Source organism: Eschrichtius robustus, chromosome 16 (assembly GCF_028021215.1).
Source record: "Eschrichtius robustus isolate mEscRob2 chromosome 16, mEscRob2.pri, whole genome shotgun sequence".
Classification (NCBI taxonomy): Eukaryota; Metazoa; Chordata; class Mammalia; order Artiodactyla; family Eschrichtiidae; genus Eschrichtius; species Eschrichtius robustus.
The window spans coordinates 83,012,317-83,154,140 of NC_090839.1; the positions used below are offsets into that span (position 1 = coordinate 83,012,317).

The 141,824-nt window shown below is 55.6% G+C and overlaps 1 protein-coding gene and 2 non-coding genes across 3 annotated transcripts; 2 read left to right on the plus strand and 1 right to left on the minus strand.

Annotated features, from left to right (window-relative positions):
• Positions 1 to 6,564: 6,564 nt before the first annotated feature.
• Positions 6,565 to 6,668, plus strand: LOC137750820 (U6 spliceosomal RNA). Its single transcript, XR_011070603.1, has one exon. It is a non-coding gene; the product is annotated as a U6 spliceosomal RNA (small nuclear RNA).
• Positions 6,669 to 7,777: 1,109 nt separating this feature from the next.
• Positions 7,778 to 121,101, minus strand: GTF2IRD1 (GTF2I repeat domain containing 1). The gene is given in 28 exon segments (XM_068524256.1): positions 7,778 to 7,977; positions 9,060 to 9,178; positions 11,695 to 11,732; positions 13,782 to 13,974; positions 16,243 to 16,320; positions 38,873 to 38,901; positions 39,488 to 39,671; positions 43,993 to 44,076; positions 45,571 to 45,627; positions 45,847 to 45,896; positions 51,273 to 51,456; positions 52,563 to 52,628; positions 53,537 to 53,584; positions 60,302 to 60,352; positions 60,355 to 60,390; positions 60,991 to 61,071; positions 61,513 to 61,550; positions 62,425 to 62,533; positions 63,476 to 63,501; positions 69,076 to 69,259; positions 73,969 to 74,052; positions 75,482 to 75,571; positions 76,644 to 76,954; positions 77,772 to 77,955; positions 79,770 to 79,925; positions 82,793 to 82,934; positions 85,632 to 85,760; positions 120,868 to 121,101. Coding segments are annotated over 27 exon segments (2,814 nt in total). The 5' UTR covers positions 85,755 to 85,760; positions 120,868 to 121,101; the 3' UTR covers positions 7,778 to 7,908.
• Positions 12,605 to 12,678, plus strand: TRNAR-CCU (transfer RNA arginine (anticodon CCU)). Its single transcript has one exon. It is a non-coding gene; the product is annotated as a tRNA-Arg (tRNA).
• Positions 121,102 to 141,824: the final 20,723 nt, after the last annotated feature.

Genomic DNA, 141,824 nt, shown 5'->3' on the forward strand with positions numbered 1-141,824 from the left:
TACAGCATTATTTGCAATAGCCAAGACACGGAAGCAACCTAAGTGTCCCTGGATGGATAAATGGATAAAGATGATGTGGTATATATATATACCCACACAATAGAATATCACTCAGCCACAAAAAAGAACGAAATCTTGCCATTTGTGACAACATGGATGGACTTGGAGGGTATTACACTAAGTGAAATAAATCAGAGAAAGACAAATACCATATGATTTCACTTATATGTGGAATCTAAAAAACAAAATAACAAATAAAACAACAAAAAACTGGGACTTCCCTGGAGGCGCAGTGGTTATGAATCCGCCTGCCAATGCAAAGGACATGGGTTCGAGCCCTGGTCCGACAAGATGCCACATGCCACGGAGCAACTAAGCCTGTGCGGCGCAACTACTGAGCCTGTGCTCTAGAGCCCACTAGCCACAACTACTGAGCCCGCGTGCCTAAAGCCCATGCTCCACAACAAGAGAAGCCACTGCAATGAGCCCGTGCACCAAAACGAAGAGTAGCCCCCGCTCGCCACAACTACAGAAAGCCCAGGTGTAGCAACTAAGACCAACGCAGCCAAAAATAAATTTAAAAAAATAAAAAATCCTTACAGATACAGATAGATTGGTAGTTGGCAGAGGCAGGGAGTGGAGGATGGGTGAAATGGGTGAAGGTGGTCCAAAGGTACAAACTCCCAGTTATAAAATAAATAAGTCATGGGGATGTAATGTACACCATGGTAGGGGGGAAAAAATGAAAAAACGAGAAATGAGACTTTAAGAGGAACAGCAGATTTCCTGAGCAAGGAAGGCTTGTATCTCAGACTTCAGAGCAGGATGTCTGGAAGGCGACAGAGAAGAAAAGGACATTCTTTTTGCTGGGGGATGTTTAGGAGATATTAGGAGCTAGTGTTTCAGGCTGTGTGTTCAATAAGCTCTTTTTTTTTTTTTCAGGGGACAATAGCACATTGTGTGGAGTTTTCTGAGAGCACCTGCTGGGCCGGGACCGCCTGGGGAGGTGGCACAAGAGAGGACCTTCCTGCTGGACCACAGAGCAGGGCAGACCCTTGTGAAGCACAGGAAAGGGGAAGGGCCAGCCAGGCTGAAAGCCGGGGCAGAGGCGTGGAGGTATGTTAGGCTCTAGAATGTTCTGAGAACAGTAAGGACATGGTTTGGCTGGAGCCCAAGGCACACTGGGAGATACAGAAGGAGCTGTTGGGGGCTGGGCCCCAGATGCCGGAGTGAGGCCGGAGAATTTCCTCCTGGGGCAGTGGGGGCCACCAGAGCTGTGTGCTGGCAGGGCCGGGTGTGTTCAGAGCTGTGGCTGAGGATGGCTCCTCTCTGTGGCACTTTCTCAGATGCCAGTCCAAAATCTGTGAGCCAAGCACTCTGCTATAATTGGGGATTGTGACAACACCTCTAATTAACCGTTTTAAAAATATGTGCACGTATGTGTATGAGTCTGTGTGAGTTTGTATATGTGAGATTGTATGTGTTTGTATTTCTCTAGTCCTTCCAGCTGTGGCCTCTTGTTAATGTCCCTTTCCTGTGGACTAAGAGGAGTGTCTTAGCAACTTTTCTGGGCGAGCCTTGAACTGGTACCCATTTTCCTCCCTTCTTTTCTTTTTAAAATAAATTTATTTATTTTATTTATTTATTTTTGGCTGCATTGGGTCCTCGTTGCTGCACGCAGGCTTTCTCTAGTTGCAGAGAGTGGGGGCTACTCTTCATTGTGGTGTGCAGGCTTCTCATTGCGGTGGCTTCTCTTGTTGCAGAGCCCAGGCTCTAGGTGCGTGGGCTTCAGTAGTTGTGGCACTCAGACTCAGTAGTTGTGGCTCGTGGGCTGTAGAGCGCAGGCTCAGTAGTTGTGGAGCACAGGCTTAGTTGCTCCGCGGCATGTGGGATCTTCCCGGACCAGGGCTTGAACCCGTGTCACCTGCATTGGCAGGTGGATTCTTAACCACTGTGCCACGAGGGAAGCCCTCCCCCTTTTTAAAATTTTTTTAATAAATTTATTTATTATTTATTTATTTATTATTATTTTTGGCTGCGTTGGGTCTTTGTTGCTGCCCGTGGGCTTTCTGTAGTTGCGGCGAGCAGGGGTTACTCTTCGTTGCAGTGCGTGGGCTTCTCATTGCGGTGGCTTCTCTTGTTGCGGAGCACAGGCTCTAGGCACGTGGGCTTCAGTAGTTGTGGCACCAGGCTCTAGAGCGCAGGCTCAGTAGTTGTGGCGCAGTGGCCTAGTTGCTCCGCGGCATGTGGGATCTTCCCAGACCAGGGCACGAACCCGTGTGCCCTGCATTGGCAGGCGGATTCTTAACCACTGTGCCACCAGGGAAGCCCCCCTCTTTTTAAATGTACCTCTGTTCTTCTTCAAACAAGGAGGAAACGAGAAGAGAACTCCTCCCAGTTGGAGGTTGCCCACTGCTTTCCCACCCCTTGCCATGTACCCAGAGCGGGGAGGGGCAGCTGCATGCAGGATCTACCCTGGGGCAGTGCTTGGTGGCCTGAATCCTCTGAGTCAGGCAGCCCTAGCTTTGAATCCTGGCTTGGTGCTCAATTTTTCCTAGTTGTGTAACACTGGATAATAACCCTTGATCTTTTTTGAACCTCAAATTCTTCATCTATAAGAGGAAGAAAGAATATTTACCTTGCAGGGCTGTGAGGATTAACAGTGCACACAAAAGGTCTTACCTAATGGCTCTGACATTGTAGACAGTTAGTATATAGTGGTTATTTTACTATTATCTGCAAAAGTGTAAGCCACGTGGAGTGTTTCTCGTACCTCTTGTAGCACCTAGTGTTTATCCTGGCTCCCATTTCCTACATCTTAGGTGGACTGTTTCAGGGACATTGATGTTGAAACATCGGGCTTCTGGAGTCTAAACGCTTGACCAGAAATCAAGCAAGCAGGCTTTAATGGTGGAAAACAGGCTGAGGCACCTGTCCCGGTTCCCCATAGATGGGAGGGTGATGGGGGTGGGGGCAAGGTTACTGGAATCACTAGGAAGGAGGATCTAGAGTTAAAGGAAGGGAGTTCCCTGGAGGTCCAGTGGTTTTAGGACTCGGCGCTTTCACTGCTGAGGGCTCGGGTTCAATCCCTGGTCGGGGAACTAAGATCCTGCAAGCTGAGCGGTGCAGCCAAAAAAAAAAAAAAAAAAAAAAAATAGAGTTAAGGGAAGGCTCACTTTCTGCCCCCTGTGGAGATGAGTGCAGTAATAACATGGTTTTTTTTTAAAGGAGGTGAAATTTAAAAATTATGAGGTGGAGGGTATTTCTGCTTTAGACTGGGTGGTCTGGAGAGGCCTCTGTGGAGGGGACATTTCGGTGAAAGGTAAAACAGGAAGGCGCTGCCACGTGAGTTGGGAAGGAGGAGAGGCCGCTTTGAGGAAATGAAAGAAGGACCCCCAACCCCATGTGACAGAAGGGCAGTGCTGGGGAGACACGGCCTGGGAGATGAGATCAGGGGAGCACGGGGCAGAGGCCAGATCACTCAAAGAGAGTCTTGGGGATGTTGGGGTCCTGCTTCAATCCACACACGTCAACTTCTACCCCCTTCCCACTCCTGCATCCTCCAAACTCGATCACCCAGAAACTCTGACACCAAGAGCTGCCCATCCTGTGACCACCAGCCTCCAGCTCTGCTCCTCCACTGTCTTCGTGCCTCAGTTTCCCCACCGAAAAATCCTTAATACCATTTTCCCCGAAGAGCCACTACACGAGGCCTCAAAGAGGTGTTACCATCCCTCTCCATCTTTTCTTTCTCCTTCTCTGCCTGGCCCAGGTGGGAGGGAGCAGACCCTACACATTGGAGGTCAGCAGCTGAGCCTTAATAAAGCTTTGACTCCTTACTTAAACAGGTATCTAGAAGGGTTGTTGTGAAGCCCCTGCCAGTAGAGCTCAGGCTCACCCTCCTCCTTTTTTAGCAGAAGGGAAGCAGCTGGGCAGGTGAGGGAGGCTCCCTGCAGGGGAGCAGGTGCATGAGAGCTGCTCCCCGCCCCCCTCCGGCCTCACCCTCGCTTTGTCCCTGCTCTGATTATTGCTTTATTACTGTTTTCAGTCAGATATAATTCCGGCATTTTCTATAATCTTGATCTTTTCATTGATACCAGATTTCTATACAAAGATTTGTATATAAAATGATTATGTACCCACCAGAATACATTCCCCAGCAATTAGAACGCCTAAGATGCAGCTCCTAACATTCCTTCTGCACATTCCTCATTTATTACTTTTGAAAGTGTTTTGTGATTTTTTTTTTTTTTTTTTTTGGTGCATGTGTTTACAAATCCAATAACAATTCTCATTTAGAGTTGCAAAACACGAAGCCAATTTTGAACCCAGACAGATGGCAGCTAAATGAAGTTTAATTAAAGAATGAGTGCTTTGAATCAAATCACTTTAAAAAGTACAGTACACTGAGATTCTGGAGAGGTTGCATAAACAGCATCTGGCTCTCTTGCAGAAAGCAGGGGCTGCTTGGGAGGACATACTTGGTAAGGCATCCCCCAGCGTATCAGGGGGTGCTGGCTGGGCACACTGTGGGCAAAGCGAGCAGGCGGGGTGGGGGGTGGAGGGGAGGTGGCCAGCGGCCCCCAAGCACATCATCCTCCGTACTCAGCCCGGACACACCTCCCAAAGCCCAGAGCTCCCGGGACAGGAGGGGAAACGGACACAGGTCACCTCTTGGTTCAAAAGCTTTGACTTGGGGGGGGGGGTGTCCCCCTTACGCTTTTATGAAATGAAGTCCGGCAACAAGGCGCGAAGGTTTGCTGCACCAACCTACCTATTTTCACACGTCCGAAAGATGACAGATGCAGAGACTCTGCAGTCCGCAGCGCTGGTGTTTCGGGGTTCCAGCGCCCTTCCCCGGGGCTCCCCGCCTCTCCGCGCAGCCGGCGGCGGGCACCGTCTCGGGCACGCGGAGCCCCGCCCGCCCGGGGCCGGAGCCACTTCCGGCTCTGGCCGCAGATCTGAGCCCGGGGGCGGGGCGGCCCTGGCCGGTCTAGACAACCGGGAGGCGCCAGCTGGGTTGCGGGGGCGCCAGGTGGACCCAAGTCCCAGGCCGGCCGGGCCGCGGTGAGGCCGGTGCCAAGGCTGCAGCCGCTCACTGCTCTGTGGCTGACGTGGAGAAGAAAGGGGACAGATCGGTGGGATGAGAGGCAGAGGAGGGGGACAGACCGGGAGGGCCAAGAAGTTGGCACTCAGTGCTGCGGGGGAGGGAAAGCAGTGGGGTTTTTTAATCCAGGGAGAGACAGGATGAGATGGGGTAAGGCTGGGTGCCAAGAGAAGGGGGCTGAAGGCAAGGTGGCAGCTGCAACGATGTCCTTGATCTCCTAGGCAGTTTATGCCTTGAGGGTGTGGTCAGTATAGGGGGTCGCCTCTCCCCAGATCCTGGAGATTACAAGGCCAGCTGGGCCCAGGGCCAGGGGCCTGAGGATGGAGTGGAGAGCCCTGGCAGGTCCTGGGGCCACTGGCATGTGGCAGAGAGAGGACAAGTTTGGGTGGGGCATGCCAAGCTCGTGGTTCTGGCTTCTTGCATCTTTCTAGGACGAAGCAGAGTCTGCAAGGCTGGGACAGGGCCTTCCCTCCCAGCTCTGGGCACCGGCCTAACCCAGAGGGCTGGCAGAAGCTCCTGAACTGTTTGGATCGTGTACTTAGCTGATTCAGGACTCAGTTCCTCCAAGCCGTAGGCCTCCTGCTGGACCTTGGCTGGACCCCGTGGTCACCCTGACTCCTCCACGCCCCAGCGCTTGCATCCAGTTGACCTCCAAGTCCTGTTGGCTGACCTCCCTGTTATTCTCCACCTGGCTCAAAACCCCTGCCAGCTCTCGCTGGAACAACTACAAGAGCCTCCCACGTGGCCTCCAGCTTCTCTCTCCTCTGAAGTTTCCTCTCTGCCGGAAGTGGACCCTTCCAAAATGCAGATCTGGTCTTGGTTCTCCCCTGGTACTCCGTGCTGTGGCTCTCACCACCATCCCCCATCACCTTTGCCCGGCCCACAAGGTCTTCCACCAGGGCCGGGGAGAACAGGATGCAACGTGCAAGGCTGGGCCAGCAGAACCCAGGCTGCATTTCTGCCCCCGTCCACCTCTCGATCACAGCACCATGTGCAGGGAACAGCCTGCTGGGAACACACCCACCCACCCATCCGCCTATCCGTCACACTTCCAGCCACTCTCCTGGAGTCCTCTGCTCCAGCGACTCCTGGTTCCTGGAACTTCCAGGTTCTCAGTCCGGGCCTCCCTGCCTTGGCACGTGCGGCTCTCCCCCGCTTTGTCCCACTGTCCTGCGCCAGCCCTCCCCGCTTTGTCCCACCAACTCCTAATGTGCTTCTAGGACCATTTCCTGATTCTGCGCTAGGTAAGGGCGCCCTGCCTTCCCCACCAGGACTGAATGAGCGGCCACTGGGTGCCAGGCCTGGACTACCGCCAGGCCCTTTTGACTTGTCTTTCTGCCTCCGGTCTCATCCTTTCCTTCACCTTTCCACCTGCCACCAAAGTGGTCTTTCTGAGAAGCAGCTGTGGCCCATCACTCTGCTTCAGTACCCAGAACTCTATCACAAACCCACCCCAGGTGCTGTCTTCGGCAGCACATACACTAAAATTGGAACGATACAGAGATTAGCATGGCCCCTGCGCAAGGATGACACGCAAATTCGTGAAGTGTTCCGTATTTTTAAGAGGAAAACAAATACCGTATGCAAACACATATATATGGAATCTAAAAAAAAAAAAAAAAAAAAATGGTTCTGAAGAACCTAGGGGCAGGACAGGAATAAAGACACAGAGAGAATGGACTTGAGGACATGGGGAGGGGGAAGGTAAGCTGGGATGAAGTGAGAGAGTGGCATGGACAGATATATGCTACCAAATGTAAATAGCTAGTGGGAAGCAGCCGCATAGCACAGGGAGATCAGCTCGGTGCTTTGTGTCCACCTAGAGGGGTGGGATAGGGAGGGTGGGAGGGAGACGCAAGAGAGGGGAGATATGGGGATATATGTATATGTATAGCTGTTCACTTTGTTGTACAGCAGAAACTAACACACCATTGCAAAGCAATTATACTCCAATAAAGATGTTAAAAAAAAACACACACAAAAAAACCCCACCCCAGCCCTCCAGGCCCAACCCAAAGCCCCTTCGCCAAGATGCCTTCCCTCCAGCTATGGAGATTCCATACTTGCTTATCATACTTAACTTTAAAAAAAAAAATATATATATATATATATATTTATTTATTTGGTTGCATCAGGTCTTAGTTGCAGCAGGCAGGCTCCTTAGTTGCAGCTCGCTGGCTCCTTTGTTGCAGCACTTGGGCTCCTTAGTTGCGGCATGTAGGACCTAGTTCCTGGACCAGGGATCGAACCCAGGCCCCCTGAATTGGGAGCTCGGAATCTTAATCGCTGTGCCACCAGGGAAGTCCCCATACTTGACTTTTCTGACTTCACCTGAGTTACTGGGGCAAGGACAAGACGGCCCCTTACCACACTGAATGATCCCTGAGGCCAGGGGGGTCAGCCTAGCACTTTGCCTTCCGTGTTGCCGCATCCTGAGGTCATGTGACCCCAGCAGCAGCCAAATGAGTGAAGTCTGTACCCAGGGCCCCATGGTCAGGGCCACCGCCTCTGTTTTGGCAAGGATGGAGGGCCTGAGCAGGCCACCTGAGCTGGGTTTCCTGACCTCGTTCCAGTGACAGCTGCAGCCACAAATTCCAAGAGAGAACACGCAACAGTTAGGAACAAAGGCAATGCTTTTTTTTTTTTTTTTTACTTATTTAAAAAGGCCTTGCCGGCAGGAATATAGTGTAAAAATCATTGGAAAAACTAAAAGGCATCGATACATATCCGAATATACACTTTGTACATAAATTACATTTCCTTTAGTCTTTCTGAGTGAGGTCCTGATTCAGCACTGAGGTCTAGTAATTCAGAGGTCCCGGGAGCTGCACATTCAGGCCGGCATAGTCCACCATGTACATTGGCCATTGCTAGAAAGAGGGGGACAGAGAGCCCGGGTTAGGACTCCAGGTGACACGGAGAGCACACCAGAACACTCAGCGCTGCTTTCTGAAGGGCTTCCTCAGATGCTATTTATTTTGAGGCCATGGAATGCCCAGAGAGGGGACGTGACCTATCTAAGGTCACGCAGTTCACCAGTGGCATGGGGCCTGGGCTGGAGCCTTCTGACCTATTCCCATCTGTGTCCCGGGGGCTAACCATGTGAGCAGACATGTGGGGAGGGAATTGGGGATTGGCTCAGAACTGCTGGTCACCCCCATCAACTCAGCCCCCTCCAGGCCTCAGGCTCCAAAGCAGCTGTCCTGTCTCTCTGAGTGGTGGGAGGGGCTAGGGACCCTCTGTGAGCACCCTGGCAGGAACAGAGGCAAAGCCTGAGCTTCGGGGTTTAGCAGGAAGGGGTCCAAGGATAAACAAATCCTTAAGTCATTTTCAACTGTCTTCCAATGTTCTCCCCATTTGGACTTGGGATTTCAAAGCTAGTATTTTGAAATCAGAAAGAACCCTCAAGTGTGTGCTCTTAATGAGGTTTTCCTCGTGGGTGGGAGAGAAAAATCCAGCCACATGACAGAACAGGTGGAGCTTTGGAGGTGGGGTCTCCATCCACCACTGACCAGCCATGAGGCCACAGAGTCATTCGGCCTCTGACCCTGGTTTTCCTTGTCTACATACTGCAGGGAACACCTCACAGGGCTGTGGCTCAGAGCATGTGATGTGAGTACAGAGATTAGTCTAGCATCTGATTGCCCCGGGAACCCAGGAGTCTGCTTGAGGTCCTGCCGAGTGGGCGGTCAGGTCCCTTCCCTCTCCTCAGCCTCAGCTTGCCCATCTGCACAGTGGGGGTATGAACTCCTTCCCCGGGCGCCTGTGGGCACCTGAAGAGAGGGGGTTGGACCATCTCATGTGTAGGGCAGGCAGATGTGTCTGCAGACTCTACTCAGCGCCCAGCATCTCCCCGCGCCCCAGACCCACGCTCCAGAGTAGACGAGCCTGCCCAAGTGCCGGCTGAAAGCCAGAGAGAAGAGCAGTCAGGTCCAGGTCTGTGCAACTTTACCACGAGTGAGATCTGGTTGGTGGATGCCACTGACTCCGGGTTAGAGGAGGAGGAAGAGGAGATGGAATTCCCTTCGGAGACCCGCTTTCTCTTGCGCTTGGGGAGGCTGCTGTCTTTGGCTGGTGGGAGAAAGGGTTGCTGACGCCGGGTGCCAGGGCCACTGTGTCTTGGCCTCCTGACCCCCCCTGGAGAAGGCCTTGCTCTCAGGTTTGAAGTCCCCTTCTCAGCACTCAAGGCTCCCGACCCACCAGCGGCTGAGGCCCGTCTCTCCAGCCTCCTTCCCTAAGCAGCCCCACGCCCCACTTCGCCCACCCTCCTGCTCCCGCTCACCTGTCTGCTTTGCTAACAATAGAGCCTCCTCCCCCAGGCAGGTCTCCCCAGCAGGCTCAGCTCAGGCCCAGGGTTTCCTTATACCCTCCCCAGACCATGTAGCCTGCGGGCTCCCGGCCTCCCCAGAACCCCCAGACTCAGAGTCACACAGACTTAAGTCTTAGGGGGAGTCACTTAGTGGCCAACGGGCCTTCATTTTGTCACAAGTAAAATGTAAGATCCTGCAGGCTTGCTGGGAGAGTCACATGAGCTAATGTGCCTGGTCCCCAGTAAACAGTCAGAAACTGAGAATTGGTATCAGTATTGTTGCTACTGTTACCGCTGATGTGTGATGACCCAGATCTGATTTGCTGTGAATGATAACAGGTCACAGGTACTAGTAGACAGGCAGTGTCCCAACGGAAAGAAACCCTGGTTTAGAGCCAGAAGTCCTAAGTTCGAACTCCACTGCTGCCACTTACTAGCTGTGTGACCCTGGCAAATTGATTAACCTCTCTGAGCCAAGAGGGGACAACTGTGATATGAGACTCAAAGGAGATTATGTGTATGAAAGAGCCTAGTACCAAGCCCAGCACAGAGCAGGACTAGCAGGGGTTGTGTTGCTGCTGAATTCAATTCATGTGAATATGTAAGACTTATCAAAAAGATTTGCAGCTGTATATTGGGGAATTCCCTGGTGGTCCAGTGGTTAGGACTCTGCACTTCCACCGCAGGGGACGGGGTTCCATCCCTGGTCGGGGAACTAAGATCCCGCATTCTCGAGGCCAAAAAAAAAAACGATTTGCAGCTGTGTGATGCATAGGTGGGGATTGGGCTTGACTGAGTGGATGGACAGGTTACTGATACAGCCCACCAGAAGGGTCTTAATGACACAGCATGAGGGCAGGCTGGGCCCAGGGGGCAATTGTTTGTTCAGCTGCTGAAGCAAAACCAGAGCCTGGCGTCTGGGATGTGGTATAAAGACCCCGGGAAATAGGAGACTCTGGAGGCAGGAGGAGCCCAGGTTGTGAGCCAGGGAGGAAGGATTTTTGTAGGAGGCTCCACATGCAAACAAGTCAGAGGTGCTGGCCCCGGGCTGTGGCCACCCTAGGGTCACTGTAAGACCCTAAAGATGGCCATGGTGGGGGGGGGGGTGGATGTAAGTGACAGCATCCAGTCTCTGATCATTTGTCCCAAACTCTCCTCCCTGAGGCCTCCATGGAGCCTTCTGCGTGTCTGCCTTTGACTTGGGAGCAGCCCCCAAACCTAGTCACCTCCCTACCATGAGTGCCTAGTGCCATGCCCGTGGCATCAGCACATGCTAGAAGGAGGTGGCTGCTGGCTGCCTGTGCCACCCCGGGCTGTGGTGTCCCAGGGGAACTGGGACCATCTGGAGTTGGACCATCTTGGGTCTCAGGCTGGGGTGGGGCCACCTCGCTGAATTCCGTCACTGTCCCCATTAAACAGCCACGCTGGGGCCTGCAGTCCACGGTGGCCTGTGGTTCAGAGGGATGGTCCGGACACCAGGTTCTAGGCGGCCACCAACTCACTACGTGGCCTTGGCAAGTCCCTTCCCCTCCCTGGGCCTCAGTTTCCCAGAGGTACCATGAGAGGTGGGACTAGATGGGTGTTTCTTAACCAGAGGTGCACCTCCCAATCCCCAGGGCTCCATCCTCTCGAGCTCTATGGCACACCTGCTTAATCAGAATCCCAGAGTTTCCCAGGTTCTTGTGCCCTGAAAGGTTCCAGAAGACCAGGGTCTGGTGCAGGTGCTGCCCTGCAAATGCAGGCAGAATCTAGGGGGCCCAGCCAGTCTCAGGCAGCGCCCGCCTACCTCACCCCTGCTGACCCCACGTCACCCCTCCCCCCCTCCCCAGGTGACTTTCCCCATCCTACCTGATGTCCCCTCTTGCTGGTTCCAGCCTGTCCCTCATCCTCTCTAGCAGATCTGACACCCTCTCTAGCTGATCTGGCCCTCTGTGGCAGGGCCTCTCTGAAAGGCGCCTGCAGGCTTCCTGGCCTTCCAGCACCTGGGGATACTGGTGCTGCAGAAGGAGATCTCAGGCTCCCTGGGGAGGTACTGGGCAGGGGGACTACACTTCCCTCTATTGCATGCCACTTGGCCCAGATCTGTTCATAGACTCTGGTCCCTGAGAGGCAGAAGGGTGGCCTTTTTTTTTTTTTTTCCAGCCACACCGCGTGGCTTGTGGGATCTTAGTTCCCTGACCAGGGATTGAACCTGTGCCCCCTGCAGTGGAAGCTCAGAGTCCTAACCACTGGACTGCCAGGGATTTCCCAAGGATGGCCTCTTTAGCCTCTGACTTACCTGGCACCTTGGCATCATTGCAGATTTCTGCAAAAGGTCTGAAAAAGAGAAAGATGAGGTGGCAGTTAGAAAATGAGGTTTCCCCTCCTCCTTCTCACCTGCTCCCTGAGTCTGGGCGACATCTCTCGTGAGATGACATGAGATGAGATGCCGCCACTGCTGGAACATTAGCCAGGTAAGACCTGAATGAAAACGGTCAGCATCCCCGCCCAGAGCAGGTGCATGATCGCCAGTCTCGGGACCTGGTTTCCTCTAGAGAGCGAGGGTGTCGTCTGACCAAGTGATCAAAAGTGTGTGCCTAGATTTATGTAAATGGATATTTGAGACAGTAGTATATTTTAATATATCTTTTACTTTTTATTTTATTGATTATTTTACTTGCAGTGTTATTACATGAACCACCCCCCACAAATTAGACGTAACCTAAATGTCCATCAGTAGAGGACATTATGGTCTATCTAAACAGTCATTAAAGGGAGTTATCATGGAAATGGATAATGGTCAAATACATGCAAGATAGTCAGAGAGGAAACAGCAAGTTTTACTTACTGTCTACAGATAAATACTGTTTGATCTCAGTTTCATTTTTCAAAATATATATCTAACAGGCATTAAAAGAAAAGTGGAAACATTGAAGGAAAATCCCAGAATGTCTTTGGTGGTTCTCTGTGGCAAGTATGCCTACAGGGTGTGGGGTGGGCATTTTCTCCTATTTTCCAGAAGTTACTTCAGGGGGTGGACTGTAGTTGGGAAGGAAGGGAAACCTCTACTTTTCATTTGAGACCCCTCTGAATAACTTGATTTTTTTGACACATGCAAATACTATTTTAATTTTAAAACATGGATTGTAAAATTGAAAAGAAAATATGAGTAGAGGAAAAACTAAGAAAGAAATGCACCACCAGGGACTTCCCTGGTGGTCCAGCGGTTAAGACTCTGTGCTCCTAATGCAGGGGGCCCCGGGTTCGATCCCTGGTCAGGGAACTAGATCCCACATGCTGCAACTAAAGATCCTGCATGCTGCAACAAAGACCCGGCGCAGCCAGATAAATAAATAAATAAATAAATATTTAAAAAAAAAAAAAAAAGCACCACCAGTGTTAACTCTGAATTGGAGTGTTATGGGTTATCTTCCTCGTTTTTCTACCTTTTTGTATTTTCCCAAGTTTGCCGTGTGTATTGTTTCTAAATCCGAAAATAGTCAAATAAACTACTGCATTTTTTAAAAAACACTATAAGGATATATAGTAAAATACAGACAGTGGTTGTCTCTGGGGGGTGGGGGTACTGAATTACTGTTATTTTCTAAATACAGTAAAATGGGTAAACATGAGGGGAATAGTAAAAAAAAAAAATCAAATTTAGTTAAAATCAAAAAAATAAACAAACACCCATGAATGCTGAGGCCTTGTGTTTCAGTTGAAAGGGGTTGTAATCAGGACATCCAGGGCTACAGACTGAATGCTGGTGTCCCCCCAAAATTCAAATGTTGAAACCTAATCCCCCATGTGATGGTATTTGTTGGTGGGGTCTTTGGGAGGTGATTAGGTCAGGAGGGTGGAGCCCTCGAGACAGGATTAGTGCCCTTATTAGAGGCCCCAGATTGCTCCCTTGTCCCTTCCACCATGTGAGGACACAGCAAAAAGAGGGCCATCTGTGAACCAGGAAGAGCCTCACCAGACACCAAAATCTGCTGGCACCTTGATCTTGGACTTGCCAGCCTCCAGAATGGTGAGAAATAAACTTCTTTTGTTTAAGCTACCCGGTCTGTGGTATTTTGTTACAGCAGCCCGAATGGACTAAGATACCTGGGTCTAGAGCCCAGCTGACCCACTGTAACTTACACTGTCCCTTTCCTCACTCTGGGTATCAGTTGCCCGATCTTTAAGATGAGAGTGTTAAGCTAGTCCATCTCCTGGATTCTGTGCAAGTGAAAGGTCCCTCTCTCTCCTTTTCTCTCTGTCTCTCTCTCTCTCTGACTCCTGGCTGGGCCTGCTTTGGGGGTTCCCCTCCCAGATCCAAGCAGCACCCTCTCCCATGGCCTCCGCCACCCTGCCCACCCTGACGCAGGTGCTGGGGCCACTCACTGGAGCTGGTTGATGATGACCATGCGGACGTGCTCCCGGGCCTTCAGGATCTTCTCCAGCCGGTGTATGTCATATGTGTTGGGGTTCCGGAAAGGGATGTCATCGGGCAGGCCTGTGACCTCGACAGCATCTGGGCTGTCCCGAATCAGTTTGTAAGGGACCAGCACAGGCCGGTTCAGGCCCAGGGCCTCACCTAGAGGGCACAGGGAGTCAGGGAAGATGTCCCCTGTCAAAGCCAAGCTCTGTGGGGAACGGCTGGGACCCAGCACAGCCCCACTCAGTAGCCACTGCACCACAGAGAGTTTATAAGTCAACACACACTTCACTTTTTTTTATCCAATTAGCAAAACTAAAAATCCAGAAGGGGTGGGGGGGGGAAGGAGTGGGAGCTTGGGATTAGCAAATACAAACTAGTATATACAGGATGAATAAACAACAAGGTCCTACTGTATAGCACAGGGAACTATATTCAGTATCCTGTGATAAACCAGAATGGAAAAGAATATGAAAAAGAATATATATAACTGAGTCACTTTGCTGTACAGCAGAAATAATACAACATTGTAAATCAACTATACTTCAATAAAATTAAAAAAAAAAAAATCCATCGAATTCCCTGGCAGTTCAGTGGTCAGACTCCACGCTACCACTGCAGGGGGCATGGGTTCGATCCCCGGTCAGGGAACTAAGATCCCGCATGCCTCAAGGCTCGGCCAAAAAAAAAAAAAAAAAAAAAATTCAATATCCAACACTGGCAATGAAACAGGTACTTTCACACATGCCCAGTGCAATGATTTGTTAAGTGTGCACGCCTGGACCTGACAAATGAGGACCTGATGCCTGCTAAAAATCCACTCTTATTGTGTTAGAAAACATAAAAGTTCTTACTTAGGTATTTGTGGCTGAAATGATGGGATGTCTTAGATTTGTTTTAAAGTACTAAACCTATCAAAGTGTGCCTGTGGAAATAGATGAAATAAGATTGGCAAAATGTTGGTAAGCACAGAAGCTGGGTTTGGGTTACATGGTGGGTCATTTTGTCATTCTCTCTGCTTTTGTATATGTTTGAAAACTGATTCCAAAATAAAAAGTGAAAAAGACACCACAAACCACCAGCAGAGGTGCTTCCTGTTACTCTCAAAATGAAACCCCAACTTGGAGTCCTGGCCTGCCCACCTCTCCCCACCCCGTCATGGGGACATCTTCCCACTCCAGGCCCTCCTGCCTTCTCGCTGCTCCCCAGTCACTGAGCTGTTCCCTCTGCCTGGCAAGCTTCCTTCTAATGTCTGTCCCCGCCTGACATTCAAGTTCTGGCTAAAACGTCCCTTCTTCCAAGGAGCTTTCTTTCTTTTTTTTTCTTTCCCTAATTAATTAATTAATTAATTATATTTTTGGCTGCGTTGGGTCTTCGTTGCTGTGCGTGAGCTTTCTCTAGTTGCGGCGAGTGGGGGCTACTCTTCGTTGGGGTGCACGGGCTTCTCATTGCAGTGGCTTCTCTTGTTGCGGAGCATGGGCTCTAGGTGCGTGGGCTTCAGTAGTTGTGGCACGCGGGCTCAGTAGTTGTGGCTCGCGGGCTGTAGAGCGCAGGCTCAGTAGTTGTGGAGCGCAGGCTCAGTAGTTTTGGAGCACAGGCTTAGTTGCTCTGCGGCATGTGGGATCTTCCCAGACCAGGGCTTGAACCCGTGTCCCCTACATTGGCAGGCGGATTCTTAACCACTGCGCCACCAGAGAAGTCCCCAAGGAGCTTTCTGGTTCACCGATCCAGACAGGCCATGGCTACCCCCTCTTACCCTCATCACACTTCTACATTTTCCTGTTTTCCTTTGTCACTCTCTGAAATTCTTTTTTTTTTTAAATTGTCTTTCTCTGCTACAATACAAAGTGGAGCCAATACTACTAAATTCATCACAAACAAAATGTATATAGAGCACCTAGTGCAGCCTGGCACCCAGTAATCTAGAAAATGCTCCATCAGTGGTAACCGTATTATCAACTGCACCATCCTGGGTTCTGCCCTGGCACCTGGATGCCTTCTGCACAGGACCTGGCACCATTCATACATTCCACGGCCAGTTCCGTCCCGACACGGAGCCCCTAGACAGTGGGATCAGATGCCTTCCTCTGGAATCTCAGGGCTGAGTGTGTGTTGGGCGGACAAGCGTCTGTGTGAACAAGCACTTGGCCGTGGGGCACGGCCTCCGCCACACAGCCCAGCCCTAGAGAAACAGAAATGCTGACCACAGCCATCCCCACTGTGTGCACCACAGATCAGGGTTTTTTCCCCTTTCTTGGGTGGGGAGAATGAGGGATCAGCTCCCATCAGTCTCGGACAGGGCAACTATGTCCCCAGGGAGCAGACAGGCCAGCTGGGGGCAACTGGAGGCCAGGCTGGCTGCAGAGGGAGGGGCGCCTCCAAGGAAGGCTGCCCCCCAGGCCCTGCCCTCCCCCGCCATGCACTGACCGTATTTCTCGTTGAAGAGCTCCTTCACCTGCTCCCGGAGGATCACCTTCTCCCCAAGTCTGTTGGCATCATCTTCATCTACAAGAGGAAGACGAGGGGGCGTGAGGGTCGGCGCGGTCTCGGCCACCGGACCTGCTCCTTCTCCCCCATGGCGGCCCAGACCCTCACCTGCTGGCGCAGACTCTCCAGGGCCCGCCCACTCCCCTGCAGCCTGTTTCTGGCCTCAGCCGTCCGTCTGTACATCCATCCACCCGTCCCGCATCCTCTGAACACCTTCCCCCGTACAGGCCCCATGTCAGGCATGGAGCACCCCGAGGAGAGGGAGGCCGTGGGCCTCCTCCCAGGAACTCACAGCCCAGCAGGGGTGGCGCCCAGAAGTGCGACGGGGGACACCTCCGGGGAGACGTGGGGCATGAATCGGGGTGCCTACCCCGTCCGTGCAAGCCTGGGGAGGCCCCCTGGGAGAGCAGGAAGTTCAAGTGGTCTCTTGGAAGGCAGGTAGGGGTCTGTGACGAGTGGGGTGCGGGTGGGAAAAGACAGCAGGTGTAGGACTGGCCCATGCGTGGGCACTGAAGGGAGAAAGGTCACAACGTGCTGGATGCGGCTAAAGCCCGGGCCGGTGCCAGGGGAGGGGGCAGGGGTGGGTCCAGCAGTGTGTGCTGGCCTGACTGAGCTGGGCTCTCAGAACTCACCCTGGTTGCCTTGCAGACCAAGAACCCCAGGCCTGTGACCAGGGAGACAGGCGTGTTTTGGGGGTGTAGGGGCCGTACACGCTTCCGGCCTAGCATCCAGGGCAGCCCTCCACGGGCGCTTTCTGCTTGGCGCCTGTGCTCCCCTCACTCCTCTCCTTGGCCTAGAAGAGCAGCTGGGGTCCGTGGAGCCCCGCAGAGGCAGGGCCGGGCTGGGCGGGAGTGGATGGCATGGAGAAGGTCCGGGCTTCGGGCTGGTGCCCTGGGTTGGGGAGGGAGCTGGAGTTCCAGGAAGGACCCGGGCACCCTCGCACAGTAAGCACCGGGCTGGGCCTCTGGGGCAGGGGTGGGGACTAGGAGCTGGCAGCCAGCAGGGAGCCAGGGCCTGGGCGGTGAGGGGCAGAGCAGACAGAATGGGTCTGTGAAGAAAAACAACCCCTGTGCTAATCTGGAAAATCTCACAGAACTCGGTTCCATTTAGGAAGCCAAGGGCTGTGTGCCACTCAGACTGTCTGCTGCCCCCGCCTGCCCTTCACACCCCGGCCAGGAGGCCCAGCCCTCTCCCTGCACCACCGCCAGGGAGGGGCCTCCATTCCCAGCCCAGGGCCGCCCCGCAGGGCAGAGAGCTTCCCGCACTGCCTGGCGCCTCCTCCTCCTTCACCCGCTGTCCCTGGTCTGGCCCTGTTCTTGCCCGCGCTCCTGACTCTGGAACCTAGATCTGCCGTATCTCGGAGTTCCTGAATCTCTCTCCAACCACGGCCAACCAGCCACCTGGATGCCCACGAGACACTGCAAATGTCAGGCATCCCAGATAACCTCCTCCTCCTGTGTCCCCATCGTGATGGCTCCCCTCGGCCACACCAAGACCCCAAACTCAGCACCCCCTGGAGCCCTCCATCTTCCCACACGCCCCAACATGGCCCTTCCAGATGGTTTTCAGGACCCCGGATGTGGCGAGAATCAACCTGACCCTCCTCCAGGTCAGCAGGCAACTAGGACTGAGCCCTGGGCCCCAGGGCCACCTAGAGCCTGCAGAGAGGTGCAGGACACTCTATCTAGCTAACCCCCTGCCACCAGGGATTGCTCTGGTGGCCGGCATTCTGCACAGGCACGGCAGCACCACACAGGCCAGGGAAAGATCAGCCTGGATTCACCCAACGAGCACTTGGATGCTCTGCTGGCAGCTTTCCCGGACGCGGTCACGGCCACTGCTCACCACAGCCGAGGACACAAAGGTTCAGAGAGGTTAAGTAACCTGCCCAAGGTCACACAGCCGCTAAGTGCCAGGAATACTCTGTCTGACCCAAAAGTCCTCGTCTTTCACTCTACCACGCACTCTGGGTTTCCTGAAGTCTCAGTTTCCCATCTGTAGAAAGAAGGGTTGATCTTTAAGGTGTTTCCTCTAAATCTCTCGTTCCATCAGCTCATAGTTCCACGCCTCTGTCTCCTCTCAAGCTCAGGGCAGGGCCGGACTCAGTCCGTACATGACAAAAAGCCTTCTGGATTAAAAGACAGCACCTCAAAGCAAGCCCACAAGCTCAGGTCCCCGTAGTTGCTGGACATGGCTGTCACCTGTGCACCTCTCTGGGCGCGCAGAACTCACTCACCAACCCCACCTCCCCCAGCAGGCTCCTGCTGCACCGCTGCCAGTGGGTGGAGAGAGACAAAGACAGGGCAGGCTGGGCTGCACACTGCCCTCGCCTTGTGAGAGGCAATGCCAGGCCCCAAAGGGCCACGCATGGGCCACGCCATGTCACCTCTCAGCATTTCAGCTCACTGTCTTGATATAGTATTCGTCTTGGACAAATATTTCACGAGCACCGTCCCATCTGGATGCGGTGCTGCCCTTGAGCATTTAGCAGAGTACAGAGCACAGCCCTAGACGAGGCAGGGGACGGTGAGGAACACTCGGTGACCCACTGGGCTTGATAACTGTCAGTGCATGGCTCGTGGAAACATGGGGTGGGGGGGGACAACCCCAACCCAGCCAGGAATCAAGGAGGCCTTCCCAGAGGAGGTGACACCCATGCCACCCAAGGCCCCGTGGGACGCAGACTTATCTGCATGTTGGGGCTGCAGGCATCCCGTGGGTGCTCAACACATGTTAGGGGACATGGAAAATTTCCCCTCCCCTATGTCCTGTCTGATCTGCCGGGGACAGCACCCCCAAACCAGGCTGCAGCTGACAGGGAGAGGTGACACCACATCACAGGGCAGCCAGCAGGAAGAGCACACGGGCCGGTCACGGGCAGCAAACTGTGGCAGCAGTTAAATGTCAGGAAAGTGGGACCTGGGTTGCCTGAGGGACGCTGGTGGCACCGGGAGGTGTCCTGAATGCTTCTGGAGTGTGGTGGGAGTTTAGGGGCCTTTTTCCGTAATACCAAGAATAATCACAGCTGCTGAGTGGACCAAGCATGTCCCACGTGCAGACTGTCAGGCCCACGACGCGCGTTACCACTGGATCCTCCCGGCTCAGCGTCGGGCCTCTGAGAGGATGCCCACTTTTCTCCGCAGCTGCTCCTGGCTTCTCCCCCACCTCTTTGTTTTTACTTAATTTGGAGGAAGGGAGTTCCATTTTTCTTAGAGGACTAGTTTTTGAATGAAATAGGCCAGGTCAGCCTCTGGCAGGGGCTGGAGGGGAGAGAGGCGCTGGTCCTCTGTGTACTCAGAGGAAACTGGAGGCAACCCCTCGGGTGGTGAGGGCAAAGGAGTGACGCAGTTGCTGGGAGGCTGAACCTGAACCCCAGGGGAAGAGGCCCTGCCTGTGTTCCTGCTTGAGCCCCAGCCCTCCAGCTCCACGCAGGGGGGAGGGCTGAACACGCTTGTGTCGGGGGGCTCGGAGGTGCCCAGGACAGAGCTGGTCTCCTGTGACGTGAATCATGGCCACCGTCCTCAGCTGGCCCCTGGCCGAGTCCTGGCGAGCCCTGGTGTGGAGGAGGAAGGCCATGCGCCCTGCTAGCCTGCACCTCCAGCTAAGTGGGCCTGTTGGCAGGCTGTGGGCAGGTCACAGGACTCCTTCCTGACAGAGCCAGGCTCCTGCCACCACCGTCACACACCCACCGTCTGGAGAGGGGGTGGCCAGGCCTGTGGTCACCAGGGACCTCCCCAAGGGTGGCTGTGGGCAGCGGCTGTCCTAGCCTAGGCTGGGGTGGGACGGTCCCGGCAGCCATCACCTCTGAGTCTGGTCTGCTTGTGGGCCAAACTAGGATCAGGAAACATGAGAACATGGGGAGGGGGGTGAGGCACAATCACTGGGGCCCCGTGGGGCCCCGGCCGTAAACCCAGTGGTCTTTCCCGGGCTCTGAGGTGCAGCCCTGTTGCCAGGAGTTAAGACCACACGCTCTGAAGTCTGACTGTCTGGTCTCAAATCTTGGCTCTGTTATTAGCTCGTGACCTTAGACAACCACTGGCTTTCCTCCTTTGGCAAGTAGCAACAGGGCTTCCTTGGTGGCGCAGTGGTTGAGAGTCCGCCTGCCAAGGGGACAAGGGTTCGAGCCCTGGTCCAGGAAGATCCCACATGCTGCAGAGCAGCTGCGCCGGTGCGCCACAGCTGCTGAGCCTGTGCTCCACAACTACTGAAGCCTGCGCTCCACAACTACTGAAGCCCGTGCACCTAGAGCCCATGCTCCGCAACAGGGGAGGCCGCCGCAGTGAGAAGCCCGCTCAGTGCAACGAAGAGTAGCCCCCGCTCGCCGCAACTAGAGAAAGCCCGTGCGCAGCAGCGAAGACCCAACTCAGCCTAAAATTAAAAAGAAAACGAAAAACAACAACAAAAAAAACCTTAAAAAATAAAAATTAGCAGCAACGACCACATGGAGGTGCCGTGAGGATGAGGTGAGGACGTTATGCCCATGCCTGGCACAGTCTACAGTCTAGTTATTACTCTTCTTCTCTGGGGGAGTCCTGCCTGAGCTTCTCTGAACCCAGGTTGGCTGTAAGGACACCAACGGTTGCAAACATTTCAGAATGTTCTCCATTTGGAAATGGCACAGGGCTCCATGTGGAGTGTGGTGTGCCCTCAATGTACCTGCTTGAATGCCTGTAGACAGTGGGGAGAAAGGGGGTCCTCAGGGCCAGTGACAGGGAAGTTCACTGGCCCAGCAGGTTGCAAGGCAATCTTGACTGTAACCCTAATGCTGTGTGATATTTGGAAAAGCACTCAACCTCTGTGAGCCTCAGTTTCCACATCCCTCAAATGGGAATCCTGGCCTGTTGGGAGGGATCCAATGATACCGTGCATAAAAAAATTTAAGGTCTTCTGCCATCAGTGTCAAGTTATCATCGATGTTATTACCAGATCAGTACCTCAGTTATCTTGTGTAGTCTCAGGAAATGAAATCTTCCATACGAAACTCTTCCAGACGATGGAAGTTTGTTCTCTTAAGTCCCTGGGTTTGCTTTACTCATGTGGGGGAGACCATTTTCTAAAACTCATCAAGTACCCCTTTCTTATTAAGCACATGGTTGGGGGTAGGTGGAGGTCACCCTCATGACCCGACCGCCAGTGCCGTCCAGAAAGTGCTATTGAACTTGCCCTGGCTGCAGTGACCTGTCCCCCACTGCCCCAGGCTGCCACTTCTCCTGCCTCTTGCTGCTGTTTCCAGTTTTCTGGTCTCCTCTCTCCCACTACTGTCTATCTCACTACTGTAGCTCTCATCCTGTTGTTTCTAATCTGCTGTCTGTTGGCCTGAGGATTAACTGAATTTTGCCTGGGGAAAGAAAGCAACCAAGCTTATTAAACCACAGCTATGCTATGTACACAGTTTTACGCCAGTCAGCTCGGGGTGAGGCCTGGGGTGGCCTCACAGCCCTCTCCCGGGGCAAAGTACATGAGCCCTGAGCAGCCTGGCCTTTCTGCGCCTGGTCTGAGGTCCCCAGCTCAGGCTGATGACTGTGAGCTGACAGTCATGATCCAAAATGACACAGAGGCAGCCCGCAGCAAGGAACGCTGCTCAGAGGGAGAGACCAGATCTCTGGGGAAGAGTGCAATAACTACTCCTCCTCAAACCTCTCGAAGCAGCCTCTCTTCTCTGCCAGGCTTGGGCTGGGCGATCCAGGCAGAAAGCAGACCTGGGCGGGCCTGGCTCTCAAGAGAGCAGAGGCTGGATATCCACGGGCACCCCACCTTGGCAGAACAGCTGCCTTGTGCAGGGAGCGGAGCCAAGTCCCTCTCTGGGACCCTGTGACTTGCATGATACCTCCCTTTCCTGGCACCAGACCTTTGCCAGGATAAAACTCAGTTCAGGGCTTCCCTGGTGGCGCAGTGGTTGGGAATCTGCCTGCCAATGCAGGGGACACGGGTTCGAGCCCTGGTCTGGGAGGATCCCACATGCCGCGGAGCAACTAGGCCTGTGAGCCACAATTACTGAGCCTGCGCGTCTGGAGCCTGTGCTCCACAACAAGAGAGGCCGCGATAGTGAGAGGCCCGCGCACCGCGATGAAGAGTGGCCCCCGCTTGCCGCAACTAGAGAAAGCCCTCGCACAGAAACGAAGACCCAATACAGCCATAAATAAATAATTAAATAAATGAAAAAAATTAAAAAAAAAAAAAAAGCTTTCCAAAAAAAAAACCAAAAAAAAAACTCAGTTCATCTCTTAACCCCTTCCATGATCTGTATTTAGGGGCAGCAGGAATTTTGGGGTTTTTTTGGCCATGCTGCACAGCTTGTGGGATCTTAGTTCCCCGACCAGGGATTGAACCTGGGCCCTCGGCAGTGAAAATGCCAAGTCCTAACCACTGGATCCACAAGGAAGTCCTCCATCTGTTTTACAGACGGAGAAGCTGAGGCTCAGAGAGGGGATGGCCATGCTGCAGTGGGGTGGAAGCCCTCCCCGGGCCCATGACCTTGTGTACCCAAGAGAATCTTTCGTATGTGTGCCAAAGAAGACATGCTCAAGCGTGCTAAGATCACTCTTAGTAACAGCAAGACCATGGAGGGAACCCAGATGGCCAAGGACAGGAGAATGGACAAATCAATTGTGGTACAGTCACTCAATGGAATATTACAGAGCCCTGAAAACAAACAGCTATGGCCACACATTTCAACCCTGTGTTACGTCATGTTAAGTGACAGAAGCAAGTTCCAGGCTTGTTACAATAGGACACCTTGGTTAGAAAAGTTAAAAAAAAAAGGGACTTCCCTGGTGGCAAAGTGGATAAGACTCTGCACTCCCAATGCAGAGGGCCTGGGTTCGATCCCTGGTTAGGGAACTAGATCCCACATGCCGCAACTAAGGAGCCCGCCTGCCACAACTAAGACCTGGTGCAACTAAATGAATAAATAATAATTTTTAAAAAGTTAAAAAAAAAAAGCAAAATGAAACAATTTTGGTTTAGGCCCGTATTATATGCAATCGACATGTTAAAAGAAATCAACCTGTGAGCAGTGATTAAATCACAGGGGACGACAGTGTCAAAGACATTTTTGGGAATTTGAATACAGACTGTCTATTAGATGATAGGGAGTTAGTAAGTTTTATAAGTGTGACAACGGTATTGTGGATCTGCAAAAGAATAGCATTGTTCTGGAGAGTTGCGGGTTGTGTGTTGAAATATTTAGGCGTGAATAGTCAAGATGTCTGCAACTTACTTTGAATGAAGAAAGAGGCAGAGACAGAAATCAATGGGGCGGGGTCTGTGCCTGTGGGAGAGACAGAGAGGGACGGAGGGAGGGAGGGAGGGAGGGAGGGAGGGAAGGAATTTGGCAAAAAACGTTAAGAATTACTGACGCCAAGGACTTCCCTGGTGGTCCAGCGGTTGGGACTCTGCGCTCCCAATGCAGGGGGCCTGGGTTCGATCCCTGGTCGGGGAACTAGATCCCACATGCATGCTGCAACTAAAAGATCCTGCATGCCACAACTAAAGATCCCGTGTGCCGCAATGAAGATCCCGAGTGCCACAACTAAGACCTGGCACAGCCAAATAAATAAATATTTTTTTAAAAAGGAAAGTATTAATGACTCCAGGGAATTCCCTGGCGGTCCAACGGTTAGAACTCAGCGCTTTCACTGCTAAGGGCCTGGGTTCAACCCCTGGTCGGGGAAATAAGATCCTGAATGTCTGGGTTTCCCTGGTGGCGCAGTGGTTAAGAATCCGCCTGCCAAAGCAGGGGACACGGGTTCGAGCCCTGGTCCAGGAAGATCCCACATGCCGCAGAGCAACTAAGCCCGCGCGCCACAACTACCGAGCCTGCGCTCTAGAGCCCGGGGGCCACAGCTACTGAGCCCGTGTGCCGCAACTATTGAAGCCCGAACACCTAGAGCCCGTGCTCTGCAACAAGAGAAGCCACCGCAATGAGAAGCCCGTGCACCGCAACGAAGAGTAGCCCCCGGTCGCCCCAACTAGAGAAAGCCCGCGTGCAGCAACGAAGCCCCAACGCAGCCAAAAATTAAAAAAAAAATAAATTTATTAAAAAAAAAAAAAAAGATCCCGAATGTTACATGGCGAGGCCAAAAAATAAAAAATAAAAAAAAATAAAAAGAAGAATTAACACAAACACAAAAAAGAGAATTAATGAATCCAGACAAAGAATATATAGGCAGGCATTATACTATTCTTTTTTTTTTTTTCCTGCAGTTTTGCAATTTTGAAGGGAAAGAAACCAAGAGAATGACACACATAAAATTCAGAATATTTGTTCTGGGGAGAGAGGCAGACAGGATGAGGGAGAGCACGTAGGTGGATGTACGTTATTGGTTCTGTTCTGATTCTTAGACGGGTGGTGGGTTCATGGGCGTTCACCATAGTATTTATTAACGAGTGAGCAAACAAATATGTGGGAATACGAATGAAAGAATAAAAATAAATGAATGCTAAATGCAATGTGGTATCCTGGATTGGATTCTGGAATGTGAAAACGACATCAGTGGAAAAACTGAAGAAATCTACATAAAGCCTGTAGCTTAGTTAATCGCATGGCACCAATCGATGTTAATTTCTTAGTTTTGACAAATGGACCATGGTTATGCAAGATGTTAACATCCTACATGGGTCAGACGGTATTTGGGAACTCTGTGCTATCTTTGCAACTTTTTGTAAATTAAAAATCATTTCAAAATAAAAAGTTACAACCATCAATCAATTGATTGATTGATGGTTACATGCAGGGATTGATGGCAGAGTGGGTTATGAGCCAGGGATCATGACGGATCTGATCAGTGCATGGGGTTCACTGGGGAGGGGGACAGGGGAGGGAAGAAAGCAAGCCTTCTCCCCCAGAGTTCCCTCGAGCTGGGCTCTGTGCCCCGGTCAATCCATCTCCCTTCCCTGGGATGGAGGGGCGTGGTGGGTGGACCACAACCTGCCTGGGCAGGTGATCCAGGTTCCTCCCTGGAGCCCAGATGTCTGACCTTCAGCTGACCCACGGCACACAAGAGCCTGGAACAATGGCCAACAGAGAGCTGTCTGGCTGGGGCGTCCCCTGTTGGGGCTCCAGGCCCTTTCACTGCCCTCCCAGCTGCCAGACACTGGGATGCAAATCCTCCATCTGCCGATGCCACGCGCCCACCAGAGACGGTACCTGGCGATTTATGCAGTGATGCTCTATCTTCCTCACGACAAGCCTGACCTCTAGGTGTTATGATCCTCATTTTACACATAAGGAAACCGAGGCTCAGAGGAGTCAAGGTGCCTGTTCCCAGCCACCAAGGCCGCATTGTTTGCGATGGGTGGCGTTGAGGCTCAAACTCAGGTCTCTCTGACCCCTGGGTGCTGCTTTCCCATCCGGGAACAGCCCAGTACCTCCTCAGAGGGCTTTCTCACAAACTCTCCTGCAGCTCCATGCTCGAACCTGCAAACCTGGCTGGGCAGAGCAAGTGCCAGGTTTTCTTGTGGGGGTCTGTCTTGGACAGACGGTCCTGGGAGCAGACATGGCCATGGCCCTTCCCAAGGGAAATCGTCTCCTTCCCTCTCCTCTCCCCTTCCCTCCTCCATGGTCCCAAGGCCGAACTGTGGCCACGACTGGCCAGGTACGGAATGCCACACACTAAGCGTGATGAGCAGGGCATCAGCACCCAGCCCGGGCGAGGTGGGCAGACGGAGGCAGCGGACCGCACAGGCGAGGGAGGGCTCTACTGCCTTACGCGGGGAGGGGGGGTACCGATCCCGATCCTCATGCTGTACAGCAAACTCTGCAGCCAACGACCCGAGAACAGATGCTTCCTGTGGGCTGAGCATGCAGTCTGTTTGCCCGTGTTCAGGATTACAGCCCCGGCACCCGCAATAACACCCGACACATCACAAGCGCTCGGTAAATAACTGTCTGAGAAATTAAGCTCCTGCGTGCCCGGCACTCTTCCTAGATCTTTGCATGGATTCCTTCACTTAATCCTTCTGACAACCTTACGAAGTTGGTCCTAGGAGTGTCTGCATCCTACAGACGAGGAGACTGAGGCACACAGAGGAAGCCACGTGCCCCGGGTTACACAGTGAGTTAGAGGGAGAGCCAGGATCCACCCCAGCCCACTGACCACCTGGCAGTACAGCCTCGTTCTGCTGTGGCTGGGAGGACAGGGCAGGAGTGTCCGACTCAGCTGCTGCACACGGGGAGGGAAGAGATCTTCCCTCTGTTCCATCCATGCTGCTGTTTCTTCTCTCTCTGCACCCGCAACCCCCAAACCCATGTTTCCGCCTGCTCCCTCGAGCACCTTTGATTCTGCACATCCCAGGCCGGCTTCTCCAGGTCCCCTCAAACCTGTCCCTCCTCCCTTCTCGTGGGTCCCTGGCTCCAACCTCCCACACGGTCACTCAGGAGAGAAACCTTGGCTGAGCAGTGGCTCCCAAAGCTGTCCATGCCCTAATCCCCAGAGCCTGTGACTATGTTTCTTTACATGGCAGAAGGGACTTTGCTGGTGTGATTAAGTTAAGGATCTTGAGGTGGCTAGATTATCCTGGGTTATTCGAGTGGACCCTAAATGTAATCACAAGCATCCTTGTAAGGAGGCAAGGTCAAATGCAGAGGGAGAGGGGACAACAGAGGTTGGACGGATGTGCTTTGAAGATGCTGGAGGGGCTGCAAGCCAAGGAATGCAGGCAGCCTCTAGAAGATGGAAAAGACAAGGCAACAGATTCTCCCTCGGAGCCTTGGGAAGGAACCCACTCTGCGGACACCGTGACTAGCCCTGTGAGACTCATTTCGGACTTCTTAGCTCTACAACTGTAAGGAGATAAACCTGTGTTGCTTTCAGCCACCGAGTGGGTAATTTGTTACAGCAGCCAACGAAACCTCTCTGTGCCCCCTTGTCTCCATCCAAAAATCCAGGTGGGTCTTCTCACCTGCCCTCCCTGAATTCATCCTCTGCTTTGCAAGCCACTCAGATTTTTCTAAACAGTCTATCTGACCATGTCCTTCCCTCGCTTTAAACTCGCTGAGGGCTCTCTGTTGTCCGTGGGGCAAATCCATCCTCCTTTCCCCGGCGAAGAAGATCCTCTGCTGGTACCAGTGAAGTTGTTTTCACCCAGCCCTGCCACTCTCCAGGTCCCCAGCCAAGAGGGCGTGCAGAACCTGCTGTTTCATGGAACAGACAGTGGAAACCCGGGGCTCCCCTACTTTGTGGAGCGGAACGGAAACCTTCTCCCGCTTGCCTTGGGTGGCATCTATAATCCGGCACAGTGGGCCTGGGGCCTGCTGAGAAGCCATCGTTGCTCAGGGCCTGACCCCTGACGTCCCTGCAAGATGCTCAGCCGCGTCTCTGGGCCGTGGGAGCCTCACGGCCACAAGGGGAGAAGGGCCTCCCCCAGGGAGAACGGGGTTCTTCCACTCAGCCCCAGGACACCACCCACTCCTGGCTCCTCCCGGTTTTTTCCTTACCCACAAAGGCGGAAGGCACCAGGGCCCTGGCCCTCTGACTCCACTCACTCCCGATGATCTCATTCTGTTAGGGCTTTAAATACCAGCAACAGGCTTGTGATTCCCCAAATTATACCTCAAGCCTGGAACACTCCCTGGACACGCCCCCCGCCCCCACTGTACATGGAACAGCACCTGGATAATACCCCAGACTTAACACGCCACAAACACGCCTGAGACTCCCCCTCTCCCCCCACCCCCCCAGCCAGCTCCTCCTGCATCTTCCTCGTCTCAGCTACCTACCGGCACCTCCATCCTTCCAGAAGCTCAGCCCAAATCCCTGAGGTCAAACTCGACTCCTTTCTCTCTCACAGCCCACATCAGCAAATTGTCGGCTTCAGCTACAAACTCTGCCCAGAGTCAAGGACTTACCACCACTGCTGCCACTACTGGGCCTCATCTGCTTTGCTAGGACCAACTCCCTACATCGTCCCCTGCTGCCACCCTGTGTGTCCTCACCCAGCAGCCAGAAGGATCCTGTTAGATCCTAAACTGGATTCTGTCTCTCCTCTGCTCAGAAGCCTGCCCTGGCTCCCAGCTCACTCGGAACAAGGGTCAGCATCCTGACCCATCGTCCACAGTCGGCCTTCTCTCCCATTTCCACCTCATCTCCTACCAGGTCCCCCACCCGACCAGGCCTCCCACCCTGGCAGGGGACCTCAGGGGCCTTTGCAGTCTGTACTCGGCCTGCCAGGCTCTTCTCTATGCCCTCCTGGCTCATTACTGCCGCCTTCAGGCCTCTGCTCACCAACCTTCCCCGGCCACCGCACATCTAGGGCTGTGACTTCTCAGCACTCACACCTGGTACACTTTACCCTCCGCACATGGTCTGTTCTCTGCATCCACACCAAAACGTAAGTTCCATGAGGCAGGGTTCTCTTTAATTGGTGTTGGTCAAAAGCCACTTACACCCAGCCCAGTGCCCGGCCCAGCAGACACCTCGGAACCGTTCACAGACTAAGTACCTGGCCCTGAGCTCCCAAACCTGCAGGGGTCCCTCCACAGGCTGTGCTGTCCTGTCCCCATACCCACCTCCCACCAGGAGGTCTCTTTTGCCACCAGACCCTTCCCCACCCCACCCCACCCAGCCCAGGAGGTTGGAAAGATCCGGTCCACCCAGTAAGCCACGTGTGCTGAGCCATCCTTCGTGCCCCGCCCCCCAGGCCTCCACTTGCATGGCTCAAAGACGCATTTATCAGCCAGCTAGAGAGCTTCTGTTCCGCACGCAGTGCCTGGTGACCCTGAGAGCTGATCTCATTCCAGCCTAAATAAAGGCGTTGGTTGTTCCTGTCGGCTTGGGTGGTCCCAGCTGGGGAACTAGTTTCGGTGAGGTTTTCTGGAATGCTGCAGAAGAGCCTGAAGCCCCCCACTGCTCGCTCCTGGGGCCTGAGGAGCCCCCTGTCTAACAGCCGCTGGGAACCTTGAGGTACCCTTCCCCCACCTGGCAGAGCTGAGGGAGGGCAGGGCTGGGACCACCGACCAGCCCAGCGGCAGACTGGGGCAGCCACGACCCAGCTGGAAAGGGCGGGGCCTCCCTGACATCAGTCACATTGTTCCGTGGCCCACTGGGCCGCCTCTCCCGCAGGAAAGGAGGCAGCCAGCCAATTCTGGGCCTGGCAGCCGGGCGTCTGCCCACAAAGGCCTCCAGGCCCCACCCAGCAGATGCCAGCTCTTCCCGGGAAGGCAGAAGTGAGATCATTACTGGAGCCTAATTAACAAAGAAAAGCAGAGATAATGAAGTGGAGAAACATGTGGCTGGCACTGGAACTGTGACATCTTTAGAAACTTGAGAAAGGAGGGTTTTATTTTGAGCTCTTATGAGTTGGAAGGGTGGAGGGGGGTGGCGTAGGGAAGAGAGGGAGGCAGGGGTGCGTGACAAGGGTCGGGGGGTGGACCATGAAGGCTGTCCCTGCTCCATGTGACCTCGAGGCCCAGAGGTAGCAAGTTAACTTATCCAGGGTCACAGACAGTAAGTTAACTCATCCAAGGTCACCCAGCTCCCGAGGGCCCAGCAGGCGACTTGTTCCTGCTCCTATTCAGTCCCTCCTCCCACCCCCAAATGCCCTCTGCTGAGGTCAATCCCAGGCCCAGCTCAGGTCCCCTTCTCCAGGAAGCCCACTCCTCCCAGCAACCGATGAGTGACAGGAGACCCCGCAGAGACCCCAATGGGGACCATGACAAGAGGTGCCATTTGGGGCTGGAGCCGTTCCCCCCTTGTAGCCTCCCCGCAAATGGGATCACAGCCCTCCCCTCCGCAGACCCTTCACCCACAGCTGAGCTTCTCAAACTGGGCCTCAGGCAACGCTGGGGGTGGGAAGTAGGTCAAGTGGGAAGATCTATTGTCTCAGCAGAACGTAATCTGACATAGTTCCTTGAATGAAAACTCAAGTGGAGACTCTCCGGAATGGGGCCTTCCTAGGTAAAGCTGGGGCCCGGCAGAGCTTCGGCCCTGTCCCGCGGGGGTGCTCGGGCTCCGGCCTCGGGGACGTCAGCGGAAGAGCTTGCCAAGGCCGGGTCTGCAGGGTCCAGTCCACGCTGCAAAGCCAGGCCTTCCAGGCCCTCCACGCTCCGGCCTGGCCGGCCTCTCCGCCTCACCCCTCCCGCGCGCGACGGGCCATTTATTCCTCCTTTCCTTGCCCTGCTGGGGTACCCCGGGGCAGCCCTGCTGTGATTCTTCCCACTTTGCAAAGAGGGAAAGCGAGGCCCAGGCAGGCAAACCGGACTTGCTGCTGGAGTCACACAGCAAGTCGGCAGCTCTGCTCTGTCTGCGGGGCCGGAGCCCTTGCTCCGGAGTGGGGGCGGCTGGCTGCTCACCAGGGAGCTCCCCCAAGCTGGCAGGGAGGGCTGAGCTGCTGGGGTCCAAAGAACCAAACCAAAAGGAGAGGAAGCTGGAAGCCTGTGTTTGGCCAGAAGGGAGCTGGGGCAGGGCAGCTGTGGGGAAGCCTGGAGCCGGGCAGCAGAGGGAAGTGAGTCAGTGGGTGGGGAGACCCCTCTGTCTGCGCCCTCCCTGGTTCTAAAGGGCTGGGGCTCCGGGCAGACAGGCACGGGATGCACAAGCCAAAGGTAGCTGCAGCGGGGCAAAGCCCCTCCCGCCTCTCCTGCAGTGCCTCCAGGTGAGTGGCTGCTCGGATGCCTCCAGTGATGGGGAACTCACTACCTAACAAGGCGTTTTGTTTTTTTTTTTAAAGCCACTGCTATTTGAGAACTGTTGCAGAATGTTCATTTCCTTGATCTCTCTGGTGTTGCCTAGGACTCTGCTCTCGTGGGAGATTTGCAAACAGCTGCCTGACTCAGCGCTTCTTACCCGCAAATCCCTCCACCTCCTTTCCTCGGGCTCCACCTCCTCTGTTCCTTCACAGGCTCCTCTCCCTCAAGATCTCTTGGAGGTCGGTGTGCTCCTGGCTCTGCCCTGGGCCCTCTCTGCTGGCTCCATGCTCACCCAGGCCAGCCCCAGCACCACCCTGCAGGCTCTCAGCACCACCATTGCTCCTGGATGTCCCACAGGCCTGCAGACCCTGCCTTGGGGATGGACACCACCATCACCCTTCTGGAACCTTCTGCCCTCTCTCCCTCCTCACGCCCCACTGCCACCTCTAGATCCTAACCCCACCCATCTCTGGGTCCCACAGCCCACGCTGCTCCAGTTTTGCCTTCTCCCATCCACCTTGGTAGGTGGAAGTGTGGTTACCATGGTAATCATAAGACAATACAAATCCAACCCTATCATTTCCTTGACTGAAAAAGCCTCCAATGCCACCAGAGAAAGCTTGAGTCCCCAGCGTTTAGGTCAAGGCCGTGCATGATTCGGCCTTATTCTTTTGCCGCGATCTTCCCCCCACTGCCCAACCAGCCCAGGCTCCAGAACAGCACGGCCGTGGGTATGACTTCAGCCCTGTGTTACCTATGTGACTGCTTCCTTCAGCCTCAGTGTGCTCAGCTGCAAAATGGGAATGAAAACAGCATCTACCTCGCAAGCTTGCTGTGAAGACCCCACGAGGCTCTGGGGGAAAGGCCTGGGGCCTGGCACGCCTTGGGAACTCAGCGAGGGTTGGACATGGATGGTCATTTCAGGGCTTCCCACCTCTGCAAGTGCTGCCCCTCAGCCTGGAATCCTCCCATCCCCCGGGAGGAATGTCAGCTCCCTGGGAAGCTCTCCCAGACCCCCAGATGCGCGTGGCCTGCCTGCGGGGAGCTGGTTCTCCTGGGGGAGGGGGAGGACTGGTCTTTGCCTGCGGGTGGCACTGAACTTGCACATGGCTCAGGACACCCACACCGCTGCCATTCGTCCTGTTTGCTGGGGATCAACGCGCGGGCAGACACGCCTTCCAAGCCCCTGGCCCTCCCTGTCTCTACCTCCTCTCCTCTTTCCAGTCACGTCTAAACCCCTTGGTCATCAACATTGGTGGCCCCTCCACGGTGTCCAGGTCATACTTCCTTCTGAGACTGTCCCTTCCCATCTTTCTAGCCCTCCCTCTAGGACCCTGACTCCAACAATCTTCCCTCCGCCCCAGTCACCCTTCCCCTGTCCCCCTGTGTGCAGAGGGGTTCTGGCAGTGCTCTCAGCACCCCCTTCCCCACCTCCTGTTCTCAGGGGGATGTCCCTCCTCTGCCCACTCTCCCCACCCTCTCTGCTGCCATATCATCCATTTCTCTAAAATCACAGTCACTATTCAATCTCTGAAACCCTCTCCTCATCCCATTTCACCCTGCAGCTCCCACCCCACCTCTCCTCTGTCCCTAAAGGGCCATCACCTGCAGCTGATGAGTTCATTTCTTTTCTCTTGTTCTCCCCTGAGCCCACGATTCCACTCAGGTCCCCTCCCCTCCCTGGAACTGCTCTTTTTTTTTTTCTTTAATAAATGTATTTATTTTATTTATTTATTTTTGGCTGCGTTGGGTCCTCGTTGCTGTGCGCGGGCTTTCTCTAGTTGCGACGAGGGGGCTACTCTTCGTTGCGATGCACGGGCTTATTGCGGTGGCTTCTCTTGTTGTGGAGCACGGGCTCTAGGCGCACGGGCTTCAGTAGTTGTGGCACGTGGGCTCAGTTGTTGTGGCTCGCGGGCTCTAGGGTGCAGGCTCAGTAGTCGTGGCGCACGGACTTAGTTGCTCTGTGGCATGTGGGATCTTCCCGAACCAGGGCTTGAACCCGTGTCCCCTGAATTGGCAGGCGGATTCTTAACCACTGCGCCACCAGGGAAGCCCCCGAAACTGCTCTTGACCGTGCCATGCCTGGACCTCTGGGCTGCTCCATCCCACAGGCCCATCTCAGGTCTGAACCTGACCTTGCAGCAGCACTGGGCCCAGGTGATCACTCTCCTTCTTCAACAGTTTCTCACTCAGCTTCCAGGACATCACACCCTCTGGGGGTTGGTTCACTTGTCTCTCCTCAGCTCTAAATGCTGGAGGGCCCCAGGGTTCATCCTCGGACCCCTTCTGACTCTCCATGCTGAACCCCACTGTGATCCACCAGTTTCATGACTAAAATGCATGAAATACAGAATGGCTCCCGACTGCACGTCTCCAGGGGGACTCTCTCTGTAGTCAAATGCTCTATCCCTGAGCTATATACCCCTCCGTGCGGCTCTGATTTGTCGATCCAACTGCCTTCCCAACCTGTCCACTACGGTGTCAAATTTGCCCACCACTCAGATCCTCACCTCCCCTTCCCTCTCCAGCTGCTTGGGACAAAAATCTTGATGCTATCCTGTTTTGTTTTGGGTTTTTCTGTTGCCACACCATGTGGCCTGCGGGATCTTAGTTCCCCGACCAGGGATCAAACCCATGTCCCCTGCAGTGGAAGCGTGCAGTCCTAACCACTGGGCCGCCAGGGAAGTCCCTTGACGCCATCCTTGATCTCTCTCCTTCCCCCTCCCCACATTCACTCTCAGCAATCCTGTTGGCCCTACTTTCAAAATATGTCCAGGGCCCCAGGGCCTTTGCACTGACAACTCTTCTCCCTGGATGTCTCGACCTACATTTCTTTCTTTCTTTTTTTTTTAAACATTTATTTATTATTTATTTAGTTAGTTAATTTATTTCTGGCTGCACTGGGTCTTAGTTGCGGCACGCGGGATCTTCATTGAGGCACGAGGGATCTTTCGTTGCGGCACGGGCTCTTCGTTGTGGTGCGCGGGCTTCTCTCTAGTTGTGGCGTGTGGGTTTTCTCTTCACTAGTTGTGGCGTGTGGGCTCCACGGCACGTGGGCTCTGTAGTTTGTGGCACGGGGGCTCTAGTTGAGGTGCGCGAGCTCAGTAGTTGTGGCACGCAGGCTTAGTTGCCCCACGGCATGTGGGATCTTAGTTCCCTGACCATCGACCTAGATTTCTACATGGCTTATACCCTGTCTTCATTCAGGCCTTAACTTCTGGTGGCCTCTCTAAAATTGTGCTCTTGACAGACAGTCCTATCTTTTGTATTTGTCTCCACGGCACTTGTCACTATTGAATATGATACTATTTGCTCTTATTTACCTGTCTCCCCTATTAGAATATAAGCACCACAGGGGGTAGAGATTTTTTTCTATTTTGTATTCCCAGATCTTGCTTGGCGTACAACAGGCATTCAATAATCTTTTTATTGTTGTTGTGCAAATAAATGAACTCAAAGGATTATGAGCCTTAAGGGTTAGACAGGCAGGACTAATGTTATAGATGCTGCTGGCCAGAAGGGGGCAGCAAAGACATACCCAGTGTGGATGAAAGGTTGGGGGTGGGGAAAGCCTGGGCACATGGCTGTGTGACCTCCAGCGAGTTCCTTAAGCTCTCTGAGCCTGTTTCTTCCTGTAGGACTGGTTATTGGGGGAGATCAAATGTGCTGGTATGGGAAGGCTTGGTAATCAGCAAATCATCAGCATGTTGTGGATGTTAGGTATCCACGGTTTGAGGAGTTGCCCCAGTGTCCACTCTTGGGGGACAGGACTGTTATATAACTATGATGCACCCTGATGACAGACCATTGTAAAGTGTTTTAAAGACATGAGAATGTTGTAAAGCAATTATACTCCAATAAAGATGTTAAAAAAATAAAATAAAATAAAATAAAGACATGGGAAAATGCTATGCTTAAGCGTGTATGTAAATTTATGGAAAGGACGAGATATACAATTAATAAGCTTGGGGAAAAATCTGGAAGAAATGTATCATCGTAAAAATAAACAGCCATCTGGGCAGTGAGATCTCCATATTTTCCAGATTTCCACCATGGGTATGTATTCGTGTTTCCCGACCTACTAGAATGTTCTACAGCTGTTGCTACACCAGCTACCTGGGCGGAGGGCCTCTCCTTCCTTAGTCACCACTGATCTTTCCCAACATATCACGAACAGCCCCCTTTGCTGTCCTGGGTTTGCACAGCCTCGGGCCCCTCTGGGTCTGGGGAGAGACCCACCTTGACTTGGTGCTGCTGAGGGCAGAGACTGTCCCCAGCCACCTGCCTCTCTGGCCCCTGGCCCAGTGTCCCTAATTTAACTCAGTGCTGCTGCAGGCAGGTGGGTGATGTGGGGAGCAGCCTGGCCAGGTGACAAGGAGCCTTCCAGTGGTGTGCACCTTGCCCAGGCCTCACTCACTCAGGCCCCTGGGATTGAGCCTGGTTTAGTCAGACACCCGCTCTGTGCCCTCACTTAGGCTGTGCCCTGTGTTAGAACTACACCCCCTTCTGCTCAACTCCAAGGCCCAGCTTAATGTCCCCTCCTCCAGGAAGCCTTCCCGACCCCCAGGAATAACAATAACAACTGCCAACCCCATTGGCTGAGCCCTTCCCATCACAGCCGGTCCAGGGCTGAGGGCTTCACAAACATCTCTCTCAAGCATCAGCAGGGGGAAAACCATCCTCCATGGCTCACCCACCACTGCCCACCCCATTCGTTCATTCAGATCACCTGGGGAGGCAGATATGACCATCTCCATCTCACCGATGAGGAAGTGGAGGCTCGGAGATGTGAAATAATGAGCCCAGAGTCACAGGGTTAGTAAGAGGCGTCTGGGGTTTCACCCTGGCTCTGTCTGAGCACCAGCCTGTGCTCTCCCGTGGCCCCCACACCACCTCGGCCCCCAATCCCAAAGCACATCATCTGCCACCCCTCCACGCGCACAGGTATAGCCTACCTTTCTCCAGGCTATGGCACCTGCCAACGTTCCGCCTCCCCTGGAGACCTGACCTCCTGCTCCAATTCACCTTGGAACCCCAGGAGCTGGCCCGCATCAGGCTTCAGCGACTGTCTAATGGACAGTTTGGGAACAGCCCTTTCTGGGGCAGGAGCTGCACCCGGCGACCTCTGGTGAACCCTCGGAGGCCCCTGTGAGTCTGGACACCTTCCCAGCCCAGCGTGACAAATGGCGTTAGGAAGCACACAGCTGGCCTGCCAGCCCATCTGCCCCGGTCCCTCCAGGCTGACACCTGGCCCAGAGCGCCAATGCCTGGAAAGGTGCTGGCAGTTCCATCCCTGAGGCCTGGGGCCAGGGCCAGGTGCCCATCTCTTCTTCTAGGCAGCCTGCCACCCTCTCCCATACCACGTGGGCAGAGGAAGCATTTCCAAGGGCCCTCTCTGCACACAGAGGGGCCACAGGGAAGGCCGATGGGTGGGCGGGCAGACTGGCACAGAGAAATGGGGGGCAGATGGCCACCCTGGGGTGATGGTTTTGATTCAAGAAGCTGTTCGAACAGGAAGATGAGCTGCCGAGCCCCCCTTGCTGGAGGGCGAGTCGTGGTCAGTGGAAGAGGTCACCCCCTCAGAAGGGGGCGATGGCTGCTGGCTGCCTCTCCGCCCCCCAGTGTTTCTCCCCAAAGCCCGACACTCCGCAATTTGGTGGCTGCTCTGAATTACGTGCCGCCCGCCTGGCATCAGTGGGCCTCCCTGACGGAGCAGGGAGCCAGGTGTGGAACCAACGCTTCCTCCACTACAGGTTGGGCGTCCCAGGCAAGTCACTGAAGTTCCCTTGGCCTCAGTTTCTTCATCCGTAAAAAGGGGATAAAAAAAGGTGATACGCAAAGCGCTGAACTCACAGCCCAGCATACGATCACGTGCATTTCTTGCTTTTCAAACTCGTTAAAATACGTGCATACCCCTGGAGCAGCTATATCTTCAGGCCTCCGCGGGGCCCTTCCTTCTGGGTAGGAGGGGCTGGGGATCACAGGGTGTGCAGGGGGAGGCCGACGGACTGCCTCGCCGTGTTTCTCCTCTCCATCAGCAGAGGGAGGACCGGCCATCCTTCCCGCTGCCGCTCATGGGAAGAGGACGGACACTGCCCGGCTCTGACACCAACTGGGGCAGAAAGTGAAGTCGGGACGGGCAGTGGCTTGAAGCTGACTCAGTGGCACAGGGCTGACAGGGTCACGGGGCCCCTGCTGCGGGGCAGGCGAGCGGACCACAGGCTGCCCACCACGGTCCTGGAGCAAGGCAGGTCCACAGAGGGCTGAGTGGCCTGCCACAGAGCAGGGATGGGCCTGGGGCCCCAGGTGGCACCAGGGAAGGTGTGTCCTGCCCCCCATGGCCGATGAGAAGAGGGTCCCCGGGCCTGTGATGTTCTCACGAGCACCTGAGCCCTCGTACCCTTGTTCTGTCCTGCAGCCCCCAGAAGCACAGGCCTACCTCTCCACGGGGGCGAAGTGCTCCAGATCACGGGCCTAGAGGCCGGCCAGGCCACTTGCTAGCCGTGTGACGTGGGCACATTGCTGAAACGCGAGCCTCAGTTTCCCCCTGAAGGTCAGGCTCTGGCGCCAACCTCACAGGTGTGAGGAGTAAACGAGATGCCTCCTCTGTCTGTAACCACGGTACCCAGACCACTGCCCAGCCCTAGGAGGAAGGACCTCCGGAAACATGTGTAAAATGGACCCACGGGAAGCTGTCAGCACAGGGTCTGACACCCAGTAATCTCTTGGCAAGGTTTCCGCCGGGGCCACCACTGCTGCATTTTGCTGCCCTTACCTTCACCATCTCTACCTCCCTAATATCATCCGACGGCTTTCACACCTCTCAGAGTTCTGGAAAAACACCCTGGGCGTAGGCCTTGGACCCCTGCTGCTTCCCCAGCTGACCACCTGCCTCTCCCTCCGTCTCCTCCTGGCCCTCCAAGTCCTGCTCTCCCCTGAGGCCCCACGAGAGCCTTCCTCTCCAGGAAACCCTCCCAAGCACCCCTTCCTCTGCTCCTCCTCCTTGGGGTCCCTGCAGCCCGACGGCAGCTGCCACATGGCTACGCCCCTCAGTGAGTCTGGCCCCCCTCCAGGTCGCCCCTTCCCCAGAAGCCCACCAAGCCAGGCCTGGGCGCAGGGAGTGAACAGCTATAGGTGGCAGGGTCAGGGCGCACGGAGGTGGGTGAGGAGTGAAGTGGATGTGACCGTGACTGTGAAATTGGATTCCTGTACTGCAGGCTTTCTCTGTTCCCAGCACAGCCTCCCCAAGGGCCCAGGGCTGCCAGTGACTCTGAGTGAGGGGAGGGGAGAGGTGGCAGAGCTCCTCCCCGTCTCTCCACACGCAGGCTCTGGGGTCTGCGTATGCAGCTGCCTCCTTGGAGGCCCGGCCAGCCCTGAGTGCTGACCAGGTGGTCATGTCACCCCCCGCAGGGACAGCCCCTGCTCATTCAGGGTTTGGGAGGGCCAGGACATAGCCCGGGGGATGGTGAGGGGGTGGTGGATGCCTTGAAATGGGGCCAGGAGAGGCATTTTACGAAGTGGGTAAGCACTCACCCACATCCCACCGCCAAGCTCACAGGTTCCCCTGCAGACACCCCTCCCTCTGAGGTTAGGAACCCACCCACCATCAACCTCATCTGTTCACCAAGGCCCCTGCATTAGGGAAAGTGGGGGGCACTGACCCGGCCAGGCCCCTCCCTCCTGAACCCCCCATCCTAGGCTTAAAAGTCACCAGTGCCACCCCACCATCCCTTTCTCTGTTCCAGGAACCGGGGCCAGGCTCCAGCTTGGCCTTCCTCCTCCCTGCTGGGGCCAGAGCCCAGGGAAGCGGGAGGACAGAAGGGCGGGGGCTCCCGCCCCAGGGCCCTGGAACCGGGACCCCACGGTGAGCTCCACTCCGGCCTCTGGCCCCCAGCACCATGGCCCACCCCCCATGTCAAGTGGTCCCCCATAGCCAGCGCCTCTTACCCGGCTTTGGGATGAGTCCTTGAAAAGGCCTGGAAGAGAAACAGAGATGGGGGTGTCAGGGGAGGGCCTGGGAGCTTGTGAGGAATGCGTGGGACCCACCCCAGACCTGCTGAACCAGAATCTGCATTTTAACAAGATGCCCGGTGCTTTGTGCGCACGGGACCCTGGGGACCCTGGGACGATGCGGCAGGGCCGCTGTGCACCAGGCCAAGCAGGGTCTCCCGCTGGCTCTGCCCTGCTGGCTCCACCCAGCTAGCTCTGTGGCCTGGGGCAAATCACTCGTCTCGGTTTCCTCTGCTCTGACACGGGCCAAACGCCTCTTCCAGGGGACTAGGAAGGAGTGCAGGTGCCGCAGCAGGTAGATGGGGCCCACGAAGGCTGCCCCTGCTATGGTGGCTGGGGGGCAGGGGAGCTAGTCTCACCTCTGTGGGGCTCCCTGCACCCTGGCTGGCCTGCAGTCCCCCCTTCCTCCAACCCCCAGGACCCAGGGTGGTGCTGGAAGAGCTGCCTTGTCCATGGAGGGCAGGTCCACCCGAAGGAAAGGCCAGGGGTCTGTGGTGCGAGCCCCCTCCCGTGGTAGCCTCGCCTCCTATCTCTCCCCCTTCCCCTGAGTACCTGGTGACGGTGAACTTGATCTTGTCAGCCACCGCAAGGATCCTCTCCAGGTTCTGGGAGCCAAAGGTGCAGGGCTTTCGGAAGGGGATCCCGGGGGGCAGCCCCTCGATGATCACCGAGCCGGGGTTACTCTTGATCCTCTTGTAGGGGACCTGGACCGGGTACTTGATGCCCAAGGCTTCCCCTGCGGACGAGAGGGACAGAGGAAGTGTTGTCAGGAGCCAGAGGCGGGGCTGGTGGGTTGTCAGCAGCCAGGGGGTGCTCCAGGCACGAGTGTGATACACCCCGTGCACAGGGGGCTACGGTGGGGGGCTGTCGTGTAGCACTGCAGAAAGGCACAGTCAGTGAGGGACTGGGAGGCAGGGGCCCTAGGGGGGCGAGGGTGTGGGTCTGTGCCCAGGGCAGGCTGAGGAGTGGCCAGGGGACGTGTGGCTATGACTGCTGGGAGAGGGCAGGGGCTAACGTCAGAGGCCTCACAGCTTGAGAATCTGAAAGCCGTCTCAAGGACGGTACCTCGTGGGCACAGCTGGCCCTTCCCTACAACGCCTGATCCTCCATCAGCCCCACAGGCTCTGCCTCACCCTGGTTCAGGATGGGCCTGGCCTAAAAGGGCAGATCGCATCTGGGAGCAGGGAGGCCAGCCAGGGTGCGGCTCAGGCCTCAGGGCTCTCTTTCCATATCTGGGGCTCGGCCTCATCCCTGTCGCCAATCCCCTCTGCAGAGGGCTGTGGCATGTCCATCCCAGGGACTGACTGTACTTTGTCTCACAGCCTGGGAGCGGTCCTGAGTCCACTGCTGATCTACTCTGGGCCAAGGCCTGCTGCCTGCTGTCAGGCTGATGTGAACGTCCATGGCTCTCTGACTTAGGTGGGGTGCACCGTGGGAGTCCCCTCCTGGACGGAGGGCTGGACACTCCTCAGTGTCACAAGATGCCCCTATACGAAGATGTGCTGCAGAAATCTCTGCACGTCTTTGCACTAGGAGAAGTAGCTTAACTTTTTCTGGGCAATAAACTAATTTTTATCTTGTGGACACTGGGAATGGTATAACTGGCGTCATTTCCCTTTTTGCTCTGGCTCCTAGGAAACTCAGAGCTTGATGCATGCCCCGCATCTAGCAAGTACAGAATGGCTGAGTCTTCATGTCACCCCGGCTTCGTGCCATTGCTTCAGCTTGTCTGTTTGGCTTTATTTAATTGAGATGTAATTCACATACCACAACATTTACCATCTTAAACAATCCAGTGGTTTTTAGCGTACTCAGGAGGCTGTGAAATCATCACCACTATCTAACTCCAGAGCGTTTTCGTCACCCCAAAAAGAAACCCCATCCCCATTAGCAGTCACACCTCACTCCTTCCCTCCGTGCCCTGGCAAGCAAACTAATCCACTTTCTGTTTCTATGGATTTCCAGCCTGTTTTAAATTCTTTATCCTGACTTTGCTGCAGACAGAAATGTACTTATACCCATCATCCATGAATGGGAACACTGCCGTCTCTACTTCCTCACTCCTTGCCCCCAGAAGGGCTCTTGCTAAAATGATTGACGGCCTCTGTGTTGCCCAACCCAGAAGGTATTTGCTCTCTTTTGGCAAAATCCAACACAGATGTCCACTCTCTCCTCCTCGAAGTCCTGTCCTTGGTGTCCGTGAGGCCTCACTTTCTTGGGTTTCCCCTTTCTGGCCACTCCTCCCCCTCCTGGACTTGACCTCTGAACGCGGGGCTCCTTGGATTTCTGCATGGATCCTCTTTCTGCTCTCTTTGCACCCCTAGGGGTGTCTCCTCTGCTCCTATGGTCTAATTTTTGCATCCAATCCATCTAATTTTTGCAACCTCTCCTGAACAGCAGACTTGTCTCTCTGCCTGCCTATGAGACATCTCCACTCACCCTTCAGACCCAACAAATCCAAATGGAACCCATCATCTCCCCTCTTCAAACTTGCCCGCTCAGTGAGGGCGCTGCCCCTTCTCCCCGGCTGGCAGTTTGGATACCCACCTGTCTCTGGCAGCTCTGTACTGCCCCCTCCTCCCCCTTGTCACGGTGACAGGTCTGGGTAACCCAGGCCTAAGCCGAAGAGCACGTGGCATTTCTCTGCCATGGGGACTGGGTAAAGACTGGACATGTGACTCAACGGGGATCAATGAGAAACAGGGGAGGGCCCAGGGAATTCTGGGAAACTATCAGGCTTTCCTGAGAAAGCCTGTGGAAAAGCCAGCTCTCTCCCTGGATGGGATGTCTGGATCTGCTGTGGTCATGCTGCTAGCAAGCAGGAGGTCAGCCTGAGATGATTCTGACACGGTGGAAGGACACCAAGTTCATTCCCTGAGCTGCTGGATCCAGCTAATCCTGAAAGCCACCCTACTGCTGGATTTCCTGAGTTATGGCTAACTGTACTGTCCACAGACAGCTGCACCAATCTTTCTCCCATCCCACATGCTCCTCTTATAGTGTAACATCGACACTCCCCATAGAGAATGGGGTCTATATTCCCTCCTCTTACACTTGGGTGGAACTTTGTAACTGCTTTGACCAATGTGCAGTATGGCAGAGGGGACACTGCACAACCTCTGAGGCTGGGTCATGAAAGGCAACATGGCTTCCACCTGGCTCTCTCTCTCAGGACACTCAGGAGCCCTGACCAACAAGCAGGAAATCCAGCTACCATGGAGTTGCTGTGCCAGAAAGCCCACGTAGAGGGGTCACACAGAAACTGAGAAAGATGCTTGAGGGGCCCAGCTGTTCCAGCAGCAGCTCTTTCCCCAGCCCAGGTGTCAGACGTGTGAGTGAGGATGCCGTCCAGATGACCCCAGCTTCATCTGCCTTCTGCCTGCAACCCCGGGACAGACCGTGGGTGCCAGCTGCCCAGCTCAGCTTGCTCCCAAAGTCCTGACTCGCTGACACTCGCTGACACATGACACATGATCATGACTCGCTGACACTCGCTGACACATGACACATGATCATGACTCGCTGACACTCGCTGACACATGACACATGATCATGACTCGCTGACACTCGCTGACACATGACACATGATCATGACTCGCTGACACTCGCTGACACATGACACATGATCATGACTCGCTGACACTCGCTGACACATGACACATGATCATGACTCGCTGACACTCGCTGACACATGACACATGATCATGACTCGCTGACACATTGACACTCGCTGACGACACTCGCTGACACATGATCATGGTTATTTTAGGCAGCCACGTTTTAGGGTGATCTGTTGCCAAGGTCATAGTAACTGAATCATCGGCCAATTAACCCCCTTCACGGTTGAAGCCAGTTTGTTTTTGTTACTTGAGACCGAAAAGCACCTTAGCAGATACAGCTTGTTTTCCTCGAGGCAGGATGCAACTGGATGCCTCCACTCCTCCCACCGCCCCTGTCAATTTGCGCCAGTGATTCTCCCTCTGAAGCACATCTCACTCCGTCCGGTCTCCTGCAGCATCCCGGCCAGGGCCTGCCCAAGCCGTCGTCACTCTCGCCTACATACTGCTCCAGCCTCTGGGCTGGTCTCCCAGTGTCCACTCCCACCCTCCCACGGCCACTCACCTTCCTCACAGCAGCCAGGAAGACACTTTAAAAGCGCAAAGCTGCTCCACTTACTTCAATCCGCCCAAAACACAAACCCGGTATCACGGTTCCCACCAAGGCCCCGGACAACTGGATCTGTCTTCTGGCCAGCTCTGCAGGGCCCTCCTCTCCCCCAGTGCCTGTCCTTATGCTTCGGCTTTTGGCTCCTTCTTATAGGTGTCTAGCTACCTACGTATACGTACATCTATACATGTATATATGTATACACACACATATTTTTTTTGGCTGCACCGTACGGTTTGCAGGACCTTAGTTCCTTGACCAGGGCCCACGGCAGTGAAAGCACCAAGTCCTACGCGCTGGACTGCCAGGGAGTTCCCTTGGCTCCTTCTTAAGACAAGCCTCAGGGCCTCTGCACGTGCCATTACCTCAGCCAGAATGCCCTTCCTTCACACTCTGCTTGATTACCCATCGCTCAGTTCTTTCTGCCAAGAGCCCTTCCCTGGCTTCCGATCTAAGGAAAGCGATTTTCTCTTGAGCAGCCTGCTCTTCTCCCGCACAATCATGGGACAACGCCTCACTGTCACCGGATTCTGGGTAGAGCTGTTCAATGTCGGTCTCACGTCACTGGTCTGCAGGGTCCCCCAAGGGCAGGGACTGCGTGGTTTTTTGGTTTGTTTGTTTGTTTTTGGCATGTGGGATCTTAGCTCCCCGACCAGGGATCGAACCCACAGGCCCCTGCCGTGGAAGCGTGGAGTCTTAACCACTGGACCACCACAGAAGTCCCCACGAGACTGCGTGTTTTCTTCACTGCCTTTTCCCCAGTGCCTGGCACACAGTAAGTGCTCAAGACATATCTGTATGCAGGTGAGTGGTCTTCCCAGAGGGGACCACGGCCAGAACTGGTATGCTCCTGCCTCTCCTCCCTCCCGCCAGGGTGTCCCGGGACTCACCGTATTTCTTATTGAACAGATCCTGGACTTGCTCCCTCAGCGTATTGGCAATGTCGATCCGTGAGAGTCTGGCGTCATAATTTTCTGCAAAGTGAAAAACAGTTACAGATTCGGGCCGTTAAATGAAAAGGCACTTGGTGACTTTACAGGAATATGATTTCCTAACTATGGGGAACTCCTTCTCAGGCAATCATCAGCTCCGTGGAGTGGGCCCCTTGGAGTCCTGCAGCACTAACTTCTTGACGGAGACGTGTGTTTTTTCCGGAAGGACGCACACTCTCGCGACAACAGCGATGAGTTGGAAATTAACTGTTGACATTCGAAACCCACACCCATGAGCCAGCCCTGGAGGTGAGAGACGCCACGAAGGGGAGCACCTTCCTGCGTCACCAGCGGGTGGAGTGGGGCCTCGTCAGGGTCAGGCGGGAGGCAGGAGGCAGCGCAGGGACGTGAGCTCAGCGGACAGGGCAGCCCCGCGGAGGCAGGGAGCCGGCCTGGCAGCCCCCAGTGGTCACTCATCGACCCAGAGGCTAGCTCTTAAGGAGCCCGCGTGTCAGCACCTGCCACGAGACCCCTGGATGAGCCCCCGGCCTTGGGGAGATTAGAGCCTGGCACTCCCTTGTGGGAAGAGAGAGCTGGAGGAGGATGGAGGGAGGGGATGGGTCTCTGGCCGGTTGGACCCCAGTCTGCTAAGAGGGCTGAGTACGAGGAGTCACGGGGTGAGGTGAGAGCCGGAACTCCCCCGTCATAGAAAGTTCCGGCTGCCCAGGAAGGAGTTGAGAGGCTGGGGGGGTAAGCAGGTGCCCCTCTGGGATTTGGGCCCCATCCCCTCGGGCTCCCCCACCCACAGGGGCTGCTGGCCCTTCCTGCCGCTGGTCTGGCTGACCCCACTCTCTCCTCAGGGTCACACTGACCACCCAGGGCCCACATGGGGGGCACCCACCCTAGGGGACTCACAGCCACACCCTAGAGCTGCCCCGACGTGCACGTGGACGGCTGCTCTCAGCCACTGCAGCCCCTACTGATACTACACTTGATCTTAACCAAAAGGTAATACCAGCCTCCACTGTGGGGAGGGAGCCTCCCCCGTCAGACCCTGGCCCCTCTCTGCGTCTGTTTCTCACGTCCGGTCCTCTCCGCAGTCCTGCACTCAGGCTTCCTCCATCTTCCACGCCTCTTCCTCCAAACTCACGTCCTCCCACCCCTCCTTGGCCCAACCAGAGTCCTGCTTCTCTGGAGAGCCCTGCCTGCCCTCCGTGACCTCCTCTCCTCCGATTTCAAAGCACTAAGAGCACGGCCGGCTGCCTAATACGAAGCGGGCAGGTCAGCTGCTTCCCCAGACGGACAGCGGGCCGGCTCCCACGCCCTGTACCCCTGAACCCCCAGCCACCTGGCGGAGCCTCTCACTGGAGCTGGCAAACTCCAGGCCTGCCTGGCTGCCCGCCCGCCTCGCTCAGGCCCCGGGGGCCCTGAGGTTGGCGGCCAGCCCCTCCCACCCCTAGCCTGGCCCTCCAAACCCAAACCAGGTCAAGGTCATGGCACTGGGACTGCGGACCCCATCCTGAGCTGCAACCTTACCTTGAAAGCCCTGTCTCTTCAGGCTCTCGTCCACAAGAGGGTCCCCGGAATCCCTCTCTGGGGGCGGGGGGGAGAGAAGCCAGGGTGAGCAGGCAGCTCCTGGGACCCGGGACAGAGGTGGTATCTGGTGGGGGCAAACCCAGCAGGGAGGGCAATGGGGGGATGCCAGGGTAAACGGGACCAGGACAGAGGAAGCAGGAGGAGGGGTGATGGCAGAAGCCTGGGACCCCTCCCACGCCCAGCCCGCGCCTCGGCCCGTGACCCTGCGCAGGGTACCTTGGCTGTCCGTGAGGGGCTCTTTGACTCCTTCGGTGAGCAGCTCAGGCCTGCAAGACACAAGTGGGGCTATCACCAAGGTCCCTCCAGGGCTCCCCGGTACTACCCAGCTCTCCCCCTGGGCCTCAGTCTGCACATCTGTGCAGTGGGCGCTCCTGGCTCTGGACAGTCAAGGTCTGGGGTTTCTGCCTCCCAGGCAGCTGTCCTGCTGACCCACGTGTGTGATCTGGGGGCTGCGCTGGGCTCTGAGGATCCAGCCAGGAGCGAAACCAGCCTGGTCCTGGCCCGGTGGAGCTGACGCCCTCACTCTCGGTTCCAGGATGCTGTATAACTGCCACTGGCCAGGGTCAGAGCACGTGGTCTGGGGGCCTTCCTACGGAGCTGGTCTGAAGCGTAGACACAGTCTGGGACTGACTGTGGCAAGATCTTGGAGGTGTAGGGAAGGTCCAAGGTTTCTGGCTGACACCATTTCACTCTGGAGTCGGGGCCTCGGGGAACAGACCCAGCTTTACACTAATGTCTGTATCGCTGCAGACTCCACAGAGCCCGTCCTCACATTAGGTAACCCGCCCGACATCCTTGAGGTAGGCACTGTTTCCATCGTCCCACTTGCAGGAAGAGGAGACTGAGGCATCGGGAAGGTGAGTAACGTGCCCAAGACCACACAGCGAGAGGGGCAGAGTTCAAACTAGGCATCCCCTCCTCCTCGCCCGCAGCCTCTCCAGCTGAGGGACCCCTCCCACCCCAGGCCTGTTTTCTCATCTGAAATGGAATAATAACCCTGCCCTGGCTCAGAGGGGAACGGGCCTCATAAACCCATGCTTGAAGACACAACAGGACCACAGAAAGCACTCCGGCCTGGGAGCTGGGAGCCCTGCTCAGTGCCTGTGGGGAAATCATCACATTTTCTGGGCTTCAGTTTCCCCATAAGAAGGCAGAGAGGAAGTGATGGGGGGTCTAAATGCAGTCTGAGGGCTTTTCCAGCTCCTGAAACTGTGATCCAAGGCAGGGCTGTGCCTCCTCCCTCCCTGGCCCTGTAAGCCCAGCTCTGTGTCAGGCACAGATGCCCGCTGCCAGGAGGGACACCAAATCCTCATCCACTTGATGGGGGGGCGGTGCCCTGAGAGTCTGGCCTTTGGCCTCACTCCCAGGCAGGGTCTCCTGTGTCACTGCTTGGATACTCCTGTGAGGAAAAGCTCAGCACCTCCCCAGGCAGCCTCACCCACAGACCCAACCTCACACTGAACCCTGGTCCAGCATCCCTTCCCTTTGGGAGATTTGAAGGAGTGATTCTGGTACCTGTTGCACCCGCCATGCCCTGTCAGCCCTCCTCTGGCCAATGTGACCTCCCCAGTGCCCTCAGCCGGCCATTCAGCCCAGACCCCCGCCACCCAGACAGGCCTGCTACAGCTGGACAAGGTTGCACCAAAAATGGGGCACTTAGAATCAGTGCTGTATAATGTGGCTTGCCTGGTCTTCAAGCCACTGGTATCAGCCAGACCTCCTGACCTCTAGGGAGGGGAGGGGGGCTGGAGACAGTCCAATCACTTGGCCAGTAATCCAGTGAAGGCTAGCAATGAATTCCAGTAAAACTGTGGACACTGGGGTCGATGGAGGTGCCTGGTTGGTGAACACACTGATGTGCTGGGAAGGTGATGGGCCCTGATTTCACAGGAAGAGGGGATGGAAGCTCCACGTCCAGTCCCTCCCAGACTTTGTCCTTTATGTCTCTTCATTTGGCTGGTCCTGATCTGCATCCTTTCTATAAAACTGTCATTGCAATACAGTGCTTTCCTGGGTCCTGTAAGTCGTGCTAGTTAATTATCAAACTTGGGGAGGGGTCCTGGGAACCCCTGAATTTGCAGCCAGCTGCTCAGGAGTGTCGGTGGTCTAGGGACCTTTGAACTTGTAGCTGATGTTGGAAGTGGGGGTGGTCTTGCTGGGGACTGTGTCCTGAATCCGTGGGGTCTGCTAAGTCTGGGAGGTCGGCACCAGAACTGCCCTGCAGCACTGCAATCAGACAGACCTTCTGCCACTCCTCCCCTGAACCTCAGTCTCCCACCTGTGTGAATCCACCCATGGTTTTAAATTTCCCAAGGTATTTTTTTTTTTTTTTTTAACTTTGGAGAATTTGATGAAAGCAAGGGACTCTATTTCCAGAAGAATGCACCAAAGAATATGAAAATTTTGGATACATGTTTGTTCAAGAATCTGGGTTAAGAATGTTTTTTGATCAAAGATTTAGGGAGTTTGATTTGATTCTGTGCCAACTCTCATCAACTGGCAGTTGCTGTCTGGAGGCTGTTTAGAAGGACATGGAATTCGGGTTTAGGTGGAAGTCAATCCATCAGTGATATCTCCTCCAAGTGATGATTTCTCATATATATTTTCATAGGCTCACTGCATTTCAAAATAAGGTCTTTAAATGAGGACATTAGGGTGGGCCCTAATCCAATCTGACTAGTGTCCTCATAGGGAGAGGAGATTAGGTCACAGAGAGATACCAAGGATGTGTGGACAGACAGAAATGACCATGTGAAGACTTAGCAAGAAGGTGGTTGTCTGCAAGCCAAGGAGATAGACCTCAGGGGAAACTAACCCTGCTGACACCTTGACCCTGAACTTCCAGACTCCAGAACTGCGAGAAATAAATTTCTATTGTTTAAGCCACCCAGTCTGTAGTACTTTGTTATGGCTGCCCTGGCAAGCTAATGTATATATATATATATATATATATATATATATATATGTGTGTGTGTGTGTGTGTGTGTGTTTATATATATAAACACATACGAACGTACATACATAAGACACACATACACACACACACATTTATACTTTATTGAGATGTAATTCACTCTTTAAGGTACACGAATCAGTGGTTTACAGTATATTCACAAAGTTGTTTACGCAGCCATACTTCTAATTCCAGAACATTTACATCACCCCCAAAATACATATTTTTTAGAAGTAAGATTAATGGGAAGTGGCGATTTTTCACTAATATTCCCAATAGTATTTTTGGCTAATTTTTAAAATGAAGAACAAAATAAATATACTCAAGTGCTCAATCTCTCTTCTCCAATTATCTCTTAGAATCACCCCAACTGGTCCTTAATCCTAACACCCCAACTGTTCCACTGGACAAAGTTAATCACTCTTTCCCACTTGAATCATTTTCTTCACTTGGCATTCAGAAAATGAATTATCTAAATTCACTTTTTAAAATTGATATATATATATATATATATATTAAAGAAATGAACTCCTGATACAGGCAACCACATGGATGAATCTCAAAAGCTGACTGAAAGAGCCAGACCCAATGAGATGCACAATGCATGATTCCATTTATATGACATTCTGGAAAAGGCAAAATGGCAAAAAAACTGATCAACTACCAGGTCGCAGGGTCTGGGGTAGCCAACAAGGGGGCACAAGGGAAGCCTGTGGCGTGATGGAACTGTTTTGTATCTTGGTGGTAGTGATGTGACAGTGTGAGTTTGCCAAAAAGCAAAGAGCTGTGCATTTTAAAAGGGTGAGTTTTACTGAATGCAAATTAAACTTCAATAAACCTGATACTAAAAATAAAAAAACCCAAACCATCTTAATTGAGTACCTACACTGTGCCAGGTCTTTTGCTAAGCCTTAACCTCCAGGGCCACCCCATGAATGGTACAGTATGCCCCATTTAACACCCTGAACAACCTACCCAAGGTCGGGGGAGTAACAGGAGGAGCCGGACTTAGACCCAGGAGGCTGCGAGTCACCCAAGGGCTTCCAGTTCTCAGTTTGAGGGGATGGATGAGGCAAGCAGCCCCCATGTGCTACGTCCCTCCTGAAGGCTGACAGGTTCCCACATTCTGTCCCCACCCCGACTTCTCTCCTGAGTCTGAACCCCGTAATCCACCTGCCAACCCTCCCTGGAAGGCCCCCACGCACCTCAAACATAACACACAGCAGACTCACAACCCATATATCAGCAAATTCTACCAGCCTCATCTTCAAAACACTGTCTGACTCTGACAACTTTTCACCATCCCACCCCTACCTTTACCTAATCCAAGATGCCACCGTGTCCCCTGGGCCAGGAACAGCCTCCTCACTGGTCCCCATTTCTGCCCCTGCCCATCCTCCTCAAAAACTTCCGGTGAGTTCTCGTTAAATTTGAAATAAAACCCCAACTCTTTAAACCAGCCTAAGACCCTGTATGATCCAGCTCCTGCTATCTCTTGGGCCTCGCCACTCACACTCTTCCCTCACTCCCCCTGCACCAGTCACAATGGCGCCTTGCTAGACTTCAAACACACAAGGATGTCCCTGCCTCAGGGCCTTTGCACCTGCTGTTCCCGCTGCTTCATTGCTCTTCCATTGATAATAATTTGCAAACCTTGCTTCATTAGGTCTCTGCTCCAAAGTCCCCTCCATAGACAGGTTCCTCCTGCCCCTCTTTCTTTGCCCCTTTAACCTGCATCATAGCATTTATCTCTACCTGATACTATACTGTGATTTAATTCCATGAGATCAGCCAACTCGAGGGCAGGACTCGGTGGCATTTGCTGCTGCATCACTCCTGGAACACGGTGGGCACTCAAGATGTATTTGTGGAAGGAAGGAACCACGTGTCCACTATTTGCATCTCCTGGAACATCACCCTCTCTGCTTCTCCTGGCGCAAACCAGGCCCCACGAGAGAGCTCCCTGCTCCGCACCCCATCACCAGCCTGCCACTCGAGGTGTGAAGGACACTGTGAGTCTCCCAATTTGGGGGCCATCTACTCCCCCAGGGAGAACAAACCCTTAAGAGTCTCCTCTTTCTTGTCACTTTCAACCAAACCAAAAGTAAATTTATAAGACATCACGTTAATACACAGAAGCAAAAAAACACGAAACAGTTCGCCCCAGGTCCTCCCTCATCTTTTAAAAATTCAGTAGCTGCCTCCATCTCCTCCAAAGGGACTTTACATTTGATCTGGCACAAAGGCTGGATACACTGGAGCTCCCTGGGTCCTCGCTGACAAAAGTTAGATGCCCGAGGAAACAGAAGGGACTCAAAATGCCAATGCCTGATTTTCCAGTCCTGGGGTCATGGGGCATTGTCCTCAGCCTGGATGCCCCTTGGCCCAGAGGATGCTCAGAATTATCCAGGAGATCAAGCTGGTGGGTGTACTCCCATTCTACAGCTGGGTAAACTGGGGGCTGTTCTTGTGGGACTGAGAGGGCATTAGTCTGGTTGCTTAAGGTCCTTCAGGCCTGAGCTGGGCCTGGGCAACCTCGTGCCAGCTCAACTGAGGCCAAACCTCATCGAATGCCCTATTTTCTTTAAAAAAAGCCTTCCCCAGTCTGAAGAGGAAGATGGCTACTTGGCGCTGCTCCTGGGTGCCGGGCAAGCCTGGAAGGGCTCCCGTGGACCCGGCTGGGCCTTACCTCTTGATGACGAACTGGATGCTGTTGCTGGCCTCCAGGATCTTCCGGAGCTTGGCGATCCCGAAGCAGTTGGGCCTGCGGAGGGAGATGCCTTCAGGCAGCCCCACCACAAACAGCTCCTCTGGGTACATCAGGAACTTGGAGTAGGGCACCTTGACAGGCTCCGAGATGCCAATGGCCTTGGCTGCAGAGATACGGCTGCTGTAGGGCCACCCAGATCTATGGGGCCACGGGCCTCAACTCCCACCTCCCATGTCTGCATGGGGGGGCCGCAGGTGCTGGAGCCCTTTTGAAACTTAGCCCTTAGTTGAACCCTCCTGACCCTCCTGAGGTAAGTACTGTTAGCCCCAGGCTGTGGGTAAGAGACCCAGAGCCCAGAGGGAACGTGACCTGTCTCAGGTCTCAGAGCCCCAGAGCTGGAGGATGTGAACCCAAGTAAGTGGGGCCCCCAGACCTACGCTCAGTTCGTGCCCTCATACCCTGGCAATGCAGGAGAAACTGCTGACGGCTGGTGAGACCTGGCATCGGCTCCACCCAAGTCCACTTGTCTCCGTGCTGCCAGAAAGGCTCTCCAGAGGGTCCCCCTGCCACCATGAATAACCCCAAACCCCTGCATGGCCCAACACCACGCCTCGGGCACCAGACAGATCTGAGGCCCAGGCCAGGCACTGCTGCTCACTAGCTGTGGGGCCTAGGACAAGCCACATCACTTCCCCAGGCCTCATTTTCCTCATCTGTAAAATGGGCACGAGGACACGGGCATTTTGTGAGATGGGATGGGAGAACTCATGTGAAGCACCTCGCCAGTGCCTGGCCAACCACAAGGGCTGAACGAAGAGTAGGCTTCTCCCTGCCTCCCTGTTCTCTTTCCTGGTCTTTCTGGTAGGAAAGATCTTATCCATCTGTCCTCCTGAGGACCCTGAACGAGGGTGTCTGTGGGGACAGAGGGGCAGTGACAGCAGTCAGAGTGGCCTCTGCAAGCTGAGGCTGAGGCAGACTGTGAGTGAGTGTGAGCCTGTTGAAGGAGGAGGTGGGGACGCTGCATTTCAGAGGGTGGGGTTCTCTGGCAGTGCCTCAGTCTCTCCGGGAGGGGGGTCTAGAGCTGAGGAAGGGGCAGGGTGGCAGCCCCTGCAGTGCCCCGGCCCTTTCCCAGTGGGTCCCAGCCCCTCCGGTCCCTCCCTCCCCTGTCTCTGTTCAGGGAGCAGCTGGGATGGGGGGTCAGGCCCTCTGAAAACAGGGCAGCTGAAGGGAGGCCTGGATGCCCTCGACCCTACCCGGCTCCTCACTCACCGTATCGCGTGTTGAAAAGCAGCTCCACCTGCTTCCGCAGAGGCCGGATCACGTCACCATGACTGTCTGAAAGGCAAAGAACAGTTTGGTGAGCCTCCCCAGTGGCAGCAGGACCCTGCTTCTCAGCTCATGTCCTAGGTCTGCTGGCACCAAGAATGACCCTGCGCTGGGGACCTTGGAATGGGGAAGGGTGATGGTGGCAGGTAACCTACTTCCTCAGAAGTGGCACCCCTGGAGACAGGTCCACAATTCTGGGGCTCAAATACCTGCTTGTGAAATCGGATCTAGGGCATTACCAGGACTGAATGGAAGGCTTTGAGGCCTAAGAATGACCATGGGCCTTTCTATGTGATTGTCACTCTAGACCAGCACCGTAAGTGACTTAGCTAGCGTGTGAACTCTAAGCCTGCAAATTGAGTATGCCACCACTAGGTGGCAGTGGATGTTGATTAAAACTTCAGAGTTCCTCCCCTGCCAGGTTGGGTTTGGGATCGGGAAAGTGACGCTCCTCTCCTCTGACACCCACTCATTCCGTTCCAGGGGTGGAAACAGACCCATCCTCACCTTGATTTCCCTGCCTGTCCTACTCCCACCCTCCACAGGGTGGAAATGAGCAGTGTTCCTGAGATTGAACATGTCTATTGGACACAAAGCCAATTTTGTGCTTTCAGGCCTAAATTCGACTTGCTCAGGAAGACTCAGCCTTAAAACCTTTGTGGAAAGAGGCAGGGTGTATATAAAAACAAAATAAGAAAGGCTTACAATTTCCTTTACCAGAAACAGCTGCTTCTACCTCTGACCGTGTACCTCTTAGTTCTACAAGACAGGTCTATAAACCTCCTCCCAACTCAGGCAGCCCACAGGACACCCACCCCCAAACCCGGTGTTGGGAAGAGACAAAAAGGAGATGCAGGACAGGGGAGGGGAGGAGACGTGGGGGGGGGGTGAAAAGTGAGGGGTGAACAGTGCCTCACCCTCCACAGGCCTCTCCTCAGGCCGCGGGTCCTCGCTGGGGCCTTTGTCTGAAAAAGAGGGTGCCAGGCAGCCATGTTCATCATCTCCTGCACCACCAAAGTCAGGGCAGACAGGTGGGGAATGGCAGGTCCAGACTCTGGAGCATGGCATGGTGACTCCCAGATGGGATCAGGGACTCCAGTTTTGCACAAGCACCTGCCCTCGCCTCCATGTGAGCTTCAGAGACCAGATATCCTGTGACATTTGGTAAACACCCTGTGGAGACCAGCCCTGCACCAGCCTATCCTTCCATCTACTGCCTGCCAGGTTCTGTTCTAGGCATTGAGGACACACGGGAACAAGACAAAGCCTTGTCCTCCTCATGTGACGTCAGACATCACATACGATGCCAGATGGCAGTGATGCCGTAAAGAAAAACAGAGGGAATTCCTTGGTGGTCCAGTGGTTAGGGCTCCACGCTTCCACTGCAGGGGGCAGAGGTTCTACCCCCGGTCAGGGAACTACGATCCCACACGTCACGTGGCATGGCTGGATAAGGGGATGGAGGAAAGGCAGGTGGGGGCGTGGAGCCATCTAGGGTCATGTGGTCCCGGGGCGTCTGACAAGATGGCACTGGCTCTGGACTGGGCCCAAGGGACCCAACCTTGTCCCCAGGTGCCCGTCCAACAGGCAGCAAGGTCGTGGCACAGTGAACAACAGGGGAGGTGAGGGCTCAAGCTGTACGGGGGAGGGGAGAGACTGGCCTTGGGGGCCCGAAGGGGGGTACACCTGGGCTGGACCCAAGTGTCCAGGGAAAGCAGTGGGGTGGGAGAGGGACACAGGCAGGGAGGGGGGAACAGAGTGTGGGGGGAGGGTGGTGGCAAACTCCGTGATAGCGGATTTCCGCAGGAGGATGAACTACAAGTGGGACAGCGGAAGTGGGGTGCAGGGGGCGGGGCACAGGCCGACTGGCGGGCTGCAGGGTCTCTATCAGCAGCAGCAGCTCTTTGGTGCCAAGAGCCGGAGGAAGGCGTGGGGACTTTCAACACTTGAAACAACCAGAAGGAAACTGCGACTTAGGAAGTTTGCCGTGTTTGCCAGGTGCTTTCCCAGGCAGGGCTAACCCTTAAACAGCCCTTCTCAGCCCCTGACACGAGGCTGAGCTGGTGAGGGGTGGAGCAGTCGGACCCCGGGTCTGCTCTTGGCCAGCTGGTGGAGAGGATGCTCGGTGATGAGGAATGCAGGGATGGTCCAGACGGGATCGTGAGTGGGAAGGAAAGGGGCTGATCCTGGGAGAGCTGCCCACGGTCAAGGCCCACTCACGGACGGAGGGAAGGGGAGCCTGCATCTGGGATTGCCAGACAAGCCTAAGCCTTGGGGCTCAGCCCGGAAGGTCCTGGAAGGTTTCATCTATGCTCAGCCTCTGACTTAAAAAGGGCCAGGCCTGAGCTTTCGGCCTAAATCTTCCTCATGGCAATAGGTACACTATGGGCAGGTAGATGCTGGGCCCACCTGACTCTGCCTGGAGGCTTTTTTCTGGCTGTGGGAGCAGACCAGCAAGGTACAAGGGCTGGGATCAATGCCTGGAAATAGCTCTCAGCCAGTGACGGAGGGCAGATCACCAGCCCAGCCCCCAGCTTCCTCAGCTGCATTAACTCAGGCGTGCGACTTACGTGGGCTCCCGTGGTCCCTCAGCTCAGCTGCCCACAGGGGTGACGGGCCTGACGGCACTGCTGTCCTGTCCACTCCCCCTTCGTACCTGGACTGCCCTTCCCGGACTCTCCTCCCAAATGAACGAAGGCCCCTGTCTCAGGGGAAGCCCCTGGGGGATCCCAAACTCATCAACTTCATCTTTGCCATTTCTAGACAGAGAGGGGCAGACAGGAGGAGAGGAGTCCGGTGGGGACAGAGGGACGAGCAGTGCTGCCAGGGAGGGTTCCCTGAATCAGGGAGCTGGATCTGTCTCAGGGCGGAGGGAGATGCCCAGATGTCACAGCGGCAGCACCGATCAAGTTCACGAACTGGCTTGAGAGGAACAGGAGGGGAGACCAGGAAGTCTGTCCCCACTCTGAGCTGTCCGTGTGTGCAGGGCCACCCCCAGGCAGTAGCAGCAATCTGAGAGCCAGGCAGGAGATGACCGGACCCAGACACCCACAGGGAACCAGCTCAGCTCTGTGGCTCTACTAAGCAGGGGCCACTAAGGAGGGGCTTCTGCCAGCCTTTGTTATAGGACCGTGAAAACAGAAGGAAGCGGGGCCAGGTCCTCTCCTGGGGGGCGGGGGGGCTCTTTCAAAGGCAGCAGGAGATGATGACCTGTGTACTTTGGGGGCCCTAATTCCAAGTGTGAGAAAGTTGCCTGCTTTTCCCCCTGCCCCCTGGCATGGGGGCTGGGCTACTTACCCTGAACAAACCCGTCCATGTGCTCAATGCCTCCCCATTTTCAACCTTGGTAAACGATCGAGGGCATGACCAGAGATGCCCAAGGCACCAGGTGAGCAAACGAGGGATGATTTGTACAATACAGTAACGACACCAGTTGGGAGAAGCCTTTCCAATAGAAATGGCACCATGCTGGTCCACAGCCCCCCAACCCCAGGGGCCTCCACAGATCGGGACCCCCTTGGTCTTCTTTTTTTAAAAATTTATTAAATTTATTTATTTTTGGCTGCGTTGGGTCTTTGTTGCTGTGCTCGGGCTTTCTCTAGTTGCGGCGAGCGGGGGCTACTCTTCGTTGCGGTGCGCGGGCTTCTCATTGCGGTGGCTTCTCTTGTCACGGAGCACGGGCTCTAGGCGCGCGGGCTTCAGTAGTTGTGGCTTGAGGGCTTAGTTGCTCCACGGCATGTGGGATCTTCCCAGACCAGGGATAAAACCCATGTCCCCTGCACTGGCAGACGGATTCTTAACCACTGCACCTCCAGGGAAATCCCCCTCGGTCTTCTTAATACTGCTGTGAATGCAGCCAGGTGACATGCGACCTCTTAAAGACCAGGCCACACTGTCAGCTCATTCTGAGCCTTTGGTCCACTACACTCCCCACACAGTCACCGGATTGCTTCCAATTCCACTCATGCCCAGCCCGTGCCTGACAATATTCTTTCTTCATTACCAAGGTATTAAAAGCACATCGCAACTGATTTAGGGAGTGACAAAGATAAATCACTTAACCTAACATAGCTACTTTTTTGACATTCCCCCCCCCAAAACAGTGATTATGTTTTCAACACAGTTGTAAACACCATCAGTTTTGCGTCTTCTACAATCTCCCTTGTTGCCTATTTTTAGTGCCTGCCTAATAGTCCATCAGGAGGATACCATTAACAGTTCCCTGACAGCTGGACCAGCTTGTTGCAATTTTTCATGGTCATCATTAACGTTGGCACGAACATCTCTGTGCAGAAAACACTGTTCACATTTCAGACAACTTCCTCGGACCCGGTTCCTGCTGGACGTATGGGGGAGGGGGTGGTGGTGCTCATTTTTATGGCTCTTCAAGCTGACAAGTTTCTCTAAAAAGCAACTTGCCCATTTGCATTCTTACCAGCACCAGGTCTGTGCCCATTTCCCCACGTGCTCAGCAAAAGTTCTGTTGAGTTAAAAGGTGCAAGAGATGCCCCTTTGTTCAAGCCCTTGTTTCTCTGTGGCTGCATGTGTTTACTGTCTCTCTCTTCTTCTGTGGCAGGTACTGGGATGTACTTACTACTCAGATCCCCTTCAAGGAAGAGCTTGTTGGCCTAGCAGCGGGGAGTGTGGTCAGCGGGCAGCTGCCCCTTCAAGGACTGCCCTTCCAGGGTGGCCCGCATCTCGTGACTGATTGAGGTGGAGGTATAAAGGCCAGGATATCCAGTGCAACTGGGAGCAACTCTAAGGGGCCTTTCTGGCTCCGAGCTCCCCGTGGGGTTGGAAGACGTGTTGCTGCAGCCAGATCATGGCTTGCCTTCTCCCTCGTCCCCCTGTGCTTCTGTCCCCTCCCTTACATAGGTGTTGATCCCAAGGGCAGCCCCTAATAAACACCCCACACATTAAACTCCATCTCAGAGACAGGGCCCCAGGGAACACAACCCATGACACACGTCCTGGGGCTGTGAATTTTTCTTGTGCGTTTCAGCCCAGTGTTCTGGTCTGTCAAGGCCATGGGGAACATCATTCTTGGATGGACTGACCATTCCTCCCCAGGGATCTGCAAATTGCATAATCTTGCTGCCTAAGGTCCCTTTATCCAACTAACTGACAAATGTTTGAGGAAGGACCAAGCCCTCCAGGACAACAGGGGAAACCTTCCCCATGTGGAGGCTGGGGTCCCCCTGTAGCCCTCCCTTTTTTTGCTTGAAATTCAAATAACTTTTATTTAAGTTGAAAACAATACTTAAAACTGCATTTAGAGTCAAAACCTTTTTGTTTATAAAAATCATGAGGAGCTTCCGCAGCTGGCCCAGGGTCATCTGGAGATCTTGATGTCGTATGAGCCAACTCAGTCCTGTGGATGACCCCACACTGGGTCCCCTCTGATGGCTTACAGTCGCCCATGTAGAAATCTGTTCCAGAACTGTGCCTGGGACTAACGCACGGTCCACCTGTTTGCAATTTGGGCAAAACCTCATCTCCAAGTCTATCTCTGTTGTCAGCTGTGACTTCTCACGTCCTATGGACGTCTTAGGTATTATCCGTAGATCACACTCATCCACAGCTGCTCTGGGGACCCTTTATATCTCCTTATTGAACTGGACTCCCAGGTCCTCCTCACTCTTTCCTGTTTCCAGACCATTCTCCCTGACAGAGAAGACGGAAGCAGACGAGGAGCAGAGATATTCTGCCTTTATTCTGTCACCAATTAACGCGGCACCACCCATCTGGGCCTGTAGGAAACCTTCTTATTTATTTTTCCAGTCACTTGTTTATTTTTGGTAGGGGAAAAGTTAAAAAGCGCAGTAAAGCATACAGAATATTATAACAAACACTCATGGACCTATCAGCCGGAATGAATACACATTAGCATTTTGCCATATTTGCACACGGTTTTTTAAAATAAAACATTAGCAATACTATTTTTACATCTCCAAATTTATAGAAATGCTATATTATCTATATCCTTCTGCACTTGCTTTTCACATTGAACATTATGAGATTTCTTCACACTGTTCATTTAAATACACCTACTATGCTTTTGCACAGTATCCTTAAGCAATACCCACCCCTCTCCCCACCTAATCAAGCCCACACCAGACATCACAGGCAAGGGAAACAAATTCCAGCCATCTTCCTAAAGTTTCCTGCCCTGGCCCTGCATCCTCTATTACAGAGCCTTCCAAACTCAAATCATCTAAGTACTAATATTGTTTTCTGCCATATCCGCAAACCTTCTATAATTTACATACTATTTGTCTTTATAATGATTCACTTAAAAAAAATTTTTTTTTAATTTTTTGGCTGTGCCACACGGCACGCCAGATCTTAGTTCCCCAACCAGGGATCGAACCTGCACCCCCTGCAGTGGAAGCGCGGAGTCTTAACAACTGGACCGCCAGCGAAGTCCTATAATGATTCACTTTTTAAAAACATTAACTATGTGTAATAATTCTTACTTCTTATTATCAATAATAACATCTGTTGAGAATGGTTGGAGCTGAGAGTTGGGCATGTGAGATTCATTAAGCTATTCTTTTCAACTTTGGGTGGTTTTGAACATTTCCAAAATAAACTTTAAAAAACAAAACCCACAGAACCCTACCCTCTCCCTGCTGCTATCCACCTGCCCAACCATTCCTCTTGCCTAAATTATCGTCAGAGTCTGTTTCTGTCTTTGTCCCCAGACCTTCTGCAGTCTGTTCTCAGCTCCACGGTCAGAGTAAACACTGTTAAAATGTACTCCATTAGCGCCAACCCCCGCACTGGTTCCTGTCTCTTCAGAGTTAAGTCTCCAGTCCTTCCTTTGATGTACACAACCCTGCATAACTCACCCACCACCTCCCTTTCCCCGCCTCACTCTGTTCCAGCCACCCGGCCTCCTTGCTGTTGCTCAGACATGCTGGGCATAGCCCACCTCAGGGCTTTTGCCCATGCTGCTCCCTCTGCCTGGAAAGTTCTGTCCTGATATCCACATGGCTCCTGCCCGCACCTCCTTCAGGTCTTTGCTCCAATGTCATTTTCTCAGTGAGGTCCTCTCTGACCACTCAAATCCTGTAATAACCACCCCCTCCTGTCCCTGATACTTCCCCTCCTGGCTTTGTGTCTCCCTATAGCACTTACCACCATCTGACTTTCTATTTTTCTTTTTCGTTTTTTTGGGGGGCCGCACTGCACAGCTTGCAGGATCTTAGTTCTCTGACCAGGGATCAAACCCGGGCTGCTGGCAGTGAAAGCCTGGACTCCTAACCACTGGACTGCCAGGGAATTCCCCTATTTTTCTTATTGATTTGCTTACTACCTGTCTCCCTGCACTGGGATGTCAGCCCACAAGGGCGGGGACTTTGTTCTGTTGGGTTCACTGCTCTGTCCCCAGCACCTTGCACAGGACCTTGTACATAGTAGGTGCTCAGTAAATAGTTACTGAATAAATAAACAAATTTATCCAAATGGGAGCTCCTGGGAAAGACATAGTAACCAGACTTAATATTAACTCAAGGCCTATTTCAAGTTTTCAGAAAGGAACCTGGCCTGGATCGGGGAGCCAGGCATATACTGAGTTTCTCCTAAGGGGGACAGTCAATACCAAGAAAAGTCTAGGGGCTTCCTGGCCCACCCTCTCCCTGTTACATCCCAGGGAGGTGGGTCCCCAGCCCATTTCTTACCAGTCAGCATCTCCATCCCGTAACCGGAATCTTCCGAGGGCACATGTCCAGCATCGAGTCTGTCATTTCCTCAGAGGCTGGGGAAGGGTCTGGAGGCAAAATTCCAAATGACAACAGCATCTTCTGTCTGTCCCACCCCATCACGGTCCCTCAGGGACCTCCCAGCCCAGCACGCCCACAGAGCAGGACCCTTACGGAAGCTGCACCCTGGACTCTGGGAGGGTAGCTGTGCCAGAGGACAGCGGGGACCCAAGGGGCCTGGAGCCTGTGGTCACCCCATACTGAGCCTCCAGATGACAAGTACATGCCCCTCTTCACAGATGTGGAAACTGACGCTCAGAGGGATCCAGGTCTGGAGGTAAACTCAGATCCTCTTACTCCAATGACCTTTTCTTCTCCCCCGCAGCCTCTCAAATCCCAGGAAGCCAGGCCAGAGAGGTGAAGGCTGCGGGGACCTTTAGGAAGGTCCGAGCTGAGACCACCTGACCCCCAGCCCAGAGGGCAGATGTGGCTACAGAAAGCACACGCAATGCTGCACGCTTTCACAATCAGACCAGAGAAGCAGCGGCCTGGCGACCCCTTCTTGGCCGGCGCAGGTGCTCGGGAGAGAGAACAGGACAGCCCGGGAGGGGACACGGTGGTGTTCGATCCCTGTACCTTCAGGCGGGGGTGGCAGGATCAGCCCTTACCTGGGACAGTGACCTGAATGATATCTAGATCCTCTGGCTCGATTTTGATGGGTCTCAGCCCACCTAGCTCCCCGGAGGTTCCTGTGAGGGGGAAATGAGGGATCTGGTCAAGTGTGGGCGTGAGCTTGGCCGGGCAGGGGAGTCATTCCTGAACATTCTCCTGTCTGTGACTTGTTAGTAGTGCCAGGAAAAGTCACGTCAGCCCTGGTGTCTGAGCTATAGGTAGATACAACGTATAGACCTGGCAACTGAGGCCTGCATCGCCAGGGATGTGGAGGCAGAGGTGATACCCGAATCCAGGTCTCCCACAAAGCCACCCACATCCCACCTGCCCCTCCCGGCCCCCAGCAAGCTCCCAGCATGCTCTGCGGCCTGGGGGAGGGTCAGGGGACAGGGGTGGACAGAGGACATTCATGAATACCCAGGCTCATGGTCTGAGCCGGCCTCCTCCCCAGAGCTGCTGAGTGGGGCTGGTGGACGCCCTCCCACCCCAGACACACGCAGTGGGGTCCAGCTCCTCACCTGGCCCACAGTCTTCAGAGAGACTGCTTTTGTCCGACCTGTGGGAAGGAAGCCGAGAAATGACATGGCATCAGCCCGAGCTTTCCCCCTCCAAGCAGTCAGGGGCCCACGGCAGCTGCCAATTCAAGATGTACCCCTGACCACATCTGCTCCCATCCCACCAGGATCCACGCCCCCCCTCCCCACGCCAGCAAGGTTCCCAGTGTCCCACCTCCTGGACAACAGTCTCCTGGCCGCCCCACCCGAGCTCCTGCTCCCTATCCTGGGGTGATGTTCTGGGCGTCCACCTTGCCCACCAGCTGGGAGCTCCTGAGGCCTGGGTCTGGCCAGTCTAGGAGCCCCACCACTTAGTGCAGTGAGGGTTTGATCAGTGCTTGTCGGGGGACTAAGAGCTGTAGGGACCACCCGCCTGGAGAGGGTTCAGGAGTCTGGGGAGGGGCTTGGGGAGTGAAGCTGGGCAGGACCCTGGGATGGAGGATTTGGTTCATTCATAGAACACTGTCGGGGAGGCCTGGGCTGGACGTGGGGATTCCGGGAGAGATGGCCCATCCCTGGCCTGGGTGGGGGGCACTGGTGAATGGCGACCAGGCCGTGAGCTGAGTGAGAGGCCTTGTGGACATGCAGGGCAGATTCCTGACCTAGTCTGGGTGCCAGGGAAGGCTTTTGAGACTAGATAACGTATGGCTAGATCCCAAGGGGTGACAAGAGTCCTCCAGGTGGAAGAAAATTGGCGAAATCTCTGTTCTCCTTCCGGGTCCCTTTAGATTCTCCCTGGGCCACAGTGGGGTGAGGCGCACAGGTGCCTGTGCGGGGTGTCCAGGTGGAGTGAGACGCTGGGCCCAGCATCCTCCAGCCAGTCCTAGGCCTTGCTCCTCCCTGCAGAGCTGGGGTAGAGCCGGGGTGTGGCCTTACCGAGCAGTCCCAGCCAGGTCCAGGACGGCAGCACGGGAGACCTCCGCAGAGATGTCCTCGGGCGGGCTGGCTGGCTCCAGCTTTGTGGGGTCTTTGGTAAACTTGTTCCCTGGGGGCAGAGCCGGGGAGGGGCAGGGCGGTCAGGGAGAAGGTTCTCCAGCCTCCTCTGCCTGCGGGGCACCCAGCAGGGGCCTCTGGGGGAAGCTCCTGGGGGCACCCCTCAGGTGTGGTCTAGCCTCTGTCCCTCCTTCTTGTGGCCTCCATGTGCAGCCAAGCCAGGAAGGGGTCCAGGGAGAGATGCCTCCCCTGGGATGAGGAATAAGGATGCCGGGGATCTCAGAGGATTGGGCAGGAGGAAGAAGCCAGAAACTGCTGTCCTGACCTCAGGACAGGGGCTATGCTATTGGGGCTGAGGGAGCCCTTGGGAAAGGGACTGAGTCTCTCCCAAGGCTGTACCATGGGACCATTCTCTCATTTAGTTATCCCAGGAACCCAGAGGATGGTGCTCTTATCTTTTCACAGATGTGGAAACTGAGGCCCACATGACCGTGCCCAAGGTCCCAAAGCTGGGGGGAGGTAGGGCCGGTACTGGGACTCAGATATGTTGCACCCCAAGATCCGTGCTCCCTTTGCTGCACCTGGCAGAGCCCATCTCTTCCTCCTGAGAGGCAGGCCACCTACTGGTCATGGCCTGGGCACTTCGGTTTGCATCTAGACCCCAGTGCTCACTAGCTAGACTTCAGGGAAAAAACCAGAACCCACTTTATAGGACTGTTGAAAACTAAATTAAATTAAAATTAAATACACTAACAGCTTAGGAGAGTAGCCATCACATGTTAGTATTCAGTAAATGTTAGCTTTATTATTCCCCATCCAGGGCTTCCCAGGTCTGGAGGGGATGTCCTGACAGTCTGTCTGCGCCTGGGAGCTGGGCCCCCGGATACAGAAGCCACACCCAGGCTCCCTCGGGTCCGGTGTGGTGGCAGCTCAAGCACTCTTGGGGGCATCAGCTTGGTGGCTTCAGAACAGACTAGACGGTACCCACACATACCTGTGAAAATTCGCTCATCGAACATCCTGGGGAGAGAGGAGAGATGGGCATGAGAGGGGAGCCGGCCTCCAGGTCCCCTCAGTGATGGTCACTCGAGTCCCACGTGCATGGCCGCAGACCTGGGCACCGGGCTGGCCTCACATGGGGGCAGGAGAGGGCACGGTCCAGAATAGCCAGATACCCCCCAAACAACCAGACATCCCAAACCATTTCTCTATGGCCAGGGAAGGCACTGGCCAGCCCCTGTGGGGGTCCCGGAGGGTCCAACCTATTCAGCTCGACAACCCAGGTTGGGGTGTGGGGCTTCCTCTGGCCCTGAGCTCTCCTCAACCACAGCTGGTGGATAACTCACACCCCTTTCCCACCAGGGCTCCGCAGCCTTTACCCACCACCACCTGTGTCTCAGCGACAGGCACGGGGTAGGCCCTGCTCCCAGGAAGCTCTCCGTCAATGGCACAAGCCAGGAGCGTCCCAGATCACAGCCTCACAGCGTGACATGTGGGACCCCTCAGGTGTGTCTCAGAAGCCAAGGGGGCCCAAGCAGGGAGGGGGTCAGGAAAGACTTCACGGAGTTGGGGGTGGCAAGCCCAGGTGGGAGGGCTGAGAGGTTGTCCAGGTAAAGGCATAGGGAGGGCTGGCGGCTCCATCTGGCCGGCTGGAGGCATCCTGTGGGAGGTGACCAGCCTTCAGTGCTGTGCCCAGGCATGTGGTCTCTACACCGTGGGCAATGGGGAGCCCCCAGGGGGGCATGGCACCCTCAGATCACTCCATCATCACACAGAGGATGGCTTGGAGGGGGGATGGCTAGGGGCCCAGGGGCCATTTGGGGACTCCTGAGTCACCCTGTTAAGACACCTGGAATTCTCATTCCTGGAAGACGAGGATGGAGTAAAGGTCAGCGAGGGAGCTGGGATCACCTGGTCGCCTACCCGCAGGGCTGCTGTCCTTTCTGCTCTGCTCCCAGACCCCCCAGGGTGGCTCCCAGCGGGCTGGGGGGCCTCAGGCAGCTGGCCTAGGGGGCCTGCAGCAGAGCCTGCGTGCCACGGAGCGGCTGGACAAGTAGACAGGGCTTTGGCCACTCAACTGGCACCCCCAGAGGCGACATGGGACAAATGAAGTCCCGCTCGTCTGAGTCCAAATACAAGGGGGCCGACAGTGCCCAAGGCGGGCCCAGAGGGAAATTCAAACAGAGGCAAAAAGGTCAGTGACAGAAGGCAGAGCGTGGGTTACCGGGGCGGTGAGACCCCAAGCGTGGCGTCCTGTTCTCATTCTGAGAGGCGCCAGGTTCCCCCACTGTTCTTGGAGGCTCACGCTCGTCTGGGTCCCCCAAGGCCGAGAAGCAGCCACAGGGAATAATTCTGGAGGAAACTGGCTTCCACAATGAGGCATGCTTCCTCAGCTCCACCCAATGACGGGGAGGCTCCCAGCGTTAACAGCAGGTTTTATTATTTATGGTTATATTTACTTATCAGGGAGCACGGGGGAGGGGGTGTGAGACCTTGGCCTGCAGTTCCTAGTGGAGTTGGCGGGCGGGGAGGGGGGAGACAGATGACAGGGAGAAGGTCTGATCCGACGTGGCTCCAATGTTGTGCCAGACGCCCTCATGGGCTGCCCGGCCTGGAAGGGCCCACCTGATGAGCGCTGACCAAGGGTCGCTGTTGCACACTGCAGAGTTCTAGGACCCCCTCCAGACACTTTTCCCTCTGAAGTCCTCCCTCAGGTAGAACCGACACATGTGAACTCAGAGCCTCTCGCTCTGGGCTTGTGTCCTGGGGGGAACCGGGGATTTAGGGGTCAGGGCTGGGCATGAGTGGGGACCCAGGCGCCAGGGGAGCCCCCTTCCACTAATAACAAGACCCACAGGCCTTGTCAAGGGGCTTCTCCCTTTTGTCAGGAGAGCACCCTGACCTCCCCGCCCCCTGCAGACACCTGGGCTGGGGCGGAAACTCCCCCTCCTGGCTGCTTCCTAAGCTCTCTGTTCTCTGACTCCCTTCTGCTAGGACGATCGCAAATGTGATCTCAAATGTCTCCCTGACGAGGCTGGGATGGGCAACAGTGAAAATGCACTGGGGCTCAGAAAGGAGCAGCCTCTGTTCTAAGCACCTTGCTCACATCCATGTAGTCTCCCATCAGCACTATGAGGCCTGAACAATCATTAGCCGCATTTTATTTTATTTTATTCTTTAGCCACACGGTGCAGCACGTGGGATCTTGATTCCCCCACCAGGGATCGAACCCATGCCCCCTGCAGTGGCAGCGCAGAGCCCTAACCACTGGACCGCCAGGGAATCTGCCTCATTAGCCCCATTTTATAGACGAGGAAAGTAAGGCAGAGCAGTTAAGTAACTTGCCCAAGGACACACAGCTGGAAAATGGTAGGACCAGGATTCGAACCCAGGTTGTCAGCACTGACTTAGTACTTCTCTATACGTGAAGGAGATGAGGTCAAGGGAGAAGACTCACATTTATTGAGCATCTATTCCATGCCAGGTATGTTATGTCTACCTCCTCATATACTATGTTGAGAAAAACCTGAGGAATAGGGCATCACTGTCCCTATTTTTACAAATGAGGAAACTGAGGCTCAGAAGAGAAGCGCTAGTCAAGGTTATCACGTGGTATGTGGCTTCAAGCCCAGTCTGCCTGATGCCAAGCCTCCTCCTCCAGGAAGCCCCACAGGCTTGCTGCTCAGATGCCATCTGAGTCTACACCTGGAAACATGCTGATTGATGCTCCCAGGACTCATCACAGGAGTGACCACCCACCATGACTCGCGGTAGCCCCTGGGGGCAGATGGGGACTGTGCCTGCTGTTTCGTGAAGTCCTCAGTAGAGCTCAGTGAAGGGCTGGGCCTGCAGGAGGCGCCTGGCAAATACTAGTGAAGGATTAAATGACCTACAGTTTGGACAGAGGGAGATGAAGGTCAGCCACAGTGAGGACTCAAATACCATGGTCAGGAACGTAAGGGGTCACTGGGATGCCCTTGCTGCTTTCTGCTCTCCTAGCCTCCTCCCTTGCTACCAGGAGTCAAATGAAGGAAAAGGACTTAGGCAGCAGCAAGAGAGACTTAAGCTAGACAACAGGAGGCACTGCCTGACAGAAGGCCGAATGATTTTGTTTTTGGCCCCGCCACGCCACTCGGTTTGCGGGATGTTAGTTCCCCAGCCAGGGATCGAACCCAGGCCCTCAGCAATGGAAGTGCAGAGTCCTAACCACTGGACCGCCAGGGAATTCCCTCGAATGATTTCAAATTCACCTCCAGAATGATTTATCAAGTGGGACCCCTGGTAGGGGCTGAGGGGGCACAGAGGTGGCTCAGATGTGGTCCCACTGCCGCCAGTGATCAGGGTGATGGGGGGCTGGTGGGGACGCGGATGGGGGGAAGAAGCCACCTGCTGCCGGAGGGGGAAATTCTTTCCGACTGAGGACAGGGGAGGGCTTCTAGACAGAATAGTGAGCCTTGAAAGACAGGACAGGTGGGAAGGAGGGCGGGGAGCAGCTCCAGGCAAAGGAAAGGGCTTCAGCAAAGGCTGGAGGTACGTGAGGAGGCAGGAGTTCAGAGAAACAGGAGGGAAGGTGGAGCGGCACTAAGGCGGGCACAGTGGCTGCTGACAGGCTGGAGTGTGGTACCCTGGGAGCCGCTACACCGGGGCTCACGGAGAGTGGGGGAGCGGTGAAGGGTTCTGAGCAGGAGTGCCCCACAGTCAGAGCTGACTCTCAGAATCACCTCCCTCGGTGGCAGTGAGATGCCCGCCCAGCTCCCTGGCCACTCTCAGCCTCCTCTGCTGGCGGCCCCTCCTCATCCTGGCCTCAGCCTCTAACGTGGGGATCCCGGAGTCCATCTGAGCCCTCGCCACCTCTTCTCCTTTTTTTTTCTTTCTTTTTTTTTTTTTGGCCACGCTGCATGGCTTGTGGGATCTTAGTTCCCTGACCAGGAAATTGAAGCCGGGCCCTCAGCAGGGAAGAGTGGAGTCCTAACCACTGGACCACCAGGGAATTGCCCCTCTCTTCTCTTCTCTGTTTCTCTCCTGCCCGTGATCCCTTCCTGGCCCACGCTGCCAACTCTCAGATTTTTATCTCTAACCCCCAGACCTCCCTCCCGAGCTTCTGACCTCTCAGCTGGGCTTCTGAAAATTCCATCTCCTGCTCATCTCCAAGGTGAACTCACTCGGAAACATGGGGGTGAGCCTTCCTCCCCACTCCCCTCCCCACTTGCACGGTCCACTCACCAGCACACCCCGTCACCGCTCGGATTCCATCCCCACCCCAGCTGCTCTCTCCCGTGCCCACCACGCCGGCCTGGCCCACGGCTGCAGCAGCCTCCTCGCCAGTCTCCTGCTTCTGTTCCCTAGAGTCCGTTCTCCCCCAGCAGCCAGGGGGCCGGGCAGACCCCAGCTCTGGCATCCAGCAACCCTGCAGACGTCCTTCCCAAGGCTCAGAACAACTCCACGCTCTCAGGGTCAATCCCCACCCTCTTGCACCCCAGCCGTCTGGGCTGCTCACTGAGGTCAATTCTTCTACCCAGACACTGCCCAGCTGGGTGCAGGCAGCCCTTCTCAACCTCCCAGCTCTGGCTTAACCAACGGGATCTTCTCTCAGAGGCCCCCGGACCACCCTAAACAGGTCTCCTCACCCCCACGCACCCACCATTTTTCTCTCTCCTATTACCCTGTTTATTTCCTAAGCTCTAACAAGTTAGATGGCCCGAGCCCAAATCTGGACAAGCACTTTCATCCATCCATCCATTTATTCCACAGATATGTACACTGGCATCTCCCGCATGCCAGGGACTGCTGTGGGCGCTGGGGATTCAGCAACGAGACACACAGTCCCTGCTTACAGTCTAGGGCAACAAACAAGCAAGCAGGCGTGTGGGTGCGTGCACACGCTGGGAGCACGCCCTCAGCGGGCTCCCAGAATGGATGCCTGGGAAGGGCCCGATGCAGGCAGTGCTGCTGGAGGCAGGGGGCTGGACGGCATGGCCTCTGGCCCCCTCCCTCTCTAACTATTTAGGAGGAAGCATCCCAGGAAGCCTGGCATTGCCTGGAGATGCCTGCTCGCTGGTGAGTCCGGCCAGCTGTGAGGACAAAGCCCCTTGTGGGAGTTGGGAGACAAGGCTGAGGGGTGGGTGGCAGCAGGTCGGGGGGAAGGGGCTGCAGTTCCAGAGTCCATAGTGCTCTGCCTTCTCCCACCCACCCGCACCTGCACCAGGGAAACTGGCCACCTGGGAGGACAGGAAAGATGGACAAACTACCAGCAGGCAGGGTAGTCCGATGGGAGGTGCAGAAAGGGAGAGGCTGGCCCAGCCCCACCTGAGCTCAGGTGGGCTCCTCTCTGAAGGGAGGTAAGTACAAAGGCCTCAGGTCTTCTTTAGCAGCAGGAAAACACCTCTAAGAACTTAGCCAGCGCCTACTAGGGTCAGGCACTGTGCCTCCATTTTTCCATTCAATACTCAAAAGAGGCCAGGAGGAGGCCACGTAGCTGTCAGGTTACAGAACCCCTTCATTCCACTCCTGACCCCTGTCACCTCCCCAGGGCCCTGCCTTGTGCCTGCTGTCGCCCCCTTTCCCAGCCCTGCCCCTCTGCACCCCACCCCCTACCTCTTAATGACAAAGTGGATGCTGTGCCGCTCCTCCAGGATCCGCTTCAGCTTGGGGACCCCGTAGGTGCAGGGGCGCTTGAAGGGGATCTTGTCCGGGATGCCCACGATCTCCACAGCCTCCGGGTCGCAGGCGATCTTCCTGTAGGGGACGGGGACCATGTGGTCCAGGCCCAGGGCTTCCGCTGGAAGGGCAACGGCAAGGCTGAACGCGGGATGGAGGCTGCGGGACATGCAGGGCCCCAGGGCCTGGTCATCACCACCTCCCACCTCCCAGGCACCACTCTGGCCACTCAGCAGCCAGAGGGATCCTCCTGAAACACCAAATACATCACTACTCTCTTAAAAAATGCCCATAGGCTCCCCTCCCACTCAGCGATGGCCAAAGCCCTACAAGGCCCTACGTGACCAGGACCCCATCACCTCTGGCCTTATCTCCATCTTTCACCCCTCTGCTTGCTCACCCCGGTCTCTCTGGCCTCCTTGTTGCTTCCCTAACACGCCAAGCATGCACTCATCCCAGGGCCTTTGCACCTGTTCTTCTGTCTACTCAGACACTCTTCTTGCAGATCACCATACCCTTCCCTCCCTCCCTCTCTCCATTCAAGCATCTGCTCAAATGTCACTTCACCAGCCTAAAACAGCCCCCTCCATCCCTCCCTAGCCCACCCTGCTTTGTTTTTCATCCCACGTTTATCATAATCTGACGTTACAAACATATTCATCTGTGCGTCGGTTCACTGTCTGGAACCTAAATAGGGCAGGACACGTAGTAGCTGCTTCCTGCATATTTGGGAGTGAATGAGAGGCTGAGGGAAGCTTCCAGGCTGGAGGTGGACTCTTGGCAAGATGCTTCCAGTTGTACAGGTGTGCCCTTTTCTCCAGGGAGGGGCCCAGCACTCCGCTCACTCATCAGTGACATGAGACGCCGCTGGAAGCTGACAGCTTTGTCAACAGCAGTGTAGACAGAACCCGGGCTCAGGAGGTGGTTACTTGCTCTTTTCCTCCAAACCGTTAGGTGCGGTCCTGTGCCATTTCAGTCACTCATACACCCCAGCTCCTCCTTTTCATTCATTCACTCACCAAATACTTCTTGAGCACCTACTATGTGCTTGATGGAACTTTCATGGGGCCCCAAGGCCTGGGAGATGAGCTGAGCTGGGTGTCCACTTCACTCCTGCTTCTCCCAAGGGTCAGTCCAACCTCTCCCAAGGGTTCCACATCTCCTCGCTGTTCCTCAGGGCCCTCCCCATCCTGGCCTGGCTCCTCGGGCCACACCAGGATTTGTCTGTGTCCTGACAAGTGCCAGCCCAGAGCCGGACCCCCTGCAGTCATGCCAGGACCAGGGCAGGGCAGAGTCGCCTGTCTGTGGCCCTCCCTGGGGCACCGCCAAGATTGTTTTCCTGTTGATGCGGCCCAGGTCTGCGCTGGAGGCTTTGGCAGCCAGATCCCACTGTGAAGTCACACTTAGCTCGTCGTCTAATTAAACCCTCACCATCTCAGCAGCTGTCAAACCATCTCTTCCCCCGACCCCCAGCGTCACCAGCCACCCCCCAGCCCCAGCACTTGAGCGATGGGCTCTTGGGTTCCTCGAGTCTACGTGAATCCACCTCCCCTCGGGTCCATCTGACTTGCTAGGCCTGTCTTTTCAGCCCAGGGCACAGAAGCTCCAGCCCGCCCAGCCTCCAGCCGCTGCCCACTGCGAAGAGGAGGATAGAGCCCACCACGCACAATCCTTAGACCCTGGTGTAATCTCAACCTCTCCCCGGGTGACAGAGAGACACTGCGGCTTCCTCAAGGCTGGGTTCCCCCCATTTCTCTTCTGTTTTTTCCCCCCCTCTGCACCCCCAGCAATGTCGCTGGCCCACTTGGCCCGGAGTTGGTAGCTGAAAGGGCGGAACCAGGAGCAGGACCTGCTCGTCCTGGGTCTGCAGGATGGTTCAGGCTGCCAAATGTCCCCACCCCTGCCACAGGATCCCCCAGTACTCATGGGGCGGGGGGCAGCGGGCGGCAGCTTCTCCCCAGGGCAGCTGAAGGGACAGCTCAGAGGGAGCTCTGGCCTGAGGAGGGGCAAGGCCTCAACCACTCCAAGCCCAACACTCTTCCTTGGATTTGGCCACGGTGGTGGGCCCAAGTGCTGACCTCTAGGAAAGGCTCAACATTCTGGAAACATCCAGCACGCACAACAGGCTGGAAGACTGGCAGCTGTCATGCCCGCAGGGGTGGGGCAGAACCCACCCAATGTGGACAGAGCCAGCCCTCCCCAGCTCCCCTCTCCCTACTTCCCGTCCTGCTCACACCTGGCTAAGGAGGGAGGGGAGAAACTTGGGTACAGACAGGCCCCTGTAGTACGGGGCCTCGCTCAGCCCCACCCCAACCAGGATGGCCCAGCCCACCAAGCCCACGTGACCAAGCCTCCCCGGCCCCAGGGTGGATCAAAGAACACCTCCTCCATGAAGCCTCCCCTGACTCCCCAAGCCTATCGAGAGACCTCACCCTCCTCTGAGCCGTCCTCCCTTTCTGAGGGCCCCCACCCTTGCACGTTACTACATGCTAGAATGTACTACCGTACACCACTGCGTGTACTGCAGACCCACCTTCAGCCACTTGCTGAAGCACCTTGAGACCAGAGTTGGCCTGAGTGCCTGGCACAAGGTAGGGGGCTCAAAACGCGATTAGAGGGACTTCCCTGGTGGCGCAGTGGTTAAGAATCCGCCTGCCAATGCAGGGGACACGGGTTCGAGCCCTGGTCCAGGAAGATCCCACATGCCGCGGAGCAACTAAGCCCGTGCGCCACAACTCCTGAGCCTGCGTGCCTAGGGCCCCTGCTCCACAACAAGAGAAGCCACCACAGTGAGAAGCCCGCACACCGCAAGGAAGAGTGGCCCCCGCTCGCCGCAACTAGAGAAAGCCCGTGTGCAACAACGAAGACCCAAGGCAGCCAAAAATAAATAAATTAAAAATAAAATTAAAAAACGAAGACCCAACACAGCCAAAAATAAATTAATTAATTTAAAAAAAAAAACGCGATTAGAGGGTTGGAAACATCCCCCACTCCTGGGAGGGGACAGGGGCTGGAGGCTGAGCTCATCACCAATGGCCAATGGTTAAATCAATCACACCTACTTAAAGCAACCTCTGTAAAAACTCTAACCGAAGGGGTTCAGAGAGCTTCCATGTGCCAGGAGGCTGGTGCACCCTAGACTCCACGGGGACAGAAGCTCCTGTGCTCAGGGCCCTTCCGGACCTTTCACCATGTACCTCTTCATCTGGCTGTTCATCTGTATCCTTTGTAGTAAACGGGTCAACAGAAGCAAAGTGTTTCCTCCCTCAGTTCTGTGAGCCATTATGGAAAACCGCCGAACCCGCGGAGGGGGGTCCTGGGAACCACGGGTGTGCAGCCAAATTAGATGGAAGTGTGGGTACCCTGGGGACCCACTACTTGTGACTGGCATCTTAAGTGGGGTGCTGTCTTGGGGGACTGAGCCCTTAACCTGGGGAGGGGTCTGTGTAACTCCGGGGAGTTAGGGTCAGAATTGAATCGAGTTGTAGGGCCCCTAGCTGGCGTCCACAGAGAACTGGAGGGTTGCGTGGCGTGGAAAACCCACACTTCTGCTGTCAGAAGTGTTGTGAGTAGAGAAAGAGGTTTTTTTGTAGCCAAGCAGGAGGGGAGGGAGGGCAGGGAGGGCAGTGAAGCCCTACCCCGGCAGGTCTGGTCTGGTCATAGTGAGAAGGCCAAGGTTAGGGAGGGAGACTGGCCATCTCCAGGGCATCCGGCAAGCGTCCGTGGACTCCCAGGGCAGTGCTCTCCCCTGACCCGCACATGTAGGCGGCCCAGGACCCTCCTCTCTGTCCCTGCAGCTCTGGGTGGTGCCCCTCCCCCCAGCCCCCTCCCTTGGTCCCATCGTGCAGAGGGACTTCCCCAGAGAGGGGTTGCGCGATTCAAGTGGGGTTCAATGACATCACGCCTGCGTGCTGAGTGGTCTGTGGGTACCTGCATCATCTCCGCAGTGACTGAGAGCCACCCACCCTGGCCAGAGCCACGCTGCGTCTGACCGTTGAGCGGGGCTTATAGACGGAGCGCAACAGAGGCTGAGCGAATAAGTGAGAGTGAGCGAGGACTGCTGAGGGGACAAAGGAGACCAGGTGTGGGAGGGCACTCGGGGGTCCCAGGACCCAGAGTGGGAAGGGCTTACAGACCCGTCTGGTCCAGTCCCTGCCGTCTAGCCAACGAGTGGCCACACTTTGCACTTGGCTGAAGCTCTACCACACGGAGGGCACCCCTGCCCCGGTTACCACCTGTGCCTGCTGCCCAGAGTGCGGTGAGCCGACACGTGCTCTGAGCTCAGCTCTGTCCTGGGTGCTGGGGGCACAGAGGGGCCAGTGCTGTCCTGGCCTTCACGGGGACAGATACAGACAAGGCGCATCGAGCGTGCGACATGGAACAGAGAGGAAACCATCAGAGCTTTAAGGGCTGAGTCTTGAAGAACAGGTAGGAGTCTGCCCGCAATACGTGCAAAGGGCACGCCGGGCAGGGGGCACGGCACGGGCAAAGGTGAGGAGGCAGGAGACAGGGTGGTGCGTGGGGGACTTGCAGGCACAAGAGGCCAACAGCCGTTTTCCCGGATGGTCGCCACCGCCCCCCCAAGCGGCCCGCCTCCCACAGGTGAGCCAAGGTCTGGGGCTTTGCCATCAGTCCCGCCCCCTGGAGAATCTGGAAGGGAAATATTGACACAACCACCCCCTACCCAGACAGGAGGTGACACTTGCGTTGACGGCGCGTGGTGCCAGCATATGGCTCCCACCGTCATGTTGGGGAACACGAGTGATTGCCACATAATGAGATGCTCAGTGCACTGCTGGGGCCACACCACGGGCCGTGCCGCCCACTCACCATATCTGCTGTTAAACAGGATCTGCACACACTCCCGGAGCGTGTTGATGTCCTCGGTTTCTTTTATGAAGGCGTCCCACTTCTCTATCAAAACACAGGGGGTACAAGTGAGGGCCCGTCGGAGCAGGGACCCCATGGCTTGGCTGCCTCTTGCCTCTCTGTCCACCCCCACGGCAGCAGATATTGTGCGGGCTCAGCCAGTCCATCCTGGGCCCCTCCTGAGTCTTGACCTTGAAAACCTAACCCTCATGCCTTGTGCACCCGGGGTCTCACCCAGCTTTGGCCCTGTTGGGAGTCCCTAGAACCCTCAGCCCTGCTGGTCTCTCCCATAAAACCAAAGCCTCTGCTTCAATTTCATATTAATAACTAGAGTGATCATTTGGTTCATTAAAATTATAAAAGGAACATCTTTAATTTATTAAGTGCTTATTTGTGCTAAGTACTTAATACGTATAATATCCTAGTTAATCCCTCAAGACAACGTGTGGAAATAGATATTATTCCCATTTTGCAGATGGGAAAACTGAGGCTCAGAGAGGCTGAGTAACTTGCCTGAGATCACCCAGCTAGTACCTGGTGAGATTCTATCTCTGCTTGTATCCCTTGCCCACCACGGCCTCCCACAATGCTGTTCTGCCTGGACATCCAGGTCCCCTTCCTGCCCGGCATGCAGCTTGTTTGTGGCAGTGGTGGTCTCCATTCTGATCCCAGGAAACTAGGTTTCTTAAAGAACCTTTCACTGAAGGTGAGGCTGAGACCTCCACAAGGCAAAGTTGCTGGAAAGTCTCACTACATCCCTTTTTGGTACAAATGAATCCCAAACCTTCGGGTTCTCTGTACTCTGTGGTACTTTTAAAATCTGTCTACTTATTTTTTTGACCCTTGTTCCTTCATGAGGTGGAGTTTAATTCCTTTCTCTCCCTTGGGTATGAACTGGACCAAGTTCCTGACTTCTAATGGGTAGGATATGGCAGAAGTGACAGTGATTTCTGAGGCTGGGTCATAAAAGACGTGGTTCCCTCCTTACTCTCTCTCAGATCACTAGCTCCAGGAAACCAGTCGCCACGTTGTCAGGACACACAAGCAGCCCCGAAGAGGCCCAGGTAGTAAGGAATAGGTATCCTGCCAACAACCACATGGGTGAGCTGGAAGTGGATCCTCCAGCCCCAATTGAGCCTTCAGATGATCACGGCCCCAGCTGAGATCCTGAGAGATTCTGAGCCAGGACCACCCAGCTAAGCTGCTCCTGAATTCTGACCCACAGAAACCGTAAGGTATAAATGGTATAAATGCTTGTCATTTTAAGCTATGTTTGGGGGCAATTTGGCATGCAGCAATATGTTAACTATTATATATTGGCTTTACTCTGGTTTCACTCACAAGTCCCTTGTGCGGTGCTGTTCCTCCTTTCTCTCACAAAGACCCAGTGGACACACATCTGTTTCAGTAATAAGCACCACCCCAGTCCTGGATCCCCACTCTGGTCAGGGTGCTGCCACCGGCACTGTCCTACCTGACTTGTCATGGACGATGGAGAAGAGGATGCGCTTAGAGGCATGGACGTTCTGAATGAGAGGACCGCCAGGCCCAGTGGGCTTCTGTCCTGGACAAGGGAGCGGAAAGGTACAGGTTCCAGGTGGGCCCCAAGAGGGGTTCCCCAGATCTGGCCTGAGTGCGTGGGCTGGGGCTCTGGGGTAACAGTCTCCCCCACCAGGGAGAACCCAGGACTGAGCCCTGTGATCATGAACTCAAGGCAAGTTCCCTGACCAGAGGCCTGAGACATTCTTTAGCAGAGTGTGCTCTCCGAATGGCAGATCGGGGAGGGCAGGACGTCCCAGGTCACATTTTACAGATGGGGACACTTGTTTCAGGCATATAAGTCCCATCCTCCTGCTCAGCCCTCATGGCTGTGGAGGGGAGTGGGTGTCCTTTTTTCTCCTTCTCAAAATAACAGTAACAGTTAAGTATAACTTATAAGCACCTACTCTGTGCCAAGCACTGGACTCAGTGCTTTAATACAGAGGTTCTCAAACTTGAGCACCCGTCGGAAACACTTGGTGGACTCATCAGTTTGCAGGCAGCTGGGGCTCGCCCCGCCCCCAAAGTGCCAGATTCAGCAGGGCTGTGGCTGGGCCTGAGAATGTGCATTTCTAACGTGCCCTGTCATTTCATCATGATAACAGCCCAGCGAGACAGGTACTATTGGCATCTCCATTTTACAGATGAGGAGACTGAAGCTGAAAGAGGTAGAGATTTGCCCTGGGACACATAGCCATTAAGTAGAGGGGCCAAAATATGGACACAGGTCTTTCTCGTGCCCAGCTGTTCCTTTTCTTGTGTTTCCAGTACCCCTAATCCACGCTGGGTGGAGGTCGTAGGTGCTCATTAAATGCACGTACCTGATTAGCACGTCTACTCTCTCCCTCCATAGACTCCCCTGGGAGTCCTTTCGGGCATCTCTTGGTCCCAGGCCAAGGATACTGTTCACAAATGACTGGGCAGAGGCCCGGGGTCTGACTGAGTCCGAGCTACCACGCCTTCTGTCCCGCCCCAGCTCCTCGCTCCGACGTGCCCCCTGCAGCCCTGAGCACCCCCACCTGCCCTGGGAAGCTGCCCCTGCATGAGTGACCTCTGTCCCACCCGCCCCAGGCTCGGGAGTCCCAGCAGCAGCTTACCACAGCAGTCTGGGAAGTCTTGGGCAGCGGGGGCCTTGGGCTCAGGCCCGGGCCGGCCGAGGCCCAGGTCACTGGAGGCAAGAGGGCAGGCGGGTGCCTCCTGCTTGAGCTCCCGCACGGTGTGGTTGGCAAGGGCGGTGCTGTACAGGAAGCTGGCCACGGACGAGGAGGTGGCGGTTGGGGGCAGGTCCTGGGGTGGCCCCTTGGGGGCCTGGCCGTGCAGGCCACAGTCCCGAGACCCCTTGGCTATCAGGGAGATGCCGTTCAGCTCCACCAGGGCCTTCGACTCCCGCCCGCCATCCTCGAGCGGCCTGGGTGAAGGAAAGGACACGTGACAGCTTCACCCACCTGTCCCGCCCGGGGTACGTCTTCCCCGAGCCCTCCCTCTGCAGAACACGACAGCCCGTGAAGTATGCAGGACCAGTCCCCATTTTACAGGTCGGGGTGCAGGCCCGGGTGGGGGTGTGACGTGCCCAGGGCCACACGGCTGGGCCACCCGAGGACCTGGGCCCTGCCCCCTGGCCTCTGTGCCCCCTCTCCCCCAATCGCGTCCTTTCAGCTGCAGCTGATCGTCTCGCACCTCCTAACGCATCCCTCCTCCCTGGGCTCGTGCACTGGCCGTGGTGCCCAAGCCCTGATGGACCACGTTCAGCCCTCAGGCTGCTTCCCGGCTGCCCCAGTGATTGGTACCCTCCCCGGCCCAGCCTCCATGACCTCATGGCCCGTCAGTCCCTAATGGAGCCCTCGGCTGACAACCCAAGCAGGCACCCACGATGTGGCTTCCCGCCTCCACGCTTTTGCACGGGCTCTTCCTGATACCTGGAGTGCTGCTGGTGCTATTTCTTCCCCAACCAAGCCTCTCTGCAACACAGAAGCCCCCCGGGAAGACGTCCACACCTGGCTCAGAGCATGCTCTGCGACTGAGCTTCTGCCTCACCTCTGCCATCGGACTGGGAGCTCTCACAACCAGGGTCCCCTGTGGGAGTCTGAAGTCCCCTCCCCTCGGGCAGCACAAGCGGCCACGAGCGGCTGAGCCCGCACGGAAGCAGGTCACCGCCCGGCCCGGCCTGGCCCCCGGGGTCCAGCCACCAGGCCCCGGGCCGCTCCCAGGCGGGCTGCCTCACTCACCTCTTGAGCTTGAAGCGGATCCGGTGGCTGTGCTCCAGGATGGCCATGAGGGCCTTGGGGTCGTACTCGGCCGGCCTCCGGAAGGCCAGGCCCTCGGGCAGCCCCTGCACAGCCAGCAGCCCCGGCTCCCGAAGCAGCCTCTCGTAGGGCAGCGGCACCACGCTGGCCCGGCCCAGGGCCTCGCCTGTGGGAGGGGGTCGAGGAGGGGGCCTAGTATGAGGCGGCAGCCGGGCTGTGGTGCGGGCCGGGCGCGCCCCGGAGCTGGGGCCGTGCTGAGTGACTCCCCGTGGTGCCGGACCCCCAGGAAACAGGACCCCAGAGGCCCCTGCACTGCAAACCTCCCACAGAATAAGCCCCTGCCGGCGGTGAGGGGGGCGGCAGGGCCTGTGGACAGGGGCCTGCGGCCTGCACCTGAGGGCCGGGGCTGCCCCATCGAGGGGGTTCCCTGCTGCCCCCGCCATTCTCTTCTCCGGGCATCTGGGTGGAGGGGAAAGCAGGCCCCGGGGCTGCGAGCAGGAGGTGAGGAGAGAGGGGTGAGAGAGAGAAATTGCAAGAAAAAAGCCACAGGAAGGAAGGGAAAAGGAAAATGAGAGAGAGGGCAGCTAAGGAAGAGAGGAAGGGAGAGGAAGCAGAAGAGAGAGAAGAGACAGGATGAGAAGCTGGTGAGCACGTGGGAAGCGGGGAGGGGAGGGAGGGCCGAGAGTCTGGGCTCACAGACATCTGTTGCCTCCCACCTGGAGCCAGAAGGAAGCCCCTCCCCTCACAGTCACCTCTGATTCTGCCCGAGGCAGGCAAGGGGGGTCGGGGCAGAGTGAGCAGGGGTGCAAGGGGACTCGGGGCGTGAACCTTGCATCTGGCAAAAGCGTCTGCAGTGGCACAGCCAACCATGCATGACAAGTCCTCCCGTCCCCGGGGCCAGCATGCCCACCAGGGCCTCCGGGCCCCCTACCCCTCTTGGCCTCCTCCTGACATCTAGACAACGGCAGGAGTCCCCCCACCCCACCCCGACCTTTGCTCCACAGAACCAAAGGCTGCGGTAGGGAAAGGAATAAAGCAAATTAAAAATCATGGGGTGGGACCCTTAGGGACGGAAGGGACCCGCATGAGGTCACCCAGGGAGTGTGAAGGTCACCACTGGGCCAGAGAGTCTGCAACCTGACACTTCCCAAGGGAGACCAGGCCTGCCTGTCCCCTCCCCTCCTCCACCCCAAAGGAAGTGCTTGGCTGGGCAGTTAGCCTTCACTCAGTCATTCAACAAACACCCTCTGAGCGCCCGCTGTTGCTGGGCTCTGAAGTGCAGGCTAGGAACAGCAGAAAGGGCAGATACAGTCCCTGATCCTGGAGAGCAACCGGGCGAGTGAGGGCACAGGGCACAGTGGGTGCCCAGAGGAGGCCTTAACCCAGCGCAGAGCTGGGGGCTTCCTGGAGCTGAGCCTTAGAGAGCAACGCGGCGTCCACCAGACAGAGGAGGGGAAGGTCGGCCCAAAGGTCACAGCAGGTGTGAAATGAAGCCAGAATGAGCGGGAGGATACGAGGTGGGTCAGCATGGCTGGAGGGGGCTGGGGACGGGCCGTGGTAGGGTCTGATGCCACGCCCAGGGGGACAGGGAGCCCGAGAAGGCAGTGGAGGGAAGAGCTTTGTGGTCAGACTTGTGCTTCAGGAAGACGCCCTTGGTCACAGGGCAGGTGGGGGCAGCAGGGAGCTGGGCTGGTGGCGAGGAGACCAGGGCAAGCGTGGGGCCTCTTCCGGGCGCGAGTGAGCAGTGAGCAGCACCAGGGCGGGGTGGTAGGGATGGTGGTTCAGGAAACGGGGCTGGGACAGAAGATCCACGCCTGGGGATGCAGAATGAGGGAGGGCTGGGGGTGGGGAGAGAAGGAACCCACGCCTTGAGGTTCCGCCCAGGGCCTGCAGCGGGGCAGGAGGGGGCCTCCTCCTCTGGGCAGGGCCGGGGGCTCCCACCCGCCTGGGGGCCCCAAATGGAATGAGGAAGGCTCTTACTATAAAGAACATCAAACACCTCCTCTACCATCTTCCGCAGAAGGTACACGTCCGAGCCATGTTCCAGGGCAGACCGTGGGATGTTCCGGCTGCCACCCTCACCCCGAGACACCTTCTTGGGGTGCTCTGCCTCTGGCTCCTTCCACGGGGGCCCTCCTGTGGGACACAGAGCACGCGGGGCCATGGTGAGTACTCATCACACCACCAGCCCAGTGAGCTGGGACGTCCCTGCCCTGTGCTAAGCCCTGTAGCTGGGCACCCAACACGGAGTGCAAGTGGATGAATGAAGGAAGAATAAATGGGCGAGTCAGCCCTGCCCCAACCGCCCTGCCTAGGGCCAGGGCTGCTTACCTCAGGGTTCCCAGTGCCCAGCAGAGGGCATTCGTCCCTGGTCACCTCTAACTCGCTGTGTGACCTTACGCAAGTCCCTTCCCTCTCTGGGCCTCAGTCTGTGAGCTCTCATGAGAGACCAGCTGGGCTGGCTCAGAACTGGGGTTCGACGAATGTCTGTTCCACCACCTATTTCTTTTCTTTTTTTAATATTTATTTATTTACTATTTATTTACTTTGGCTGTGCCGGGTCTTAGTTGCAGCACGCAGGATCTTTAGGTGCGGCATGTGGACTCTTAGTTGTGGCATGCAGACTTCTTAGTTGCGGCATGCATGCGGGATCTAGTTCCCCAACAAGGGATCGAACCCGGGCCCCCTGCACTGGGAGCATGGAGTCTTACCCACTGGACCACCAGGGAAGTCCCCCATCACCTATTTCTGAATTAACCAGTTGAGGCCCTTGTTTTCTGCTCTGCCAAATGGGGAGACGATGGGGACCCCACCAGGAGGCTGAGGGACTGGGAAGAGGCAGGTTCATGCCAGGCTGGGCCAGGGTGGGGGCCTGGGAGTGTCAGTGGATCCCTGGGTTGGGAAGATGCTAGGAACTGCATTGGAAAGGGGATGAGAAGAGGGCTTGGGGGCGCCCCTCCCAGCTTGGAGTGTGCTCTCCTCCAGGACCTGAGAAGCTTGAAATAAACCAGCCAAGTTCCCGGTGCTATAAATAGCAGCTCTGCCTGGCTCTGGGAAGCCAGGTGCACCTTCCCCAGGCCCCAGTCTGGCTCCCAGCCTGGCCATCTAGGGCCACAGGACCCTGCCACTGCCCACCCTACACCGGTCCAGCCCCTTGCCCAACCTTGGAGAGGGTACAGGTTTTGAGGGCCGGGTGGGAGAGGGGGCTGGCTGGGGAAGCGGCTGGACCACAGTAACGATATGCCCCAGCACGGGGGGAGGGGGGACAGCCTTCCCAGAAATGGCTGATCCCAGGGTCGAGGCCCAGGCAGGGGTCGGGTAATGAAAATGGTAATAACGGTGAGGAAAACAACAGCTGGCGTGTAGTGAGTGTGAACTAAGTGCCAGGCATTGTTCTAAGTGCTCACCATGTATGAATTCGTTTAATCCTCAGACCGACCCAGGAGAGGGTAGCACTGTCCTCCCCTCTCACAGATGAGGAGGCTGAGGCCCAGCAGGCAGCAGCTGGCAGAGCCAGGATGTGGCCCCAGGGGTCTGACTCTAGGGCCTGCTCTTAACCCCAAGATCTCTGAGTCCCAACATCTGGGCTAGAATGCCCGCCCAGGCTCTAACCCCATAGGACTTCAACCACCATGAAAGGGAAAGTGACCTGCCTCGGGAGCTCACCGCCAAGCTGGGGCATAGGCGTGGATGGAAGTTCAGGGCACAGGAAGCTGCAAGGGGTGGGGGGCAGTCAAGCATGGGCGCTGGGGCGGAGGGGCACCGATGGGGCCAGGAGCGGGAGGGATGTCAGTCTGGAGGCTGGGGAGGCATCTGCCAGGCAGAGGGGAGGAGTGAGGGCCTTCCAGGTGGGGAACAGCAGGGACAAAAGGCAGTGGTGAGCAGGGATACACAGAGCCGGGGAACGTGCACTTTAGCACAGTGCAGCCTGGTGAGCACCAGGGATGCTGGGAGGAGAGAATGTAGAGGCCGGGGCTGCTTATGAGGGGCCCTGAAGGCCTAGGTAGCATTGAAGAGTTGGGGGATTCAGAATGACCCCTCTACCTCGGGGGTCCCGGCTCACAGCTCTGAGTGCTGGTGCTGGTTTCTTCCAGGAGCGACCAGGACCCCTTGGCAGGGGTCCCGGGGGTGCCCATGCTACATCCCTCGTTTTTTTTTTTTTTTTTGGCTGCGCCACGTGGCATGTGGGATCTTAGTTCCCTAACCAGGGCTTGAACCCGCGTCCCCTGCATTGGAAGCGCGGAGTCTTAATCACTGGACCTCCAGGGAAGTCCCTGCATCCCCCCTGTTTTGAAAGGGTGCAGCCGAAAGAGCAAACTCCACCTCCATCACTCGTCAGCTGTGTGTCCCCTGGTTACACTCACTGCATCTCATTTTCTCGTTTGTAGACCGGTGATGACTGTTTCCCGAGCCTGCTGGGAACAGTAAACAGCACCAGCACGTGGCCCAGCCTGCGGCTCCATTTATCACATCATCCCTAACTGCTCCCGTTTCTAGACCATTTCCTACGTGCTGGACAAGTCCTCAGTCACTTCATCCCCACGGGCCACCAGGTGGCGGCTCCAAGATTCTGCTACTGTAACAGGGTCAGTGCCAGCCTCTGACGTCAGGGTAATAAGTGAGTTAGTGCTTAAAGGGTGTCGCACACAACAGGCGCTCAGTAAGTATTAGCTGAGCACGTGCACTCGGTCCCTGCATCAGGGACGCACAGGAACTGGGCCACAGCCCTGGGCCTCAGTGTCCCCTTCTGTCCATGAGCACACGGAGGCAGCTGGGTCTGGCCTGCCCGGAGTCTCTATCGGCCGAGGGGCTGCTGTGTGACTCCAACAAAAACTGTGGCCGCCCCTGATGCCGCCACATTGGGAAGCTTGCACCAGCCCCTCCTGCCCAGTGCCTCCTCCCACACAGGGCCACCCGGTGTTGCTCCAGGGACCCAGCAAAGCGCCAGAGCTCCTCCCCTCAGGGACGGTGGGGACTGGCCCTCCGGAGCCCCGGGTACTCACGGCAGAACCTGAGGAAGTCTGACTGCAGCTCCTTGCGTGCGTTCAGGAACATCCTGCCCTTCTCGGTGCCGAGCACGAAGGCGCTCTCATCATGCACAGCGACACAGGCCACTTCTGCGTTCAGCTTGGAGAGCGCTGAGCACTGCAGGGGGAGCAGGGATGTGAGCCGGGGGAAGGACCCCCCCCACTCCGGACACCCCCAGTGCCAGCTTTGGGGGGTGGGAGGTGAGCTCCCAGCTGCCCGAGATCCCACCAGCAGCTCCAGGGAGAGGTCACCCTCCCAACGTTCTGGGTCTTAGACTGCAGTGGGAATGAACCAACGACACCCACAGAGCTTGGCCAAGGTCAGGGGAAGAAGACAAGGTTACAGGGGCTGGAGGAGGACAAAGTCACACGTGGCCTGTGCCCCTTCCTCCTCCCAGGCCCTCCTTGCTCTGGGGTGGGCTTCCTGCCTCAGGCCTGGCCCCAGCCTCAGGGATGATCCTATCCTGGGCGCTCTCCAAGTCCTGGATGAGGAGGTGGGATGGGTCCCAGGAGAACCAAGGCTCAGACAGATCCAGGCTTCAATCCTGCATCAGCCTCTTCCTGCAAGTCATGCCCTTCTCTGGGCCCCAATTTCCAAATCTGCAGAATGCGGGCAAGCAGCCCAGCTCCCAGAGTTGCAATGGGCTTGTTGTGGGGATTCAATGGCGCGTGGTTGGTGGGAAAAAATCTCTAAACCGGGGCATCCCGTGTGGGCATGAGGCAAAGAGGTTCTTTTTGCAGCCCCAGAGTTGAGATTGGCAGGCCTACTGCACAGGAAGCCCTAACACAGGGGGCCCTGGGACCAAGACCACCAGCATCTCAGGCCTACTTCACTGGGAAAACCCTGCCTGCAAAGCTCGTGGCATACGGTCGGTGCCTGATAAATGCTGGTTTTTATCTGAGTTAGCGCTCTGTGGACAGTCGGGAGGTCTGGCTTCTAATCGCAGTTCCACTGCTGTGTGATCTAGGACAGGTTCTACAACCTCTCTGGGCCGTGATCATGCCTTTAGTGCCAGCTCCGGCTTGGAGTCGCTCCGGTGAGGAAGCTGGGGACATCTCAGGGCCAGCAGGACTGTCCCCCGGGAGCTCCTGGGGGGGGGGGGGATGGTGTTCATTTCCTGCTCTCTAAGATTAAAACCAAACCCCACTGCTCCCTTGCCCTGAGGCAACACTGTATAACAAAGAAGACAAACAGATTCAGCTGTTTCCAAGGAGTGGCCAGCAGAGCTGGAGGACAGCCTTCCCTGCGCTGCATGGTCACTTCTCAGCTGAAGAAGTTGAGGCCACAGCAGGGAGTAGCCTCACCCAAAGGCACAGAGAATGGGGGTCGGGAGGAAATGCCTGGAAAAGGGTCTGAGACTGGGCGGGGGGAGGTGATGAACGGACAGCACTTTGGCCCCAATCCTCCTGCAGACCGCCTGAGGACCCGGCCCCAGGCCCGCTGGGTGCCGGCGTTAAGTCACTGCCAAGTAAGTGCCGCTGTCACCCACGAGGTCCCTTAGGAAACCTGTAAAGGCCTTGTCGCAGGGCGGGGGGAGCCTGTCTTGTTCATGCCACCAGGACAGCTACAGGGTCACTGGCTCCTCCAAGGAGCCTCTGAAACAGCCTCTAGACCAGCAGTGGACCCTGGAATTTCTGCAATGATGAAAATGTTCTATTTCTACACTGTCTGATACCATAGCCACTAGCCACGTGTGGCCACTGAGCTCTTGAAATGAAGCTAGTGTGATGGAGTAACTGAATTGTTTAATTTTCACAAATTACAATTTAAATATCAATTGTCCCATGGGGCTAGTGGCTGTGGCGTTGGCCATCGCTGCCTGTATCAACTGTACCTCCACCACCACACCAAGCTAACACTGCTACCGGCACAGGGCTGAGCTCCTGGGGCCCCCCTCCTCATGAAGGTCACTCTGTACAGGGGAGGGGTCAAACCCAGCTGGCCTTCCCAGGGGTGTCTACCACCTCTGCCCCAAATACCACCTAAGCAGCCCTTGAGCTGCCTGCAGCTGGAATAGCCTGAAGGGAGGCCTTTTGTCCTTGGGAAACTGTAGACTTTGCCCCTGGGAGCCCACTTTAAAAACTGATTATGCTGTGTGACATCAGGCAAAGTACTGCCCTCTCTGAAGTTCAACTTCACTGAACCAAAATGCAGGGGGTGCAGCTAACTGATGCCAGACAGATTTTTTTTTTTTTTTTTTAAAGACACCTGCCTACCCTCTATCACAGAACTTGCCCCAGGAAAAGTCAACAGGAAAATGACATTATTATTTTCTCTCTCTTTTTTTTTTTTGGCTGAGCCGTGCGGCTTGTGGGATCTTAGTTCCCCTACCGGGGATCAAACCCGGGCCCTTGGTAGTGAAAGCTCTGAGTCCTAACCGCTGGACCGCCAGGGAATTCCCTATTATTTTCTCATTTGGGATAAACTGCTATAGGTTTAGGTATGGAGGCAAGGGTGTCAGAGGAGTGATGCAGTTACAGCCCTGGCTTTAACAACGGGGGTGACAGCTTTCTAATGAATCACTGTGACACATTACCCTCCACGTGACCTGCTGGGAGGGAGACTTGTGACCATCCCAGGGGTGGGACTTCAACTGTAAGAGGTGACGAAACGAAGACGGGGTGAGGGGGCGAGGGGGCGGGGGCTGGAGTTCCACACACTTGACCTCACTTAAGCCTCCCACCCCCGGCGTCGGCAGAGAGGCCTTGTGGCAGATGGGGACACTGAGGCCCAGGTCGGCGAGGGCTCCTGTGAGCGGAAGAGGTTACAAAGGCTGGCTGCCCCACTCCTCCAGGGGCGGGCAGGGGCACTCACCATGGAATCTAAGGCAGACACGAGGCTGGTGATGATCTCGTCTTTGCGGGCGATGGCGGAGTTCCAGCGGTCAGGCCCACAGCCGTTTGTGGGGACGTCGCAGCGCTTTCCCAGCAAGGCCATGATCGCCTGGATGGAGGAAAGGAGGAGGCGGAGGTGGCCGTGGGCCATAGGGCGCGGCACACGTGGCGGCTGCCCCCACCGCTAACCCGCCAGGCCCCCGGGATCCCCAAGGCCACCTCTACCTCCAGGTGGGACAAATCAAGAGCTGGCCTTCTCTTCACCTAAGGGTCTTATACGCATGATGGGGTTTGAGCTTTGACAGGCCTGGACACACAGCAGCCTGTACACGGCCTGTACACGGTGTGGGAACAGACAGCAGGAAAACGGAGGGGGGTGCCCCAGGGCATGTCTCCCCAAGTCTGCACCCCCCCAGAGCCAAACCCACAAGCAGTCTGTCTGGCAGGCCCTGAATCCAACTCTCCCCACACACATCCCTCTGGCCATGGCCCTCCCTTGCTCACACAGCCTCCATAGCTCCCTACTGCCCACATTAGCTCTTGACTCCTCAGCTTGGTATTCAAGGTTCCAGACTCTTGTCCCTCGCCTCAACTCCTCCTTATACCCCATGCTCTAGGCACTCTAAGTGTCACCATCCTCCAAACATACGGACATCCTTCACGGCTCCTCAGCTGTTACCAGTTCTGTTCTCCCTGAGTGCCCTCCCTGGCCCCTTCGGCATCTACGTACTGCCCCCTTAGCTTTTAACTGTCACCTCTGCTGGGAAGGTGCCCCGGATTGCCCCACCTCCTGCCCCTTCCTGCCCAGGCTGGGCAGGTGTCCCTGGCCTCCCACCTGTCCCCGAGCCCCCCCATCACAGCTGGGTATCAAGTCACATGCTCCCCGGGGGAAGGCCGCCACCCCAAGGCCGTGGAGCTTCGGTCTACTTCCTGGCTTCCAGGACTGAATCTCAGAGGTGCAGAGAGACACCACGGGGCAGAGGCCCCTTCATCTCAGATGAGGTTTCCCCAACACAGGACGTTGCCCCTCGTCATGAGGTTCCCGGAGGACAGAGCTGTATCGCCCCCCCTTGCTGAGGTGCCCTCAGATCAGGGCATCATATCGGGGCTACACCAGGCAGGGAACAAGTCTGGTGGCCCTGTACTACCCAGCCGGGCCTGGGCCCCACTAGATACAAAGGTCAGCCTCCCTCGGTCCCCGATCTATCCTGCCCCTCCCTTTCCTGACCCCAGGAATCAGGTCCAGGGGGCCCACCCACAGGATGCCCCAGTGCCAGCATCTTCCTATGGGGCAGCTCGCCAATCCAAGCAAAGGAGAGGGTAGCGGGCAGAGGCAGGAACGCTCAGTTTCCCTCCCCGGGCTCAGACCCTCTAGTGCTCTGTGCAAGAGCCCCAGGTGGCCAGTTCAGGGGCGGGAGCAGGGAACAGAGCTGCAGGCATCAGAGGGAGCCTGTGAGTCCTGCCCTCCCTGCTTCTTGGGGGTAAAGGAGTCTGTGCATGCAACTGGGGTTGGGGGTCGGAGGTCCTGGGCAGGTGACGGCTGGGCCTGGCACCTAATACAGTGCCAAGTCCATAGTGTCTTCTGCCACCACAGCTGCCCGCTGGACTGTAAGCTCTACGAGGGCAGGGACCGGTCTGCCAATCACTGCTGCACCCCCAGTGTCCAGCTCAGTGTAGTCCAAACCACAGACTGTAGCCTTTTAGTGGGTTGTAAAGTCGATGACACGGAACAACAATCAGAGCACGTCACACATAACAAGGTGAGACGCATCCAATGACAGAGATGGAAACATTCAAAGGAATTAGGGATGCACCAGAGCCTGGCTCTGGACTCTGTCCTGGCCCAAGTTGGCTACTTGGCTGTAGATAAATACTGATTTTAATAACAGGCCAGGGACTTCCCTGGTGGCGCAGTGGTTGAGAATCTGCCTGCCAATGCAGGGGACACGAGTTTGAGCCCTGGTCTGCGAAGATCCCCCATGCCGTGGAGCAACTAAACCCACGCGCCACAACTACTGAGCCTGCGCTCTAGAGCCCGTGAGCCACAACTACTGAGTCCGTGTGCTGCAACTACTGAAGCCTGCACGCCTAGAGCCCAGGCTCCGCAATAAGAGAAGCCACCGCAATGAGAAGCCTGTGCACCATAACGAAGAGTAGCCCCCGCTCGCCGCAACTAGAGAAAAGCCAGCGCACAGCAACGAAGACCCAACGCAGCCAAAAATAAATAAAATAAAATAAATTAATTAAAACAAAACAAACAAAAAAAAACAACTGGCCAGGTCAGCAGTTGGCCAAAATGTGTATGGGTTCACTTCTAAATGTTTATAAAATGTATTTCTTCTCCTAGGTTGCCTTATTTATTTATTTATTTTTGGCCGTGCCACCTGCATGTGGGATCTTAGTTCCCCAACCAGGGATCCGAACCTGTGCCCCCTGCAGTGGAAGCGTGGAGCCCTAACCACTGGACCACCAGGGAAGTCCCGGTTGCCTTATTTTTAATAAAAGCTTGAAACCCACGTTATTAAGGGATGCTGAGGGTATGACAGGCCCCGGATGGGACCTGCTAATGGACCAAGCATCAGCCAGGGGCCTTCTGTGGCACGACGCCCAATCGCAGGTCTGTTGCATGGCCAGCTGAGAGGTTTGCCTGCCTGGGGCGCGTGAAGTCTTGCCCCCTCCCCTCAGCCACCCCCTGCACCCCAGTCCCTTGAGCCACTTCCAGAAAGGCCTCAGGCTGCCAGCCTCCCAGCTGCTGGAGCCCAAATCGAATCAGGGCAAAGCAGGAGGCACCAGACAGCGCTCCAGCCCTGGCCTCCGGTCGCCCCAGACGGCTGCTGGCTCCTTCCGGCAAAGGTCCTAATCCATTTAGGAAGGAGCCAGGGACTCAGGGAGGGAGGAGGAGGGGGCCGGGCTGTGGGCCATCCCCTGACTCCGGTCCATCTGGGCTCCGAGGACGCTCTGTCTGGAGCCAGAGCCCAAGGAGGCCGAGCACTAGGCAGGTGGGTGCGTTTGGGTAGGAGGGCAGGAGAAGACCCTCCCGGGCCTCGGAGAGAGGGGCAGGTCCCCGTGGCTGGAGCTGCTGCGGGTGGAACAGGGGGGCCAGAGCGCTGGGCTGGGAGCCACGAGCCGTGAACCACGCACACGGTGAGACCCAGGCCTGGGGCTGCCAGGACCACATTGGACCAACCACCTAAACCCCCCGTTTTCTCATTTGTAAGGTGCGGCTACTTCTAATCTGAAAACGAGGGAGAAGAAAACCACCCAATGAAACCAACAAACGACACAGAACAGAGCGCGAAGTATGCTAGTTAACCAGGAGGCAAGTGCCCAAAAAACGAACAGGAGAAAGTCCCCAGAGGGAGTGGATGGCAAGAAGAGAGGCCACTGCCTGAGCGGTCACACACGCCACACACCAGCAAGCGAGGACAAGGGGCCGGGCGAGGCTGGAGGCAGCTAAGGGCTGCTCTGCATCACCTGAGAGAGGATATCAGAAGTGACATCCTGGGTGATGGGTGGCTGGCGCCTGACCTGGGGCACAAGTGGCCAGGAAGCCCTCAGTGACAAGGGACTTCCACCCACCCCCGGGTTCCTGGGGGCGTGAGGCCTACGAGGGCCGAGAGGCAGCAGGGAGCTGGGAGTATCCCTCCCCAAACCCTTCTCCCGGGGCTGCCCAGGGCCACACACCTGGCTTCCCCCCCACCTCCCGGCCACGCCCCTCCTGGCACTGACCGCTGACCGCTGGAGGGTCCTGGGCCCTCTTCTCATCCCCGTCCAACTCCCTCCCTCGCTGCGAGGCAATCTCGCGGCTTCCATGTCACCTGTATACTGGTGACTCTCCGTTTCTCTCTCCCCTCCCCCGGCTCCTGAGATGCTACCTCCTCCCCGTCTCCTGTTCAACGTCTAACAAGCAACCCAAACGGAACACGGCCCGCGTTTCCCGCTCAGATCCGCTCCTCTCCTGCCATCAGCTCAGATGCAGGCTGACACTGAGGCCTCACCCCCGGCTCTCTTCTCCCACGTCCCTGAAACAATCCAGGGAGAGTCCTGCGAGCTCGGCTCCAGGATGCACCCAGGTCTGCCCGCTTCTCGCCGCCTCCCCGTCCAGGCCACCATCCTCGCTCACCCACGTGGGGACAGTGGCCCCTCACTAACCTCCCTGCCCTCCTCCTGCCCCCACGGTCCCCCTGCAAACAGCTGCCACATCAGTCTCACGTGGCTCTCCCGCTAAGAAGCTTCCAGGGGGTTCCCACCGCAGGCAGAATGCCACCTCCCCACGCTGCAGGTCCGTGTGACCTGGGCCTGTCTGCCCTCCCCGCTCTGTGCTGGGCTCCAGCACTGCCCTCTTTCTGTCCCCAAAACACACCGTGTGCTCCCTTCTGGGGCCTCGGACTCGCGGCTCCTCCCGCGCGGAAGGCTCTGCCCGGTCCCCGTCTCCTCCCGCTGCCCCCTTTGCCCCATCAGGCCTCAGCCCAACCACCGGGTCCTCTGCGCCTCCCCTGACCCCGCAGCCAGGCGGCAGCCCCCACCCCTTGCCCCCCTCTCTTCGTTTATTTCCTTCATAACATCCGAAGTGACCTGTTCACGTGCTTCCTGCCAGATTTCCCCACCTGGAACGTGGCTCCGGGAGACCAGAGGCTGTCAGGTTTACCATATTTTCACTGCCTTGAGCACCTGCTTGGGTTTTCAGGGACACTCAACAAATATTCGGGGAAACGGGGACTTCCCTGGCCATCCAGCGATTAGGACTCTGAGCTTCCACTGCAGGGGGCACAGGTTCGATCCCTGGTCAGGGAAACTACGATCGGGGAGCTAAGATCCCGCAGGCCGCGTGGAGTGGCCAAAAACAAAAATATCTGGGGAACTGACAACAAGTGTGATGGTCAGCCACTTTGGGTGGGAGCCAGGATGTTTGCAAGCTATAAGCAGGGTGGTCTGACAATGCTGGCCTTGCCTGGCTCTCACAACAAAAAGGTAACGTGGGGGATTGCAACTTCGGATGTATTTGGATCACGAAGGAGGAACAGTCCAGGAACTGAAAATGAGGGAGGCTGCTGGGTCAGACAGGTGTCCTGCACAGGTGCTCCTCCAAGTGCGGTCCCAGGACCTGCAGCAGCAGCACCGCCTCGACGCCTGTCAGAACGTGAGCCGCCTTCCTTGCTATATCATCACTCCATCACAGACGGTAGTGAGCGTGAGCTCCGTCCATCTGTCCCTCTGTCACCAAGCTCGGTCCTCTCCCGTCAACATGCACCATGAGGACTGTACTCCCCACACCTGCCAGGACGCGGGAAGCAGGAAGACCGGCCGATCGAATCTACAGCTGATGCTCAGCCAGGCTGAACAACTCGCCCTGGTTTGCCTGGGACCTTCCTGCGTTTAGTACAGAAACCCCTTAGTCCCAGGCAAAGCAGGATGGTGGGTCTCCCCATGACACAGGGACCAGCAGAACCGGGAGCCCAAATGCCCCTCTCGGCCACTGAGGACAAGGACAGACACCAATAAGGAAGGCAAAGCCATGGACATTAGGTCCTGCCTTTGGGTCCAAAATATCCAAGTTCACTTAAGAGATGAGGGGCAGGCTTGGGGACTCCTCAGGGGAGGGGACAAAGGGGGAGGGTCTCCCAGAGGAGGAGGCAGGGCTGTTTCATCCAGGAGATCCCAGGAGGGGAGGAAGCCACTCTCTTGATGTGTTTGAAGGTCACACGGGGACCAGAGGGGACAACCTTGTTTTATAAAGCCCCAAAAGGCAGAGCTGGGGCAGGTGGAGGGAAGATCTGGGTCCCCGGTCTGCAGGGACACTGCTGTGTGACACCTGCCCCATCACCCGGCTTTCCAGCCTCCCTTTGCCCATCTGTGAGTGAGGCGGGCAGGTGGCCCAGCTGCCGCCAACACCTGCCGGTCCGGCTCCCAGCTTCCTGGGGCCCACCCCCTAGAAGCCCTGAGGTGACAAGTCTACCTCAGGCCCTGGACGCTGTATTTTTCAGCCCCTGGGAGATTCTGACACGCAGTCAGGTACAGGGCCTGGATGATCTCTGGGGATTTTTCCAAGCAACTCAGTTTTTCTGCCCGCCGCCTGCCTCCTACACTTGTCCAGGATTCCTGGCCCAGACAGTGGAAGCTTTGCCGGCCACCGAGAGGTGGAGGCCTTCCCGGTCCCTGAGCCAGATTAGCTGAGTGCTGTGTCCATGGCTGAGTCACCGCTGCCCCAGCTCAAGGCAGACTTGCCCCCGGGAGGGAGGCCCCCATGGCAGTCGGGCCCAGAAAGGCCACTCCCCCGGGCCCTGGGCAAGGGTGAGGAGACAGCACTTGGGCTGGGGTTTCCAATCCTAAACACCCCGCACTGGGCCACTGAGAGGCTAAGGGGGGACTGTCCTGGAACTTGTTCTTACTGCTGCCCATGGCCTGGGCCCTTGGGAAAATAGGTGCTCACTCTGGAGGGAACCTGACCTCCCCCAGTGACAGGGGGCCCCGCAGGAGAAGTGGATGGGGCTGCTGGGGGGGGTGGGGGGTGGAGGGGAGAAGGGTGTGTAGGCAAAAAATCAGGGCTGCAGATAAACCTCCCAACTCAACCCATAAAAAACCCCCCTTTCCCCACCCACCATCCTAGACGCCCCCTTCATCCAGGGGTTCAGCACCCTGCACGCCCTTCCCTCCTTGCCCTGCTTCCCCTGCCAGCTCCCTCTTCCTCTCCCTGGCTGAAGAGCCACCCTCTTGCCCACCTCCCCTGGGAGTGCCCGTTTACGAGCACGCTGACACCCGTGACCTCCACCCCTGGAGCGCAGCAGGGTGGAGGGAACTGGGCCCATTTCAAGGGTGAAAAAACCAAGTCCCAGAGGCAGCACATTTTTGCTCAAAGTGAGTGATGAAGCCAGGATGAGATCAGGGACATCTGACACGCACGGTCCGTTCTCTTTGTGCTCCTCCTTGGCGCAGGACTTCTAATTCGGACGAACGGGGCTAAGGGTGGAACCCCAGGCACGGTGACAGGACAGCCAGGTGGCTGAGGAGACCGGTGGGCTGGCCCCACTCCTGGCTGGAGCCGGGCAGACAGGAACCAGGGCAGGGCTTGTGCACCTGACCGCAGGAGCCCAGGCGCTGGTCCTCCACACCATGAGCCCAGGGACTCGGGGCCGCACGCAGAGGACACGCAAAGTGGGCCAGAGCCAGAACAGCAGGTGCCCAGGGGAGGGAGGGAAGAAGCCACAACACTGCTCCCCAGGTGCCCAGGACTGGTTAGGCCCCGATGCACGGTTAATTCTCACAACCACCCTCATCCTACCGAGAAGGATTTCGAGTTTCAAGCGTCCCAAAGCCAGGATGTGGCAAAGCCAGGACCTGAGTCCAGATCACGCCGACTAATCCCGGTTCCTTCCACCCCACGACGCAGCCTTCAACTCACTTCCCTCTGGAGCAGCGACAGATCGGGGGGCTCAGCCCGGCTGGCAGAGAAGGGGGCCCACCCTGCACCCTGCTTCCCTGCCCGTGGGACCCCAGGGCAGGCGCAGGTAAGGAGACTCCTGCCAGGAGGGTATATTTCTCCTTCCTGGGCCTGCAGGAAGCGAGCCTGTCCCCAGAGCCCAGGGCCACCTTTGACAGGTTCCTTCCCTGGACAGTGGCCCAGCTGGGAATCCCACATCCCTCAAGTCTCCCCAGAGGTTGAAGAGTACGTGTTGAAAGAGGCAGAAGTGTGAGTGAGCATTCATGTGTCAGCATGGGGATGGGTAAAAAAAAGAGACAGTGTGTGTATGACACACACAGAACAAGAGTAGCCACCGGTCAGAGTGAGACCAAGAGGCCTGGCCTCACCAGGCTGGGGAGGGTCACTTGTCCCTGCTGGCTTGGGGGTGAACCAAGAAACAAACGCCACCCGCCCTCCTGCGAGCGGCCTATCTAGGGGGTGGCGAGCAACGGGCTACCCACGGGCCGGGTCTGCAGCAGCCCAAGCCCTCCTCCCACGTGCCGGCACGTCCGGGTCCCCCAGTATCAGGAGCACATGTGTTGGGCGCCCCTCCTTCCTTTCCACACACATTTGTTGAACCCCGAGGGCTACACTGGGTGCTTATCAGCCACCCAGCAAGGCCACACTGGGAAGAACAGAGAGCACACCTCCACCTGGCCATCAGCTGGGTCAAAGTCCCAAGGCAATGTGCTCTTGTTGGGGGGGTGGGGGGGCGGGCAGCCTACAACAACTCAGCAGAAGCTGGAGGTCTGGCCACCTGTGGGGAGGCCCCAGGGGAGATGCTTCCCGGGCCTCCTTTCTCCCCAGTTTGTTTACTTAACACCTCCTGGAAATGACTCAGACAGCCGTGCCTGCCCTCCTAGAGCTCACAGGACCGGTCCACAAAAAATTACAGAACCAGGGACTTCCCTGGTGGCGCAGTGGTTAAGAATCCGCCTGCCAATGTAGGGGACATGGGTTCTAGCCCTGGTCCGGGAAGATTCCACATGCCGCAGAGCAACTAAGCCCGTGCGCCACAACTACTGAGCCTGTGCTCTAGAGCCCACGAGCCACAAGTACTGAGCCCATGTGCCACAACTACTGAAGCCCGCGCGCCTAAAGCCCGTGCTCCAGAGCAAGAGAAGCCACCGTGATGAGAAGCCCGCACACCGCAATGAAGAGTAGCCCCGGCTCGCCACAACTAGAGAAAGCCCGCATGCAGCAACGAAGACCCAACGCAGCCTAAATAAATGAATTAAAAAAAAAATCACAGAACCATGAAATGAGAATAAGCGGAGAAGCTCACCCAGGCAACAGGGCTTGATATGGGGGAAAAGGGCTCCTCCCCTCTTTATTTGTTTATCAAATATTTATTTATTTGGCTGTGCCAGGTCTTAGTTGTGGCACATGGGATCTTTAGTTGCAGCATGTGGGATCTAGTTCCCTGACCAGGGATCAAACCCGGGCCCCCTGCATTGGGAGTGCAGAGTCTTAACCGCTGGACCACAAGGGAAGTTCCCCCCTCCTTTTATTTAAACAATTTCTGTTTATTTAGCTTTGGGGGAGTCAGGGTTTCCAAACAAGGTTTTCCTGAGTTGATGATTGTTGAGAAGGGTTTTGAAGGGTGAATAGGAGTTCTCTGAGAACACAAATGGACAGACAGTATTCGCATTTCTGCAGAGAGAGGCATAGGCAAGGAGCATGGCTTGGAGATACATAACACTCACTCTATGAGTAAGGGGAAGCGTTTGGTTGTACTCACTAAGTGTCAACACTAAAATGAGAGTGGCTGCTCAGTGACCTCTGCTGGAATGGGGCAAGGGGGAGAAGAAGAGTGTACCTGACAAACACATCTCTGACCCACAGGTGAGTGTGAGCACTAGCAACCCAAACACACACTTACCCACATCACAGGTGCACACACAAGTATGCTAATGCAAGTCCTGCTGGGGCTCCCCCCGTAGGGAGACAGTCAGAGAGAAGGCACCAGCCCAAGCCCAGGCCCAGCAGTGCCACACACACAGATGAACAGGGCACAAACCTTGCCCTCGGGGTCACCGTCCTGTCCAAAGTCACTGCTACACCAGGAGATGAACTGATCCCTGATCCCAGCCTCGCTGCCCTCCCTCTGGTGCCCAACACACCAGCCTACAGGCCCCTGGACATGCCTGACCTCTGGCTTCTGGGCCGTAGCACCCCTGTGCCCTTCAGAAGAGACACCCTTCCCTCTGCCTGGCTCACTCTTTGCTGTGGTCAGGCATGTCCTGACCCTCCAGGCTGGCCTGCTGCCCCTCGTCTGGGCACCCACAGCTCCTTCTTCCCCCCAACCCTGCACCTCTCCTTCAGCTAGGATGCAGAGGTGTCTGGGCCCCCATGAGACCACCAGTTCCTGTGTGCCCCCCAGGCCTGCTGAGTACCGGCCTGGTACACAAAGGCCTGGAAAGGTGTCTGATGGGAGGGGCTGTTTCTGCAGGTTTGAAACAATCAGGAGACGTGAACAAGGTGGGTGGGGAGGAAGGGAGCTCTCTGGACAGGAGGTGGCATAGGCAAAGACCCTGAGTCACTAGCAAGCATGATGTGGCTCAGGGTCGTCAGTGAGGCTGGGAGGGCAGATGGCTGAAGCACTTTCAACACAGACCACGGTCAGGTTCTGGGACTGTCTAGTAGGAATCCCACCCTTGACCTCAGAGCCTGGGACTGCACTTCAGAGGTCCTGCTCCAGCCCTGGCCCAAGGGGCAAGCAGCCTACAAGCCTAAGAGGACACACCCCGCCACAAGCCCGTATCTGCTCCAGACCACCTTCTGGGCACTCAGGCCCCTGGAATCCACTGGGCAAGCAATTCCCCGTTCTGGACCCCCAGGGGGCCTCTTCTCTGGTGTGTCCACCCAAGGTGGCTTTAAACATGATGGCAAATTCTTTGACACTTCTCCCATCCAATGGTGACATCCAATTCCCATCCTCTTGAATATGGGCCTTAATCACTCACTTCTTTTTTTCTTTTTTTTAATTTTTTTTTTTTATTTATTTATGGCTGTGTTGGGTCTTCATTTCTGTGCGAGGGCTTTCTCTAGTTGTGGCAAGCGGGGGCCACTCTTCATCGCAGTGCGCGGGCCTCTCACTATCGCGGCCTCTCTTGTTGCGGAGCACAGGCTCCAGACACGCAGGCTCAGTAGTTGTGGCTCATGGGCCCAGTTGCTTTGCAGCACGTGGGATCTTCCCAGCCCAGGGCTCGAACCCGTGTCCCCTGCATTGGCAGGCAGATTCTCAACCACTGTGCCACCAGGGAAGCCCCTTCTTTTTCTAAAATAATTAATTAATTAATTAATCTGGCTGCACCAGGTCTTAGCTGTGGCTCACGGGGGTCTTCATTGCCATGTGCGGGATCTTTAGTTGTGACATGCAGGATCTTTAGTTGCGGCACGCAGGATCTAGTTCCCTGACAAGGGATGGAACCCGGGGCCCCTGCACTGGGAGCGAGGAGTCTTAACTGCTGGACCACCAGGGACGTCCCTTAATCACTCACTTCTAACCAACAGATGTTCTGGAGATGCCACCCTGACCTCCAAGGCCAGGTCCCAAAGGGCGCTTGGTTTCTCCTGGCATCTTGCTCTCTTGGAGACACTCAACATCAGAGCTCTGGGTCAACGTATAAGCAGTCTGGCTGTCCTGAAGCCACTGTGCTGGACAGGTTGAGTGGATCTAGAGATGCCTGAGGAGCCCCAGCTCTTTCCCAGGCCAGGCACCAGCCTCGTGAGTAAGGAAGTCTTTGAGACAACCCCGACCCCAGCCATCTTTTGACTGTAATTGTAGGAGAGACCTCGAACAAGAACCATCTAGCTGAGTCTAGTCAAATCCCAAACTGTGAGAGATTAAAATGAGAAACGATTGTTGTTTGACATTGCTAAGTTTGGGGCTATTTGTTATGCAGTGATAGGTAACTGATACACCTGAGGGCAGACCATGCAGGTGCAGGTGCATCCCCAGGGGGCAGCTGTTTGGGAGGGTGGATGGAACTTGGGTACATGTTTAGGGTGTCCACAGGCATGTGTGCAAGGTTGTCCCCAGTGTGGGGCAGAGCTGAGATGGGAAGAGAAGCGGGGGTCAGCTGGGAATTTCCACCCACCCCCTCTTCCTGGTTGGTATATATTACCAGAGAGCCCTTCTATAAGAACAGCTGCTCAAATTTGCCCTTAAGGACTTGTGGTAGGCCCAGAAAAGGCCCCGCAAAGACAGTCATGTCCTAATCCCTGGAGCCTGAAATGTCACCTTATATGGAAAAATCACTTTCGCAGATATGGTTAAGTTAATGACCTTGCAATGAGGAGATTATCCTGGATTATCTGGGTGGGCCTTAAATGCCATTACATGTATCCTTATAAGGAGGCAGAAGGAGATTTGACCCACACAGAAGGCCACATGAAGACAGAGCAGAGAGAGATGGGAAGATGCCGGCCTTCAAGACTGTAGTGATGCGGCCACAAGCCACAGAATGCCAGCAGCCACCAGAAGCCGGAAGAGGTGGGGACAGATTCTCCCTGAGAGCCTCTAGAGATAGCACAACCCTACTGACACCTTGATTTTGACCCAGTGGTACTGATTCTGGTTCTGGTCTCCCACACTATAAGAAAAAAAATTCGGTTGTTTTAAGGCACTAAGTTTATGGTAATTGTTACAGCAGCCTCAGGAATGAACCCAGGACCCCTTCACTCACCACGTCCCCCTCACAAACCCCAGTCCACATCCTCAACCTCCTGGACACACATTCCTCAGTTCAGACTTCTACAGAGTTCAGACCTGGGTTTGCTGCAAAGTTCTCCCATCCCTTCCCTATAGGAAATGCCAGGAGCCACCACTGGAAAGAGTTGGATTTCTTCCGGATCCCAGGGGAGCACCTTTGACTCAAGTCTCAATGCCCGATGTACTAGCTGGGCACTGGAGCCAGTGGAGAAAAATACTATCACCACGCCAAAGGCAAGAGCACACACACCACCCAAACACGGCCCCCGCACCATCCGCTGCCATATGCCTGTGTTTCTTGAAAAAGAAGCTTGAGAGAACAAACAAAAAGAAATTTCTCCCTTCCTGAGGGGAGGGGGGGCATCCCTTCTCCCCAGCAGCCCTACCCACCATGGGATCTCTTGTCCCAGGGGCTCCCCAGTGGGGATGGAATTACCTGGGGCCCTGAGTTCTCGGCCCCTCCCCACTGTCCACCCATCGCTGCAGCTGGCAGAGAATAAAGCAGGCCACTGCCCTGACTTCCACACCAGCGAGGCAGCTAGAGGGGGTCTTACACTGGCCACAGTACAATGGAAGGCAGCCTGGATTTGTGGTCGAGACACCAGAATCCCAATCCCACCTCTGACCCCGGTCCTTTCCCTCCTCCCTGCTAACAGAGCCCCCATTAGGTCCTGGCACCTAAATTCACACCTGGGGCAGCAAATTTTGGTGACGCCCTGAGGCTTAGGTCAAGGCAATCCCATTCCCTCACCTGGGATTGGTTTAAGGAGAAGCATGGAACCCACTTCTGGCCACTGAGACACAAGGCTTCTAGGAAAGTTTTCCCTGCTCTTAGAAAGGGACTGAAACGAGGATGTCGGGATGGTCTGAATGTGACACCCCCAACCGTGACAGCCGTCTGAGGACCGTGAGAGGAGCCAGCACAGGAGGTGAAACCATCATGCAGAGGACAGCAGAGCAGACCCGTGGAAGAACCTGGACGCTCATGATCTGCACCTGCCACCTCCGGGCTTCAGGCTGGATATAATAAAAGCCCACGTTTCATAAGCCTCACTCAGTGGAGGTTTCTTTTTCTTGTAGCATCCTAGTTAAGTCAACCTTTACCAGTTGTAAAAAAAAAAAAAAAAAATCACCCATTTGGGGAATTCCCTGGCAGTCCAAGGGTTAGGACTCGGCACTTTCACTGTCAGGGCCCAGGTTCAATCCCTGGTTGGGGAACTAAGATCCTGCAAGCCTCACAGTGGGACCAAAGAAAAAAATCATCCATCTGTTTTTGCCTCCTGGTCTATTTTATAACAGACCAACACTCCTTTTGCAACTGGCGACTAGAGAGTGGCCATCCCATTTGGTGATCGACCCGCAGAAAGAATCTAGGATTCTGTGGCCAACGGTGTAGCTGGTTCACTCAACCCTCTTCTCTCCCGCCCACAGAGCAGGTACTGGCTGCCCCACCCCTTCCACCTGCTGCCTGGTGGCCCACAGTCCCGTGTACCTCAGGATGACCAAAGCCACCACCTAGGATGGAAAAAGCCAGGGAAGGGAAGCCACTGGTCTCCCTGAAGTCCCAGAAGGCTGCCCCAGGGCTGGGCCACCTGCCTCCAGACTTCTCATTATAGGAGAAAACAAACCCCTCACTTCTTTTTTTTTTTTTAAATATATTTTTCTGTATTTATTTATTTATTTATTTATGGCTGTGTCAGGTCTCAGTTGCGACATGTGGGATCTTCTGTTGCATTGCGTGGGCTCTTCATTGTGGCGCGGGCTTCTCTCTAGTTGTGGTGCGCGGGCTCAGTAGTCACGGCTCGAGGGCTTAGTTGCCCTGCAGCATGTGGGATCTTAGTTCTCCAACCAGGGATTGAACCCACCTCCCCTGCACTGAGAGATGGATTCTTTACTACTGGACCACCGGGGAAGTCCCAACCCTCACTTCTTAAGTCTCTGTTGATCAGATTACTTGCAACTGAACACAGTCCTAATGGAAACAGACCCCACGGCACGCATCTTCATCAAACTTAGACTCACTTCTGCTTCCGTGTCAGGCCACAACCTTTGTTTTTTACAGTCTTTTTAAAAATTTTTATTGAATTTGTTACAATACTGCTTCTGTTTTATGTTTTGGTTTTTTGGCCGCAAGGCATATGGGATCTTAGCTCCCCAACCAGGGACTGAACCTGCACCCCCTGCATTGGAAGGCGAAGTCTTAACCACTGGACCACCAGGGAAGTCCTCCAACCATCTTGCTATATAGTTTATGTTTCTTTATGAATCTTTCAAATCCCTTCTGAAATAAGGTGGGATATAAATAAACAAAAATAAATCAATCCAATAACCTTTAAAAAGCCCCAGTGCCGGGCACCGTTCAAGGAGAAAAAGCCCTTCCTTCCAGGAAGCAAGTTATTTCATCTCCCCAAGCCTTGCTTTCCTCATCTGGAAAACAGGGCAAATCGGATGTACCTCACTGCACTGTTGAGGGATTAATTCCTGTCAGTTGAAATGGAATCTATTCTTATAGACCTCAGTCTCCAAGACTCTCTTGATAAATATCGCCGTCCCCTAATCCTTGCCATGGAGGAACATTGGCCCAAGCATCAAATTCGAGTTTCTCCTGTCAAAGCCCCCACTTGCTTCCTTCCAGTGGGTCAACTGGAGACAGAGGGGATGGCTGGTTGAACTTCCCTCTACCATGATCCCTCTCACAAAGCCTCTTTCCTCCACCCAGTTCCTGGCACTCAGATGGTCAGAGGTGTTAGAAGGTAGTAGGGCTCTCATCCCACCCCTGGCATGCATCCAAGGCCGGAAGAAGTCTCAGCAGGATACTGGATGGACCAACTCAAGCACTGAAGGAGGGATCGAAAGAGGTGACTTCTCAGAACCATCCCAGGTTTGAGATCCTATATCATAGCAATGTTGATAATAATAAAATAATATTACTATTTTATTATAATAATAATTTATAATAATTAAAAATAATTATTTTATTAATATTATTATTATCAGTCTCCAAGAGATAGTTATACACCTATGTCCATAGCAACATTATTCACAATAGCCAAGTGTCCACTGACAGATGAATGGATAAAGAAAATGTGGTCTATACATACAATGGAATATTATGCAGCCTTAAAAAGGAAATTCTGACACCTGCTACCACATGGATGAACCTTGAGGACATTATGCCAAGAGAAACAAGCCAGTCACAGAAAGACAAATACCGTGTGATTCTACTTATAAGCGGTACCCAGAGTAGTCAAATTCACAGAGGCAGAGTCACATGGTGGGTGCCAGGGGCTGGGGAGAGGGGGGAGGGGGAGTTAGTGTTCAAGGGGGATAGAGTTTCCGTTTGGGAAGAAGAAAACAGTTCTGGAGATTTGTTGCACAATGATGTGAATGTACCTAAAGCCACTGAACTGTACACTTAAATATGGTTAAGATGGTAAGTTTTACGTGATGGGTATTTTACCACAATTAAAAAGTAATAAGGGGGCTTCCCTGGTGGCGCAGTGGTTGAGAATCTGCCTGCTAATGCAGAGGACACGGGTTCGAGTCCTGGTCTGGGAAGATCCCACATGCCGTGGAGCAACTGGGCCTGTGAGCCACAACTACTGAGCCTGCGCGTCTGGAGCCTGAGCTCCGCAACAAGAGAGGCCGCGATAGTGAGAGGCCCGTGCACCGCGATGAAGAGTGGCCCCCGCTTGCCGCAACTAGAGAAAGCCCTCGCACGAAACGAAGACCCAACACAGCCAAAAATAAATAAATTAATTAATTAATTAAAAAAAAACCAAAAACGTTTGCCTTTAAAAAAAAAAAAAAAAAAGTAATAAGAACACTAACAGTAGCTCCTACCATTTACCGAGCGCTATCAAGGGGGCCCATGATGCCAGGCCTGGTGATGCCCGTCATCTCCCCAGTCTTTGATTCCATGACTAGCTCCTGAAGCCCCACACTAGTCCATGTGCATTCATGTCACACTGGTAGAGGTTACAGGGATACAGGCTTTGACTCAACACAGGAAAAGCTACCCCACCGGGAGGGCTGTCCCCAAATGGAAGACCAGGAGCCTCGTGGGCCCCGGGGTTCCCCATCCCTGGGGGTTTTCAAGTGGAAGTTGCCCACTTATCAAGGCCTCTTACAGAGGGTCTGTGCAAGTTTTTAAAGGAGAGACGGGCACCATCTGCAAAGATCCTTCTGTCAAGTCACCTGGCCTTGGGGTAACGTGGGCAGAGGTCAAAGACAGCTCGCATTCACTTTATGTAGAAAGTGAGGCAAGTTGGTAAATAGGATCGCGAGACCAAACTTCACCCACTTTAGAAAAGAAACTCTTAGTGCTTCTAAGTATACAATGTCATAGCACTCAGAGCTGGATGGACCCCCATCCGACCACCTCCACGTGCATTCTGGGGAAACTAAGGCCCAGAGGGGACGGACTGTACCCCAGATCCCTGCACACTCAGTGCAAGTTCATCCCATAACACGGCATGCTCTCCCATGAGCTTAAGTGCTGTGCTGGTTGCAGAGTCTTTCTTATTCACCAGAGCAGGGCCTTTAGGGAGACACACTTTATGTCTTTGAAAATGGGCAATAATTCAGATGGTATCCTGCTTTCAGTGCGTTGCCCATGTGTTTTCCTCCAATGCATTCTCCCTGATGCCTGGTCTGTTGAAAAAGACATCAGATGTATGAACAAACTCAGCTACACGCCATGCCACGGCAGAGTCTCTCCAATACTATGAAAGAATCCAGGTGCGAAAGGTCACGCTGTAGGATTCCTTTAATGTGCGGTTCAAACACAGGCCAAACTCTGACGTTACAGGTCGGGATGGTGGTCATGTTGGCAGGGAAGTGGGGTGGGGTGGTTGCTGGAAGGGGGCATGATAGAGGCCTCTGGGGGGGCTGGGAATGCTCTGAACTTGATCTGGGTAGTCACCTGGGTGACTTGCTTTCTAACACTTATCGAGCTGCTGACGTAATAAATAGCTTTTCCCCCAATAAACCGCTTTAAAGAGACAGGTTTGGGATCCCCAGTTACGCAACACACAAGAAAGTTGCCTTGACACGTCTCCAGAGCTTTAACCAAGTTCCCACCCTTTGACCCCCTCCTTTAATCAATTTATCCTTTTTTTTTTTTTCTCTTGGCCGAGCCGCAAGGCATGCGGGATCTTAGTTCCCCGACCAGGGACTGAACTAGGCAGTGAAAGTGTGAAGCCCTGACCACTGGACAGCCAGGGAATTCCCTAACAATTTATCCTGAGAAAATTATCTAAAACACAAAGATTTATGTACAAAAACGTTTCACCAAAGCATGTCCTACATCCGTAAATACACACGCCAACACACAGAAAAGGGAAATGGCAGACAACCTAAGTGCCCCACCGGGGCTGAAACCGGCATCATACAGACTAATGACCTCGCGGAAAAGCCTGGGATGGAGACTCCAGACATTTCATCTCGGTGGGCGGCATCCACGAGTGACTTTCTCTCCTCTACTCTTCTGCGTTTTGTAAATGATCTGAGGTGAGGAGTAGGACTTTTGCAATTTGGAAAGAAATAACAGAAACCTCATTCTTTAAAAAAAAAAATTTTTTTAAAGAACCAACCCACGTGCTGCCCCACCCCCAGGACAGGAAAGCAGCCCAGGCCCGGGCAAAGGGCAGACACGTGCACCATGCTGCTTCCTGGGGAAACGAGGGAGGGCTTCTGCCTTCCCCGCCTTCCGCTTGGAGGAGGAGCTGGGGCCTGGCCGTGGGAATCCCCGCCCCTGCTGAGCCCCGGATTCTGGAAGGTGGGGCTTTAGCCCTCTCAGGTGGGGATGGGGGCTCATGAAGGTGAGCTCTCTTCTCAGAGCGGGCTCCCGAGGACCAGGCTAGGGCCACGCCTGTGCTCAGGGCGCTAGCCAACGGAGGGAACCCCCAAAGCCAGGCTCTGCCCCAGAGGAGACAGGGCAGGTGCTGTTGGCAGCCTGCGGGTGTCTGGGTCGCCTCAGGGGCCTGTCCCAGCGGGAGAGGAGGCCAGGCTCCGGTGGGCAGACAGCTCCCCGGGGGTCAGGTTTCCATTTCGTTATTTAAAGCCCGGCTCCTGGCGGGCGGGCAGGGGCGGCCACCGCCTGCGTGACCAGGATGAGGAATCGCAATCCTGACTCGGGCCCGCGTGCCCATGGCAACTGGCGTCGTGGCCTTGGAGACTAATCTCCAGGCTGCCAGCCGGCAGGGGCCTCTCTGGGCGGGGCGTTGCTCCTTGCGGAGGCCCTGGGCTGGGGAGCGGGATCAGGAACTCTCCCAGCTGAGGAGGGGGCATCTGGCCTCGCAGCAGGGCCCCCAGGCAGGCTCAAAATGCACCAGTTCCCATGGGCACAGCCTCTGCCACACCCCGCCCCCAACTCATGGTCACGCATGTGGGGACATGACCATATGCGCACACACGCCAAAACCATCACACTTCATTCCACAGAGCACTGGGACAGACAGCAGGTGTTCCTGCCCTAGAGAGAGTCCCAGGCTGGGAGGAGCTAGGATAGTTACAATAAAACAGACTTAGAAAAAAAGAGATTAAAACACAGGGTGACACTTCTTGATTTGAGTGGTGGTTACACGGGGCATATACATAGGTTAAAACTCATCACGCTGGACACTTACGATTTATGCATTTTACTGTTAAGTAAATTATACTTCCGTCAAAGGTAAAAAGTGACACATAAGAAGCACAGGATGGTGGAAGGCGGAATCAGGGAAGACTCCTTGGAGGAGGCGATACCCAAGCTGACTGCAGTGTCATGTCACGTGGGAGCAGGAGTTTGCAGGGGAGGAGAAAAGCCAGAGCAGCAATACCCAGGCACCGCTCACCTACAAGGGGGATGACTGCTCTGCCCCACCCCCCCCGCAGGGCCCACCTCCTTGGAATAAAATGCTGAGCAAACATGGCAGGACTGCTTGAAGGAAAGCCAAATTAGGCAGGACTGTTTGAAGGAAAGCCAAATTACCGGCTGCTCAGGAAACCCAACCACCAGCCAGGGCCGCCCATGTGTCTTGGTCGAGCCTGAGCAGAGCGCTGGGTTGAGTGGGGACAGGGCCTGGCAGGAAGTGGTGGGTAAAGACGTGGGCGTGGTTGCTGGGGCCAGGTCAAGGACCTTGGAAGGTCATCGTTTAGGGGATGGGAACACCAGCAGCTTTGGGGCGGGGGCGAGACAAGGTTAGTTTAGGGGGTCCTGGCAGGTGAACTTACAGGGGGCAGGACTGGAGATGGGGAACTGGTAGCTACCAAGCTTCTGCAACAGTCCAGGCCAGGGATGGCCACGTCTGAGGCAGATGGTGGCAGTGGGACAGAGGAGAGGATGGATGTGATCACTGAGCAGGGCAGAGCTTTGTGACTGAGTGGATGGCGGTGTCCTGAGAGGGAGGCGCCTGGAGTGACATCCGGGTTTCTGGTTCTGTTGGTAGAGCGGATGAGGGTGCCCCCAGCTCAGCACGGAACAGAGGGAGGAGGCTGGAGGACAGGAGGCCCAGAGGCTGAGACTGGGATCCCGAGGGACACCTGTAACCCCTGGGTGATCAGGGGCTGGGCTTGGTCGGGAGCTCTGGGCAGAGGGGACAAGATCTGCAAGGCACGCAGCAGGGCAGTAGCAAAGGCCTAGCGTGCCAGGGAGAACATAGTGGGAGAAATCAGGGACACTGAGGACAAGGGAGAGTCAGAGAGTCAGGGGAGGGGAAAAGGGTGGAGGTCAGAGGTCAGGAGGCTGGCCAAGGAGCCTAGAGGAACACAAACACGGGGGTGGGAGGCGAGGCAAAAGGGTGACCCCAGGGGAGCAGATGTAGAGTGGAAGCAGGTGGAGGCCGTGGGGTGTGGGCGAGAAAGGAGGTACAGAAGGAGGGGTGGGGAGGGCTCAAAAGGGCTTCATCCTTTAGGATGAGAAAACCTGGAACCAATCGGGTTGGATGGAGACAGTCTCCGCTGGGGACCAGGCCTCCCGGGTCCTTCCAGATGGACCCCAAGGCCTCTGAGTTCAGGACACAGGCCCGAGAACCCTTGTGCCAAGCCCTCTGCCAATCCAGGACAACGAAGAGTGCCGACCCCACGGCCGCTTCGTTCCATCGGACGGGAAGGTGTGTGCCGGTCAGCGGAGGCTGGATCCAAAGACCAGCCAGGGAGGCAGAGAGAGTGCTGGTCTCACCAGCCTCCCCAACAGGATGTGCCCACGTGGGGAGGGGATTTTGTTTTGTTCACGGCTGTCCCCCAGAACCACAGCGGGCAGTCCATAATACTTGCTGGGTGGATGAATGAGTCACTAAAAGGAACCAGAAGTCTGAAGAGTGAGGGAGAGGCAAAACCAAGCTGAGCCAACGTCCACCATCCTCGGCATCCAAGGCCCTGCCCCAGCATGTCCAAACCTACCACACCTGCACCCGGCCGGCCTGAGTCCCCCTGCTGCCCTGTCTGCCCCTCTTGGCATGAGGAGGCGGGGAAGTGCCTGGGCTTTGGGGTCAACCAAAGCTGGGATCAGGAGTCCACCCAGCTATCACCAGCCTGTGACTTCCACTGGGCACCCAAACCCTCCACGTGTTTCCTCCTGAGCAAAATGGCATCACCAAATGCGCCGCTCTCAGCATCGAGAGGATCACGCGTGAGATAACGTGTGAAAAGTGTCTGGCTCAGGCCTGGAGATCTTACGGGCTCGTTAAAGAGGCAGCCGAGATGATGGTGATGAGGGCTTCGCACTGACATCACCTGCTGAGTGGCTGTCTCCCCCTGACATCACCTGTCTCATCATCTCCAGGTCAGCTCACCCGGGGCTCCTGGGGGGCAGCACAAGGACCCTTCTGTTCCCCTACGTGCTGGGGGGACTTGGGTGGGAAATACAGGCCTGGCACTCAGCTGGGCATCAGGGGAGCTGGCTGACCCTGGGCAGCTCATCACTGAGCTGAGTGGCAGCACCGGTTCTCAGGCACCTGCAGAGCTTGGGGGTTGGGTGTCAGGAGACAGTGGGAAGAAGCTAGGTGGTGCCAGCCCCTGGGGCGAGCGCATCTCCCGAGAGCCCCCCTGCCAGACGTAAACAGGCCTTCTCAGAAGGATGAGAAACGTGGATGAGGAGCACCAGGCCTTGTCTTGTCGGGAAAAGGCTGGGCGGAAAAAAGCTAATCACTTGTGGGTGAGCTAATCGGGCCGCTGGGCTGGCTCACAGGCCCCCACCCCAATTGGCAACCCAGCCCCGCCCTCCTGAGCCAGCCCACTCCCTCCTTCCTCCTGTTTCTGGCTTCTACTCAACCCGGCCCCCTGACCTGTGAGCCACCAGGGGTGTGGAGCAAGGGTCCCAGGAACCCATCGGAAGGAACCTAGCTTCTAACTCCTGATGACACCCTGAAGTGGAGCCTGGGCACCACCCATCTCTGAGCCTCAGTTTCCCCATCTATAACTGGAGAACTTGGGCTAGAAGTTCTCAGCTCCAGATGGAAGGACCACCATGACCCCTCCCCGGCATCTGACCTCTATACCTGCCCTAATCTACTCCAGAGCAGTCATCTGAGTCACCCGCCCCCTCACACCCCTTCCTCATTTCTGGCCTGTCCACTGGCACCACCCCCAACCTGGATGCCCTCCAGCCCCCTCACCCTCTTGTTCTTACTCCTTTATTTCATTCTATTTTTTAAAATGTTTTCTTTATCTATCTGTTTATTTATTTATTTTGGCTGCGCAGGGATCTTAGATGCAGTACACAGGATCTTCCTTGTGGCATGTGGGATCTTTATTTGCGGCATGCGGACTTCTTAGTTGCGGCATGCATGCAAAATCTAGGTCTCCGACAAGGGATTGAATCCGGGCTCCCTGCAATGAGAGCGCAGAGCTCCCACTGGACCACCAGGGAAGTCCCTGTTCCTGCTCCTTTAAATCCTGACCACATACACTCCAGGACCCTTTCCTCCTGCCCTCCCCATTCCGGGGGCTCCCCCAGTCCTAGTCCTGGGCCTGTCCACCCCCCTGAGCCCCTTATCCACCTGAAGGATGCCACAGGACCCTAACTAATTGCACAGTATTTTCACTGCACCTGTTATGACATGGACCCAGAACTGGGGTGACTCAGGCCCAGTTCCCACCCCAGAGCTCCCAGGTGGGGAAAGAGAAGCCAAAGGTTATAAATGGTGACCCACACATGAGACAGGAAGCCACCTCCATTCAGAGGTCCACTCATCAGGTATTTGTCAACTGCACCTGCTGCCTCCCCAGGTCCCTGCACCCTCTGTCCGCACACTCACACACACATCTCATGGCTGACACGTGCTGGTGCCCCAAGTCCCATTCATTCCTTTCACAAATAGTTAAGTATCACCTGCAGACCCACTGTGTGCTCTAGACGAGGAATGCCACCAGACGGGGAAGATGGAGCCACACGGTCCATCCTGGGGGTGTCATGGTGAATCCCTGCCCCTGCAGGATCAGGGGATTGGCTCACAGCAATGACCAGGTCCCCAGGGGATGACACGCACTCTTTTGTGCCTGGACACTCACAGGCTCCCACACACAGGTGCGCACCGATCAGCCCTCCCCAGCCACAGCTGCTTGAACACGTCACATCTGAGGCCCCAGCACCCTGGGAAGGGGGCAGGATCTAGATCATCATCCATCCTACACTGGACAGCTGAGGCCCAGCGGGTAGGTGACCCGCCCTCCACCGCACAAGCCAGGGGGAGCCAGGGCTCCAGGCCACATTCCCGCTCCTCTCCCCGGCCCTCCCCTCCTGTGTGTACTCAGGCTGGTGCACAGACACCACTTCCTTCTCCGAACTCACGCCCCCACCTCCACCCTCACTTGGGCGAGGGGAGCCTAGCTACCTCAATCCACCGGGGACAACCTGGGGCTCCGCTAAAGCTCCAGCCAGGTGATGTGATTCAATGAAGTGCCCCGTGCCTGCCCTTCTCTCCCAACCCCAGGGACGGGGAGAGCCTGGAGGAGCCCAGCCCAGCTCACACCATTCCCTCCTTAGGGCCCGATCACTGCTGACGGGCAGCCCCCACTTCCAAAAGCCCATGGTCTCGGGAGCGTGCACAGGGCCAGCCCCTGGGAGATCTGGGTCTAACTGACAGTGTGCCACCTACCGGGGCTGTGTGACGTGGGGCAACCTGCTTCCCCTCTCTGGGCCTGTCTCCTCCTCCTGTAGACACCTATGGCACCCTGCTCCTTCCTTCCTCACAGAGCAGGGGTGGGAGGTGACAGCCAGGCCTCAACAGAGCCTTTCTGTCCAAATCCCACCTTGGCCTGGGTCCTGGCTGAACCCCACTTTTCCACAAAGCCTCAGTCGCAGTACGGCCATCCTTATCAGCAGACACGTGTGACCACCCAGTGCTGTGCCGTCAGCATCCTTCTTTCAACCCCCTGCAGCAACCCTCCAAGCACAACTCTACCCATCTGACAGATGAGGACACGGACGCTCAGCAAGGCTGAGTAGCTTGCCCAAGGTCACACAGCAGGAAGACTTCGGGGCCAGCTGCAAAGCCAAGTCTGCCAGAAGCAAACATGTGCCCGACACCCACACACCTCCCCTGAGCAGCCCCCCAAGCACGGCTCACTGCCCAGTGGCTCGTGTGCTGGTATCTGCAGAAAGGCTGAGGGGTCCTCCCCTGGTTCTTTATTCCAAACTGTCTTTTTTGCCTCCCTCCAGAGAGTGAGGGGCTTCAGGACAGGGGCCGGGCCTCCTTTCTGGGGTCGCAGTGAGGCCCAAGGTGGGCTTCCCAGAGTCATCATGGGTCCTGACAACCAGAAGGGACCGTACAGATACGGAGATGTAATTTTCTGAGTCAAAAACAGGGCGGAGGGCGGTGCCAAGATCGTGGGCCTTCCGGGATATTGGGGTGAGTTGTGGAGACGGTGGAGGAGAATTCTGGCAGCTGCCAGCCCTCCATGACATGGGGTCACCCAGTCTGCCCTCATGTCTGCAGCAGCAGAAGCCAAGCCGAGAAAATGGGAGCAAGGAGGCATTGGTTTCATTTCCAAAAAAGAAACCCTGTCTGAAGCCTGGGATGAGAAAATCACTCCTCTTCCAAAGTTCTGTCCCTGCAGAGGGGCAGGCCGGCAGGGAGGGGTCCCAGGCACTGCCCCTGGCATCCCTATGTCCCCTCCCATTGGGCTCCAGGGTCCTGGCCCTCCAAGGCCTGCAGAGTGAGAACCCTCCTGGTGGGACTGACATAGCTCTGAACTGGCTCCCCAAGGTGGGTGGTGGGCACCTGGACCTTAGCCAGCACCAGCTCTGTGCCACGCCCACCTGCCCACCACCCCACGTGCTCATGGAAGTCTCGAGAGCGCTCCGCAGCGCCATGAGGACGGACGCGGCCCACACAGGCAGTGACTCAACGTTACACCAGATAAATGTAGCACCTGCATCACCAAGACTGGGTCCACCCGTACCAGGAGCGTCACTACCCACGATACTCCACCTGCCCACCCCTGCCCCCGGGCTCCAGGGGTCTCTTTTTTAGGCAGTGCTTCCAGTTCGTCAGCCCCATTCTACAGACCCCAAGGATGGTGTCCGCTGGGATTTACCTGGACACATCACGAGGCTTGAGGTTTCCCCGAGGTGACACCATGAGCCCCTGGGGGCAGAAATCGGTGCCCCTCTCTCCTGCTCGGTCCCAGGGGCCATCAGCCTACACTCCATCGCATCATCTGCTCCCCGGCCTCCTGCCTCCCGCCTCCGAGCAGAATCTACAGCCACCAGGTCCCGCTGCAGACTCTCCTCTCTCCTCATCTGGGGTGTTTCCCATACCCTGATCACTCTCACTGCCCTACCACCACCCCCCTCACCACAGTCTGCCCCCAGACCTCCCGCCAGCTGTTCTGCCTCAATGCGCCCACCCAGCCTCCTGAAGAGGAAGCCCGGGGAGGCTCCGGGGCACCTGCAGGAGGACGGGCAGCCCTGGACCAAGAGTCACGAGATGTGGTTTTGGATCCTGATTCTTGTAACTCTGGGACCTTAGCCACGTGTCTTCCCAGCCCTGGGCCTCGGCTTCTCCATCTGAAAAGGAAAAGAGGTCAACGTATCCCGAGGTCCCCTCCAGCTCTAAGGGTTGTGGCACACCCCATCCAGGAGGCTCAGGAGTCGGGGAGGGAGAAGGGTGCCTGAGGAAGGTGGCAGGGGGGCTCCCACAGAAGCTCTGGGCCCCAGCCCTGGGCAGAAGTCACATCCTGAAAGACAGACCCCGACTGGTTGCCAGGGGATGGGTGTGTGTGGATCTACTTAATGGGTCAGGACTTCTTTTTGGAGTGATGAAATGCTCTGAAATTAGACCATGGTGAACACTGCACAACTTTATGAATATATGAAAACACACTGCAGTGTACATTTTACTTTTTTTTGTTTTTTTGGCCGCACATGGGATCTTAGTTCCCTGACCAGGGATCGAACTCGGGCCCCCTGTAGTGGAAGCACGGAGTCTTAACCACTGGACCGCCAGGGAAGTCCTGAAGTGTACCTTTTAAAGGAAATAATTAAAAAAAAAAAAAAAATCCAACATGCTAGAGAGGAAGAGAACAAAGTCCCTAAAGGCACCACCAAGCCCCAACCCGAGGCTCTGAGGACCCACCCACAGGCTTCTTCTTGGGGGGAATACATAAACCCCTCTTTGTTTACGCCTCTGCACTTGGGTTTTCTATTGCCTGTAGCCAAACATGCTCCTGATGGTCTCGTCCCTGTGCCACCCGCCGGGACTAGAGGGGCTCCGCACGCTGGGTGGCACGTGTCTGAGGCTGGTGGTCAGGACTCAGCTAAACGTCAAGTTACTGGGTACGGTCGCTGCCAGCGGCCTCTGGACCACCGCACAGATGTGTGCACACGCACGTGCACGCACAAAAAGCGTGTGTCTAAATAGTCCAGGGGATTAACTGTCCTGAGGCTTCACACTTGTGCTCTCTCCACACGCACCAGCTGCCCTTCACGGAGGGGGAACCCCCCAAACTGGTGTGCACACAGCGCCCCCCCCCCACCATTGCCATTACCCTCTGGATGCCTCTGAGAGGCACAGCCAGGCCAGCAGACTGGCCAGCAACTGGGGACGATGGGGTGAGCCTGTGAGAGCTGGGATGGAAGGGTGGAAAAGCCCCTTGACCTTCCAAGGCCCCGCCCCAAACGTCCCGGCACCCAGCTTGCTTCTAATTCACTTAACAAGTTGGTACAGGACACTCACTGTGTCAGGCAGCGAGCTGGGGGCAGGGATGCGGAGGGACAGGGCAGCACGGCCCCGACCCACTGGAGGGAGACAGACAAGTACAAGGCCAGTTGGAACACAGCAGGTGAGGAGCGCTGAGGTGTAGGAACACAGAGGAGGGGCACTTAACACAGACCCGGGAGGGGACAACAGAGAAGGCTTCCGGAGGAAAGTGACATCCAAGCTGGGACCTGCAAGAATTAGCCCAGTGAAATGGATGGGGAGCAGTAAAACGTGTTTAAAGGAGAAGCAACAGCACATTGTGAAGCAAGACGGGAACGCAGTATGAGCAGTAGCTCATCACGGCTATCATAGAAACAGGCAGGGCCTGGCCGGGAGTGAGGCAATCAGATGAAGGTCTTCACCTGGACCCAACACAAGGCCCCCAAGTTGGTCCCCGAGGAAGGCCTTCTGGAGTGTCATTTCCCATCTCTGGACCCTTTCCTACATTGCTGCCCCCACCTCGCCCCACCCCAGAATGCCCACCCCAGACTACTCCTGAACCCCACCCGTCCTCCAGTCACCTCCTGCAGGCTGCCCTCAGGCCCACTGGGGAGAACGGTGGGGCCCATACCCCTGGGTAGCCCAGCACCAAGGTAGGGCTTGGCATCGGGATGCCTCATCACCCACCCCAAGGGTCTGAGAGGTGGACAGGCCAAGGGGACTAAGCACGTCTACCCCTGGGGTTTTCCCAGCTTACAGAAACAGACACTCAGGCACGGCACAGCCCACGCTCCGTGGGCAGAGTAGGCAAGAGCAGAGCAGGGAATGATGGCATCCAGTTCCTCTCTGGGCAGGCCTGGAGCTCTCCAAGGGCCAGCTCTGGGATCATCGTGTGACAAGCTGAGAAAACACTCTTCACTGGGATGGGGACCAGCTTCTCCCAACTGAACAAGCGGATCCTCCCAAGAACCCTGTCATGCAGGGATAACCACACTCATTTGTTCAGGTGAGGCTCAGAGAAGTAAAGTCACTCGCCTGAAGTCACACAGCAGGTGAGGGGTAGAACTGGGACTCGAACCCTTCCTGTCTGGTTTCAAAGGCTCTGATGGCTAAATGGCACCCTGCTGGGAAGTGGGGAGGCTCTACGGCAGCCAAAGGAGCCGCCCCCAAGGAGGGGCACTGGCCTCCCACCCAGGGCATCCAGGAGCATCTCCCCGCCCTGGATGTGCGGAGAACAGAGCATCTGAGGCAGTGGCTGGCTCCGGGCGGGCGGGTGGGCAATGGACCAGGATCAGAGGGAGGCTGTGGTTAGCCTATCCACCCAGAGGGCTGCACCCACAGCCAGGGCACACATGGAGAACAGGGGCACCCAGCTCCTTCCCAGAGGCCCTACCTTTCCCAAGCTGGGCCTCTCTGCTGAAAGCTACCACACCTGAAAAACCAGCTCCTGGATAAACATGAGACACCAGATGGGCCCAGTCACAAGACCCCCTTGGAGCCCGCCAGGACCACCTTGGAGCTGGCTGGGTGGGCGGGCAGGCAGGAGTCCTGCCTGCTCCAGGGAGCCACCCAGGGGCACCCGAGGGCCCTTCTGCACAGGGCTAGCCTGCCATGGTCCCTCCACCGAGTACAGCCCAAGGGTGGGACTCAGGGGTTCAGCTTTTGAGGACATGGGGGAGGGGACAATGGTGGGGTGGAGGTGGGGGCAGCTGGCTCATCAGGAAAAGTCAATGACTTCCTCACAAGAAACAGTTAAGGGCTTCCCTGGTGGCGCAGTGGTTGAGAATCTGCCTGCCAATGCAGGGGACACGGGTTCGAGCCCTGGTCTGGGAAGATCCCACATGCCGCGGAGCAACTAGGCCCGTGAGCCACAACTACTGAGCCTGCGCGTCTGGAGCCCGTGCTCCGCAACGGGAGAGGCCGCGACAGTGAGAGGCCCGCGCACCGCAATGAAGAGTGGCCCCCGCTTGCCGCAACTAGAGGGAGCCCTTGCACAGAAACGAAGACCCAACACAGCCAAACATAAATAAATAAATAAATAAATAATAAAAATAAAGGAATTCCTTTTAAAAAAAAAGAAACAGTTAAAACCCCCCAAATCTCTCAAGACACCCATGCAAGCCATGCTGTTGTCACCCACGGTGTTCCCTTTCCTTAGGAAGCCACAACCCCTGGGGGGGCCCCCCCTTCACTCAGGGACCGCCATTCATGAGCCCACAGGCAGTGCTGCCTCCGTTTTCTAGATGGTCAAACTGAGGCTCAGCTGACTGGCAGCCATCCAAGCCACGCGCAGCAGGCAGACGGCAGAGCTGGAACTGGCCTGACCAGAAGCTTCTGTGACCAACCGAAATCTCAGTGCTGCCGCCCACGCGAACATTCAGGAGAACAGCCGCAGCCAACTGTGGATCTCAGATGTTTGTCAACCAACGTTTTATTTAGAGCCCTAAAAGGTAACTTGGATAGAAGTGGCCCTACTCCAACTCAGAGGGGGACACAGGGTGCTGGAAGCCCGCATGTCCCCACCTCTTTCCCCCGCAGGGTCCTGTGCCCTCCAGGGCTCTGTGGAAGCCCAGCAGCTTGTGTGACCCCTGCTGAGTCTCACGCTGGCCCTGGAAACCAGATGCTCTAGAACAGAGTTCTCCTGTTCACAGATGACCACGCCGAAGCACAGAGATGTAGTGTCACTCACCCGAGGTCACACAGTCCCATTCTGTTTGACCCTACATCATGCTCCTGCCTGCCCTCCTTCCATATCCGCTTGTTTCAGGAAAACACAGAATTTGTATCCCAAACTATAGAGCAGGAGAAGTGGAGACCAGGGACTCACTGCCAGAGACCCCCAGACTCCATGGGGAGTGGGGCACACAGAGACGGGCAAGACACCACTGGGCACAGACAGCTTCCCTCCCTTCAGGTTCACACTCTGCCCCCAGAGCATCAATTGTCCAGGGAGCCACCTGGTCGATGGGCGGGTGGAAGACTGCAGCCCTGGGGGCGGCTCGCAGGCAGGTGTAATTTCATCGGGAGCTCCCCGTCTGTGCAAGTCACCAGAAACGGAGGATGAAATTCCAGCTCTGCGGACAGAAGTGTGCAGCGATCCTGGCTCAGGGTCGGCTCTCAAAGCGGGTGGGGAGGGGGTGTCTTTGTGAACATGAGGAAAAGATGCCCCCTCCTCTGGGCGGCCCCGAGCCGGAGCTCAGCTCTCCTCCACGAGAAGAGTGGCGGAGCTCTGTGGTATAGCCGTGCCGTGGAGTACTACTCAGCCCCCAAAAGGACCAGCTCCCGATGCCCCGACAACGCATTAGGCGGAATGGAAGAAGCTAGACGCAGGCTGCATACCGCGTGATTGCATTTATGTGACGCTCTGGAGGATGCGAAGCCATAGAGACAGAAACCCGATCAGTGGCTGCCAGGGGCTGGGGGAAGGGAGGGGGCTGGCTGCACACGGGCTTGCGAGAAACTGGGGGGGATGGGATGTTCTATGTCTTGACAGGGGCTGGTCTATGTGAATGCATGCATTGGTCGAGTTCCTTGGACGGCACACTTAAGCCCTGGGCATTTCACCAGATATTCCTCATCCCTCGACAATATATACGATAACACGTGGGGTGAGCCCTTCCTACGTGCCAGCCTGGGGCTGGATGCCAGGACCTGAGACCCTGCAGACCTGGTGCCTCTGCAAGTTTCTCACTAGCTTGTGGAGTGACCGATGGATGGATGGACAGATACAGACCCCCCCATAGGGCAATTCTGCCAGGAGCCAGAAAACGTACCTTGAGACCCCACTAGACCCCACCAGCAAACAGGCCTGGCCCTGCCCAAGCCTCCAGGAGAGAAGCAGCCTGAAGGGTCTCCTCCAGCTACAGGCCAGGAAGGGACATGGCCTCAGCTGTCCCTCCTTCCCCAACCACACAGCCAGGCCGGGCACCTATGAGCTGCCCAGGACCCCAAGCCCTCAAGCTGGGACCTCTCGCCTCTGGCTTCCCACCCCGTCTCCACTCCAGACCTGCAGCAGTGTGACCCACCTACCCCTCTGTGGGGCCTCCACCATGCAACACTGAACCCCCAAAACCACAGCACCGCCACTGGGCTCGGGCAGTGGGCTCGTAAAGTGGGCTCGCCACTTTACACACAAGCACACAGCCAGCTGGGGGGAGGGGACATGGGTCACTCCCTGGCCTTGGGCCCTCCTGCGACATTCCAGGGGCCTCAGTGCAACACAGGGGCTGGGGCTTCTGCCTCGGATGGCGGCGTGGCAGCGGGGAGGTAATTCCCAGCAACCGGCATGCTGTACTCACCCGGCATCCCTTTAAAGGGACAACCCCTCAAACCTGTGACCAGCCCAACAAGGACCCTCCCCTACCAGGGGCCCCGGGGGCGCAATCTCCAGCCTTGGCGGGGGGCGGGGGGTGGGGAGCACCAGAGAAACAGCCTCCCAGGGCTCAGGCCTGGCCCTGCAAATCCTAATTCGGTGTCAGATAGGGCGACCCCGGCAATTTCCCTGCTCCTCCCAACACTTCTTAATACACCATATGGACCACAGTGGCACAGAAGACTCTGAACGCCAGGGCCTCGCAGGCTGGGGATCCCTGAGGCCCCATGCTACCCAGGCCTAACAGGAGATCTGACGCTTGGACCCCAGACAGGAGAAAGCCCAACCGAGGAAATCAGAATCGCCGCTGCCTGATTCAGACTCGCTCTAGACCATTCCCCCGAGCCTCAGGTTGAGTCCTGACCCCAACTCCAGGCCCCAGCCACACCCTGAGTCCCTCCCTAGCCCCCAACAGTCTCACTGCCCAGAGGCCGCAGCTGAAAGGTTGCCAGAAAAAACACAAGACCCCCAGTTCAGTCTGAACTTCAGGTAAACAGGAAGTAAATTTTTAGTGTCATTTAGAGCCCCAATACCGCATTATCTGTCGCTTATCCGAAATCCAAATGTAACTGGGTGTCCCTCTTTTAACTGGCTAAATCTGGCAGCCCGGAGCAGGTGGTCCTGAAGCAGGGAGACAGGTGGGCACACAAATAGCTGTGGGTCAGCCAGGCCCAGCTCGGGACCAGGAGGAAGGGAGTTCGGAGCGCGAGTTCTGCTCCCTGCCTGGCACACCCCCGCCAGTCACCCCAAGCCCGTGCCTGGACAAAGCACAGCCTCACCCAGCTCACTCAGGAAACCTAACTCACCCCGAAGTGAACAAGGGCTGTGCCCCATGCGTCATCCTCCCCCAGGGCTCTGAGCCTCTTTGTGTCATCAGACATAACCCACAGCACTAAGACTGAAGTGACGAAATATCGATCCCAGTGAGACAGTCCCAGCCAGACATCCTGCAAATGAGGAATCTGGGTGCCCAGCGAGGCTGGCTCCCCTTGGGACTCACCTGGACACCCCAACATTTACACCCAGAAGTCCCCACTGTCACCCTGTCACCAAAGGGGTGACGTGCCACTGTCTTCGGACCAGGTTTGTCTCCTTCACTCCTCCCATATAAAACAATCTTCCCCCCAGTCTGCCCCTGCTTGTGAATTCCTGCCGGGAATTCCCTTCCAGTCACCACAAGGGGTCACATCTCATAGGCCCCACATCCTCCCGGGGGATCCCGAGCCCTCCCGAGCCCTCGGTCCTGGGTCTCGCTCTGCTCTCCGGGACTTGTGAATTAACCCTGCAGTTCTTGTTTCCAGTGCCCCCTGAGGCCTCCACAGACCCCCTGGAGCTGGCACACCCTCCTGGTCTGTCCCAAGGAACCTGGCTGTGTCTTGGCTGCAGAGCGTCAAAGAGAGAGACGTCCGCAAATGGCTGAGAGTCGGAGGATCAAGAGACGCTGGATGGGGCTTCCCTGGTGGCGCAGTGGTTAAGAATCTGCCTGCCAATGCAGGGGACATGGGTTCGAGCCCTGGTCTGGGAAGATCCCACATGCCGCGGAGCAACTAAGCCCATGAGCCACAACTACTGAGCCTGAGCGTCTGGAGCCTGTGCTCCGCAACGGGAGAGGCCGCGACAGTGAGAGACCCGCGCACCGCGATGAAGAGTGGCCCCCGCTCGCCACAGCTGGAGAAAGCCCTTGCACAGAACCGAAGACCCAACACAGCCAAAAATAAATAAATAAATAAATAAATAAATAAATAAATTTATTAAAAAAAAAATGAGACGCTGGATGGATGACACTCAGGGAGCAAAGCCCCAGGCTCAGGTTTGGGGGAGACACAGGCTGGGGTGATGGGGTGAGGAGCCTCCCAGAGGATGCGGGGCAGGAAGCTCAGGGAAAGACCCTGGGACTCCAACCATTGTGGGAACCTGCCCCAGAGATGGGAATTCAGGAACAACACGAGAAACTGTGCTTAGCAATGTGGACCCTGGGGCAGGACTTCATTCATTCACTCAATAAGTATTTGGGGACCAGCCCTGGGGCACCACGGAACCAACCGAAAGCAAGCCTCAGTCCCCGCCCTGTCCCTAGTACAATCGGGACGTGTAACTCTTGATTAAGATCAATGTTGGGACAGGGGAAGGACAGAATGTCATGGGGACACAGAGGTAGCACCTTGGCCAGTCCTGGGAAGGCTTGGGAAGGCTTCCGGCTGGAGGACATGACAGCCAGCTGAGTCCGGACAGAGGAGAGGAAAAAGGCAAATTCTACAGCTCTTATCCCCAGTCCTCACCAAGTGGGGCCATTTAAGGAAGCCCTGCCCCCGCAGGTGGGAAGAACCTCTGAGGTGAGAGGAACGGCACGTGCGAAGGCCATTCAGGAAAACTGCAAGCTTGCAGGTTTCAAAGAATGGGCCCAGGAGGCAGCGGGTGGGCAGACGAGAGCCAGAGGACACGAAGCAGAACCTGGAATGAGGATGGACCAGCAGATGTGGTCTGTGGTTCCAAGGTCACGCTTAGGACACGAGAGCCCCAAGCTGTCACCCATCACATCACCCTGAGATCCTCACCCGGGGTCTCCAACAACTGGGCCATTGCCAAACTGGGGACGCCCTGGCTGCTGGAGACAGGGAGGCTGCAAGAACAGCTGTCTCCGAGACCCCTATCATTACGTCTGCCTTTCCGACTATTTCCAAGCATCAAACAACTGGAACCACGTCAGAAGGCTAGCCAGCTCGGGGAGACTGCCTTAAATGAACAGATGAAGCACGTTGCAAATAAATGACCCTTCCTCCAGCATCTAGAGAACGGTCCTCTTAAGTAGGTTAAGCCTGCCCCTACAATGCTATCTTCCCAGACCCAGTTTTGCAACCTTTTCCCCCCAAGTCCACCCACATTTTGAACGAGTGGTCAGTGAGTGGCGGCCGAGTCCCAACCCTGTCTCGCTTCCTCCGCCGGGGTCCTCTGGGATTCTTTGAGTCAGAGCCACAACTTTCTAGGTCACCCTCGGAGCAGGGTACAGAATGGGGTGTGGTCTTCAGCTCCCCACCTCCCAAAAGCAGGTTGGGGGCTCCGACATCCTGTCCCCTTGGGGCCAGGCCTGTCCCTTGGTCCACTGGTCCCTGTTCAGAAGAAGGCAGAGTGTACCTCCCACCCTCCTGGGCCCCTGCTCCTGATGGCCACGTGACCGCCCCCATCCTTTTTGCCCTTGTGCCCGGCCCCTCCCTGCCAGCAGTCACCAACCTCCCCACCACCACTGCCTCTCACTCTGAATAAATAATCGATGCCGATGCCCTTACCCTTTGGGAATGACGCTGCTGAAATAAATGGGCTGCTCAGAGGCACTTCCCCAGCCCGGAGGCCCCAGGTCAGTACCAGGGAGCAGCAGTCCTAGCCACCGAGCAACCAGACACACGAGGGAGACGATGGCCAGAGGGGTCAGAGCAGCTTCTGGCCACCCCTTCCTTCTGCTGTGGGCAGTAAGAAAGCCCCCGCAAATGCCCACTCCTCTAGAAGCTGTCCGGGCCTGCCCCACGCCCCACATCAACAGCACCATACTCCACCCAAGGCCATCGCTTTCCCCATGTGCCGGGCAAGGAGACCCCTACCTGCCGAGCTCCCTCACTTGGGCTGTGATGTGGACATAGGAGCCTCCCACCCCAGGTCTAGTCCTGGGAGCCTGGGTCACAGGGCCAGATGTCCAGGGCTCGAGTCCCCTCCAGCAATGCCAGGAGGGTGGAACTCTCAACTGCACTGTCCCCCTCGGCCCTGGGCCCAGGCCGGGGCATCACCCCTCTCCCTGGCCACAGGCAGGGGCTGGGGGACCCAGGAAAGGCATTAAGCCCATCATACCCAAAGCCCATCCAGCATCCTATGGCTGCTCCAGGGGCCTCCCCACCCATCTGCGGGAACTCAGAGACCACCCACAGACAGGGCATCCCCAACTTGCTCCTCTGAAAGCTTTGCGACCCCCTGCTGCCATCCTCTGAGTCTCCTTCCCCCCACCCCACGAGGAGCTCAGCTGCCACCACTCAGGCCAGCCCCCTCCCCAGGGACCCCAACAGGAACCACTGTGCCGGGGCAGTCCTGCCTGGCTGTCCTGTTCAGTCCTGCCTGAACTCAGCCTATAAGTGGGGGGCACCGGCCAGGAGACCGGCCCAGCCCGAGAAAGGCGGAGGTGGGGGGAACTGAGGGGCGGGGGCCGCGGCCTTCCCAGCCCCCTCCGCTCCCACACTGGCGCCCGCCGCCTGGGCAGCACAACTGACCTCATTCGCCAACTGCAGCAGCCTGCGGGCGCCCGCTGCCCGCCCCGGGCGCCCCTACCTCCGGAAGGGCCGGGGGGTGACAGCTCCCGACTGCCACCCCCTCCCGGCAGGTGGGGGCGGCCGTCCCTCCCCTCCCCCGGCCCGAATTATAATCCCAGTCACGTGCCTCCCAATGCACCCAAAAGCCGGACCCAGATTCTGTAACACCTTGAGGGGGAGGGGCGGGGGCCCCGGGGGGGTGGGAGGAGAGGGGAGAAGGGCCTCGGCGCCCGCCCCCCGCAAAAGTTTCTCCTACCTTGGAGGATCCCCAAGCGCTCCTGCCAGCGGCGCCCCGGCCCCGGCCCGCGGCCAGGACTCAGCCTCCTGCCGCTGCCTCCTTAATTAATCCAGGAGAATGGGGGAAGGAGAGGCAGAGGGAGGCGCGGAGCGGCGGAGGGGGCGGGCGGGAGGAGAGCGGGGCGCTGGGCGGGGAGGGGGCCCGGCGGGGGCTCTCGGGCCGGCCGGGGGGCTGGCGCTCGGCGGCCCCCACCCCCGGCGCGGGCTGCGGCGGAGGGCGGGGCGCGGCGCGGGGAGCGGAGCCGAGAGCGGGAGCGCAGGGAGGCTCTTTGTTCTGTAATCCCAGTAAGATTGCCAGCCATTCGCCCCGGCCCTAATCCCAGCCCCGCGCAACACCACCCTCCATTGGCTGCCATTTACATACGGGATTAGCCCGCCCTGCCCGCCCCGCGCCCCGGCCTGGGCACCGCGGGGGGAGCGCCGTGCCCCCGCCCCGCGCCCGGCGCCCTGAGCGCGCTCCGCCCCAGCGCCCGCCGCCAGGGTGGCCCGTAGGAGGGGCGGCCTCGGCGCCCCCTGGCTGCCCGCGACTCCCCTCTGCCTTCCCAGGTCAGGCCGGGGCGGATTAGAAAGCCGCGGCTCGGCCCGGGAGACCGGGGCGCAGCAGCCGGGCCGGAGGGTCAAGGTCACTCAGCGGGCACCGGGAGGATACCCGGGAGACACCAGGGCCCGGAGCGACCGTAGGCCCGGCGCGCCACGCGCTGGGGAAACTGGAAGTGCAGCGGCTGGTCACCCCTGCCGTGCCCAGGTTATTTCCCGGTGGCTTGGCCCGGGTGCCTCTTTCAGCCTTTGTCCCCTGGGATGGAAAGGAAGGCAGTGAGTGACATGCCCAAGGTCGCAGCAGATGCAGTTGAACACGTCAGGTCCCATCTTGTCTGGGCAGCCCTCCTGATTCCCCCGACCCAGGCCACCCCCTTCCCCTCCATACCAGCGGTGCTAAGGAGTCAGAAGCACACCTCCGATCCTCTGCAAAGCGTGCATCTTAATTCATCACGAGGAGCACGGTGGTTCATCGCAGTGCCCTGAGCCCTGTGCTAGGCCCTTGCTATGCTGGACACTGTGGGGAGGAAAACAGACCAGGCAGGCCCCAACCCCAGGGAGTGCCTGGCCTAGATGGAGGGAGTCAGATTGAGAATCTACTAGGTCCTAGCAAAGCCCACTGGGGCCCTGCCGGGCACACAACGGGCCCTTGGTAAAGGCTGACCTTGGCTGGCCAGGTGTCCCTCTGGCAGGCTGTGTCCACACTGCCCAGCCCGAGGCCAAGCCCAGAGGGGCCCTTGTGCCCAATGAATGCCTTGCCTGCAGAGGGTATCAGCCAGAGCAGGGGATTGGGAATGAGGCCACAGTCATGCCCTCCATCCCATGCTGCCCCGGCCTCTTGGGGATACTCTCTCATCTTCTTTGTCGCCGGGAGGCCTGGGGACACCTTGAAGCACCCTGTCTTGTGGTCCCCCTCAGACTCACATCCCCACCTGCCCTGTGCTGGCCCTGGTGTGGCAGAGTGACTAAGGGGAAGGGCCAGGGTCTGGAGCCTGACCGGGTGGCTTCAAATCCTGGCTCTTACCACCGTGTGACCTTGGGCAAGGCAGTTCACCCCCAGAGCCTCCATTTCCCCCTTCCTGCAGCCTCTCAGTGAACCACGGCGTGGCCTCTGCAGATAACAGTGATGATGGGCGCTGTGTTAAGCATCTACTAGGCACCTATATCTACTAGGCATATTACCTAGGCTATCGCCATTCCTTACATGAAGCCTGCAAGGCAGTATTATTGGCCTCGTTTTGTAATGAGATGAAGTGACTTGCTTAGGGACATGCAGCATGTGAGTGGCATTGCTGGGACCCTCTCCATAGCCCTCATTCTGCCCACTGGCCTATGGTCCCTCCATTACATCTGCACAGACCCATGAGGTTTTGGGGGTTAGGCATGGCCTCAGTGGGCCCAGCTAGGGGAAGCTGGTCCCAGGAAGGGCTGGCTGGCTGAGCTGTTGGTTTCTGGGCAGAATGCTTCCCGGACCCCAAGTCCGGGGGCAGAGTGCCAGAAACCTCTGGACCCCGGGGCCTAAAGGACTGGAAGCTTGGTGTGTGCTCAGGACTGCCCTCTGCAGGCAGAATCCAGAGCGGCAGACAAACAAGTGGAGTGCTGAGAGGGCACGGCCTGCCTCTGGGCTGTTCCTCCCAGTGGGAACAGCCAGCCTCACTTCAGCCTCACCCAGGCAGAGACTGGGGGCAGTGTGATACAGCAGAAGGCCCTGGCCTGGCATGTCCAGGCCCCGCTCAGTTGCGTGTGACTGGGGTATGACAGCTGGCTCCACGTTCACTGGCTGTGTCCTAGGCCAAGTTAGTTGCCCTCTCTGGGCCTCAGCTTCCTCATCTGTAAAATGGAGTCAAGATAGTCCTTTCTTAGGAACGAAATTGGGTCATTTGTAGAGAAGTGGATGGACCTAGAGACTGTCATACAGAGTGAAGTAAGTCAGAAAGAGAAAAACAAATATTGTATATTAGTGCATATATGTGGAAACTAGAAAAATGGTACAGATGAACCGGCTTGCAAGGCAGAAATAAAGACACAGATGTAGAGAACAAACGTATGGACACAAGGGGGAAAGCGGGGTGGGGGGGATGAATTGGGAGATTGGGATGAACATATATACACTAATATGTATAAAATAGGTAACTAATATCTATTAGAACTTGCTGTATAAAAAAAATAAATTTTAAAAAAAGGTAGTCCTTTCTTCATAAGATTGCTATGAGGATTAAATGGCATGTAATACAGGAAAATGTTTAGCAAAGTGCTTGATGCATAGTAGGTGCTTGACAAAGGGCAATTCTCATTTAAAAAATTTGTTGGTTTCATCTAGGGGCAAAGTCAGATGTGGAGTTTTTGCTTGGACTGCTCTTCATAAGGAGGTGGGGATTCAAAGGACAAGGTCATGGACACTCACATTTCTGTCAAGTTCAATTCCTTCTCCAGAGAAGGGCAGCAACATCTCCTTAAGCAGAGAGGGGAGTTTGGTTGAGAAATCCTTGCCAGTGGCTTCTTTCCACCTACAGGAACTTCTCCTGCCAGCTTTCTGAAGCGCATTTGAACTGGCCCTGCCCCATCCTCACCCAGGCCTGGCCAGGTCCCCACTATTACACAGATGTGGAAACCAAGGCCCTTCTCTCCACCTTCCTCCTAACTCTCTCAAAGCCACAGGATTGCTCCCATGACAAAGCCCTTTCCACGTCCTCGTTCACTTAACCAGGTGGGCCTGCCAGCCCCCATTTCACAGGTGGGAATGTAGGATGGTTGGTCATTTGTGGAAGTGACGGTGCGTCTGGGCGTCCTGTCTCCCCATCAGCCCAGGAACTCCCAGGCAGGAGCCGGTCTCTTCTTCCTGGCCCAGTGTGTTTGATTCAGGGTCTCTGACCAGCAGACTGGCCACCCGAGAGACCTACCATATGGACTCTGCCCCCTGCTCCCTGGGGGGTTTGGGCCCAACTTGGATCCCTGACCTCCTTGTGCATTGTTTCCTTTCCCACGATTCTGGGCCACTTCTGGCTCCTTGTTCCTTGGAGGTGAGACTCCACGGGGTGGGGGTGGGAGTGGAGGGTAGAAGGACAGCCTAGCCATCTCCATCAAGGTATCCCTTTTCTGAACACTGGGACAAGCCCAGAGGGAGCCTGGGGCTTGGCTGCCCTGGATGTGAACACAAGGACCAAAGGTGAGGACGGTGAGCCCAATGCTCTCATCTTACAGGTAAGCAGCCCGCAGTACCGAGAGGGGAAGGATCAACCCACAGCAGCCCAGCAGCGAGTGGCAGGCGAGGACCTCTGGACTCCCAATCCCCCCAACTGCCGTTCTTTTCTGCCATCTCCGTGGCTTTCCTTGGATTTTCAGGAAGAATGATTTTATCTGATAATAACTATCTAGCCTTTAAAAATGAGACTTGAATGGTTTCTGGATTTAACTACTCCTGTTTCTCTTCAGAGCAACCTATTTCTTATTCCATCATGGAAACCAAAGGGAAAATAGATTCGATGTATGGAAGTGTGCTTTCAAGACAGCATGTAGGATCCATAAAACAAGGTCAGGCAAGGTGAGCAGAGAATCTGTAAGCCTAGATGTTATATGTTATCCCTATCAGCCAGGGTGCTCAGATGGTGTGAGGGCTGCGAAGGAGCAAAGGATTGGTGATGGGCTTGCTTGGGGGTCCCAAGTCTGGGACCCAGATTTCCAACCCCCTCCCCCAACAAAGGGCCATCCCTCAGGCCTCCGGGCATCTACTTTCATCCCCTGCCTGGGCCCTGTCCTCCCAGATTTTTCTTTCCATGGCTCATCCAGAATGCTAAGGGCAGAAATCATCTCCCTTCTTCCAAGCTTTCCAGACCCCAGAGAGCAAAGCCCTAGTACTGGGATTTCGGGCACCCTGGCAAGCTGGGGCAGACAACTGGGAGGCAGGGAGGTCTTTCTTTCATGACACAGGCAGCTCTGCAGCCCCAGCCTCCCAGGCCCCGGGGTTTGGCCCTGGTAAGTGGTGTACGGCCACACGGGCCAACAGAAATAGAATATGAGCCACAAATGCATGCCACGGAGGAAATTTTAAATTTCCTAGTAGCCGTGTTGAAAGAGTAAAAGAACTAGGTGAAATTCATTTTAGTCGTATATTTGATTTAACCCAACATACCCAAAGTGTGTTCAACATGTAATATTTTTAAGAATTGAGATATTTTACATTCTTTTCCTTGTACTAAGTCTTTGAAATCAGTGTCTATTTCACACTTAAAACACATCCCAGTTTGGGCCAGACAGACTTTAATATGTAACTAGTGGCCATGTGTTGGACAATGCAGGTCTGTGGGGTAATTTTCCAACCCTTTTTAAGTGGCAAAATCTTTTTTTCCAATAAACTCTTGCAAAGAAGCTCAGTCCATATGCTGCTCTGGATGGGAGCAGAAGTGGAGGTCCTGGAGCTGCCTCGAAATTCCCTTCATCTGCTGATTCCTCTGAGAAGCCCCTGTAGACCCCCTGCCCCCCGCTTTCCATCCCTCCCTTCCCTGCTCCACAGAGCAACCATTGAAAAATACTAATAATAACAATAACGTGGGAGTTGCCTGATGGTCCAGTGGTTAGGTCCAAGACTAGGTGCCTTCACTGCCGTGGGCCTGGGTTCAATCCCTGCAAGCCACGCGGCACAGCCAAAAAAAAAACCAAAAACCAAAAAAAAACACAATAACTGACATTTACTGAATGCTTACTCTAAGCCAGGCATGGTGATCAGCATCTTCCATCAAGCCCATTCTGTGGAAGAAACAGGCTCAGGGAGGTACCTGAGAAACACGGTCAAGGTTACAATTCCATCATCCCACCCAGAAGTTAGGCTGAGGCCGCCGGTGAGTCTTCCGTGGCCCCAACTTGGAGGATGTGGGACAAGGGGGAACAAAGCCTTTGTCTCTCACATCATCCCCCACAAGGGGCCCCTGCTTCTCAGGTCTTGGCCCTCCAGCCCCCCGCTCCCACCCCCACCCCCAGCGGGAACCAGCAGGCTTGACTTTCCAGCAAGTACCAGGCAGCAGCTCTGCTAAGCAAATTTAGAGTTATAAATTAGTGAAGACTTAGAACAACTTCAGGGCCAGAAAAGGAAAAAACAAGGGGAAAACACTTCAAAGCAACTTCCCCAGAAACTATTGGAAAAGAGCAAAGTCAGTAAAAAAGCTCTGGGGGGACTTCCCGCTCTGAGTGTGTGCCCACGGAGGGTGCGGGGAAGAGAGGAGCAGCCGGGAACCCCCTCCCTGCTGGAAGTCTAGCACAGCAAGAACTGAAGCTCAGCTGCGTTGTTTGGGTACTTTCTTTTCTCCAAGCCTCAGTTTTCTCATCTGCAGAGGGGGTTTCTAACATAGCCCAAGGCCTATAGTGAGTTGAGCCCCAGCCCAGTGCTTGACACAAGGGCAGGGAACCAGGTGAGGCAAGTGGACGAGCTGGAACCGGGGGTCGTGTTGTGGCATCTTCCATCTCAGCTCGGCTACTGACGGGGGGACTTGGGCCTCAGTCTCCTCCCCTGTGCTTGTTAAAAGCGCAGGTCCAGGGACTTCCCTGGTGGTCCAGTGGTTAAGACCCTGTGCTTCCATTGCAGGGGGCAAGGGTTTGATCCCTGGTTGGGGAACTAAGATCCTGCATGCTGCACAGTGGCCAAAAAAGAAAAAGAAAAAGAAAAAGAAAAAAAGCACAGGTCCAGACCCTTCCTGGAGATGTGCTGGCTCGGACACCGGAGGGGTTGGGAACTTTACACTTTAGAACCCAGTCCTGAGGTCTTTCTGACACACATTCAAGTTTGGGGAGCACTAGCCTTCATGTTCTCCAAGGGTCGTTCAGGCGCTGGCATCTGTGGTTTGCCCACACTCAGCCACACAGCTCCAGCCCACGGCCACGTCCCCTGTGCCACACGGCACTCCAGTTTGGCTCCTCCTTCACAGGCTGCCGGTGCCCAGACCAGCAGTCAGGCCAGACATCTGGCCGGGCCAGATCAGCCCTGCAATGGGAGAGCCCTAATTCCACACCAAGGCGCCCTCTCTGTAGCAGGCATCCTTTAGACCCAGTCTCCACCTGCCCCTGGGAGCTCGGAGCCAACAATGAACACACGACGATGTGGTGTATGCAGCCATGAGGAGGCCCTGTGCACTGGAGCCAGAGGGGGCACCCGACTCAGCCTGAGGAGGAATGGGGGTGGCCGAGGCCACGCTCTCTGGTCCCATGGGAAATAATAAACCAACAGCCCCGTCTGGCATCCATGCCATGGGCCCACTGGTCCAGGGCCTCAGCACATGCTGAAATAGTCCTTTCCACCCCAGGATTTTCTGCTGCACCCCCAGGAGAAGACTTATCACACAGGGTCTCCCTGTCTCTCCCATCAGCCTTCCATACCACCCCATCTCCCAAGGGGAAGTCTGGTCCAGGCCTTGGAACCAAGTCTTTGCTTTTGCATCAGTGCATGCAAGCGGGCCTTTGCATACACAGTCCTTCTAAACCCAACGTCTAACCAAGTCAGCTCTTCATCTTCCAGATCTCAGCCTTCCTGACCGCACTGACCCGGCCACCCATCCCACCAAGGCTCTCAGAGCCCGTTAGGAAACAGCAGGGGAGAAACTCTGAACACTTGCTCCCATTGGAATTTTACGTTGGGTGAGTGATGATTCAATCCCTGTCTGACTCACCCATTAAAATCACGTGAGGACAGACATGGGGAGGGGTCCTGGTGTGCCTCTGGGTCCCCAGCACCCAGCCCTCCACAGTAGGGCTCTACAAACATTTGCTGAATGAATGAATGGATGAATGAATGAATGAAAAAGGCCTCATCTGTCTGCTGTCACGTGACTTGCTGGTCTCTGTTTTCTCTCTCTCTCTCTCTCTCTCTCTCTCTCTGTTACTCTCCATCTGTTGCTGTCTTTTTATGTAGCTCTCTCCAGCAAAATATGCACCTGGGTCTGTTTCTATGTCCTAGTGTCTGCCCTGGCCTCTGTCTCTCCTTGTCCCATATCATCTCCGTCTCTCTCTGAATCTGTCTGTCTCCCTGTCTACATCTTTCAAGTGATGCTGTCTGTCATCTCTCTCTCCCTGAGCCTTTATCCCTCCCAGCTCTCTCAGGGGCTGCTGTTTCTCTCTGTCTCTGTGTTTCTGTCTCTCTCTGTCTCTGGGGGTCCTCACTTCTCTTGCTCTCTGCGACTCTCTCTCCTTGCGCCTCTTGTCTCCGCTGTCCCTGCTCTCTGTCTCCTCCAACTCTCCTCTCCTGGAATCTTTCAAGAACTGAGAGAGGCATATAATTGCGCTGGGGCCATCTCCATGGTTGCAGCTGTGGCGTAACTGAAAGATCACTTTGGAATGACCGTCTCTGTAATAATTGCACCGTAATAGTTTCTGTGAGGCAGAGTAGGGCTCGGTGTGAGGTGGCCAGGACAGCCAGGGACCCTGGCAGGAAAGGGCCACCTGCAGCTACCAGTATCCCAGGGCCAGGCTCCGGAGGGGACACTTGGCCTTGGCCAGAAAACAGGAAGGGGGCGGGAGTGGGTGAGTGGGGAGGGAGGCCAGTCTCCCTGCCCCTACATGCCCTCCCTGCGCCTACCCACTGGGCCCTGCTCCTGTTTATAATTTATGCTTATGATCAGAATTATCAGCAATAATGATAACATGATTATAATTGCTGAGCTGCCTGGCTCAATTGCAGCACTGTTGGTAAATATTATGATAGGGAATAGCATGAGGTCACTACCTCCCAGAACTTGAGGATGGGGTGAGGGATAGGAGGGGCACAGCAGGTATGTGGTCCCCCACCCCATCCTCTCCAGAAGAACTTCTGCTTGGCCATTTGCTGATCCATTTTAACCCCCAACGATCCTCCCCGTGTCTACCTTAAATCATTCCTGCTTTCGGCTCAGCAGGAAGCATTTAGAAGCCTGCAGGGTATCACCCCACCAACAGAGGGCTCTCCAGAGCTGTGGTGTGACTGCCACCTGGGAGGTGAGGGGGCACAGAAAGGATGGTCCTTCCACACCCAAGTTGGGTTTGACTGGCGATTCAGTCCCACAGGAGCTCGGGGGTGGTCTGAGAGGTCTTGGCAGAGGGCTAAGGGGCAGGACAGGGCCACTGCCCTGAGCACAGTCCCTGGGGGACGGGGGACATTTCTGACATCCAGAGGCCCCGCTTCCTGCCCAGGTGAAGTGAGGCTGGAGGCCCAGGGTGTGAACAAGAACAAGAACTGCATCCTGCATCAGATGTAAAAACAGCCCCTTTAAGGGAGGTCACCCAGATCATCCGAGGACAGGGACGAGATGTGCCCACTGCCACCACCCAACAGCCCACTCGGCCGAGCTGAGCCCCCTGGATCTCAGTGGGACCGGGCGCCCCCTCAGCCTGTGTCCTCCAGCAGCCTGGAATAACCGTCCGGCTCTGATGCTATTAAGTGCGTGGTTAGAAAAGATGGGTGCGGGCTTCCCTGGTGGCTCAGTGGTTGAGAATCTGCCTGCCAGTGCAGGGGACACGGGTTTGAGCCCTGGTCTGGGAAGGTCCCACATGCCGCGGAGTAACTGGGCCCGTGAGCCACAATTACTGAGCCTGCGCGTCTGGAGCCTGTGCTCCGCAACAAGAGAGGCCTCGATAATGAGAGGCCCGCGCACCGCGATGAAGAGTGGCCCCCGCTCGCCGCAACTAGAGAAAGCCCTCGCACAGAAACGAAGACCCAACACAGCCATAAATAAATAAATAAATAAATAAATAAATAAATAAATAAAAGATGGGTGGGCTCTGAGAATCAGAGTGAGGCTGTAGGCGAGTGCACCAGTGCCCCAGGAGAGGGCCGAGGTGGCAGCGAGGACGGACTGGCCCTCCATGGGCTGCCTTGTGGGTGGCAGGGCGAGGCTCCACACTCCTGTTTTATATCCGGAGGCTCAGAGGCTCAGAGACACTTCCCAAACTCCGAGGAGCAAGGGGCACAGCTGGCATGTGCCCTGGGCCCGTCTCTGGCGACTTGGAGCCTTTCCGGACAGGACAGAGCCCGGCCGGCCCCCAGTCCTCCATGGGCTGCATTATTCATGAGCCCCACAATCCCCCCCCGGGGATAAACATTCAGAAGGAGCGTTTCAAATCCACTTTCCTGCTCTGAAAATAAATGAATGAGCAGAGAATGCCAGCGCACACGGAGGCCATGGGCCCAGACTCCTCAGCGTCCTGGGAAAGCTCACAGATGGCCTATTTCTGTCCCCTCACCCCGGGCCCCTGACCAACAGGGCCTGAGACCAACACAATTGGCAAGCTGGGCCGAGCCCAGAGCGGGGGTCTGAGGCCAGATGCCCCTCTCTGTCCACTTTTCCTGCCCCGGCCCAGGGCCAGCCCACCCCCAAATCCAGGTGACCCAGGTGACTCTGGTCCCTGGCACTTGTTGGGTCCCAGGCAAGTGGCACTGTCTCGGGATCCTCCGGGGACTGGGAGCTGGTCAGCCCCAGAGGAACTGCCTGGGCTCCTCGCCAGGGTCAGGCTGGACACACACTTAACTGGTGCTTTTGTGGCCTGAAAAATAAATAAAAGAGGCAGCGTGCTCCTGTCTCCATTGCCTGGAAGATGCCCCCGCAGCCTCCCCTCCCCCCGAGCTGCCTCTGCCCTTCTCCACCAGCCCCTCGGGAGGAGCATCTCACACAGGAGGTCCTCGGCCCAGAACTCCGGGGTGGACCCTCGCCAGAGAGTGCCTCGAAGGTGGGAATGTTAATTCGGTTGAACCCATGTCAATGTGAATTAAAAAAAGGAGGTCAGTGCTCGGGGCCAAGGTCACAGAAAATGGACTTGGTTTCAACAGCAAGGGGGCAAACTGAGAATTGTCCATTTGAAGTTCAAGTGGAGACGTCGCATGGTACAGGAGCTGTACCTTCAGGGCTGGGCTGCTGAGATGAGGCAGGACAGGGGAAAGCCATCCAGGTAGCAAATTCCAAAGAATACATTCAAAGAACTCGTCAGCTCTGGTCCCCGAGGAAGGCAGAGCTGTGGGCAAACGTGTGTTCTTGTTGTACAGGAGACAAGGGGGAGTACCTGGACCCAGGGAACCAGGGTCTCAGCCTTGGAATTTCCTTCTCTGCATCCCCAGCCCCAGCCCAGGGCCCCATCTTGCACCAGCGAGCTGAGTGTGGATAGGATTTCAGCCCCCACCTGCCCCCTCAGCACAAACTGTCCAATCCCCGAGGTCTCACCTCCCAGGTCCCCGGAGGCTGAGGGACATTTTGAGATCTCAAAAAGGAAGTATCCTTTGGGTGACAGAATGGGACTGTTTGCTTTACTCTGGAGCAAGGAGTCAGGAGTTGCTGTGCTACTGCAGGCAAGTCCCTTTCCCTCTCCGAGCCTCCATTTTTTTCAAAATGGGAGGAGTTATCCAACGTTCTAATGAATTTCCCTGGGCTTCATCCTAAATGGTCTAAAAGGGGCCATCTAGGCAAGAAGGATAAATTGGAAGATTGGGACTGACATATACATACTACTATATATAAAACAGATAACTAATAAGGACCTAATGTATAGCACAGGGAACTCTACTCAATACTCTGTAATGGCCTATATGGGAAAAGAATCTAAAAAAGAGTGGATATATGTATATGTGTAACTGAATCACTTTGCTGTACACCTGAAACTAACACAGCATTGTAAATCAACTACACTCCAGTAAAAATTTAAAAAAAAAAAGGGGGGTCACTTAAGCCAGAACCTAAGGGAACCAAGAGATAAAGAGAAAGGTTGTTCAGACTAATGGTTAAGAGTGTAAATCCCAGCACTGCCCCTCGCTAGCTGTGTGTCTCTGGGCAAATAACCTCACCTCACCTCTCTGTGCATCAGTGACCTCACTGATCAAATGGGAATGAGGGACTTGCCTACCTCGAGGAAGTGCCGTGGGAGCTAAATGAGTCTGTGCATCTGAATGGTCAGCGCTGTGTCTGGCATGTGTAAGGCTCCACGGCACCAGCTATGAGTGCCCCCACTACCCTTGGCTCTAAGGGACCCTATGGGGGAAGCAGGCCAGGCACCTGCGAGGACAGACATACTGGATGTCTAGACCTGCTGAGCCAGACCTGGGTGGCTGGACAGGCTGAGGGCAGGTGACCGGGGCTGAAGTCCAGGCCACACTCAGCTCACCCGGGCTCAGTGGCGTGAGGTTGCTTCCAAGGTCAGCCCATCACGCTTAGCGCCCAGGCATGGCATCTGCCCAAAGCAGAGACACTTTCTAATGTGTTCAGAGGCCACCAGCCCCCTGCCTGCTGGGCCCTCCTGAGAGGTATCCCTCGACACCTGTGGAATCTGGGTCACCTGCCCAAGCTCCCAGAGAGCAACGTCCTCTTCTGAGATACTGTTGGTCCAGGCCTGTCCTACCCAAGGCCCTGCTGGACCCGGCGCTTCCTGTCACCGCTGACGGCCGAGACTATCTCTCCCCAAGCTCTTGGTCATTTCCAGCCAGCTGTCCCCACACATCCAGGACTCTGGTCTGTGTCATTTTCTGCTCTATGTCCTGCGACCAGAAGACTGCCTGAAGAAGTGTAAGAGATGCTCATTCATTGAATGAGGTGTGGGTAGGCCTCTATAGGCCCTGGATCTGCAGTGCTGGGCCCCCTGTCCCTGGGGCACCGTCTTTCACCTTGCCTTGTGACAGGTCCTCTGGGGCCAGTGCAAGGCCACCTGGAGCTGCCACTCAGGTGGACGCACGAGCCAGGGCCAGCTGGGCACTCAGCCCTGAGGCTCCAAGGTGGGTAGCCGCCTGGCATCCTCAAAGCCCCTTTGCCTGCCAGCATTCTGTTCACCTCTCCAGGCCCAGCTCTCACGTCGCTGCCTCCAGAAAGGAGTCCCTGATCTCAGGCTGGTCAGCTGCTCCTCTGGGCCCCCGTGGACCCACAGCACTCTGCCCCTGCTCAATCAGGTTTGCGGAGACTTGAATAAAGAAGAAAAATAAAACCACATAACACATGCTTCTCTTCCTGCCTGACCCAGGGCCGGGGCCTGCTACAGAACTGCAGAATGAAAATGGGGGGTTGGGGGTAGGTGAGGGGGGCAGGTGCTCATTGTTCAACAAGCCAGAAAAATGTGTCCTTAAAGGTACTAAAATATAAAACTTTCCCTTTCTTCCGCAGTCTCTCTTTCGACTTATCATGATATTTTGAAAAATTTGCTATTTTTTTTTAGAATTTATTTATTTATTTATTTTTAAAATTAATTAATTAATTAATTAATTAATTTTTGCTGTGTTAGGTCTTCTTGCTGCGCGCGGGCTTTCTCTAGTTGCAGCGAGCGGGGGCTACTCTTCGCTGAGGTGCACGGGCTTCTCATCGCGGTGGCTTCTCTTGTTGCGGAGCACGGGCTCTAGGCGCACGGGCTTCAGTAGTTGTGGCACACGGGCTCTAGAGCGCAGGCTCAGTAGTTGTGGTGCACGGGCTTAGTTGCTCCCCAGCATGTGGGATCTTCCCGGACCAGGGCTTGAACCTGTGTCCCCTGCATTGGCAGGCGGATTCTTAACCACTGTGCTACCAGGGAAGCCCCCAAATTTACTATTTAATGTCATTCTAAGTAAAGAAAAATTTAAATGTAAAGTGATTAGCATTGTGCCATTTCATCTTTACCATTCCTCTTTATATTGTTCAGGGCCAGGTTTAAATGCAGCTATAAGAGCGTTTAACTCATACGTGGAATCCCCGAGTTTACGCAGTTTATATCATGCCTTGTACACGCCTGTGTGTGTCATTCTTACTCCAATAGGTGGAAACACGGCACAAAACTAACTCAACTGTTTTAATTTCACTTTACCATACACATGCATTCAACCAACTCCCTCTGCCTCTGGCTTATGATGTGTAAGAAAGGACCAAAAGGAAAAGAAACTCTGAGTTGCCCTACTTATTCTTTTCCTTCTGTGTCGTCATTTTCGGCATGAGTGGTTGGCTAATGCAGGGAAGTAACGGATAAGGAAGGGTATGATACGGTTCCTTGGTCCTTTGTGATTCTTAGAAGTCATTGCCTTCTTTTCTGCATTCGAAGCAGGTTGTGGTTCGAACAGAAAGCAGGGCTTCTCGAGGTTGTCAGCAGCCCCCTGGTAGGACACGCTCACCTTGTACTTGCTTCAAGTCTCCTGCTCATGATGGGTCCACTGGAACTTCATGCCCAAGGGGCATTGCCTCCACTGTGTGACTATGGTGGCGCAGAACACGGGTACGTATCAGGAACCTCCTCTGTCCCCACGCATGTTCCTTGTCCTGTTGGACTTCACTTACAAAACACACATTCAATGGCAGAACTATTAAGAATTTTAAGATGGCAACAGCAGAGCATTTAACTGAGCGTGGAGCCCTTCTGAGCACAGGGCCCTGTGTGGCCCAGGAGGTGGGCCCTGCCAAGGGGAGCACAGTTTGCTCATTTGCCTGCTTCTACATCATCAGTGCACACCTGCAGGGCTGGCTCTTTTTGGTGACCAAAGGGAGTCTGCGGAACCCTAGGGTCTTGCCTGGGGCCCCACCCCAAGGCCAGTCAAAGGCATCAACCCCAGGCTGGTCCTCCTCATGGGCCCAAACTTTTGTTTCAGGAGCCCATTTACTGGTCCCTTCACCCCCAGCTTGTCCTCCTTCCCAGAAACCAGAGACCTGTCTCCCGACCTCTGCTGCCCACGAGCTGTGCAACCTTGGCTAGGGTACCTCCCCTCTCTGGGTCTCATTTTCCCTGGGGTGAGAGCCATGGTGCTGTGGCTGCTTGATCAGCTTTGTGAACTTGCCATCAGCCAGGCCGGCAGGAGGGAGGTAGGTGTCTTTCTCTCTTGCCCACCTCTATGTCACACTCGGGGATGTTACAAGGAACTGTCAGTGTCCACGGTCACACAGCCTGGCCCCCCTTCTGGGGCGGGGGGTTGTTCATCCCAAAGTGCATTGGTTTCCTACCAGTTGGAGTTTCTGCTGACACAGCTGTATTTTCAGTGCTGGCATTGTGCTTGTATTTAGGTCAGGCCTATTTTAATTCCACTGGGACTAGTGCTGGGCTGAGACCGCCTTCTGGGGCTGACACAGAGGAGTACTGGGTTGGTTCAGATGGGCTGGGCTCCTGAGGCTTCCGGGAGGTGGCAGAGGGAGGAGGTAGGAAGGTGGGGAGGGTGGCAGGACAGGGCAAGTGGCCTTGGCCCCAAACCCTGGCCCACCTGAGGCCCCTCCACCCTATTCCTTCTTGGTGGGAACCCCCAACACACATACTTGGCTGCTGAGGAGGAGAGAGACTCCTGGACTGAGCACCCAGGGACATGGTTTCCATTCCACCAACGTGCGGTATGATTTGGGCAAGTGACGCCCTCTCCTGCCTCAGTTTCCCCACCTGTGCGATGACCGCCTGCTTGATGAGGCTAGCCAGCCCGTCTAGGTCCTCGTGTCCCTGTGGTTAAGAACCCAGACTGGTGTCCTCGTGCAGCCACTTGCTAGCTGTGTGACCTTGTCAAGTTACAAAACCTCTCTGTGCCCAAATGTCCCCAGCTGAAGAATGGAGATAAAAATAGGACCAATCTCATGAGGCTGTAGGGAGTGAGATGACGGAAGGCACATAAAAGCGGTCACGTGGGCCCTGCCTGGAACTCGGGAACTGCTCGGCAGGAGGTAACTGGCGGTGGTGTTGTTTCATTACCGACGTCCACCCAAGGTGCCCCTCAGCTCCCAGCCCCTCCTTGGCCCAGGCCCGAGCCACAGAGGCTGCACGCTCATTGGCATCCTGACCACCAGCACCCTTACCCGGCCTGAGTAAACCTACCCCGCGTCTATCACCAGATCTGGTAATTAATACCCTTGACGGTTTTTATTGGAATGAGGCAGGACCTGCACATGACTTGCTTTTTAATTAATAACCAGCCTCCCTCCTCACTCCCCTCCCTTCCCCCCTGATGTCCTTGAGGACAGGTCGGGGTGGGGGACCCAAAGTCACCCAGGCCAGTTCAGCCGTCTCTGGAGGGAGGGGTACATGGCAGGGCCCAGGGACGCAGCCCTGTGATTATTTCTGACACTCCCCCTTCAATGTGCTCTGTGCAGAAGGGCTGGCTCTGGGGGGGGGGGGCCAGGCCCAGGGGAGGTCCCCAATGTGGCCCCTGACCTTGGGGTGCATGTAGCCCAGGATGGCTAGACCCACAGACACATCAGTTCTAAGAACAGGCGCTACAGGAGAAGTTTGTGGAAGAGCAGAGACAGAGGTAACCAGCCTGGCCTGGAGGCGCCGGGAAGGTGCCTTTGAGCTGCCGATGCTTGAAGGATGACGTAGCTGTCCTGGTGGGAAAGAGGAGACACTGCTTTCGCAGGATGCAGGAGCAGCCTGTGCAACGGCTTCGCGTGAGGGTGAGGCCGGGTGATCAGAAAGGATGCTCCCTTGGCTGGAGCGCCGGGGAGCCCTGAGGACATGGTGGGAGATGAGGCTGAGGGACCAGACACGACAGGCCTTGAGCGCAGGGCTGAGGTTTCATCCTCAGGGCAACGGACGGCCTCAGCAGGTTATATACAGAAGAGTGACGGGGTCAGATCTGAGTCTTAGAATCATTGCTTGGGTGTCCAGTGTGCTAAAGGGACTCGTGGGGACCCCGGGCTGGCAGAGCTGTGGACCACACTCAGGCTCTGAGACCTGGACGCCCCACCAGGGGCCCAAGAGTCTGGACCCTCCCGGGGCACAGGGTCGGCTGCCTCCCTCCAAGCCCAAAGCTACCTCCTCCTCCTGCTATTTTTAATATAGAACCTTGTTGGGATTCAAATGAGCATCTCCAATCTGGGCTTCTTTGCATAACGTCCCTCAATTAACATTTCTAAGGTGCCAAAGAAGAAGACAACACACACACCCCAAGTGGGGACCCCCTTGCTCTGGGAGGAACCCCACTTTGCCGGTGAGGAGCACATTGCCATCGTCCTGGAAGCTCAGTCCCAGATGGGGTCTCACTGAACCTGACCGAGGGCCCTCTGCCTCTCCGGGACTCAGTTTCCCCTTTGTGAAATGAGGCGGCTGGTGACGTGATCTCTAAGGAGCTTTGCCCTCTCCTGGCTCAGAAACTGCAAATCGTCTCTTTTCCTCCCTGCAAACTTGTAAGGGCGATAAGGGGGATGGACCCATTTAACAGATGAGGAAACTGAGACACAGAGAACGGGAGGGATTTGCCCAACATCACTCAGGGCTTCAATGTCCTTTCATCTCACCCCGTAGGGTCTCCCGAGCTCTATGGGCCCCCAGGGAATTTGGGGAGACCAGGCCCACACCGGAAAACAACAAAAGGAAAACTGAGGCAAGACAAGGCCATGGTCCCTGAGGGTTGGGGCAGCTAGGAAACCCTTCCTTTTTGTTCTCCATGTCTCAGCCCCAACTCACCTCCTCCAAGAAGTCTTCCTGGATCTCTCACTTCTCTGAGCTACTTCACCCCTTACTGTCCATGTTGCCCACCAACACATGACCCTCCAGGTGGTCCTCTTCTCCCAGAATGCTCTGGTCTCCTTGATGGACCATGGCTTCACTGAGGTCAAGGAGGAATCCCCTTGGTTCCTGGGCTTCCTGCCTCTGAGCCCCACACATGGCTTAGCACAGACCTGAGCAAACAGGGCTGGCCATCCCCAGCTACCTGCATTCCCAACACATGGCAGGACACTCCATGTGCGCTGGACACGTAAATGAGCGCTAGTCCCCGGGCGCTGACACTGGTCACTCTTTCCACGGCTGGACTGGACACTCCCGGAGGGCAGGGACCAAGTCGTCTCCTCTTTTTTGACCAACAAGTCCTACCCCAGGGTCTCCGTGTATGGGGCTGAGTTTACTGTTGGTGCTCAATAAGGCATTTGGGATGTAAGTCACTTTGCTTCTTGGGTCCATGTCTCCATCTGCAAAATGAGAATTCTTGAGCATTTTGTGGAGTATCTGCTACGTGCAGGTCCCAGTGATAGACGCTGGGACCCACAGAGGAAGCAGATCTGACCACTCCCTGTTCTCTAGGAGCCCAAGGCTAGCTGGGGAGAGAGGGCATCCAGGAATAAATACCAGGCAATTAGATGGATCCTCTGAGGAAGGCAACAGGCCGTGGGGATGAGAGAAAGAGAGAGAGAAAGAGCAAAAGAAGGGGAGTGGAGAGACACACACTGGCTTCTAAGCTGGACCTCAGTGATGGGAGAGGGGCAAGGACAGATCAGGAGGAGGAAAGAGCCTGTGGACAACCCAGGAGGCAGAGACAACACAGGAAGCGGCAGGAATAACGAGTTGTGCAGCTTGACCCATATGTGGGAGAGAAGATGGGAAAGAGAAGCGGCAGATTTACTGGGAGGGGCCCTGCAGGCAGGGGTGGTGGTGGACCACAGTCCTAATGTCGGGGGGACACGATGCTGTTTGTGACACTTTTGCTGTTGGTGTCCTCCCCATATACCCTTGACCCACCTGGCATTACCTGCAAACAGCATCCCGTGACTCCGCCTAAGGGTGATGTCTCTAGGTAAGGGGGGCACCCTCAACCATTGAGAGGCAGGAGCTAGAAACTGAGCACCCCAGCTGCCCCTGCTCCGTGGGACGATCCTGAGGCACGAAGCCAGCCGCAGATCTCAGAGGGCCCCAGGCCCCAGTTACCCCAAAGTCACCTGCTCACTGACACACTCTTTACTGGCTTTTCTCCCTGTCCCACCCCCTCCACAGTCATCCTGGGTCACCTCCCAAGCAGTTGCACTTAAATCCCTGGGGAATTCGAGCAAAGCCAGCCAGAATTTCCTATTTCTCTGGGATTGACTCCTATTTAAGAAGCAGCCCAGGAGTATGGGGCTGCAGAAGCCCTGGGGAAGAGGGGGGTGTCTGAAGCTATAAAGGCTGAGACACCCCAGAAGTAAGCATCTGTGGGAAAAGTTTGCATCTTTACTCTTTCATTTATTCAGTTATCTCGACTGTACCTCGTTTCAGAGAAAATTTAAAGCCACTTTCAACAACACATGTATAACACTCATGTCAGTTGGGTCATCCCGTGCCTTATTAACTGACATTGCCCCATTGCAGCAGCTTGGTCCTTAAGGCCACCTCTTCAGCCTCCCACCGTGTACTCTGGGGTTCAGTGTTAACATTGCTGGTTTGTCTGGAACCCGCCCCCCGCCCAGACAAAACACATCCTTTATGGTCTTTTTTAGGTGCATGAGGGTAAGTTTCATGTACTGGGTTTTAACCTTTTTCTTATTGATTTGTAGGAATTCTTTAGATACGATAGATCCCAATTCTTTGTGTAAAATTTTAAAACGCTTAGCTATAGGCACCGCAAATCTTTCCCCAAACTAAGAGTTAACATTCATTTGTTGTCAATATTTATTTATTAAAATAAGTTAAATATTTTACTTATTAGAAGTTTTACATTTTAATCTAGTCACAGTTGCCAATACTTTCCTTTAACATTTGTGCTTTTTGCATCTTGTTTCAGAAAAACTTACTATGGCTGATTCTGTTGGGGGCCTCCAACATCCATTCTACCTTTCTGCCTTAGTAACAGAATACTAGGTTTTAGCTGGACATATTGCCACTCAGCTAAAAGACTACATTTCCCAGTCCTCTTTCCAGCTGGGTGTGGCCATTAGACTGACATCTGGCCGATGATATATGAGTGAAAGTGTTTTGTGGGACTTCTGGGACATTTCCCTTCCTTACCTTCTTCATTCTGCCATCTAGAATGTAGATGTGATGGTTGGAGCTCCAGCAGTCATTTTGGACTTTGAGGTGGCCTCCGAATGGAAGCAACATGCTGAATATGGCAGGGCAAAAGTTAGAAGCCTAATTCTTGGTATCACTGTGAATCAGTCATAACAGTTTTTCTGGTTTTGTTTAGTTCTGTTTTGTTGCCTACTTCTAGAGTGATTATACCTGAGATAGAAATGATCTTAAATAAGAGAGAACTTATTTAAGCCACTATTGCTTTGGGTGTTTCCAGTTGAACACACTTCCCTATCCTACATTTTCTTTTAAAAGTTGAACAACTTTACTTTTCACACATAGTTGTTTAATTCATCTGCAGTTGATTTTTGCTTATGTAGGAGGTGGGAATCTAATTTTATTCTTTCTCCATATGGACAGCTAATTGTCCTAGCATCATTTATTGAATAGTCCAAAAAAAAGTATAAGGTATTTTGGAATACATTTAATAAAAGTTACTCAAGACCTAATAGATAACATTGTAAAATTAACTTTGGGATGTAAATTTAAAAAACACTTAGATATGGGGAATTCCCTTGTGGTCCAGTGATTAGGACCCCTCGTTTCCACTGCAGGGGGCACGGGTTCAATCCCTGGCCAGGGAACTAAGATCCCCGCATGGCGCGGCCCAAAAACAAACAAACAAAAAAACACCTAGATAAATGGAAAGATATACCATGCTTACAGATGGGAGGATAATTCATGGATGGGAAGATAATTCTCCCTTCAATTAATTTATAAATTCAATGCCACCCCAATCAAATCCTAACGTGGGTTTTTCAAGTTATATTTGCAAAGATAAACAAAAACAGGTTAGGAAATTAGGGAAAATAATGGCAGGAAAAGAAGATAAAGCCCGAGGTGAGGGCTTGTGTAGTTGTCAGAGGTGGGCCACAATTTCCCCATGAAATTTTTGGCATCTGATATACAGAGGGAAACATGATCCGTTTTTATCTAAAAGGTAAAAGCAGGCCATTACCAGGTAAACACAGTTGTTCCTGGGAGTGGTGGAGAAACTGAGAGGGTAACAGCTAAGGGGCATGCGGTTTCTTTTTGGGGTGATGAAAACGTTCTAAAATTGATTGTGATGATGGTTACACAATTCCGTGACTATACCAAAAAAATAGCACTTTAAATGGGTGAGTTGGGGACTTCCCTGGTTGTCCAGCGGTTAAGACTCTGCGTTCCCAATGCTGGGGGCCCGGGTTCGATCCCTGGTCAGGCAACTAGATCCTGCATGGCACAACTAGAGTCCGCATGCCACAACTGAGAGTCCGCATGCCACTACTAAAAATTCCCACAAGCCGCAACTAAAAAATCCCTCATGCTGCAACTAAAGATCCCGCACGCCGCAATGAAGGTCTCGCGTGCCGCAACTAAGACCCGGCGCGGCCAAATAAATAAATAAAATATTAAAATAAAAAAGGGTGAGTTGTATGGTATGTGAATCATATCTCAAGAAAGCTGTTAAAAAAAAATGAAAGGAGAACAAAGAACACACAGTAAGGTGTCGTAGATGTGTGGGTGTGAGTCCTGTGGTTCCTGGCTCTAAATCAGGCCCCAAACTCACTGGGGTGACTTGCAGAAATGGATCGTTACCTGAAAGTGTCTAAAAGCCCGGAGCATCTCCCAGAGTCGTGACCTGGGATGGTGGGTCTGAGCCCTCTTAATGCGATAATCAGAGGGCAGGTCAGACCTGGCCCAGGCCCAGGGAAAGCTATAACCTCTGCC